Source organism: Pelobates fuscus, chromosome 8, assembly GCF_036172605.1.
Source record: "Pelobates fuscus isolate aPelFus1 chromosome 8, aPelFus1.pri, whole genome shotgun sequence".
NCBI classification, from domain to species: domain Eukaryota; kingdom Metazoa; phylum Chordata; class Amphibia; order Anura; family Pelobatidae; genus Pelobates; species Pelobates fuscus.
The window spans coordinates 13,990,269-14,122,554 of NC_086324.1; the positions used below are offsets into that span (position 1 = coordinate 13,990,269).

General features: G+C 41.3%; 3 protein-coding genes and 1 long non-coding RNA gene across 4 annotated transcripts; all 4 read right to left on the minus strand.

Annotated features, from left to right (window-relative positions):
• Positions 1-5,955: 5,955 nt before the first annotated feature.
• Positions 5,956-23,984, minus strand: GPBAR1 (G protein-coupled bile acid receptor 1). The gene is made up of 2 exons (XM_063428550.1): positions 23,916-23,984; positions 5,956-7,508 (listed from the first exon to the last, which is right to left on the minus strand). The coding sequence occupies exon 2, from the start codon at positions 7,389-7,391 to the stop codon at positions 6,390-6,392; it is 1,002 nt and encodes a 333-aa protein (XP_063284620.1). The 5' UTR covers positions 7,392-7,508; positions 23,916-23,984; the 3' UTR covers positions 5,956-6,389.
• A 12,006-nt stretch (positions 23,985-35,990) lies between these two features.
• Positions 35,991-54,822, minus strand: AAMP (angio associated migratory cell protein). The gene is made up of 12 exons (XM_063429258.1): positions 54,711-54,822; positions 48,796-48,972; positions 46,296-46,448; positions 43,078-43,197; positions 42,544-42,683; positions 41,555-41,699; positions 40,114-40,197; positions 38,714-38,829; positions 38,088-38,191; positions 37,632-37,722; positions 37,226-37,380; positions 35,991-36,804 (listed from the first exon to the last, which is right to left on the minus strand). The coding sequence occupies exons 2-12, from the start codon at positions 48,932-48,934 to the stop codon at positions 36,729-36,731; spliced, it is 1,323 nt and encodes a 440-aa protein (XP_063285328.1). The 5' UTR covers positions 48,935-48,972; positions 54,711-54,822; the 3' UTR covers positions 35,991-36,728.
• A 17,148-nt stretch (positions 54,823-71,970) lies between these two features.
• On the minus strand, positions 71,971-73,891 carry LOC134570621 (uncharacterized). The gene is made up of 2 exons (XR_010085158.1): positions 73,399-73,891; positions 71,971-73,323 (listed from the first exon to the last, which is right to left on the minus strand). It is a non-coding gene; the product is annotated as an uncharacterized LOC134570621 (long non-coding RNA).
• Positions 73,892-77,284: 3,393 nt separating this feature from the next.
• On the minus strand, positions 77,285-116,924 carry TMBIM1 (transmembrane BAX inhibitor motif containing 1). The gene is made up of 12 exons (XM_063429260.1): positions 116,788-116,924; positions 92,761-93,099; positions 89,742-89,827; positions 89,204-89,268; positions 85,611-85,664; positions 85,474-85,524; positions 84,862-84,901; positions 84,331-84,368; positions 83,797-83,884; positions 80,861-80,956; positions 79,970-80,023; positions 77,285-78,451 (listed from the first exon to the last, which is right to left on the minus strand). The coding sequence occupies exons 2-12, from the start codon at positions 93,059-93,061 to the stop codon at positions 78,305-78,307; spliced, it is 1,020 nt and encodes a 339-aa protein (XP_063285330.1). The 5' UTR covers positions 93,062-93,099; positions 116,788-116,924; the 3' UTR covers positions 77,285-78,304.
• Positions 116,925-132,286: the final 15,362 nt, after the last annotated feature.

Here is a 132,286-nt window from a genome sequence, read left to right on the forward strand (position 1 = left end):
ACAACCGCTACACATTTCACTAAGCTCCCCAGTCGCCCCAGTTGACGAGCCTCACAAAACACTAATAGGATTCAGAAAGGAGGCTTGTCAGCCCAGCTCCCATCATTCCGAGTCGGCAGAATGACAGGCAGAAGAACATTTTGGTGACATCACGCATCAAAAACGTGTTCAGTAACATGCCCTCACACTGCCTATGGGGACTCCGGATTAAAAAAACATTGGATCAGCAGGAGCCCAAAACCAGGACTGTTCTGTCTTATTAATAATAATAATAATAATAACAAAATTCCTCACTTTCTCTTGCGGCTCACGGGAGAGGTTAACATGAGACATGCATGTTCAAGCTGTCCTTACATTGTGACCTTCATTCGTTTTAAATGAATCGCCGTGTTTCCTTACAAATTCAATGATGGAAAGTAATCAGGAAGGGAAATAAATATAAACGCCTTCAGGAAAAATATAATAGAAGAATATACAAAGGAAACACAAATGATTTATGGAGGGAAAGAGGACACAGAGGCCCAGCGAGATGAAACAACGGGGCATCTGGGAATGAGGATCAGGACTGGATGTGATAGTGCGATCGAGATATAGCAATTTATTAAAACATTAAATCGATGGATATTTGCTGTGTTATCATCGTATATGTCAGAGCAATTTACTGCGCTCAGCAAACGTCCACTTCTCTCTTCAATTTTCCCCGTCTATAGTTTCTTCCTCTGCCAGTCTCTCTTCCTTCAAACAGTCTCTTTATTTCAGTGTCTGTCACTCTCTGACATGTTCCCCCGAAGGTAGAGTTCCCCGATCCCCTGCTGGCTATCTCTCAGTCTCGTTCAAACTTCGCCAGGCACTATGACCCCTCTCCCCTCACCCTTACTGCACCAGATTCATCCTTTTCTCCCCAGTTTCTATTTTCCCATCATACACCAACATTTTTATCTCCTCTGCTTCTACTCCCCCTGTGTACGCACTAACCCCAGCCTTTCCGTCTTTTCTGTTTAAATTGTATAATGTTTGTGGATTCCTATTGATAATAGCAGCAATCAGTATTTACTTTCATACCATTTTACTCCATTCCCTTTAGATAGTACGACCGTCTGACTGGGTCCCCCTCCACATTTTTTCCTGTGCGATTAACTTGCTTATTTTGCAATTACTTTTATATCTTGCTCACATATTGTACAATCTTGTATTATAATAACAATAATAAGATGAAACTTATTACTGATCCTAATTGTTTTTCATCCACTTGAAAAACTCATCTTCACGTTTTGCAACTACCCATATACACAGCTTTCATACCTAGATCTGGGGTGGTGGTCGTAAATCACATACATTGAGCTGACAAATAATAATAATACCTTATTGAACTACACTACACGTATGTTTTGTTCCATGCACACTAAAGTGAAATAAGACGACAAAGTATAAAATGGTTGTTACCACCTATCCAACTACCAAAACTCCAGCGCCCCCTGCAGGATGAAGACAGTACTTCAATGGGGAATTCTTTCAAACGTTGTTGTGGAAGGACGCTAAAAAAAAAACCACAGATTAGTATATGCTCTGTTATTTAAATACTAGGCAATGGAGCATCTTTCACAGTATGGTACAAAGTATAAAATTAATAGTTTGCACTAGTAGTTTCCCTGTAAGAATCTGACCCATCACTTGTTGTATATTACCGAGTCTGTGATTGAAGAAGGAAAAAAATGGCAGTGGTACCAAGGTATCTGGTTTATGAACCAGGTTTATGAACCAGGTGATTTCATGTGCTTTTTAACTTTTTAAAAGGCAAGCATGAACACAAAGATGTGAAACGCGTTGAATTTTTGTTTCTGAATCTCAAAGGGCTGTGGACTCCTTAAAAGAAAATAGAATTAAAAGAGTTACTGTATACCTGATCCCCTCCTTCTCTAGAGTAAGGTTGACCCAAATCCAGATATTGCCAATGTTCTGTTACCGTGGAGAGGATGTACAGATCTGCGCTTAACGTCACTGTTTACCTGTCAGAACACGGCCCCTCAGCAAACACATTAATCCACCCTAGTGTCAGCGTGCGATTTACTTAGCTAGATGCGTTCTATTTGCACACTTGAAATTTATGAGCTAAGAGCTCGAGCTGAACGTAATGCTCTTTCATGACTCAAACATTGTAAACTGCTTAAAAACGGTGCTAAAATCTAATGTGAATGCCAGATTAAAGTTGCCAGGCGTTTATGATTCACATTCATTATTTTTTTGTGCCAGTGCGGTTGGCATTATGCCCTGAGTAGATTCATCTGTCCATAATGAGACTTTAAACTGTTTAGCAGCATTTGTGAAAACAGAAAACAGCCATGAAACATTCTATAAAACCTCTTAAATCTACCCTTACGTCTACAAGCGGAAAACAAATGGTGATTTATTTACTAAATTGAGGCCAAATAATATAAAACTGTTCTCAAAATTAGGCCTTGATTTTTTAAAATATCAAATAATACATCGTATTAAAAAAATCTAGCAAAAAATATATCAACGAAAAAAATATGTCAATGTATCAAAAAATATCAGAATATTACAACATTAACATGAAATCAAGTTTTGTATTCCTAATTTTTCTTCTCTGTTTATTTTTATTTTTTATTATGACACACTTTTTTGCCTCGTCACACAATGGGTATTTAATTACCATTATTTAATCGGATTACTGTGTGCTTTATCTTTCAACATTCTTTATCTTACTCTTTCTTTACCTTTCAAATTGTCTCTTCTCATTTCTATATCACTTTATTTTATTGAATGTGCTTCCTCTGTCCACTTCATGTACCCTTTAATTTATCTGAAGGTTTGTACTGTCGCTATACCTTTAAATGTACAGTACTCAGTCAGAAACAAAGTGTGATTTAAAGGGCCCTGAATGCAATTAATCTGTCATTTAGCAGTTATGCCTAATAAACGCTATTTGCTAATAAAAGGGAACAATGACAAATGTTAGCAATGTCAGGATAGATGGATTAGATATTAATTTAGCCTCCACTTAAGAGACACCCCGTGCGATTCAATCTTACACCTCACACAGGAAGTGCGTGTCATTCCCTGTAGACCTGATTGAGCACGCAATTAGAAGGGAACGTTCAGAGCACTTTACGTCTGTCAGTGATAATGCACAGAGTAGATTAAGTTGCAGATCTGACAGAGTATTCAATTTCTTCTTCTGGTGACATTTCCTGTACATGTAACTGGGGCACTTGGACAGGACGAGTGGGTTTTGCAAACGTTGTAAACTGAGACACGCTACGACATTAAACGGGCAATATAGCAATGTCCTTTGCATAGTTTATGGTGCAGGGTGGTCCCACATCCCTGTCTCCCCGGAGTATAATAACTGCTAATACAACAGGCCTTCCAACTGTCCACAGGACAGCCTCCATTTTCTAGATGACTGAGTTATGCTATAAGGTTATGGTGTAAGGAGGTCCCCTGTCTCCCCGCACACAGTGTGTTATAACTGCAGCTATAAGGTTATGGTGTAAGGAGGTCCCCTGTCTCCCCGCACACAGTGTATTATAACTGCAGCTATAAGGTTATGGTGTAAGGAGGTCCCCTGTCTCCCCGCACACAGTGTATTATAACTGCAGCTATAAGGTTATGGTGTAAGGAGGTCCCCTGTCTCCCCGCACACAGTGTGTTATAACTGCAGCTATAAGGTTATGGTGTAAGGAGGTCCCCTGTCTCCCCGCACACAGTGTATTATAACTGCAGCTATAAGGTTATGGTGTAATGAGGTCCCCTGTCTCCCCGCACACAGTGTGTTATAACTGCAGCTATAAGGTTATGGTGTAATGAGGTCCCCTGTCTCCCCCGCACACCGTGTATTATAACTGCAGCTATAAGGTTATGGTGTAATGAGGTCCCCTGTCTCCCCCGCACACCGTGTATTATAACTGCAGCTATAAGGTTATGGTGTAAGGAGGTCCCCTGACTCCCCGCACACAGTGTATTATAACTGCAGCTATAAGGTTATGGTGTAATGAGGTCCCCTGTCTCCCCGCACACAGTGTGTTATAACTGCAGCTATAAGGTTATGGTGTAATGAGGTCCCCTGTCTCCCCGCACACAGTGTATTATAACTGGAGCTATAAGGTTATGATGTAAGGAGGTCCCCTGTCTCCCCGCACACAGTGTATTATAACTGCAGCTATAAGGTTATGGTGTAAGGAGGACCCCTGTCTCCCCGCACACAGTGTATTATAACTGCAGCTATAAGGTTATGGTGTAAGGAGGACCCCTGTCTCCCCACACACAGTGTATTATAACTGCAGCTATAAGGTTATGGTGTAAGGAGGACCCCTGTCTCCCCACACACAGTGTGTTATAACTGCAGCTATAAGGTTATGGTGTAAGGAGGTCCCCTGTCTCCCCGCACACAGTGTATTATAACTGCAGCTATAAGGTTATGGTGTAAGGAGGTCCCCTGTCTTCCTGCACACATTGTATTATAACTGCAGCTATAAGGTTATGGTGTAAGGAGGTTCCCTGTCTCCCCGCACACAGTGTATTATAACTGCAGCTATAAGGTTATGGTGTAAGGAGGACCCCTGTCTCCCCGCACACAGTGTATTATAACTGCAGCTATAAGGTTATGGTGTAAGGAGGTCCCCTGTCTCCCCGCACACAGTGTGTTATAACTGCAGCTATAAGGTTATGGTGTAAGGAGGACCCCTGTCTCCCCACACACAGTGTATTATAACTGCAGCTATAAGGTTATGGTGTAAGGAGGTCCCCTGTCTCCCCGCACACAGTGTGTTATAACTGCAGCTATAAGGTTATGGTGTAAGGAGGACCCCTGTCTCCCCACACACAGTGTATTATAACTGCAGCTATAAGGTTATGGTGTAAGGAGGTCCCATGTCTCCCCGCACGCAGTGTATTATAACTGCAGCTATAAGGTTATGGTGTAAGGTGGTCCTTTGTCTCCTAGTTTTGTGATTTGGGTAATAAAAAACAAACCTTCAAGAAAAAGAAAAAAAAATCAAAATAACACAATGCAGGATAAATCAGGTTTAAAACCAAAATGTATTATGCAAAATATATTACTCTATATTAGTTTAAAAATCAGTTTTTAGTTTTTATAAATTGAATGTTCTTGATTCCAAATTGCTTGTTAAAAATATTTAAATCTGTGAAAATGTGTCTGACTACTCAAATCTCATCTGAATTATTGAATTACTGACTAAAAACGAAATAATAATGAAATTAAAAAAAATAATATCAAAATATAATCTGCCATAAAATGAACTAAACTGTGTCTTTCAAGCACACAGACAGCAGATACGGTTTGTAGGAATAAAAAAAAAAATGCAGGTTACAAAAGTGTAATCTAAACAATATAGCGGTAATATTAAACAAATAAACTCTATGATATTCTACGTCACAAAAACACAAGCAAACAAGGTTTGTTTTTAGATTTATTTAATAAAAGTGGCCTTTCATTATTTTTTTTTAACTTGATCTAATATTTACATCAACATTTCACATTCTATATTTTGATATTAATTAAAGAATTAAGAATCCAGTACCCAGGGGACTGTCTTTTCAACCAAAAGCACTTTAACATATTGCTCTGGTACGAAAATAGCAACATTTGTTTTGTGAATTGGGAGTTCCAGGAACTGGAAAGGGGCACAGAGAGACCTGACTATAATATGCGAGACAGATTGAAATGGCCACACTATTTTGATGGGTAAAGGGCTAAAATCCTTTGACCAAGTAAATACAAAGTAGCAGCAGATGACATGGGTGAAGACCCTTTTGGTATTAAAAAAAAAAAAGTAGAGTAGAGAACCTAGCTACTCAACAAAACATATTGACTGTTTTTCTCCCAAATCCCTGTGTATCTGTAAAAGCAAATAGAGAACTATTAAAGCACTGGGTTGTTGTTGGGTTTTTATGCGGGGGGGTGGGGGCGGGTTTAGCTTTTAGGCCACAGAACAGCTGATGAAGTAAATACAAATAAATAGAAGATTGGCAAGATGCTATGACATCACAATAAGTCCAGTGACATGGAATATGATGTCAGGGAAACCGCAAAAATGAACAGTTTTTTTTTCTCTTTTCACTACCATACCCAGAATGTAGTAGACTCCACGCTCCCCTCTCTTTCTGAACTGATGTGTCTCAGTTATCATCATAAAAGGAGAGCACTCTAAAAAATATTCTGTTACAATCAAAATAAAAAGACAGTGTAGACTGCAATCATTAAGAGTTCACGGGACCGACTAGCTTTAAGTTACTGCATTCCAAGAGATCAATTAACACCTATCACAGTTTTTCATGTCTTGAATCATTTGTACACATGGGTTTCATCACCCAGTATGTTAATTATTCTAAAAGTGCTATAAAGGAGATTATTTTTTTGCAGTCAAACCATCCTCTAGTGTCTCCTCTTTGCTGGTCATATCATGGAGACTGGGTGGTATCTTCTGACATGGACAACAGGAGTGGCAGCACTTTTTGAAAAGGTTTCTCCATAGTTCAGTGTACTGTTGGTGGCTGAGACCCAATATAATAGGGATGACTGCTGCACTGCCACTTCCCACGGTGGTCACAGTTAGGATTATCCACCAGCTGATCTCATATTTCTCCATGGCCAACACTGAGACCTGGAGAAACGCAATGTAAGGAACCCAACATATCAGAAATGTCAATGAGACAATAGCAATGCACTTGGCATAACGTATGTCCATCTGGTGCTCCAGGTCCGCCCCTGCTCCCCTCTGGACCGATCGATGGAGTTTCTTAATGTCTTTCAACTGCCTCCTGGCTACAGAAAGCACTTTGATCGTGATGAAGCTGATTGCCAAGATGGCTGGGATGACAACACCATAGGTTTCCAAATAAATGTATTCTTTTGTGAAGACATGTCTATAGGAACAGGTGCCGTTGTCCCCCCAGTTGTTCCATCCCATCATGGGCAAGCAAGAAAAAGCAAAAGGCAACGTCCAGACCAAGATCAAGGAGAATGGAACACAGCGATGGAGCCAAATACTCCGATAGTGCAATGGGTATATGATACACAGGTACTTCTCATAGTGGACCATCAACAGGTTGGTCAGGAAGGAAAGGAAAAAGAAGTTGGGTGAAACAAAGAAGGCCATGCATGGAAAGTAATACAACTCCTTGTTGAACCTCATTTTTGGAATAAAGGGCAGTGCTACTCCAGTGAAGAAATCCGCAAACAGCAGACTTAGAAAGAAGTAGTGCGTTGTGTTGTGTAGTTTACGGTTGAAGACAATCCCAACAATGATGAAGAGATTGGAGATGATGATGAAGGCAGACAGAGGGCTGGAGAGAAGCATGATAAGATCCCGCTGGTATTCATAGTCCTGGGCGGAGTTGTTCAAGGCCATAGCTCAGTTGGTTAATGAGCGGATGGTGTCCATACTGAGGGCACTGGATACATCCTTCTTTTGAGAAGGGAAGGAAGACACAGCTCTCATCAATGGAGGTCAATGAAGTCAAAGAGGCTATAACAAAAATAAACACACATGAGACTTTTAAATTATGCTGATGATCATCGTTTTAGATTTTATGTAAAAGGAAATATTGCAGCAAATATTTAATTTTTTTCTGTCTGACATATGGCACAATGGTTAATTTAACAAAAAAATTATTATGGATCTTACTTGCAGCCTTACATTTTTATGTTAATGTTTATGTTTGTCCGTTATCAAAAGCCACTAACCTCTGCCAAACAACAAAACGTTAAACTGAAAGAAAGGTTTTGGTTGAATTACTAGGATATTGAGCATTTAGGGTAAGGCAATTAATGATGCTTAGGGATAGGAAGTCAAACACAGGAATTCTACAAGTCAGGGGGTAGAGTCCATTATTATTATTTTTTGTGGTATGATATAAAATCTCAAAAATAGAATGTAGCAATTCCTCTTTAACCCCTTAAGGACACATGACATGTGTGACATGTCATGATTCCCTTTTATTCCAGAAGTTTGGTCCTTAAGGGGTTAAAATCATTGCTCCCTTTTAAAATGAATTGATTAAAATCCGGTCAGATTAATGGCATTTCACCGTGCTGGTGTTTGTATTTTAGAGGTAATTAGATCATTTGATGAATTATATGTGGACACGTATGTTTCTCTATTTCTAGGTACAGAAGATCAGACAGACTGTATAATTATCTCATATAGATTTATAATGAGCCGTCGAAGACCTGAGAATACAGAATAGAAACCTTCATCTGCCCACAAATAGCTTTCATAGAGAGCTATAGCAACCAGAGACAGGGCCATAAAAATCCTCCCAAATTCCCTCTTCTTGATGGCGGTGTAGGAGCCAAACTGGATAAACATGGGCAGCGGGAATGGACTTTTTTATAGCTCTCAGTCAAGCAGAATTCAATTATATCATTAAAGCCAGCAAACAGACAGTCACAGGAAACTGTAATTCAGGAGCAAAATAGATACATTTATCAAAGTTCAGGGAATGTATACAGAGAGAGGTAAACTGGCAGATCCCCGCATGCGCAGAGTAGAGTAGACTGGCAGAGTCTACTGTATGGGCGATGTACAGGGCTCGAAAGGGAGCTTTAAACTATATTTTCATCTTTGGGGAGCGTATCCTCTGGGGTACAGATGATTGCAATAATCAGATCTCTGATGGGTATCTAATAGATAACGTTAATATTGTGTGTGCTCAGTGAATGAGAGATTGAAAAGGGGGGTCTCTAGAATGATAGGATAATATTAGGGGTTCTCATTGAACACGAATTGATATTAGGGGTTCTCATTAAATGCAGATTGATAGACTGTAAGATCATTTGAGCAGGGTACTCTTCAACCTATGGTACCTGTAAGTTTTTGTAATTGTCTCATTTATTGTTAAATCTCCCCCTTATAATATTGTAAAGCCCTACGGAATTTGTTGGCGCTGTATAAAAAAAAACAATAATAATAATAATAGTAATATTAGGGGTTCATGATGAATAGAGGGTTATTTGGGTATTTCTCTTTGAATATAGGTCAATGTTAGGGGTACTGACTCCTGCCAAGCTCCAGTGAAATAACTGCTGAACCGTTCAGCGGGTTATTATTATTATTATTATTATCGCCATTTATAAGGTTAGACCTTACTTTTGTAAATTTGGTTGAAAACTTTTAAAGGGACACTATAGTCACCTGAACAACTTTAGCTTAATGAAGCAGTTTTGGTGTATAGAACATGCCCCTGCAGCCTCACTGCTCAATCCTCTGCCATTTAGGCGTTAAATCCCTTTGTTTATGAACCCTAGTCACACCTCCCTGCATGTGACTTGCACAGCCTTCCATAAACACTTCCTGTAAAGAGAGCCCTATTTAGGCTTTCTTTATTGCAAGTTCTGTTTAATTAAGATTTTCTTATCCCCTGCTATGTTAATAGCTTGCTAGACCCTGCAAGAGCCTCCTGTATGTGATTAAAGTTCAGTTTAGAGCAGTGGTAGTCAACCTTTTTCTAACTACCGCCCACTAATGCATCTTTTTGGTTGAAAAAATTTCCTTACCGCCCGCCCACCAGTTTTCACGCAAGTGCGGAATATTTTTTTCGAAAGGAGGGTGTTTTAAAAAAAAAAAATGTACGTACATTTATCTTTTTATGTGCAATTAATGCATGTTTATAATGTTTTTAACTTTATAAAAAGTTTAATGAGAAAACAATAAAGTAAATTGAAATTACCTTTACTAGTGATTAATGAGATCCTTGAGGTTGTAAGGAACAAACGAAGGTCTCCTCTTTCGGTGATATTCAGACGACTTCTCTGTTTGCGCATAATATGATTTCTCATCTGTGCGTCAGCTCCCCTCTTCTCCCTCCTCAATTCCCCTCCCCACCTTTTTCCCCCCTTTTTTTAACCTTCCTTATAGCAATGCCCAGTAGGAAGGCTGAGCTAGGTATCCCACTATAACAGACTGGCACACATACATACATACATACAGACACACATACAGACATACAGACAGACAGGCACACACACACACACAAAGACATACATACAAAGACACATACATATACAGACAGACACAAGAAACAGACACACATACATACACACATATATACAGACAGACACACACACGACACATACATACACACATATATACAGACAGACACACACACACGACACATACAAAGACATACATACAAAGACACACACACACAAAGACATACATACAAAGACACACACACACACAAGACATACATACAAAGACACACACACACACAAGACATACATACAAAGACACACACACACAAGACATACATACAAAGACACACACACACACAAGACATACATACAAAGACACACACACACACAAGACATACATACAAAGACACACACACAAGACATACATACAAAGACACACACACACAAGACATACATACAAAGACACACACACACAAGACATACATACAAAGACACACACACACACAAAACATACATACAAACACACACACAAGATACATACAAAGACAAGACACATGTATACAGACATACACACACACACACAAGACACATACATAAGACACACACAGGACATACATACAAAGACAAGACACACATATATACAGACATACACACACACACACACACAAGACACATACATAAGACACACATACAGACACACACACACAAGACATACATACAAACACAAGACACATGTATACAGACATACACACAAGACACATACATAAGACACACACAAGACATACATACAAAGACAAGACACACATATATACAGACATACACACACATAAGACATACATACAAAGACAAGACACATGTATACAGACATACACACATAAGACACACACAAGACATACATACAGACACACACAAGACATACATACAAAGACACATACACAAACAAACATACATTATATTTAAGTCACCCTCCTGTTTCCTACCTTTAAGGTGCAGGAGGGTGACTTTCCCTGGGGTCCAGTGGTGGCTCAGGTGCATGGGAGTCAGAGTTCCCACTCTGACTCCCTCCTCCTCCTTCCTCCCGCGCGGCTCTCTGTATGCTGGGAGGAGTGACCGGGGAATCACTTCCTCCCAGCAGATTTGATGTCATCACAGGGGGCCCGGTCGCGCTGTTAAAGCGCCCAGCGCTGACCGGGCCCCCTCACAATCCACATCCATCGGGTGGCCCTGACAGCATGGGCCACCCGATGGACCCCTCCATATGCGGCCCCGGCGGTTTGCCGCCGGGGCCGCAAGTGGTGATGGCGGTACCCAGTCACAGTGGTACCGCCGGCTCGCGCCCGCCCGCCTGCCCAATTTATAAAAAAAAAAATTGAAAATCCCTACCGCCCACCTGGAATCCTGAAACGCCCACTAGTGGGCGGTAGGGACCAGGTTGACGACCCATGGTTTAGAGATTGAGATACAATTATTTAAGGTAAATTACATCTGTTTGAAAGTGAAACCAGTTTTTTTTTTCATGCAGGCTCTGTCAATCATAGCCAGGGGAGGTGTGGCTAGGGCTGCATAAACAGAAACAAAGTGATTTAACTCCTAAATGACAGTGAATTGAGCAGTGAAATTGCAGGGGAATGATCTATACACTAAAACTGCTTTATTTAGCTAAAGTAATTTAGGTGACTATAGTGTTCCTTTAATTTGATTCAGTTTAGATATTTTGTGATACTTTTTGCAAGTCACCTGCTAGGCCACCCCATTTAGTGAATTGACTCATTGGGGAACACATTCGTATTAATCCTCAGCAGTGTGTGGTCTGGCTGGGCATGATGTGAGTTGCAGTCCCCAGTTGGAGTTTGGGGAGAGCTCCTGTGAGAGTGCTGCCCGAGATGCAGAATTTGTGCTCCTTCCAGAGCCAGAAGCTGCCAATCTGCCCGCTACATCACACATCAATGAACGTCCTATAATAAATTTATCTATTTTATGCCTGAATTACAGTTTCCACTGACTGTCTGTTTCCTGAGCTAAATGATTTAATTGAATCCTGTTTCGCAGAGTAGCTATAAAATCTCCATTCTCTCTGCAAGTGTTTACGCAGTTTGGCTTCTACACCCCCACGAGAAAAAAGGGGGGATTTTATTAGATTTCTTTCGATGAGAAGAATATGATGGAACCATGACTGCACGTGGCACAGGACCTCAGCTGCAGCATTACCTCTTGGAAATTTAAAAAGATCATAAAACAAAAATATTTACCCTGTTCCTTTAATTAGTGTACCTCAATGATAAGTTACCCTTCCTGGTGGGATCTGCAGGATCTTACATGAGTATGGGGGCTAGTTCTTTAAAATAGGTGGATCCATGAAAAACTATGAGACTTTGAAATTATGTTTGAGAATAAAAAGCAGCATTATTGGGAACACATAAAGGCTGATTATCAGAGTAACTAGCAGTTATTCCTGAGATCTTGTTGCACTAAACCCCCAATGAATCTAAGTGTACATTTCATGTGCTACCGTCTAATGAAGGATTATTGGGCTGCTTCTTGGGATCCCTAGTCTAAATGCAATGTGCTGTACTCGTTATCCTACAACAAGACTGACTCGGTTTCACATTGTAACGCTAAGAGAGGAAGACAGTCACAGAACACTACAATGCCCCCAACACAAACAAATAAATAACTGATAAAAAATTCCAAACCTATTGATTAAGCATCACCTCCGCCCAGGGAGCATCTTCATCTGAGCTGGAAGATACTAGACCTGTGCACAAATATATTACACCCAAACAAACCGGTCTGTACCGGCCTTTCCTGTAGAGTCTGACAGATTGGTTCGTTCGGGCGTAGATTAAATGGCATTTGATTCATTTGAACCAGCTAAAACGCATTTGTGCACAAGTCTAACATATACCTTAGGATTATCAAAGGAGGACAATAAGACCTCACTGGAACTACAAATGGTGGCAATCATAAAAAGCACATGGAAAGCCACCATCAATGGTCTACAGATAGGACAGTACACCAATGAGAAACAAAAAGCAGATGGGGATAAGGAAAGAAATCGAAATATCGAAATTTTGGCTAAAATAACTGCTCTGGGTTGTTTTAAATTAGTCTACGTGGATTTATAAGACACTTTCAGTAGATATTTTGCTTTTTGGCTGAAATCACAGAGGTTAATTCTTAGGACTCACCTAAGAGGTTTGCCATGATTTTGGCAAGTGAGCTTACACTTTAATGGCCACTATTCTCTACAAATTGTCAAGCTCGCGGCTGCTTTTGACACTCTGGACACTCAGCTTCTTCTTATCCCCTCTGCAACCTAGGTCTATGTGACTCTGCTCTGTCATAGGTTTCTATATTAATAATTGTAATTGGTCTCCTGTGTGCTACATCTACTAAGCAATAAATTCTAGTGAATTGAAGATCGGATTCCAAAATGTAGCGATTCAGTTTTCTACAATTCTGTGTCTAACTCTCCACAGCGTAAATCGTTTGTATATGTTCTGCAAAAACATGGTGATCTGCTGAGCTGTAGCATGGTTTGTTTATTTAAAGTACTCTTATTTGCACATTTTTGTAAGTTAAAAATAGCATTTAAAGGGGGGAAACCGCTAACTATGGCAAAGGAAGGAAGTGCAGAATTTACTGCAGTCAATGGGAATTAGTAAACTGTTCAAAGCCTGTGTTTGTTTGTTTTCTCCCCCTTTTATTGTGTATGTGCTATGTTCATTTCACTAGAATGTATTTTATTGTGAGTAATATGCTTCATAATGAATAAATCCCACTTGCACTCAGTAAACCCAATAAAATCATGATAGTAAAAAAAAAAAGTAAAAATCTAATTTAGCGTTTATCTTTTCATTTTAGAATATCATTTAAAAAACGTCTCTTTATCTTAAAAATAGGCCTTGTTCAACAAAAAATTCCTTACAACCTGCACATTCATTTGAGACCCAGAGAATCTGCTCATTTATGGTGAGAATTTAAAAATCTGTCCATTGTCCATGACAGTACATGCTCATGCTCGAAGAATCTTCGCTCCTGACCATTGTAGAAACATAGAAACATAGAATGTGACGGCAGATAAGAACCATTCGGCCCATTTAGTCTGCCCAATTTTCTAAATACTTTCATTAGTCCCTGGCCTTATCTTATAGCTAGGATAGCCTTATGCCTATCCCATGCATGCTTAAACTCCTTTACTGTGTTAACCTCTACCACTTCACCTGGAAGGCTATTCCATGCATCCACTACCCTCTCAGTAAAGTAATACTTCCTGATATTATTTTTAAACCTTTGTCCCTCTAATTTAAGACTATGTCCTCTTGTTGTGGTAGTTTTTCTTCTTTTAAATATAGTCTCCTCCTTTACTGTGTTGATTCCCTTTATGTATTTAAATGTTTCTATCATATCCCCCCTATCTCGTCTTTCCTCCAAGCTATACATGTTAAGATCCTGTAACCTTTCCTGGTAAGTTTAATCCTGTAATCCATGAACCAGTTTAGTAGCCCTTCTCTGAACTCTCTCTAAGGTATCAATATCCTTCTGAAGATACGGTCTCCAGTACTGTGTACAATACTCCAAGTGAGGTCTCACCAGTGTTCTGTACAATGGCATGCGCACTTCCCTCTTTCTACTGATAATACCTCTCCCTATACAACCAAGCATTCTGCTAGCATTTCCTGCTGCTCTATTACATTGTCTGCCTACCTTTAAGTCACCAGAAATAATCACCCCTAAATCCCTTTCCTCAGATGTTGAGGTTAGGACTCTATCAAATATTCTGTACTCTGCCCTTGGGTTTTTACGTCCAAGATGCATTATCTTGCACTTATCCACATTAATGTCAGTTGCCACAACTCTGACCATTTTTCTAGTTTATCTAAATCATTAGCCATTTGGCTTATCCCTCCTGGAACATCAACCCTGTTACATATCTTAGTGTCATGAGCAAAAAGACATACCTTACCATCAAGACCTTCTGCAATATCACTAATAAAAATATTAAAGAGAATGGGTCCAAGTACAGATCCCTGAGGTACCCCACTGGTGACAAGCCCAAGCTTCGAATATACTCCATTGACTACAACCCTCTGTTGCCTGTCACTCAGCCACCGCCTCACCCATTCAACAATATTGGAATCCAAACTTAAAGATTGCAGTTTATTGATAAGCCTTCTATGTGCAACAGTGTCAAAAGCCTTACTGAAATCTAGGTAAGCAATGTCTACTGCACCACCCTGATCTATAATTTTAGTTGCCCAATCAAAAAAATCAATAAGATTAGTTTGGCATGATCTCCCTGAAGTAAACCCATGTTGTCTCTGATCTTGAAATCCATGTGTTTTTAGATGTTCAACAATCCTATCCTTTAACATGGTTTCCATCACTTTCCCCACTACTGAAGTAAGGCTTACTGACCTATAATTGCCCGACTCCTCCCTATTACCTTTCTTGTGAATGGGCACAACATTCGCCAACTTTCAATCTTCTGGGACTACTCCTTTTATCAATGATTGGTTAAATAAATCTGTTAATGGTTTTGCTAGTACACCACTAAGCTCTTTTAATAGCTTTGGGTGTATTCCATCAGGTACCATTGACTTATTTGTCTTTACTTTTGACAGTTGAAATAGAACCTCTTCCTCTGTAAACTCACGTGTAATAAATAACTAATTTATCCTTTTTCTTAACTGAGGTCCCTCTCCTTCATTTTCATCTATAAATACCGAATAAAAATATTCATTGAGGCAGTCAGCTAGACCTTTATCCTCTTCTACATACCTTCCTTCTTTTGTTTTAACTAATCCTTGTTTTACTTTTTTTTTCTCATTTATGTATCTAAAAAAAGTTTTGTCCCCCTTTTTTACTGACTGTGCTATTTTCTCTTCTGTGTGTGATTTGGAAGCTCTTACAACTTGCTTAGCCTCTTTCTGCATAATCTTATAGACCATTCTGTCTTCCTCACTCTGGTTTTTTTTTATAATTACTAAATGCTAACTTTTTGTTTTTTACTATTTTGGCCACATCTGTGGAGTACCACAGTGGTTTCTTGATTTTTTTGCTTTTACTGACAAGCCTAATGCAATTTTCTGTTGCCTTCAGTAGTGCAACTTTTAAATAATCCCATTTCTACAATGTCCATCCACTTGGATTTTTGGTGTCTTTGCACCCTACCTAGGACTGACTCTACCATTAGCTGGACACCACATTAGTATTAAACCCCCACCCCCTGGCACTATAACAACTTAATTTTAGTTCAGTTGTTATGGTGCCCTGTCATATTATAGGAGTGTCCTTGTGATCTTTGACACACGAGTAATGTAGACTTTGAACCAATGGCCTCCATGTCTTTGGGCCCCATTTGAATGATCACACTATTTATATCATTATATTTTGAAACACTTGACAAAGACAAACTCATGAGGCCAAAACATTGTCACCTTGTATCACAATAAAGGAACTCACACTTATAAGAGAAGTTCGGGACCATTTTACATACATGCTATCCTAGTCTGACAGATACCACAGCAAGGGAGCATGTAGCTGGTCCAGAACTTATTAAATATTAAAAAGAATTTCTGTCTAGGACAACAATAATCCTTGCACTGTCCCTGACTAGACTATGGACGATCAACTGAAAGTGTTTCTATACCTTCTGCACATGCCACGTTTACAGCCCAACATACATTATTATTATTATTTTATTACTTATATAGTGCCGGCAAATTCTGTAGCGCTAATATCGTTCAGAACATGGCTTGTAAGTTCTGCATCCATAAGTACGGTAATCTATTAATGTGTTACAGGTGATTTAGATGCAATCATTCTGTCCTTGGAAAATAAGTATCTTTTTAATGTGAAAAATGGAAAGACCACTGGTTTTTGCATTGAACACTTTAAGAGGTTTATGCTCACAATGTCCATGACTTTTGCTTGAAAAATGCATGGAATTTACTCATCACAAAAATGAAGCACACAGAGCTTCTTCATCAGTTTGGATATAAGAGTAGGGATGGGAATGTCATCGATGATGTGGATGACAGTTTTTGCCTTCTAGAAATTTTTTGATGGGTAAACGTCATGAAAGCAACGCCTTCAAATGTTAGCACAGTTCAGATCTGTAGTAGATTAAATAAGAACTTTACTTTCTGCTTACTCTTTGGGAGTAATCTGTGAGAAAGGAAATAAAAAGAGGAAACTATGGCTACATTTTCTACAGATAATGCTTGGCACAGAACAACAGATAAGACATAAATATATAAATACGTGCTCTGCTTTTGCATGATGTGTGCACTTTGTCACACATTATAAATCGACAGTTAAACTAAGCAACAAAAATGAGAACTGTGCATTGAAATATGTTGTTTACAATTGTGCAAGTTATGTAATATGTTATATTAACTTCTTTTCAATTGGAAAATTAACAAAATGCGTGTTAAGGGTGCATTATATATATTTAAACAGAGTATGGAAACCAGATGATATAGGGTTTTCGGAGAGCATGGGCCATACGAGCTATGTGATGGGCAACGTATTCACTTCTTAGTTATTTAATAATAACTATGGCCAGGCTGCTCAGATGCGTGGGTATACATCAACGCTAGCAGCCTTTCTCAATAACTGGGTTATTTATTCAAATGAGAATACAAACTGAATTTCAAATTCAAGGCCAAAGTAGCCGAATTGGAAGCATAGATGACTTCGAGAATTGTTCCAGTTTCCACTATTTTGGCCTTAAATCTGAAATTTGCTCTGAAATGACTTTGAATTTTGACTTTAATGGATGACCCTGTGAATATTTTCTTTTAAGGTAAAATCAACTACCAACTGACATTATTAGATAGACACGGCAATGGATTTGCTAAGTTTATCACACAAACCTAACTTTGTACAAATAAAATCACTGTAAAACGAAAAAGATATCAAAATTAAATTAAAAAAAAACAAAAAACAGAATGGGAGCATAATACAAAGAACTGTGTTTGAAGGAGAACCGCAAATAAACTATGACTCAGACTATTCCCACTATCCACTTAAACATCCTCTGGGTGATTCTGGAAACGAGAAACTGGTCGGATCTGACAAGGGAATTTAAAAAAAAAAAAATTCTTTACTGAAATAAATGAGCTGGAAAAATAACAAGGGTTTAATAATCATTAAACAGTGATTGGAATAAATGGAAAACCAAACCGTTTATGGCTGTTTTATTCTGAATTTGTTATTCAATATTCAATTGAGTAAAACTGGCTTTTTAGTAAATACATCCCAGCTAAATTGGATAATTGTTTCAATCCCCATATCCCCTGTTGGATTCCCAGTGATTTCTTGCCTAATCAATAATCCTGTCTGCGTTTTATATCATTTTCAGTTTAGGAAAGGCATGAACTAATCTCTAAGCAAAAGATAGCGGTTACATGTACATTTTTCTCTTCCTAACCCTTTATTCCTTTCGCTTTTAATTTTCATGAAATTACATTGGAATTTGAAGAAAATGTAAACTATCTCGTAATTTTCTGCACATGGCAGGAATGATGTTAAACGCACATTGGTAATATAGGACAAGGCGGCCCAGAACATGTGTTTACCTTCACTGCACTCATGAACCAGTAAAAGTTTTTTAAATATCTCTTACTTATGTTCTAAATGCAAGCTCATTGAGCACGGCCCTCCACCTCTCTGTTCCTGTACGTCCAGTTGTCTGGTTACAATTCCATGTCTGTTAGTCCACCCATTGTACAGCGCTACGGAATCTGATGGCGCTATATAAATAATAGAATAATAATAATACATAGTATACATAGATATATCACATTTTATAGATTAGCTCTATAGCTATAATCTATGTATAATGTAAAAATGACAACGCTGCCCACCTGAACAGACTATGCTTGTACAAGAGATATGCGCCCAGTCGGGGCATAGGCTGACTGTCATTCTTGCCAGATTGGTCCCCTTTCAGTAATAAGGTACTCCCACACTAAGGGCACCCAACCTGAAAGACTCATTTTGCTGCATTATTATGCTTTTCATTTATTTACTAGCCTGTCAGCCCAGCTTGGGCACTACATTGCAGTACCATTCTCTTGTTGCTTATCTAACTTAGCACGTAAATACATTAAATACTGCGTGCTCTAGATATGTACTTTGACTTCCTCTATCACAAAATTCAGCCACGCTCTAAGCCACCTAACACTATACACTAGCTACCCCTGAATATATGTGTCTCAACTTGTTGCTACTTAGGTGGCTGTTGCTGCAATTTTAGAATGTGTATACCTCTTGTTCACTTTTATATAGTTAACTGGTGGTACTCTCATTGTGTAATATGATAGTGGTGTCGGGTGGCTCAGCTCACATTCTCTTCTTGTTATAATATTTTGTTTCTTGCTTGACATTTACATTCATTTTACAAAAAGTACTGTATTCTAGACATTTCATGCCTTTACGCAACTTTTCCTGTTGAATATAATCTTGATAAATGTATTTATGTTAAGCTATGTTATGTTTAAGTCTGTATGTTAAGCAAAGCACAATAAAAGTACAAAATAACAAAAAATAATTAAAAACAACCAAAAAAAAAAAATAAATGAGGAGGAGGAATGGGGAGGGTGGGGGAAACTGGCAAGCGAGCTGGCAAGACATGTCTCGCAAGAGCTCTTATTGTCGGAGCGGTATACCCAGGGTTTCTCGGGCTGCAGTGCGGGGAAATTCACTCTAAGGATCCCTATACACTGGGTCGTTTTCCTCCCGCTGCACCAAGACATGTAAAAATGCGACTCACCTATTCCCCACCCCCCACCAACCCTTTGGACTGGTGGGTGATATCCCGGTCCCCGCGGATCTGCGCTGCCACAGCTTTGAGTCTCTCAGTGGATCCTGCGTTACTCTCAGGTTGGGAGGGGAGAAGAGATCGCCAAGATGGGGGACGTGGCTACTCGTGGCCTGCACACACATTGGGCAGACTCACCAGGACTCCACTATCAAGCAATAGAAGCTATCTTCGAAAAGTTTTGGGCTATGCTGCTGGAATGCACAAGGCCAGCAATGGCTGAACATGTCTCGTCTAATGGGGAGCGAAAACACGGCAAGGGGAGGCTTGGGAAGCCTCTCATGGGCGCAAAGTGGTCTCAAGCGTCTGCAACCTACACACGCTGCCTACCTGGGATGAGAACTAAAAGGACTCTGTCCCAACAGTACCAGCCACACAAATGGAGGGCTACAAGGCGCAAACGAAGAAATGCACCGATGGCACGCAGTGCCCACCGTACTATCGCGACCGGGAAGACCCTGGGCTGCAAAGGTTTCCAGGTTAGTGGCAAGAGGGTACCGACTCTCACACAGCTCAGGGGCTGGAGAGGCACCTCTCCCCAAATTGGCCAGAGCCCAAACCTCGGACATGACCCCCAAAGGGGTGTTGGATGACTGTTCAGTCTCAAGCCTAGAGGGGCCTGCTTAGTAATCTGCACCCTAAGCCCCTCAAGAACTACACTGGACTCATCTACCTAGTCCTGCTGCAGATGGCGCCAGATTGGGCGGTATACCAGCGAAGTTTGATCACTGATCGTTACACCTAGTGTCTCCCCCTTCTTAACACCATTAGCATGCTTTCCAATACTGCAGTCTCTTGACTTACTTTAGATAGGCATATAATAAGCATCCGTGGAGTCTTACTAGCATGTTATGTTTTATTATTTTATTATATTCTACCAAGCATAGAAGACCTGTCATTCTCTCTGCAATCACCTGCATGTGTATAGATGTATATAGTTAGTTGTCACTCTTATGCCTGCTACTTATTCATATAATATGTTTAGATCATTCCGTATAGTGTCTTTTCCCTCAAATGTACAGCGCTATGGACTGTGATGGCGCTATAGAAATAATAGAATATGATAACATATTGTCTAATGTATGATAACCTGCACGAGTGCTAGACACATTCTAAATTAGCTACAGTGGTTCTTCTTAATAGCCATGCTTTAACGCTCAGTGATGTTCTCTCACAGGCATAGATATTCGCTTAATTCGCTTGCATCTTATATGTCATCTACCCCTCATGTATAAAACGTTCTCTCGGACAGTCAGCCTGCTTTATCACACGCTCCAAGACATGCTTACCTAACCTGCATTAGTAAACAATTTGCCGTTTTATCACTTGCCATGTTTCTGATTATTATTATTTTATTATTTATACAGCGCCAGCAAATTCCGTATCGCTGTACAATGGGATGTTTCTAGAAAGCTTACTTTTGCTATGGTGGCATAGTAAGCCTGTTTGTATCTCTCTTGCACAACAAAAATAAATAATAATAATAAAAATAATGAGGAGGAAAATGTATATTTATTCCACACTCTAGAGATATATAATGAAACTGCACATAAAGAATAAAATCTGCCTTAACCCAAAACGGACCACTGAAATTCTATTTGGACACTGCAATTCTGATCCAATACGACTGTGTACACAAACAGAACCTCACCTAAAAACAACATCTACAAATCACTACACATGCATTAGTAGAACATATGTAAATATAAATAAACTAAAAATCACCTAAAGAAAAAACCTTATCACAACATGTAGACCGTTTGTAATTGAGTTATTTTAGTTTTCCTTTTTCGCAGATAACAGGCTGAGATTGAAGGCAGTATTAAATGCTTACTATGCCCCTATTAAAAAGAACATGACATTGAAAGAAATAGGGGGGTTCTTCACTAAGCAGTAACAAACTAAAAGCTACATGGAAACATTGAAACCAATATAATGCAGGTTTTGAATCGCAACCTTCTCAGTGAAAATATTTTCATTTATTTATATATTTAAATTAGATGGGTTATTCACAAAAGTGACAATTACAGAGCATTGAAGAGGAGTTAAATAACGGAATAACTCAACCTTCCAAGCCTGGTTACGTTGGATAAAGATTTGTAATTCCCTGATCAATTTGAGAAAATTCCCAGTTTAGTTGATGACCTTTCAGAAATGACTTAAAACACAGGATTTATTTTATTTTATTTTTAAAAAGGAATCATTAGTAATAAAATAAATGGTGGGTAACTATTTGTTTTCAGAGAAAGTATTAAATATACAGTGAGTGAGCGACCCAGTGACAGGCGTGATGTCATCGCCAGGCAAGGGCAATGAACAAATTGTTCTCTATGTCATCACGGGTTGAATAGAAGTCAGATTAATTGAGAAAACTCTGACCAAGATCTGGGGAGAGGTCCCAGATTTATTGACTCTAAAACCACTAATACCTTTTTCGATTAGCTATTGGCAACACACGAAAGTGATATTAATCAACAATTGTCAAAGTTTGTAATCAATCAAAAAAACAGGAATGCGAATGAGTTACGCTGAGTATTTGCCCATGTGTATTTTGTGAAATGTTGAGTTACTTCAGCGCCACCACTGTTAAAATACTGCTGCGTGTTTCCTAAATCTCTAATCTTGTTCACTCAAAGATCCTGGAAACTGACCAGTAACAACGAGTATCTTCCCGTTCGCTTTTAGTACCCCACCGTTCATGCAGGGAATCTGAGACTCTGAGAATCTGCATTTTACCACGGTGACAAAACAAACAAATATCCCAACGGATATAGCAAAATACATGGGGGCTGGCATTTCCTATAGAGAGACAGTAGCTGTGAGGTCGAGACATTTTCTTAAGTTAGAGGGAAACGCTTTCATAAACTAAGAGTCGTAGATGCATTGAATAGTCTTCTAGCAGAGACTAACAGTGGAAGATTTCAAGAAAACCTGAAATATATCCTCTGCTTTATACAGAAGGACCGATATCAAGAAAAAAATCTATGCTTGTAGGAAGAGGATGGCAGATTAGAGGGGCCAGATGGATTTTGATATTAAGTTCTGTTTAGAACGTAACATATATTGAGAATATTAACATGTAACTGGGATGTATAGTGTTACATAGCAATATACTGAATGCACTAGATTGTCAGTTCCTTTGAACCTGACCCTCTTCACTTCTTGTATCTGTCAACATTATTTAATCTGTCAATTACTTGCGTTTATATATTACTTGGAAATAGTTGTACAGCGCTGCAGAATAGGTTGGTGCCATATACATCTTACTAATTCCTATAAAGTATGTAATTGACCTGCAATGCTTGTAAAATAAAAGGTATTTTGCTCATCGCCTGCTATTTTCATCTCTCCCTGCGTGCTAAGCATCACAAAGTTAGCAAATAATAATCACCCTTTGAAACTTTTGAAGAACACTTTCCTCAGGACAGTTATATCAGATAGTGGCCCACATCCCTAGTGCATCATTCTACGTACAGCCAGAAGATACAGGTTTAGAAAGATGAAATATGGAGTTTACCTGGTACACACAGCATAGGTCTGTACGGCTTATATTGTCACTGCGGATGGTAGAGGACTACCATTATGCAATATGCACACATTTTATTTTTGCATAAATTGCTCTGGATAAGAGAGCTATATAAGAACTGTTAGATATCAGCATCTTCTGGTACCCACTGACATATAAGGGCCATCCATCACATAATAATGGGTTTAAAGGCAAGCAGATTTAGAATATACAGAAAAACATGTTGTTGTTGTTGTTGTTTTTTTTTACTTCCTCATTTATTGGGGGTTTAAGTTTTAGGTTGAAAGCCTGGTGGTTATGGCTCTCAAAAAAGCAACTGTATCAAGTGGTTTCTTCCTGCCAGAGATGGTTTATGTTCTGGTTTTTACCCAATGCTTATACTGGCTACAGAAAGTGTAGCTGACACCAGCTATTACATTAAATCATTCCACATAGAAACCCTTGAATACGGATATCTCATTCCAAGGGTTAATAATTAGACAGCCCAAAGTTAATGTGGTCCAGATCAGAAATCCATTGCAGTACACAGATAGTGATAGATGATACATTCCCATAGTGTTTAGAACCCAGGCTCCCTAATACCCTCAGCACAAACAGTCCCTTACCTGCTGTGTATCCAATAGGATCACTTGCTATCTCCAGTCTTCTGGACCTCACCTCCTTAGGGATTGCTGTTAGGCTTTTTTCAGCAGCTTCTCTGTTGTGGTAAACAGCTGCTCAGCAGTCTGCAGTTCCTTTGTACCTGGACTCCTCTGCAGCTCCCTTTTGTACAGAGTACCCACCACTCTGCAGCTAGTGTCTGTCTGTCTGGAGTGTCTGGCTGTCAGAACCTAGTGAATCATTTCTTTCAGTAAGAGTTAGGGGAAGTGCTGTTCTCTCTGTTTGTTCCACCCTTTCTATTCCAGCCCATCCCTCTCCATCAGACACAGTAACAAAGCCTTGAGAATTGACACTGAGAGAATTAAACTACACAGAGAAACAAAGACTTGTTGATCACAGGGCAGTCTTTAATAATAAATGGACTCTGGGCAAGCATTAGCTTGGGTCCCCTGGACCCTGTCCCCAATCTCCCGCGCACTGTGATGTAATCACACCCTACACCACATCGCAGTGATGGCACTAAAGTAGAGAGTGCTCTGCAGGTCCAACAATGCTTTGAAAGCTGGAGCTCTACAATTTCCCATATTCGTAGGGTTGTATTTAGCACTGAGCAGTGTTTGAACGAAAGCATGTTTTTTTTGTATGGAGTATGTTAGTGTGAATGTAGGAGTATGTTCAGGGGCGGATTGACCGGTCGGGCACTTCGGGCATGGTCCGAGGGCCTGGCCGGGAGGGGGGCCCGCCATCAGGGGGCCCAGCGGCACACTCTGAGGGGGGCGGTCGCGTTCAGGGCCAGCCCTTTAAATGCTGCAGCCACCTGAGCACTCTAAGAGCGCTCAGGCGGCTGCAGTTGCTTCTCACCTCGCCTGTAGCGTGGCCGAGCTGCTCTGCTGTCCGCGGTGCCCGTACGGAGTGATAGGAAGGTGCACACTTCCAGTGAGTCCAGCCGGGTACAGGAAACAGAAACTCCTGTTCCGCACGGAGTTTCTGTTTCCTGTACCCGGCCGGACTCACAGGAAGTGCACACTCAGTGTGCACCTTCCTATCACTCCGGCCGGGCACCGCGGACAGCAGAGCAGCTCGGTCACGCTACAGTGGAGGGGGGAGTAAGAAGAGAGGGAGGGGGGGAGTAAGAAGCGAGGGAGGGGGGAGTAAGAAAAGGGTAAGGGGAGGGGGGAGAAAGAAATAGGGGGAGGGGGAGAAAGAAGAGAGGGGAGGAGGGGAGTAAGAAGAGGGGGAGTAAGAAGAAGGGGAGGGGGGAGTATGAAGAGAGGGAGGGGGCAGTAAGAAGGGGGGTAAGAAGAGAGTGAGGGGGGAGTAAGAAGGGGGTAAGAAGAGAGGGAGGGGGGAGTAAGAAGGGGGTAAGAAGAGGGGGAGAGGAAAGTAAGAAGAGGGGGGAGGGGGGTAAGAAGACGAGGGGATGGAGTAAGAAGAGAGGGAGGGGGAAGTAAGAAAAGGGGGAGTAAGAAGGGGGGTAAGAAGAGAGGGAGGGAGGAGTAAGAAGAGGGGGAGGGGGGGAGTAAGAAGGGAGTAAGAAGAGGGGGAGGGGGTAAGAAAAGAGGAGGGGGAGGGGAATAAGAAGAGGGGGTAAGAAGAGGGTGGGAGGGAGTAAGAAGATGGGGAGGGGGTAAGAAGAGGGGGGAGGGGGGAGTAAGAAGGGGGTAAGAAGGGGGGAGTAAGACGAGGGCAATTGCCGGCAGGGTAGGGAGGAAGAGAGGACCCGGGAGCTCAGCCTGTAGCTCCTCTGGGTCCTTCTTGCGCGAGCACAGATCGTTGCCGCGGTTACCACGGCAACGTTACGGCTTTTGCGAGAGTAAACTCTAGCCCTGGAGCTACGGGCTAGAGTTCACTCTCAACACTGTGACCACCAGGGATTCCTGGTGGTCGCAGTGGTGAGAGTGAACTCTAGCCCCATAAACACACTGCCCCCACACACACACCATACACATTCACACACTGCCCCCACAGACACCATACACATTTACACACATACACTGCCCTTCCATACACACACAGCCCCCCATACTAACATTGCCACACACACACAGCCCCCTCATACACACATTGCCCCACACACCCTACACATTCACACACTACACCCCCTCACACACACTGCACCTATACCCTACAACAGCCTAATATCCCAGCAGACCCCAGGTAAGTTGTCAAACTGTTCTTAAACGGTTTGACTACTTACTCTGGAAGGGGGGCCCGGCCCTCCTGGCACCATAACCACTACACAGAGCAGTAGTGGTTATTGTGCATGGATTATTTCTTTAAATAATCTACAAGTGCCCCAGTAGCCAGCAAGCCAGCCAGCCCACAGGCCAGCCAGCCAGCCCACAGGCCGACCAGCCAGCCCACAGGCTGGCCAGTAGCCAGCCAGCCAGCCCACAGGCCACCAGTTAGCCCTCAGGCCAGTAGCCAGCCCACAGGCCTACAGAACGCCACAGGCTTACAGCCAGCAAGCCCACAGCCTGCCAGCCGCAGCCAGCAAGCTACAGCCTGCCAGCCAGCAAGCCACAGCCTGCCAGCCGCAGCCAGCAAGCCCACATCCTGCCAGCAAGCCCACAGCCTACCAGCCGCAGCCAGTAAGCCCACAGCCTTCCAGCAAGCCCCCAGACTGCCAGCCAGCAACAGTAATTAAGGTAAGAGGAGCCAACTTGGCCTAGGTATCAGCGAGCTATGTTGTGTTGCTATATTGTGAATAGGAACCGGAGTGTTGGAGAGACCCCCCCTCCAGGCACCTTTAGACTCCATTGTAGTCTCTAATGGGACCTGGAGGAAATTCTTTCTAACACACTCTCTAAAGGACACTGAGATAGCCTCTGCTAGAATGACCCCCCCTCCATGGCCCTTTAGCCCTCAATTGTAGTCTCTACTGGGGCCTGGAGGCGACTGTTTCCAGCAGGGACGCTGAGATGGCCTCTGTTAGAAAGACCCCCTTCCAAGCCTATTAGACTCCATTGTAGTCTCTAATGGGGCCTGGAGGGGATTCTTTCTAACACACTCCCTAAAGGACACTGAGATAGCCTCTGCTAGAAAGACCCCCCTCCATGGCCCATTAGCCCTCAATTGTAGTCTCTACTGGGGCCTCGAAGGGATTATTGCACTTTTGTTCCTTGTGTCTAAAGATTGTCTAGGGTGTGGCTGGAGGCGGTGCATGGAGGCGGGACAAGAGTGACGCTTGCTGCGGAGTATGGGTGGGGCCTGTAAGGGGGCCCTTGATTTATTTTGCCCGGGGCCCTTGATTTATTTTGCCCGGGGGCCTGAGGGTTCTCAGTCCGCCCCGGAGTATGTTTGTATGTGTTGTTGGTGTTTGAATGTAAACATGCATTTATCGGTAATGCAAGGGTGTGTTTATATGTCATTTTGGTGTTTAAGTATGTATTTTGTCGTTTCACTGAAGGAGTGTGTTTCTATAAAGTGTTGAAGTTTGAATGCAGGGGTGTATTTGTGTCTCGTGTTAGTGTACAGATACACACACAGATACACGACAGCAGATACTCAGACAAATGCTTACACACACACTGACACACGGCCATATACTGACAGGCATACTGACACCTGCACATATACTGACAGACACAATCAGACATACATGCATACGGACACACACATGCTATAGTTACACTTCAGGTTCTTACATTTGTGGCAAGCTTAGGCAGTTGGGAGTTCCAGCCTGGCCCCCTTCTCACTGCCTTCCCTCTCTTGCGCGATTTGATTTATCTGTGGGAAGAAGTAACTCACAGCAGTCACTTCCTCCCAGCCTGCTGCCTAACAGAAAGGGTCTCGGTCGCGTTGTTTAAGCGGGACAGCGCATGACCCGGTGGGCCTCCTTCCTTTGTGTGTGAGCCGGTGCGGCCCTGTGCAGCCACACATTCGGGTCCATGGGGCTCAAAAAAATTGCAGGCAACGGGGCAGCTGCCCCGTGTTAAAGACAGCGCTGTTTGACCATGAATACTATATTTCATTTCCACTAATACACATAATAAAAACAGTGATCTAACGATTCTCTGATTATATATAGTATACCAAAGGATGAAATATCTCTGAAATATGTCTACCTACGTTTTATTTAAAGACATAGAAACAGAATGTGACGGCAGATAAGAACCATTGGGCCCATCTAGACTGGCCAATTTTCTATATACTTTCATTAGTACCTGGCCTTATCTTATAGCTAAAACAGCCTTATGCCAATCCCACGCATGCTTAAACTCCTTTACTGTGTTAACCTCTACCACTTCAGCTGGAAGGCTATTCCATGCATCCACTACCCTCTCAGTAAAGTAATACTTTCTAATATTATTTTTAAACCTTTGCCCCTCTAATCTAATTCATTGCCCTTTTTTGGGGTAATTTTTCTTCTTTTAAATATAGTCTCTTCCTTTACTGTGTTGATTCCCTTTATGTATTTAAATGTTTCTATCATATCCCCCCCCCCCCCCCCCCCCGTTTCGTCTTTCCACCAAGCTATACATTTATTATTTATTTATTTATTATTGCCATTTATATAGCGCCAACAGATTCTGTAGCACTTTACAATATTATGAGAGGGGAATTTAACTATAAATAGGACAATTATAAATAAACTTACAGGAACAATAGGTTGAAGAGGACCCTGCTCAAACGAGCTTACATTCTATAGGAGGTGGGTGTAAAACAGGAAGATTAGGACAGGAATTTACAATCAAATAAGGTGGGCTGCCCTTTAGGAGAGGGCAAGAGACAGGTATGTGAGGTAAGGGTTAGTCTTGGAGGCCATAAGCTTTCCTAAAGAGATGGGTTTTAAGGCACTTCTTAAAAGATGAAAGACTAGGGGAGAGTCTGATGGCGATAGGCAGGCTATTCCATAGGAAGGGAGCCGCCCGTGAGAAGTCCTGCAAGTGCGAGTTGGCCGTACGAGTGCGGACAACGGACAGGAGGTGGTCACGGGCAGAGCGGAGAGACCGAGAAGGGACATACCTATGGATCTGTGAGGAGATATGAGGGGCTAGAGTTGTTCAGTGCTTTATAGGTGTGAGTTAGTACCTTGAATTGACTCATATAGCATACAGGAAGCCAATGTAAGGACTGGCAGAGGGGTGAGGTGTGAGAGAAACGACTAGAGAGGAAAATCAATCTAGCAGCAGCATTCATTACAGACTGTAAGGGTGCAGTACGGCTATTGGTAAGACCAATCAGGAGAGGGTTACAAAAATCCATGCGGGAAATTACTAGAGCATGGACAAGCTCCTTGGTAGTATCTGGTGCAAGAAAGGGGCGGATGCGGGCTATGTTTTTAAGATGGAATCTACTGGATTTGGCAACATGCTGGATGTGAGGCTCAAAGGTGAGACCAGAGTCAAGTATGACGCCAAGACAGCGCACTTGCAAGGATGGACTGATGTTGGTACCACAAACTTGGAGGGAGAGCGAAAGAGGAGGATCAGTATTAGGAGGAGGAAAGACAAGGAGCTCAGTTTTTGAGAGATTGAGTTTCAGAAAGCGGGATGACATCCAGTCAGAGATGGAAGAAAGGCAAGCAGTGACACGTTGCAGGACAGCAGGGGAGAGGTCCGGGGAGGAGAGATATAGCTGGGTGTCATCAGCGTACAGGTGGTAGTGAAATCCAAAAGAGGTAATAAGTTTGCCAAGAGAGGCAGTATAAAGAGAAAATAGAAGGGGACCAAGGACGGAGCCTTGGGGAACTCCAACCGAGACAGGGCAAGGGGAGGAGGTATCATTAGAAAAGGAGACACTGAATGAGCGTTGGGAGAGATAAGAGGAAAACCATGAGAGGACAGAGTCACAGAGACCAAGCGATTGAAGAGTTTGAAGAAGGAGAGCATGATCAACGGTGTCAAAGGCCGCTGAGAGGTCAAGAAGAATTAGTATGGAGTAGTGGCCTTTGGATTTAGCTGCAATTAGGTCGTTAGTAACTTTGATAAGGGCAGTCTCTGTAGAGTGGAGAGGGCGGAAGCCAGATTGAAGGGGGTCAAGGAGAGAGTTGGAATTGAGGAAATGAGACACACGGGTAAAGACAAGTCTTTCCAGAAGCTTTGAGGAAAAAGGGAGCAGAGATATGGGACGGTAGTTAGAGGGGGTGGATGGGTCGAGGAATGTTTTTTTTAGTATAGGTACTACAGTGGCATGTTTAAGGTCAGCAGGGACGATGCCAGAAGAGAGCGAGCAGTTGAAGATGTGTGTTAGAGAAGGCACGAAACAAGTGGAGAGAGATCTAATAAGGTGAGATGGGACAGGATCGAGTGGGCAAGTGGTGGGGCGAGAGGAGCAAAGAAGAGCAGCCACCTCTTGGTCAGTAGCTGGGGAGAATGTCTGAAGGGTAGGAAAGGCATGATCTATGTGTGATTGAGAAACAGAAAGGCAAGGAGGGGAGAATTCTTTCCTTAGCTGTTCAATCTTGTCAGTGAAATAACATGCAAAGTTATCAGCAGTAAGGTTAGTTTTGGGGGTGGCCACAGCAGGGCGAAGAAGAGAATTAAAGGTGTGAAAGAGACGCCTGGGGTTGCGGGAACATTAACTAATGAGAGCGGAAAAATAGGACTGTTTGGCAAGGGCAAGGGCTGCACTGTATGAACACAATATGAATCTATATGAATGGAGAAAGTCTGCCTGGGTGCGGGACTTCCTCCAGGAGCGTTCAGCACAACGGGAGCATCTTTGCAGGTAGCGCGTTGATTTAGTATGCCATGGTTGGGGGCGGGTCCTCCTCGAGGTGCTTGTTTGGAGTGGTGCTGCAGTGTTCAAGGCAGATGTAAGAGTAGAATTATATATGGAGATGGCCCGTGAAGGACAGGAGAGGGAAGGGATGGACAGCAGTTGTGAATCAGTCAGCTGACAACTGTTGGAGATCAAGAGAATTAAGGTCCCTCCTGAGTTGAGAGTGGTTAGGCTGAGGTTTTTGGGTGAGGGGGTATGTGAGAGCAAATGATAAGAGGTGGTGATCAGAGAGTGGATATGGAGTGTTGCAGATATTAGATACTGTACATGCATAAGTGAAGATTAGGTCAAGGGTATTGCCAGCTACATGGGTGGGAGAATTTGCCCACTGCGATAGCCCAAGGGAGGAAGTAATTGAAAGTAGTTTAGTGGCTGCAGAGGTCAAAGGTGGGTTTATAGGAATATTGAAGTCCCTGAGAATCAGGGATGGAATGTTAGAAGAGAGGAAATAGGGTAGCCAGGCAGCAAAGTGGTCAAGGAAGAGAAGAGGGGAACCAGGGGGACGGTAAATAACAGCAATGTTAGCAGAGAAGGGTTTGAAAAGGCGAATTGAATGTATTTCAAATGACGGGAAAGAGAGAGAAGGGGGGGTGGGAAGAGGTTTAAAAAGAGCAGTGAGGGGAGAGGAGAAACCCAACACCACCACCTTTACATTCAGTTTCTTGGGTTGTGGGTAAGTTAGAGACCACCGAATGACAAAGATGCAGGGGTGGCAGTGTCAGAGGGGGAGAGCCAGGTTTCTGTTATGGCTAGTAAATCTATAGAACGAGAGATGAATTAGTCATGGACAGCAGTGGATTTAGTTATATTGCAAACAGAGCGTGCGTTCCAGAGGGCAGTATTGAAGGAGGCTTTAGAGGAACATGAGATGGGTATGAGATTAGTATGTGCTGAGTTTGTTGCGAGGGGGCCGGGGTTAGGAGAGACATCACCAGCAGCTAGGAGCAGAAGGATAGAAAGGAAGTGAACGTGGGAGTAGGATTTGAAAGTTTTGTAGGAGGGTATGTATGTAGAGGATTTGGGAGGAGTTGGTGGAGATAGGCTGGAAAGGTATGTGTAGAGTGCATGGGATGAATAGAGAGGGGAGGGGAGTAAGGTGGAAGTAATAATTATGGTGTTGCTAGGAACAGGTGAGTGAAAGGATAGGGATATTTTAGTGATGAGAGAAGTTAGTGTTAAAGTGAAAAATAGAAGGGAGAACATTAGAAAAAATGTGTATTATATAGATATGTAGATCATATATACAAACACACAAATATACATGTTAAGATCCTTTAACCTTCCCTGGTAAGTTTCATCCTGCAATCCATGAACCAGTTTAGTAGCCCTTCTCTGAACTCTCTCTAAGGTATCAATATCCTTCTGGAGATACGGTCTCCAGTACTGCGTACAATACTCCAAGTGAGGTCTCACCAGTGTACTGTACACTGTACTGGCATGAGCAATTCCCTCTTTCTACTGCCAATATGTTTCCCTATACACCAAGCATTGGGAGATATTTTATCTTCTGGTAAAACACAGAAGAAATTTGGAAATGTCATTTTTATTTATTTATAAAACACTGGTCTATTCCCCAGAGTTTCACTGTGTATTATTGAAAGATTGTTTCCATTATCACACAATTAAATCCGTGTAGAATTTTACATTCCTAAAAGCAAATAGGGATGTTTCACTACAATCTAAAATGTAGTAAATTAAAATTCAAACTAAAAATAAAAGTTAAATCTTAAATTTGGAAAAATTCTAAACTCGGCTGTACGAACAGCTCCGTTATTTAGAACTAGATTTTAAAATTTGGATTTAAATTCACTACAATTTAATACTTCGTAAATAAATCTTACAATGAATTAAAATTTGGATAGTGGGATTTATTACCCCAATCAAGCTTTGTTCAACCATCAGAATGACAAATCAGAATATGTTTACACCCTTGGTATTCAAAATGGCATATTCATTAAACAGCGAATTACAGTGAATATAAAAAGTAAATTAAAAGGACACTATAGGTCACTAAAAAAAAAGCAACAAAAAACAAAACACCTTTAGCTTAATGAAGCCATTCTGGTGTATAGATCATACACCAGGATGGTTGCTTAATTTAGTTAAATCACTTTGTTTATGCAGTCCTAGCCACACCTCCCTGCATGTGACCTTCACAGCCTTCCTAAACACTTCCTGTAAAGAGTCATCTAATGTTTACACTTCCTTTATTGCAAATTCTATTTAATTTAGAATGTATTATCTCCTGCTCTGTTAATAGCCTGCTTTACCCTGCAGGAGTGGTGTGTGATTAAAGCTCAATTTACAGAGCAGGATATAAAAAAAAATTAAGAGAAGTAACATATGATTGAAATTGAAACCATTTTTTTTCATGCAGGCTGTGTCAGTCACTACCAGGGGAGATGTGGCTAGGGGTGCATAAACAGAAACAAAACTGGGGTGCATAAACAGAAACAAAACTGATCCTAAATAACCGATAATTGAAATTTCAGAGGCTCGACCTATACCCAAAAACTGATTCATTAAACTAAAGTTGTTTTGGTGACTATAGTGTCCCTTTAAACAATTTATGTTAAAAGAGCAAAGCTGTGACTATAGCAAACATGGACGTTATTAAAAAAAAATCAGTTTTGTTTTAAATTGACTTTTTAATGAATAAATGTAAAAAAGGTTATACGTTACTGTAAACCTTTATATCAATTGCTTAATTGATTCTACAAGCAGAAGTGTTCGTGGTGGTTGGAGTAACCCAATCAAGCTTAGCGGTTTCTATGTGTTTAAAAGTTCCTTCCGACTTCAATGTAACAGCTAATAAATGTCAGTGAATGACACTTGGTAACTGTAGAACTATTGACATTACACACACACGCTGTTACAGTTAATAACAGCGAAGGAAATGGCTTAACATTTGGAATGATCTTTATAGCAGGAAGCAGACCACTTTACTACAGAAGACACGATCGACGTTACTTTGTTTAGGCTGTAAAGTGTTGTCCAGCAGAGGTGTTCGAGAATACCTCAATATACTTTAGTTTCCAGTCACACATACTAACCATACAACCCTCCTCCACAATTTATTTTGGACACAATAACTTAGAGGTTTTAACTTAACTGCAATCCAGCATTGGGCAAAGCTCCCGGCACTAACTTGCAAGCCCCATGCTCATGTCACAGAGGCATTGCGCGGTCCAATCACTGGCTTCCCATAGAAAAGTCTGTGGACTTATTGCTGGCTCAAAGAGCATGCTTTGCAGAGTGGAGGAGGGGGGCAGGTTCTTTTTTTTTTTTACATTTTTATTAAAAACAGAGAGTACACACTGCCTGCAAGAGGAAAGATTTTTACGTTTGTCAGCATCATGCTGTACGCGTCGACGACAGACGTAAAAAACCCACAGAATTGACATTAGCCAGCCTGGAAAAGAGTTCTGGGCTGTCAATGTCACGTGTGTCAGGGGTGTAACTACCCCTGCCCACAACTTCTAATAGCTCAGTATGTATACTGCACATACATCCTCCTAGTACCATAATCACTGCAAATGGTCATGGTGGTTGGAGTAAACCTTCAAGGGCGAGGTGCCTCCTACACCTAGTTGCATAATACTAAATAAACCATTAGTAGCATTTATTTTCGATCAAGATATTCTGCAGAGCTTTCCAATTACATACTGAGGATACACAGTATCAAATAACGGACAGGTCCTATATATTAATGAAATCTATATACACTGCAATAACTGCACTTACTGTAACGTAACCTGTAAAACTCCAAATACATCACATGGGAATATACATTGCAAAAAAATAAAACCATTTCTCCTTTAAGAAAGTTCTCTGTTTAATAATCCTCAGGATAATTCATACTTTTTGAGCTTATTGTCTCCAGACACAGATATCGACATGTAATATTTTATATATAAAATCAGAGGAGAACGCCACGGTTTGTCTGGTAACCGCCATGCTCCAACGCCAGTTACTACCATTGCCATTTTCCTATGTGACGACCCCTCTTGGCGACCAAGGGTTTATGAGCACTAAGGCACTCTCAGAATAAGATAGAAATGTCACAGAGAGGGGCAGAATTTGGTGAAGAGCTGCACAATAGTTACAGAAATTACAAAATATAAATATTTCATAGAACACAGTTGGAATTGCAGTCATTTCTCACCAGCACACAGGAGGCAGTACATTAGCGAGTGTGTGGCCAAAAGTGAAGGTGTTTATACAAAACATTAAATATCCAAAGATAAGTCCAGCTTGCAGGGACGGAACCCACTCACAGTTCACGTTTTACGTGAATAACCCCTTTAATTTCTAATAGCTACAGCCAAAGGACTGTAGCGAAACCAGAGTAAGTTTAAGTTAACCACAACTGAATATCAATCAGAGCCATTGTCCAATGTTACGATTGGTTCCAAGGTTCATTCTTTAGCCGCAGTTTTATACAATGCAACAAAACACAGTATTCGACAGTCACAAGGTCTCCGTGTGCTGGGCAACTCAGTGACGCTGCAGCAAAGAGAACATTTCAGGAAGAAATGAAAAATAAATGAATACATTTGAACACTTCATATGTTTGTAATAATGGACTTTAGGCTGCCAACCCTCAAACTTTTTATGCTAAAAGGAGTTTGTGTAATAAGCCTGTATCAGGAGTCCTGCACCAGTTGTAAGTCAATTTAAAAAGATATATAATAAACAAGTAAGACACGTTCAGATGCACACTGGGAAATGCCCTGTTAAAAAGCACAAAGAAAGTTCTTAACACTACATGATAGTGGTGCCTTAAAAAAAATTGTTTAGCACTTATTAGTTGGATTAACGCTGCAGTGAGAATCTTACTAGGCATCCCCTCCTTACATCCAATATAGTATGTCCTACATCTCCATGTCTCAGGGTTAAATCAAACTGTTAAACATGTCAAAGTCCCATCCAGAGAGGGGACAGAAAAAGCTTATTCAGGTAGTGTGGGTCTGAGGTGATAGGAAAAGAGAAGTGGCTACACTAATGTGAAAGGAGTGGTGAAGATGCAGATCTGCATATTGATGGAATGGTCAGAATCCATATCAGGCTATGGTAATTGCTCGTTTCCTTGGAAAATAAAGAATAGCAGTTGAGCAATTGTAAACGCACAGAAGAATTCATGTGAATGGGGTTCTTGAAACATAATTTCAGGCTAATTCCACATTCTCTCCCCCTCCCCCCCCCCCCCCCCAAACACTAGCTAAAAAATCAATTTTACATTTTTGCTAACTTTTTATCTGGTTATTAGACCCCAGAATAATTCTTGCAAAGTCTTCCAAGAAAATATCTTAGGTAAGTTGAAACCTCTAGCTCATTAAGCATGCCATCAAGAATACAGTTTTGCAACATGTATGTATTAAGAAATGTAAGTATTAATTTAAAAGAATGCATATTAAACATGATATTATCCCGGGGCATATTACAATACAGCAGTGTTACAAACGGTCACAAGATATCATGCCTTCTGGGTCTCCTGACTGCACAGTATGCACCACAAGTGATGAACGGGCTAGAAAGACTTCTCACAATCAATTCAAACAAACCCTTCCTAATTCATTAATGGCTAGTTTTGTAAGATATATTCAAGTTGCATTTCCTCTAAATTCAACAAGATTTTTCAAAAAGAAATGAAACCTAGATGCATATCCAACATGCCGACAAAATTTATTACAAATGTTTTTTCTCTCTAAAAATATCACAGGTTGTCCTCAAATCTATCTTTGTTTTAGGCAATATGGAAGCCTGTGTGCTTTATTGCACAAAAGGACAATTCTTAACAGCCCTTTACGCCTTACAAATAAAAGAAAAAGAAAAAAATCTCATTTGAAGAAGTGATTTTGTGCAAATTCATTCAATTTTTGACAATAATTTTGTCCCCTCCTTCACGTGCCCAGGCCGCCCAACATGAGAGAGGTATGTGCACCTATGTACATGTATATACACCTCGGGACATATTTGCCTGTATGAAAAATACACACGCATCCAAATATATTTATGTAGTAAAGATTACATCAACAGTCCCATAGAGCTTGTGTTCTCTCTTGAAACACGAACGCGGGGGCACATGCGTCTTAACGGTCTGGCTGTTGCACGCAGAAAACCTTTGCCTTGTGGTCTCCAGATGCCGTCACTACAGTAGTAGCCTCTCTGCATAGGAAGAAAAAAAAAAAAAAAAAAAAGATTTGCTTTGTATAAAGTAGTAATGATTTCTCCTAAACCAAAGAAACTATTTCGTATAAAAGCGAGTTCCAGAAGTGCTGACTTACTGAAACAATTTGTGTGCATTTGTTTTTTACTGGACATAGAAGGGCAGATAGTCGTTCAAAGCATTTCTAGACAAAACTGCGTACACATGGAGTTGGCCAAAAATAAATATGACTAATTGGTTATTTTATTATTAATACTCAAAAATATTCGATATACCGTGGATTCTGAATTGGTTGCTGAAAGAGCTGACAAATTCTTTATAGTTTTAAAAGTAACTTTAAAACAGTCACGTTGGAAGTGTTAAACTACAGCTAAACTTATTGTTATTTAGTTAGAAATTATCATGAAGATGAATACTTACTTGTTAAGTGCAAAGTCAAGAATCTCAGCTGTGTGGCCACAATATTCACTAATCATTTTTCCTGACCTCGAATCCCAAAGTCTGACAGCTCCATCCAAGCTGCATGTATAGACCACGGGTGAGTTGTCTTCCCATAGGAGTCGCACAATTCCAGACTACAAAGAAAACAAGGGAGAACATTAGAGACATACTCAATACATATAACGCAGGGTTTGAACCAGTGGGAGCGATGAGTCCAGTTTTAAAATTTTCGGGCAGTGGGGAACAATCTAAATCACAAGTTTAAGGCATATCTTAATTTTTTTTTTTTTTTTAATCTTTTGTCTTTTTGCATATGCAGATTTAAACAAATTCTGGGTTCTAGGACTGAAGATTGTGCCTACTCAGTCTGTAGGAGTTCACTCACTTCGTGCTGACACCGATGTCGAAGAGTTTGAGTGGAGATATCATAAATAGCCAATGTACCATCCAAATAACCAACAGCCGCCAGTGGAAGCCTGCATAAAGGGAGCACGGATTAAAGCAAAGTGTTTGCATCAGCTCTGCATTCATTAATGCCATCATGGAGAGGTATCGGCCATCATGACAAAACCGGATTAAGTGTTTTGCAAATAAACACAAACATTAAAAGGGATAAGCCTCGTGACATCTAAGCAGTAGTAACACTGGTTGGGTGCAAATTCATGGAAAAAACAGGCCGGTGTTAATGCATTTATGCTTTTAAAAAAAAAAAAAAATTGAACAAAAAAGCAAAACTATTGTTTTTCGATAAGTCTTTACATTCCAAATGTAATGGTTCATCCAAAGTGATGCACACGGATTAGTTTACTGCAAGATTTCACGTGCAATGTGACCTACTTACACGTTACAGAATCCCACTGATTCCACTGAGTTAGTCTCTGCTTCACCTTCCTCGCGCTTGGATGCTTTTGATACATTACTTTCTGTCCTGAATACACCAACAACCTGAAGGGAGTCAGAATGAGAGACACAAAGAACCTAGTTTTATCAATGAGCCCAATGCCAGGTAACCTGACATTAATAGCCGCCTTTGAGATACTGGAGGGTGGAGCAGAAACTAATAAATTGATATAAACAGCATTTGTTACAGTCTCCGTGCATCTGACCTATGTAGGTTATTAATGATAAATATAAGAATTGTATTTTTTAGAATCAGTGCACTTAGAGATCAATGGCTCCCTCTGCTGGTTCCTGGTCCACACAGCATTTAATTACACCACGTAAAGAGCAACCAGAACTTCCGAGGATTTAGAATTTCATGTTTACTTATCTTATTTAACAAATATCTGTGAGGTGTAAAAAATATAAATGTCGTTTATCAGGTCAAATACTTTCTAGAATATCTGAAAATCTTAGCACAATGTATGGATTCAATGTGCAGAGTGAAAACAGGTCTGTCCCAGCATACAGGATTTTTGCAATTACAATTTCTAATTCAAATGAGACTCCTTGAATTATAATACTCACTTTTCCAGTTGCTGTGTTCACCATTTTCGTGTCACAATCAACCGAGCCTGTTAAGACCAGACTTCCGTCTGCATTCGATGAAACACATGTCAAAGGACCGTTATGGCCATCACTACCTGAAATGAAATAAAAACGATCAGACCAAGAGATTTGGAGGCTTTGAATTAAAGGTCCACTATAGTCACCTAAATTACTTTAGCTAAATAAAGCAGTTTTAGTGTATAGATCATTCCCCTGCAATTTCACTGCTCAATTCACTGTCATTTAGGAGTTAAATCACTTTGTTTCTGTTTATGCAGCCCTAGCCACACCTCCCCTGGCTATGATTGACAGAGCCTGCATGAAAAAAAAACTGGTTTCACTTTCAAACAGATGTAATTTACCTTAAATAATTGTATCTCAATCTCTAAATTGAACTTTAATCACATACATGAGGCTCTTGCAGGGTCTAGCAAGCTATTAACATAGCAGGGGATAAGACAATCTTAATGAAACAGAACTTGCAATAAAGAAAGCCTAAATAGGACTCTCTTTACAGGAAGTGTTTATGGAAGGCTGTGCAAGTCACATGCAGGGAGGTGTGACTAGGGTTCATAAACAAGGGGATTTAACTCCTAAATGGCAAAGGATTGAGCAGTGAGGCTGCAGGGGCATGTTATATACACCAAAACTGCTTCATTAAGCTAAAGTTGTTCAGGTGACTATAGTGTCCCTTTAAGGACAGAGAAAGAGATTATATATGTATTATAAATATATGTGGTAGGCAAAAAAGTTTTATATAAAAGTATTTTTTTTACCTTGAAAAATATGTTAGTTTTTTTCTCAAACTTAAAAGCCTTACAAAAAGGCACCAAGGTAACCTTGGAAAGTCTCCCCTTCTTGCCAATAGCCGCTCAGGCAACCTCAGAAAGTGGCCCTTGCATGCCAATAGATGCACAGGCTCTATAGGAAAATGACAACTGCTCACCATTAAACACACTGTTATTCCAGTAAACCCTGTTTACAAATAGGTGTCTAAGCACCCCAGGAAAGTGGCACTTAACCGCCAATAGCCACCTTGGAACCTTGAACGAAAGTGGCCCCTGCTTGCCAATATGCTCCCAGGCAACCACTGGCATGTGCAAATGGTTTGCCTGAAATTATATACACACACACACAATTTTTTTATTTTTTTTTCCTGTTGGTCAACAGCCAAGAGTACAAATGTGCACAGTTCGGTTTTAATCGGGAATTTACTGTGATGTTCTCCGAAAAAAATACTAATAATATAGAATAGTAAACAGCAAAAACTGCTATGCTTACAGTTCCCCCCCCCCCCCCCCTTAGTGAATAACCATGAAAGCATCTTATTGTGCCAAGAGGACGCAGCTATATAGAAAGATTTGTGTAGAGAGCTTCACCTTTAACAACATGGACAGTGCTTCCCTGTTTCAGATCCCAAATTCGCACACTGCCATCTTCATAACCAACGACGGCTTTCTTTCCTATACACCGAGAAAGAAACACCATCACATTACTTATTAGGGTTATTCATGTTATTTATGGTCTTCTACACCAGATGTTGTACTAATAACACTGAGCTAAATGGAAATGATTTTAGTCTACCTTTAACACAAAAATACAAATGTTGATTTATTAGATGCACTGTCACTTGTGGGGGCTTGGAATTTATTGGGGGAGTAGATAGGCAGATCCTTACCTTTGCCCCTGCCGGTCAAGCTTCTAGCGGCTCTGATAAGAGCTACATTAATAATGTACTATCACACGAGCAAACTGGGGGTCTAGGCAAGGACAAGGTCAGTAGAGATGCATGTTAACTTCAGTTGACATTGCAACTGACTGCTGATGGGAAACAGCAGGATGAAGTTGAGGAAGTCCTGCCCATTGCCACATTGGGCAAAAACCTGGGTCACATGTACGACAAAGAAGCCCCAACCTTGCATAAAGGGTTACTCCAACCAATAACAGTGCTTTCAAAGAAATTACAACACCGTCCCACATGGGTTTTTTAAAATAATCTGTCTATCACTGCAAAGTACAGATTAAGGGGCACCGTACACATAAAAATACATTTTTAAATTTACCAGGTCCAGCCTTCAGTTTCAGAGGTGACCACAGAAAAGTACGAATTTGAGGAGGTTATTGATAGTAATGTCACGTTAATTATAATTTTCACAGAGCAGATACATGATATGCATTTTCAGTATATACATCAAAGCACTATCACTTTAATTGTTTTTTTTTGACACTGCATTTTCTTTTTTTTAATTATATAACAATGTTGCACAATGCTCTTACAACATATTTTTAAAATACACTTTGGCTTATTTAGGCCTAGGAGTATTTAATTTGTCTCCCACATTGGAATTCATGTAGGGCCCACCGATATTGGGGTGTGCCGAGATAGGAGATTTTAAGTAGCCTTGTAAAAGCTAAAAATGTATTTTTATGTGTGCGCTGTAACGTAATCTGTATTTATGGATACATTTATGAGACTACGGCAGCACCATTCCTGCAAAATGCATGTTCTGGGTGTGCCCCCAATTCCCTTTTTGTCTTTACTAGCACGCTTACCAGTTTGCTGGCGAAGATTTATGGACTTAGGAAGCATTAAATCGCTGGAAGATTAATTCACAAACTGAGATCTAAAGGCATTTTATCCATTTAACACTTTAACATACAGAGAAAAACAGTGAGCAGGACACTCAGACCTTATGGTTATTTTCACAAACTCCAACAACACTACAACCAGAGGAATGTTCATACTACCTAATTAAAAAATAAAAAATTAAATTATATATATCACTTTAATTGTAATATATATATTAGACACACACTAACCATCGGGCAGGAACTGTCCACAGGTGACTGGGCAGTTGGAGCCCTGGAAGGTCTTGCATTCTCCACTTGGTATTTTCCACATCCAGGTGTTTCCATCAGCAGTGCCTGCCAACAATACAGGGGCACCCGGGTGCCACTCCAGCCACTGCCAGTGAAGGAAAAGAGTAAAACATTAATAACAGGAAAGAAAGACTCACAATGAAAAGGTAACAAACATATAAAATACAGTGAGATGGACACAAAAACTATCACAAAACCAGAAACTGTATGAAAGAAGACACTCTGTAAACACCGCAGGGAAAGCAATCGAAGGCAAGCTATCTTTTGTGGACTACATTTCCCGCATACTCAGACAGCCCCCACGCACGGGCAGGCCAACGAAGACAATATAGAGCAACCTCTGACAATTCAGCCATCATGGACTACATACGTTGAGCATCAGAGTGCCACAGGTCACCCATCAACAGCACAGACAGTCAGATTAAAAAAGTTAAATATGGAGAATAATAGTGAAAATAGGCACTAGAATGGAAATGGTGCCACCAAAAATACACAAGATAAAATGTGAAATAGGAGAGATTTAACATTCACTGAATGCAACTGAGGTTTTACAGATTCCTATGAGACATTCCAATGTCATTAACTTATAAGCAAAGCCAAGTTAACCTTTTCATAGCAAGTGTACATTTACAGAATATTACCACTCGTAAGATAACATTTTGGGCTACAGCGGTGTACACCCTAAAACTTTACAGGTATTGAAAATACTGTGGATTGTAACTCCCATGACTCTCCCCATTAGTCTGGAAGTGAATAACAGAAGGGGACCATTGTGTCATCACTCAACATTTGGAATCCATGTTACTGGCAGTGTTTTTAATAGATACCTTGAATTATCCGAATTAGGATTTTTGTGCACCCAATGTCATTTCAGGTCACTGGAGAAGCAGGCATTTGCACAATAATTAACATTCATTTTACTTTCTTACCTCTAAGTCACCAACTTCAAACGACCATATCTCCTCCCCACCTTGCACTTTCCACGCCTTGAGGAGGCCACCCATGTCACCAGTGGCCACCATGCTGGAATCGTGGCTAAAACAGGCACAGGTAACAGAATCCTTGTGACCTGGGGAGGTGAGGCAGATAATAATGTGAAATAAAGGAAACCGTATATGATATTGCCAGAGCAGTTGCATCATTCCAATAGCTACAGGCAGAAGGCCCCTGGTTCACAGATATTAATATTTGATAATCCATTAACAGAACCCTTGACAAGGAGATATTTACACAAAAAAAAGTTATACAGTTATTCACTAAAGTGAGAATAGACAGGAATTCAAAGTTAATTTCAAATGTAAGGCCATAAATTTAATCACAGCAGACTGATCATTTTTCAAATTTGACCTTATATTGGCCTTAAATCTTCAATTCCTTTGAATTCAGGCAATTTTCAGTTTAGTATTTAACTCTAGCAAGTGATAACAGGTTAGTATGTTATAGCATGTAATGAGTACACTTACCTGTACACTCAAACAGTGTTTCCCCATCACAGATCCTCCAAACATAAGCCTTATCATCCTCTCCCCCAGTCACAGCGAGGATACTCTCCTTAGGATCAAGGCTCACACAGAACACAGAGGCTGAGGGAATAACACAGTCAAAACAATTACACAGCTTAGAACTACATAAGGATGTAGGAGACTACCAGACCACAATAACAACCACATCATAAACAGTTACTTCCTGCTCATTCAATGTACAATACTTTACACCTGTGTGCTCACTATATGCCATAGCCAGATTATTGTATCGGTATAAACATACAGACTTTGTAGAACCATGCTTCCAAGTAATGCACTAAATATTGTTTAGACATATGTAAACAATAAATGTCTTTAATGGGCTGTATTAGGGGTTTCATTGCAGGGATTTCAATGATTCAATACTCTAAGAGTATTTTATTTATTTACGGTATTTTAAATCTCTCCCCTCCCTCATATCTTTATATTGCAACACACTTCTGAACCCACTGCAATGAAAGTCTGAGAGGACACCTAACCTGTATATACCCATAATAAAGCCCTTAATCCCTTAAGGACACAGCTTCAAAACCCTGAAGGACATAAGCAATTTTTGCATTTTTTGCTGTTTGTGTCCAAACACAATTTGTATATGTCATTTATTGCTTCAACACATAATATATATCATTTTTTTAAAAGGCAAAATGGGCTTTAATTTGATGTGACATATACATAGATAGATTCTCATTAAATTATTTTAAAAAAAAAAAAATCACAAAAAAAAAAAAAAATCACACACAAAAAAAAAAATATATATATATATATATATATATATATATATATTTTACACACTTTTGGCAATAATAGCGTTTGCATAATATGTCCAGCTTAGAAAAAGTAATTCAAAATAAATTCATATAAGTATTTTGATTTATAGAGTACATAACATGTATAGGGTTTCATCTTATTTTGAAAGTTACAGGTCACAAAATGCAAGGACTAAAATAAAATTTCAATGTGAAACTATTTTAGAAGTTGGTATGTTTGTCTTGTAGGTTTAGTAGCCATCACAGAAAACAAAATTGCCACGCAAAAGTATATATTTATATAAAATAGGCATCACAGGCTATTTACCCAAGGTTATTTTGACACTTTTTTCTGTAACCATTTCATTGTCAATCTCTGCTAAATATTGGAGTACAATTGTGTTTTTTCTCTATTTTGGCATATACTCATATAACAAGGTTTTTGTAATGTGTATTTCGTAAAGCTGTAGTGTGCTATTCCTGCACAGAATACCCCATATTGTGTTCAGCTACACCTGCTGAGTATAACGATACCCCCCATTGTATGCCATTGGCACTATTCTGTGAAGCTACAATGCCATATAGGAGACAAGGCTATTACAGTTTCTATAGCTAGAATTTTCATAGATGGATTTGACAGTGGTATTTATATCAGTGTGAGTATTCAAATAACCCCAAAAGGGGCTTCTTTTTGATAAAGCAGACACCCAAGGGTATCTTATATGGTGTATATTGTGCCTTTATTTGTCACAATTTTTTCACCAATTCATGTCAATATTTGTGATGAGGGGGGGGGGGGGAAAAAGGTATTTCTTACACTTGATATGTATCACCGTCATAAAATCCCCCAAATTATGCTCAGTTACATCTTCTGAGTAAAACAATATGCCCAGTGTATGACCTAGACACTATTTTGTGAAGTTACAGTGCTGTAAAAGAGACGTGACAAGTTCAGTTTTTAAGTGTGAATTTTCAGGGAGGGTTTTGATGCGTCCATGTCCCACTTTGGAGCACTTGAGCAGGCTACATATTCCAGCTACACCATAAAGGCATACCATTTCTTAAAGAAGACATCCCAGGGTATTTCAAAATGCATATTTTGAACCTTAGCGTGGGATAATTTTTCCACTAGGTTGTACCAAGTGTAGTGGTAATAAGCATTTGTTCTGCCTTTTTGACACACAAAGTGAGTTTGCACAGTATATTTTGCAAACCTTATGTGTGCTACAACTGTATAATACTCCATATGTTGCTCAGCTATGTAGTCTGAGTACAGCAATACCCCCATGTAACGGATCACCTAGCACCCCGACTGGGTACCTCCGTCAAAGATGCTCCTAGCGCTTACCAAGGACCAACAGCACCGCACCGAGCACTCCACTTGACACCATAAGCACTGCAGACCCCACCAACAGTCGCAGCTTGGTCGGGGGTCTCGCCGCCTCCTAGCCACCATGGACCTACGTCAAGGCTCCAGGTTCCAGTGGGTGAACCTCTCTTTCCCCAGAGAGCGAAGCAGGAACAAGCTCTTAAAAGAGCTTAGTGATTATAGCAAGGGAGTATGAAGAGCATAGCAATCCCTTGTAGCAGATTCCCCCCAATAAGAGACAGGACTCTAGATTGAGGTTGAAGTGGAACTGGTTTAATGAGCACAAAGGCATTTCTTATATACAAATTTTCAGGCCAGGGGCACACCCCCCGGACCTGATGGTAAACTGGGACAAAAGTGACACAGACCAATAGGAACAATAATTAGTACAGCAACACTCCCACATACAGTCAGCAATCCCTCCCCTCTGCCTGTGATATAATGAAGCTAGCTAATGGAGTAACCCAATTATCCACAGGCAGAAAATATCCACTTTTACCCAAAGTCCAGAAACACCCCAAAACACAAACATATCCCCATAAATCATACATCCCTGGATAGCCCCCATCTGGGTGAACAAAATATCCAAAAATCACCCAGATCAGAGCAGGGGTTTAAAAGTTTTAATGAAGCAGCACCAGAAGCACTATCCTGGAGATAAAATATATAATTTTTTATAAGTGCTTTTTGATATCAATATATATATTTATTTATTTTAATATAAAAATACAGTTAGAACAAAATAACGCATGTATATATAATTTTTATTTATAATTTTTTACTTATTTATGTATTAATTTATTTTGTATTGCCTGCAATATTTTATATGCCACTGCTGTGGACAGCTATTCCGTCGCGATCACATGGCCCAGGAGGGACGAATCAGTTGCAGGGGAACTCTCTAGGATGCCAGGTAATTCCCTCTCATTGCGATCGTTTAGGACCGGATCCCCAAGGACGGCATAGTACGCCCATTGTCTTTGAGGGATTAATTATTTTTTGTTTTGTGTGTATGCACACATGTATTTATAAATAAATTGTACCTGTATGTTTGGAGAAAGTCAGCTCACTATCATCATGAGGCTCTGCACCTTCCTCTACACCCTCATCCTCAGTTTCCCATTCCTCATCAGCCATTTCTCCTGCCTCTGGCTCATCAGCAAAATCTACATCCTCCATGTCACTTGCGAGATCATCTGCAAGAAGAAGAAAAAAGTGGATCAGTAATGGTAGAGCGGAACACTCAGATAATCTCAGTAACGTGATGTCAGAAAAACACATTTAGTTTTAACATGAAACTGCTCAAGAACACATGACATGGTGGTACTTTATAGCACATTCAATGTTATTTATACATTATAGATGCAATCTTCAAATTTATCATCTGATTCTCAGATTGCTGGCACAATGTAACCGGGCTGCACAATATCAATCCTGTGCAAAAATTACATCTGTCGTCAGTATGCTGGCGACAAATGGGATGAGCTACTTCCTTGCAGGCAGCGTGCAGGCAAAGGGAAGCTTCAGTGTCGTCTTTCACTATATGAGAAGCATCTGACTGGACCACAGAGGGGGAGGCTGTGATGTTAGACAGGTTTTGAGAGGGAGCTTTTATGGGAGTTTTGCCCCACACTGCATCTCGGGTAAGTTTTATTCTGTTTTTATCTATTTAGCTTGGCTGAGATAAAGATAAAGCAAAAAAATTAATGTTTAAAAAAAAAAAAAAAAAATTATATATATATATATATATATATATATAAAAAAAAATTTAATTACACGTACTTAAGAAAAGAATGTGCTCCAAAAAGATAATACTGTCTCTGTTTACTCAACAGGTACTACCTTATCTTAAGTTAAAGTAAATACGCTTTGCTCTTGATTGTATTCACTATTGAATTTGTCAACATATGAGACAAGATGAATGGTAAATGACTTTTCAACATTCAAATAAAATGTAAACATGTTCAAGTTAAAGAGAAAAAAAAAAATAGAAAATTCCCAACTGCAGGTACAGTCAAGTTAGTAGAGAGTGTGGAGTAAAGAAAGACTTGTTTAGGTTATGGATCCTGGGTTGGAATTACCCAGTGAAAGTACCTTGAACATCAATATCTCCTTTGTTCCCTTTAGCATACATACACAGTTCAAATCAGCCTCACACTGATTTATTATTATTATTATTATTATTATTTCACTTCCTGTTTTTCCCCTCCACGTGATTATTGAAATAGAGCTTGTGTTAAAGGGTATTGCCCAGAAGAAACATTTACATACAAAGTGTTTCATCATTAATAGGAATTTGTAACAGGAGGTTGGTTTCTTGGAAAAGGAGGAAGTCACGATTATTATTGGCATTTATATAGAGACAACTTATTCCGCAGCACTTTGCATTATTATAAAAGGCGGACATTTTTCAATAAATGTGACAATTTCAAAATGTAACAGGAACAATAGGTAGATGAGGATCCTGCTCGAACAAGCTTACAGTCTAGAGGAGGCGGAGTATAGTAAGACAATAGAAAGGGCAGAATAGGGAAACGCAACTAAACAACAAGGTGGGAAAGTAGCAGAACTGGAGGTAAGAGTGGAGTGTGACCCTTTAAGAGAGAGCAAGAGACAGGTTTGTAAAGTAGATCAAGTTACTCTGCAGCCTCACTGCTCAATTCTATGTCATTTAGGAGTTACATCCCTTTCTTTATGAACCCTAGTCACACCTCCCTGCATGTGACTTGCACAGCCTTCCATAAACACTTCCTGTAAAGAGTCATCTAAAGTTTATCCTTCCTTTATTGCAAGTTCTGTTTAATTTAGGTTTTCTTATCCGCTGCTAGTTGCTATGTTAATAGCTTGCTAGACCCTGCAAGAGCCTCCTGTATGTGATTAAAGTTCAATTAACAGAGGAAGAGATAAAACTGTTTAAGGTATATTACATCTGATTGAAAGTGAAACCAGTTTTGTTTTCATGCAGGCTCTGTCAATCATAGCCAGGGGATGTGTGTCAATGGCTGCATAAATAGAAACAAAGTGATTTAACTCCTAAATGACAGTGAATTGAGCAGTAAAGCCTGAGAGGCATGATAATATATACACTAAAACTGCTTCATTAAGCTAAAGTTGTTTAGGTGACTATAGTGTTCCTTTAAGGTGGATTCGGCAGGACGTGAGGACAGAATCAAAGATAGCACCCAAACAGCTAGCTTGGAAGGATGTGCTGATGCGGGTACCATCAACTTGCAGAGAGTGTGAAAGAGATTAATATTATGAGGAGGAAAATTAAGCTCGGTTTTAGAGAGATGGAGCTTCATAAAGCATGAGGACATCCAATCAGAGATGGAAGAAAGGCAGCCGGTGATGCGTTCTAGGACAGCAGAGATATATTTTATTTATTAGGAAGGAGGACATGACAAAAGTGTTAAAGGCAGTAGAGAGGTCAAGAAAAGTTTGTATACAGTCGTGGCTTTTGCATTCAGCAGCGATTCCTTCATTGCTTTGCCCATCTGTTTTTCCCACACAGTACAGGATAACAAACCCTGATTCCACTGTTACCTGGATCGGGTTCTGCATCATTGAGTTCCAGCACCTCTATAATTTCTTCATCCTCGTGAAACTCCACAGCCGGAGCTGGTGCCTCTTGTGGCTCCGGACTGGCTGAGCCAGACCCTCCACCAGCTCCAGCTCCTTCCATCGAATTACGGCTACTGGGACACAGAGTGGCGGGATGAACTGTACAAACGAAAAGAGTCAGTCAGAAACACAAAGAACTGATAGAGCTATTTACCAAACCGAGAACTTTGGACTAAAATGTGCGATTATCCATAACATCTCAACTGGAAAACACTTGGCTTAAAATGAACAATTCTCTTGCAGGTTATGTGCAATGCCTTGGCTAGTGAATAACCATATGAAAAGTAAAATAACACACAGGAAACATTAGACTCAGTGGGAGTGTAAGCTATAAAATCTCCATATATAGGTACATTTCCTAGAGCTGCAACTTAATATTGAATATTAATTCCATAAATTTGCATTACAGGCAAAAAAGAGATTAAGGCTCAGACAGAATTATCTTCAGGGCCACACGGTCTGCCTGTCACAGATAACTAGGAACTCAGAAGGAAGCAATGTCACTAAGGCGAATATTTTATCAAAGACTTGTGACCGATCAATTACTTCAATGACAAGTAGTTTGAACTTTTACATCTATTACAGAGATACTAACCTACTGTGACTGGAAAAGATAAAATAAATAGGGGAGAGGGATGACAATGGGCTTGTCACCAGTGGGGTACCTCGGGGACCTGTACTTGGACCCATTCTCTTTAATATTTTTATTAGTGATATTGCAGAAGGACTTGATGGTAAGGTATGACTTTTTGCTGATGATACCAAGATATGTAACAGGGTTGATGTTCCAGGAAGGATAAGCCAAATGGTAAACGATTTAGGTAAACTAGAAAAATGGTCTGAGTTGTGGCAGCATACATTTAATGTGGATAAGTGCAAGGTACTTTAGAGAGAGTTCAGAGAAGGGCTACTAAACTGGTTCATGGATTGCAGGATAAAACGTACCAGGAAAGGTTAAAGGAACTTAACATGTATAGCTTGGAGGAAAGACGAGACAGGGGGGATATGATAGAAACTTTTAAATACATAAAGGGAATCAACACAGTAAAGGAGGAGACTATATTTAAAAAAAGAAAAAAAAATACCACAAGAGGACATTCTTAAATTAGAGGGGCAAAGGTTTAAAAATAATATCAGGAAGTATTACTTTACTGAGAGGGTAGTTGATGCATGGAATAGCCTTCCAGCTGAAGTGGTAGAGGTTAACACAATGAATGAGTGTAAGCATGCGTGGGATAGGCATGAGGCTATCCTAACTATAAGATAAGGTCAGGGACTAATGAAAGTATTTAGAAAATTGGGCAGACTAGATGGGCCGAATGGTTCTTATCTGCCGTCACATTCTATGTTTCCTAAATGTATGTCAAGAGCTTCTTTGTGACTGTATGGGAACTCACATCCAGTTGTGTTAAACAGCCCCTGTCTTTGGAGTCATATATACCAGGTCACATTTATGGACATAAAGCCTTTTATTGGTCTCACGTTAGCAAAATACTGGCACCAGCACTGGTTTTGATAAAGATCATTGCTTGTGCTAATGTAAATTACAAGATCTTTTACATGAATATCACTTATATTAAAACAGCTAGCTTCCCACAATAACACCTATTTTAAGATAGACAATTTTAACTTTCCAGGAACACCCCCCTTAAAGGGACACTATAGTCACCAGAACAACTGCAGCTTATTGAATTTGTTCTGGTGAGTAGAATCATTATCTTCAGGCTTTTTGCTGTAAGCACTGTCTTTTCAGAGAAAATGCAGTGTTTACATTACAGCCTAGTGATAACTTCACTGGCCACTCCTCAGGTAGCTGTTAGAGATCCTTCCTGGGTCATGGCTGCCTAAAATGCATCCAAACATTCAGTATCTCCTCCCACTGCATGCAGACACTGAACTTTCCTCATTCAGTATCTCCTCCCACTGCATGCAGACACTGAACTTTCCTCATAGAGATTCATTGCTTGAATGCATCTCTATGAGGAGATGCTGATTGGCCAAGGCTGTGTTTGAATTGTGCTGGCTCTGCCCCTGATCTGCCTCTTTGTCAGTCTCAGCCAATCCTATGGGGAAGCATTGTTATTGGATCAGGCCACCACTTCTGAGGATGTCAGAGGAAGTTCACAGGCAGAGGCAGCAGCTTCAGACTTGAATACAAGTAAGATTTTACTATCTTTAGAGAGGCAAAGGGGGGACAAGGGGGCTAGGTAGTGGTTTTAACACTATAGGGTCAGGAATACATGTTTGTGTTCCTGACCCTATAGTGCTCCTTTAAAGTGAATAACGTTTTAACCTTATCATTCCTACTCTACATGCTAACCATGAGAAATAGAGACAAATATTACAGTAATCAAAGAATTGTGAGTGTCAGGTAACGTCTGTCGATTTCAGGTGACTAGTCAATCACAAGGACAGAAAGATTCTCTGACAGGTTATTCAATAACGAGAGAATAATAGGAAATTCAAAGTGAATTTCAAAATGCAGGTCAAAATAGCCAATTTAGGAAACATTCTCCAAGTTGGTTCTGGGTTCAGCTTGGCTATTTTAGTCTTACATTTGAAATTCTCATTTTAGTGAATAACCCTTTATGGAAACTCCAGTACATAGTGTTGTTCACTAAAGTAAATACAAAATAAATACATTTTACATTTTAAAGCAAACTAGCTGAATTGGGGGGGGGGGAATTAAAGTCAGGGAAATTGTTAATTTGGCCATTTTGTCTTAAAAGGGATACACTAAGCACCAAAACAACTTTGCTTAATGAAGCAATTTTGGTGGATAGATCATGCACCTGCAGTCTCACTACTCAAATCAAAACTATAATTTTATTAAAGTCAGTTTAATTTAGAAAGAAAAAAAAAAATCTCTGGCTTCGTGAATAGCTTGCTAGACCCTACAGGGGACCTGTATGTAATTAACGTTCAGTATACAGAGCAGGAGATAAAACTTTTAAAGTAAGTTACATCTAAATGAAAAATGAAACAATTTTGCCTTGATGCAGGCTGTCAGTCTCAGGCATGGGAGATGTGGCTAGGGCTGCATAAACAGAAACAAAAAGTGGTTTAACTCCTAAATGGCAGTGAATTGAGCAGTAAAACCTCAGAGTCATGATCTATACACAAACACTAGTTAATTAAGCTAAAGTTGTTTTGATGACTATAGTGTCCCTTTAAATCACACACAGGAGGCTCCTACAGGCTATCAGGCTATTAACAAAGTAGAGGATACATTCTAAATTAAACATGCTGTGCAATAAAGGAAGTATAAACATTAGACGTCTCTTTACAGGAAATGTGTAAGTAGACTGAATAAATCACATGCAGGGAGGTGTGGTTGGTCTGCACAAACAAAGTGACAACTCCTCAATGGCAGAGAATTGAGCAGCAAGACTGCAGGGACATGATCTATACACCAAAACTGCTTCAATGAGCTAAAGTTGTTTTGGTGCCAATGGTGTCCCTTTAATTAAATTTTAGATTCACTTTTAAATCTATAGTAATTCACAATTTAACTGTGTGCCTCTGGGGACCTGTCATACTCCTGTAAGCATGCCCTGTGAACCCCGACATAACACCACCCCACCCTCCATATCTAACATTAAACCCCCTCCCCCAGTGTCTGACATTAGCCCTGACCCCCGCCCCCCCCATGTCTGACATTAGCCCTGACCCCCGCTCCCCCCCATGTCTGACATTAGCCCTGACCCCCGCTCCCCCCCATGTCTGACATTAGCCCTGACCCCCGCTCCCCCCCCATGTCTGACATTAGCCCTGACCCCCGCTCCCCCCCCATGTCAGACATTAGCCCTGACCCCCGCTCCCCCCCATGTCAGACATTAGCCCTGACCCCCGCTCCCCCCCATGTCAGACATTAGCCCTGACCCCCGCTCCCCCCCATGTCTGACATTAGCCCTGACCCCCGCTCCCCCCCATGTCTGACATTAGCCCTGACCCCCGCTCCCCCCCATGTCTGACATTAGCCCTGACCCCCGCTCCCCCCCATGTCTGACATTAGCCCTGACCCCCGCTCCCCCCCATGTCTGACATTAGCCCTGACCCCCGCTCCCCCCCATGTCTGACATTAGCCCTGACCCCCGCTCCCCCCCATGTCTGACATTAGCCCTGACCCCCGCTCCCCCCCATGTCTGACATTAGCCCTGACCCCCGCTCCCCCCCATGTCTGACATTAGCCCTGACCCCCGCTCCCCCCCATGTCTGACATTAGCCCTGACCCCCGCTCCCCCCCATGTCTGACATTAGCCCTGACCCCCGCTCCCCCCCATGTCTGACATTAGCCCTGACCCCCGCTCCCCCCCATGTCTGACATTAGCCCTGACCCCCGCTCCCCCCCATGTCTGACATTAGCCCTGACCCCCGCTCCCCCCCATGTCTGACATTAGCCCTGACCCCCGCTCCCCCCCATGTCTGACATTAGCCCTGACCCCCGCTCCCCCCCATGTCTGACATTAGCCCTGACCCCCGCTCCCCCCCATGTCTGACATTAGCCCTGACCCCCGCTCCCCCCCATGTCTGACATTAGCCCTGACCCCCGCTCCCCCCCATGTCTGACATTAGCCCTGACCCCCGCTCCCCCCATGTCTGACATTAGCCCTGACCACCACTCCCCCCCATGTCTGACATTAGCCCTGACCCCCGCTCCCCCCATGTCTGACATTAGCCCTGACCCCCGCTCCCCCCATGTCTGACATTAGCCCTGACCCCCGCTCCCTCCCATGTCTGACATTAGCCCTGACCCCCGCTCCCTCCCATGTCTGACATTAGCCCTGACCCCCGCTCCCCCCCATGTCTGACATTAGCCCTGACCCCCGCTCCCCCCATGTCTGACATTAGCCCTGACCCCCGCTCCCTCCCATGTCTGACATTAGCCCTGACCCCCGCTCCCTCCCATGTCTGACATTAGCCCTGACCCCCGCTCCCCCCCATGTCTGACATTAGACCTGACCCCCGCTCCCCCCCATGTCTGACATTAGACCTGACCCCCGCTCCCCCCCATGTCTGACATTAGCCCTGACCCCCGCTCCCCCCATGTCTGACATTAGCCCTGACCCCCGCTCCCCCCATGTCTGACATTAGCCCTGACCCCCGCTCCCCCCATGTCTGACATTAGCCCTGACCCCCCAGTGTCTGACATTAGCCCTGACCCCCCCAGTGTCTGACATTAGCCCTGACCCCCCGTGTCTGACATTAGCCCTGACCCCCCCGTGTCTGACATTAGCCCTGACCCCCCCCCCCCATATGTCTGACATTAGCCCTGACCCCCCCCCCATGTCTGACATTAGCCCTGACCCCCCCCCCATGTCTGACATTAGCCCTGACCCCCCCCATGTCTGACATTAGCCCTGACCCCCCCCCATGTCTGACATTAGCCCTGACCCCCCCCATGTCTGACATTAGCCCTGACCCCCCCCCATGTCTGACATTAGCCCTGACCCCCCCCATGTCTGACATTAGCCCTGACCCCCCCCATGTCTGACATTAGCCCTGACCCCCCCCCCATATGTCTGACATTAGCCCTGACCCCCCCCCATGTCTGACATTAGCCCTGACCCCCCCCCCATGTCTGACATTAGCCCTGACCCCCCCCCCCCCCATGTCTGACATTAGCCCTGACCCCCCCCCATGTCTGACATTAGCCCTGACCCCCCCCCATGTCTGACATTAGCCCTGACCCCCCCCCCATGTCTGACATTAGCCCTGACCCCCCCCCCCCCCATGTCTGACATTAGCCCTGACCTGATAGTGTCTGATATTACCCCCCCCTCCCCTAGTGACTGATATTACCCCCCCAGCCCCGGTACTCAGACAGCTGTGGTTACCGTTCTCCAAAGCCGAGGTGGGCGCTCAGACCCAGGACCAGTCACTGTCGGCCTCCAGCTGCAGACACACGTGGGCACTCCTCCTCCCTGCAGCATCCACTACAACCTAACCTGACCGTCATCGGGACTGCACGAGGTCCGCGCCCGCCAATAGCAAGAGACACGGCAGATTCCGACCAATCAGCAGCCGCCTGCTTCCAGCAGGTTACTGTGAGCTCTCACAGAGCGGACATAAACAAGGATGTGTGCGCATGCGCGGAGAGGGCACCAAGGGAAATGGAGTTCTAAGTATTGTAGTTTTTATGACTTGAGGCCTCAGTTATGGAGAAAGCATTTTTCAGATAAAGATTGTGCCTCACCGTTTTCTCAAAGTCCATAATCATCATATTTATTGCGGGAACTTCTGAAAAGGCAGAATAATCAGTCATTATTTATCAATAATTAAATGAGTTATGTGTATATATAGGGGTAAGGGAAACTATGGTGCTAGGAAAGCAAAGTTTGCCCCCCCCCCCTCAAAAATTGCAATAGTTACAACTGCAGGGCTAAGGCGCAGTGGTCGGGGTGCCTGTAGTGTCACTTTAAATGTAACTCTAAACATAAACAGTTTACACAACTCCCACCATTTCAAAAGAGCAGAGAGAGAAACTTAAATTTTGGGAGTCTGATCAAGATGTTATTTGTGCCTTACTACTAACTAATGATGCACCAAAATGTAAATCAATACAAGAACAATGTGTCGTATTTACACAGACTAAGTTCTAAACTCATTTATTTAGGTGCTGCGGAAACTAAAGAATGTTAATGTAAACAAAGCTCCAGGGCCTGACGGTATTCACCCACGAGTACTTAAGGAGCTAAGTGTGGCAAAAAGTGAACTTTTTACAACTATTTTATTTTAGGAATTGTACCAGAAGATTGGAGGATTGTTTAGTTTATAAAAAAAAAAACGGTGCATGAGAGGGATATGATAACATTATACAAATATATTTGGACCAATACAAACCATTGTCTGGAAATCTATTGAAAATCAGGAATATACATAGTATACAGGGTCACACATTTAGACTGGAGGAAAGCAGATTTAGTCTAAGAAAAGGGAAACATTTTATTTATAGTCAGAACAATAAAGATGTAGAATTATATGCCTAAATTAAACAACAACAAAATGAATACTTACAATAACATAAAATTCATATAATTTTTGTGTGGTAACAACAGCTTCTGTATCCAAGGAGAGATTCAGATGGATCAATGTGAGAAAGGCTGAAGTTGATGTAGGCAATGGCATGTCTCTTTTCAGCTGTGTAAAAATCTAACTATTATTGTATTATTCTGGTTTAAAGACAAATCACTGAGAGCTATATCGCTGTGCAGCTCTGATATACAATCTGACACACCAACAAAATGGAGCTCCTAGAAAAGAGCGAAATTACCAGAGAAAAGTTGGGCCTGTGCCCAAAATAGTGACTGTCCCTCCTAACTAGGTATGCTTTAACACAAGCAATGCAGCTAACTGGAGAGTTGGTATGAGGGTATATCTATCTTGCCCATACATTCAAATTGAAAGGGAGTATTATAAACCTTCTTTTTCATACACAGAGTATTTTGGCACTGTATAGTGTTGCCATCTCACAATGCCCATTACATATGGTGCCCAGCCCAGTATTATATTCCCAGGAGGGTGCCCATTACACAGAGTGCCCAGTATTATAATCCCTGGTGCCCATTACACAGAGTGCCCAGTATTATAATCCCTGGTGCCCATTACACAGAGTGCCCAGTATTATAATCCCTGGTGCCCATTACACAGAGTGCCCAGTATTATAATCCCTGGTGCCCATTACACAGAGTGCCCAGTATTATAATCCCTGGTGCCCATTACACAGAGTGCCCAGTATTATAATCCCTGGTGACCATTACACAGAGTGCCCAGTAATATAATCCCTGGTGCCCATTACACAGAGTGCCCAGTAATATAATCCCTGGTGCCCATTACACAGAGTGCCCAGTATTATAATCCCTGGTGCCCATTACACAGAGTGCCCAGTATTATAATCTCTTGTGCCCATTACACAGAGTGCCCAGTATTATAATCCCTGGTTCCCATTACACAGAGAGCCCAGTATTATAATCCCTGGTGCCCATTACACAGAGAGCCCAGTATTATAATCCCTGGTGCCCATTACACAGAGTGCCCAGTATTATAATCCCTGGTGCCCATTACACAGAGTGCCCAGTATTATAATCCCTGGTGCCCATTACACAGAGTGCCCAGTATTATAATCCCTGGTGCCCATTACACAGAGTGCCAGTATTATAATCCCTGGTGCCCATTACACAGAGTGCCCAGTATTATAATCCTTGGTGCCCATTACACAGAGAGCCCAGTATTATAATCCCTGGTGCCCATTACACAGAGTGCCAGTATTATAATCCCTGGTGCCCATTACACAGAGTGCCCAGTATTATAATCCTTGGTGCCCATTACACAGAATGCCCAGTAATATAATCCCTGGTGCCCATCACACAGAGTGCCCAGTATTATAATCCCTGGTGCCCATTACACAGAGTGCCCAGTATTATAATCCCTGGTGCCCATTACACAGAGTGCCCAGTAATATAATCCCTGGTGCCCATTACACAGAGTTCCCAGTATTATAATCCCTGGTGCCCATTACACAGAGTGCCCAGTATTATAATCTATGGTGCCCATTACACAGAGTGCCCAGTATTATAATCCCTGGTGCCCATTACACAGAGAGCCCAGTATTATAATCCCTGGTGCCCATTACACAGAGAGCCCAGTATTATAATCCCTGGTGCCCATTACACAGAGAGCCCAGTATTATAATCCCTGGTGCCCATTACACAGAGTGCCCAGTATTATAATCCCTGGTGCCCTTTACACAGAGTGCCCAGTATTATAATCCCGGGTGCCCATTACACAGAGTGCCCAGTATTATAATCCTTGGTGCCCATTACACAGAGAGCCAGTATTATAATCCCTGGTGCCCATTACACAGAGTGCCCAGTATTATAATCCCTGGTGCCCATTACACAGAGGGCCCAGTATTATAATCCCTGGTGCCCATTACACAGAGTGCCCAGTATTATAATCCCTGGTGCCCATTACACAGAGTGTCCAGTATTATAATCCTTGGTGCCCATTACACAGAGAGCCCAGTATTATAATCCCTGGTGCCCATTACACGGAGTGCCCAGTATTATAATCCCTGGTGCCCATTACACAGAGTGTCCAGTATTTTAATCCTTGGTGCCCATTACACAGAGAGCCCAGTATTATAATCCCTGGTGCCCATTACACAGAGTGCCCAGTATTAGAATCCCTGGTGCCCATTACACAGAGTGCCCAGTATTATAATCTCTGGTGCCCATTACACAGAGTGCCCAGTATTATAATCCCTGGTGCCCATTACACAGAGAGCCCAGTATTATAATCCCTGGTGCCCATTACACAGAGTGCCCAGTATTATAATCTCTGGTGCCCATTACACAGAGTGCCCAGTATTATAATCCCTGGTGCCCATTACACAGAGAGCCCAGTATTATAATCCCTGGTGCCCATTACACAGAGTGCCCAGTATTATAATCCCTGGTGCCCATTACACAGATTGCCCAGTATTATAATCCCTGGTGCCCATTACACAGAGAGCCCAGTATTATAATCCCTGGTGCCCATTACACAGAGTGCCCAGTATTATAATCCCTGGTGCCCATTACACAGATTGCCCAGTATTATAATCCCTGGTGCCCTTTACACAGAGTGCCCAGTATTATAATCCCTGGTGCCCATTACACAGAGTGCCCAGTATTATAATCCCTGGTGCCCATTACACAGAGTGCCCAGTATTATAATCCCTGGTGCCCATTACACAGAGTGCCCAGTATTATAATCCCTGGTGCCCATTACACAGAGTGCCCAGTATTATAATCCCTGGTGCCCATTACACAGAGTGCCCAGTATTATAATCCCTGGTGCCCATTACACAGAGTGCCCAGTATTATAATCCCTGGTGCCCGTTACACAGAGAGCCCAGTATTATAATCCCTGGTGCCCATTACACAGAGTGCCCAGTATTATAATCCCTGGTGCCCATTACACAGAGAGCCCAGTATTATAATCCCTGGTGCCCATTACACAGAGTGCCCAGTATTATAATCCCTGGTGCCCATTACACAGAGAGCCCAGTATTATAATCCCTGGTGCCCATTACACAGAGTGCCCAGTATTATAATCCCTGGTGCCCTTTACACAGAGTGCCCAGTATTATAATCCCTGGTGCCCATTACACAGAGTGTCCAGTATTATAATCCCTGGTGCCCATTACACAGAGTGCCCAGTATTATAATCCCTGGTGCCCATTACACATAGTGCCCAGTATTATAATCCCTGGTGCCCATTACACATAGTGCCCAGTATTATAATCCCTGGTGCCCATTACACAGAGTGCCCAGTATTATAATCCCTGGTGCCCATTACACAGAGTGCCCAGTATTATAATCCCTGGTGCCCATTACACAGAGTGCCCAGTATTATAATCCCTGGTGCCCATTACACATAGTGCCCAGTATTGTAATCCCTGGTGCCCATTACACAGAGTGCCCAGTATTATAATCCCTGGTGCCCATTACACATAGTGCCCAGTATTATAATCCCTGGTGCCCATTACACAGAGTGCCCAGTATTATAATCCCTGGTGCCCGTTACACAGAGTGCCCAGTATTATAATCCCTGGTGCCCGTTACACAGAGTGCCCAGTATTATAATCCCTGGTGCCCGTTACACAGAGTGCCCAGTATTATAATCCCTGGTGCCCGTTACACAGAGAGCCCAGTATTATAATCCCTGGTGCCCATTACACAGAGTGCCCAGTATTATAATCCCTGGTGCCCATTACACAGAGTGCCCAGTATTATAATCCCTGGTGCCCATTACACAGAGTGCCCAGTATTATAATCCCTGGTGCCCATTACACAGAGTGCCCAGTATTATAATCTATTCCAGAACATGAAAAGCCTTTTGCAGTGAATTCTTAAAACAAGTGGGCGAATAACAGAAGGAAATACTAGTTTAATTTTACAGAATAATGTCATTTTTTTTACATTTTTTTTAGATGTTTTTAGTGTGACAATAAAGAAAGAATAAATATCTTCATGTTTCTATTTGATAAGAGCAGCATTCTGTTTGCAAACAAAATGTGTAAATATTTACAGAATTTAAATTATCCCATCTGAGATAATATTCCCCCCAAGTATCATTTCCAGGGACCTAACATTTTTGCTTCTAAGGACTACAACTCCCATTAACATTTATTTACCCTGCCTGAGTGGTAAAAGTCCATAAATGATGGATTGACTAATGCTTTTGGCTAAAAACTACAATATCCAGAGTCCTATGCGAGAACCGGAAGTGAGTCATACAATTCTGCTGAAACAGCCCCATCCAAGATGGCCGCGCCCGGCAGCAGGTTGTTGGTGTCAATAAGAGGAGGAATTAGTTGGGGTAAATCTCTGAATATTTAGTGTGTTTTTATTTATTTATGGGTAGTTTAGTTTATATATGTTTAGTTTCTATGTATTATTTGTGTTAACTCACACCTGTCATGAAATCCCCCCAGCTGAATCTGCTAAAGCATCATGGGAGTTGTAGTTCTATAGCATCTGAAGAGCTTCCTTTTGGCACTCCATGCTGTGGGGCAGGCAACCTTTTAGTAGTACTTAGAAAGAGATCAGAGAGACGTGTGTCCCACAGAGGGACTCCCCTTCCAGAATTAGGACACATGGGAGGTGTCACATTTCAATGTGGATTTAGGGTATTCATAGTATCTGTAGGTGGTAAAAGTGAGCACATGTTTTATTAGGTGACAAGTAGCCCCACAAAAACATAACTACTGGTTCTACCTGGTTTTTATTTACATAGGTTAAAGATAAGATATTGAGCATAAAAACGGGGCGCAAGAGTATACTGAGAACGGACAGCAGCTAAACTAGCCTGCCCTTCGGTGGGTCCCCGCTCAGATCTCAAGCTGGTTTTAGCTCATCTTGTGCCATTACAGACAGAACATCTCTGAAACATATCAGACTTGTCCCACCCGTACCGGCAGTCCAGATCTGAAATGCCAGCAAGTTCCCTCTGCACAAGAGACACAGCAACCCCAGACGATCGTTTCAGCCCTGTTAGGCATCATCAGTGAGGCATAGCTGATATCTCCCTAGGCACCGTGAGCAAGGGGTCCATGTCTGGATTACCCTTTTAACTTATGGAGAGCAAAAAAACGGGGCGTAAGAGTATACTGAGAACGGACAGCAGCTAAAATAGCCTGCCCTTTGGTCTGTAATGGCACAAGATAAACTAAAACGAGCTTGAGATCTGAGCAGGGACCCACCAAAGGGCAGGCTATTTCAGCGGCTGTCCGTTCTCAGTATACTCTTGCGCCTCGTTTTTTGCTCTCCAAAATTTAAAGGGTAATCCAGATGTGGACCCCTTGCTTAATAATAATAAAACACACTATTTGCTTTTAGTAAAATTCAATAATAATAAAATACACTATTTGCTTTTAGTAAAATTCAATAATCATAAAATACGCTAAAGTACACTTTTACCCTTTTATTTTCTGGATGGAAAACACTACTACACAATTTAGAGTTGTATTAAATGGGGGGGAAAATGCAGTATTCAGTAAGTTTATTACGCAATAGAGTTCTGATTTTTATATAACCGTTCAAGTCACACCATAGGCTTGGTTACACTGCACCCTGGGGCCAACACTATAGGTTTTTATCTGATAGTAACTGGCATTTTCGACTGCCTGTGAATTGTAGAAATTGTAATTTAATAACTGCTAGTAATCTATAAATTTTGCAAATCTGACCGGCCTTATTGCTCTGTAAGAATTTCTTTTGCAGGTTCAAAATTAATTAATTGTGTTTGGCGAATATGGATAGAATAAACATTTGTGGGAAATTAAGTATTTCGACCAATGTAATATTTATTTGAAAATGTATTATTTGTTTAGGTTTATAATTCCCACTCTAAGATAATCCATCCTCTGTCGCTTTCTTCCTTTACCTTTTGTTGTTTCCTACACATCTCCTGTGTACTTACAAACTGCTTTCCCTCTAATTTAAATATTTATGGGCAATATGATATCAGAGTGCATCCAGTAGATCTGACAGTCAATCAATTTCTGTACATTACCGGAAATGCTTCGCTACTAAGAATGGAGGGCTGAGAAGTTGCAATCGCTGCAAAATGCAGATGTAGCACTAAATAAATCTTTTTAAAAAGATAAAACAAATATGAAAGATTCTTTCATGATGGACTTTAGGTAGGAAGTAGTGTAGGAGGTTATTCCCCAAAAATGTGAAGTGTCAGGAATTGAAAGTTAATTACACAATTTAGATCAAAATAACACTTATCAACGGCCCTCTCCCTGAAGCTACTTTCAATAGTGTGATTGACAGTATGTGCCTGTCATCCCTCTTCTTGGTTTCAATATGGCGTTTGAGCAGTGCACTGAATTTTGTCATGTTGGGGCCCCATATCTCATTACTACATCCTGATGATCCGTTATGATGTTTGTGCGTGCCAGTGTTACTAGGTAGATCAAACCACACAACCAGTTAAAATAGATTCCTCATGAAATGGGTGTTATGAACCTATTAGTTCTACGTGCCCCAGAGTGTGCAAAGTTTTTTTTATTTTATTTTATTAAATACTGAGCCACAAATTAAGTTCTATTTACAACTCCATTATAGGCATACATGGTTGCTATGAAAGTGCAGATTGTATGGTTGTTTATTTGTGGAATTTGTGTTTGTTTTAACATTCTTTCATTTTGCAGGCTCTATGATCACTACAATGTGGAGACAGAGCACCTTACTAAGATCCTTGCAGAATGCTAAATCTTTGCACAGCAGTTCGAAATACGAGGCAAAGCCTAAAGTACCTGGTCCTATGAATGATGGTCCCGAGTACATCCCAACACGCCAAGCAAAAAATCCAATGAAGAAAGTAGGCCTGGCATGGTAAGGAATATATAAATCATTGCTGCTGCCCCTCTGGCACTAGAACTCTTGCACCGACTGAAGTGGTTATGGTCCCTAGGCTATATTAGTGGGTTCTCCTTATTTGGAGAGCGTCACTGTTTTCCCAATGCAGCTGAGATATTGCTAACAGTAGAAAGATTGTAGTGAATTTTTTTTTATTTTTTTATTTCATTTTTGTAGAATTTATTTGAAAATCCAAAGATGCTAAATATAGGCTAAAGGGGGGCGGGGCCTGACTAGCATGGCGACTGGATGTGAATCCTATGAGCTTCTGGAGAAGCACGCAACAAAAACCTATTTTCAAGCTGTTCCACTCAAACTCGCACTGAGTTTAATCTAAAATTAGACCTACCTACTGACTGACCGTCTTGGGAGCGCATTCCACGGTCATCTACCTCCTTCCAGACGCTGGCACCGAGTGAGGCCTAGCAGGCGCTGAGACGGGTTGAGGCGGCCGCTCTCCCAGACCCGCGCAGGCAGGGCTCCAAGTATGATCCTGATTCCCCGTTACCCCCCCTCTTGACCGGCGGGGGTGATCCCGGTCTCTATCCTGATAGCTCCCCAGATCCTATGAAGAGCTGTGGCAGAGCCGTAAACCCCAGCAATGACGCCGGAGGCACACTTAAGATGGCGGGCGCCACAAGTACCCCAGCGCAGAGAAGAGAGGCAAGCACTATCCACCAACGATTAGATGCTCTCTTCGACGCGTTCTGGAGAAAGCTGGAGAGCAGGCTGGCCTTACCTGAAGCAGAGGGGGCCCCTTCCACACGGTACCCAAACCACATCCCAGCATGTAAGGCAGTTCCAGCCAGAGGCCCGAGGCGCACGAGGCGACGGAGGTTGCACCGGCGCACAAAGAATAAGGCACTTTACCGGCAGACACTAACGCCGCGTCACTCCATGCCCATGATGATAGAAAATTGGAAAATAGGAGAGGAAGAAGGGAAGCAACTGCAGCCACAGCACCCATTAATGCCAACTTCAGCAACAAGCCTGCAAATTCAAGCAATGTGGGACTGTGCAATACCAGTTAAAGGGATAGGCTGACGGCATTATATTTTAGTACAGGAGATGTACGCGGCTGACCCAGCTCCCCTTAGCTACCAATCTCTATGTTTTTGTTACTGAACATGTCATGCCACCAGTGTTCCTCTCCTTAATAATTAACTGCCTACTCGATATAGCCTAGTAATGCATAGTATACCATGTTCCTTTTTAATATCCTTCTATCCATGTCTAGCCTGTTATGCCAAGGAAAGAATAAGCTAATACTCCCCATGTCTATATTTCTTATCGGTTATACTATTCTGCATTTGCCAAACATTTAGACAGGATTGCTCACCCCGCTTAATACATCAAGAATTGACAGCAATCTTTGAATTTAAGCCTGTATCGCTATGTTGTAATATTTGCCCTCTTCCTTTCCATTCTAGCGTACTCGGACGACCTAGCTTGTAACACTAGCAATACTGCCACAGCTCACCTCAAAAGCCTCCCTCACAACGCACACTAGATGTACACAAACCACGCTAGTACGATACACAAGACACCATACTAGATGTGCTGTACTCTTGCCTATACTATAGGACAGCCGAGCAGGATGTCATTGCAAAGCCTGTACTTACCCTGTCCAACATAAAACTATCTTGTAACACACCACTGCTACAAACGCATACTAAAATACTTATACTAAGCTTGTTTTCTCTTGATAACCATTATACAAAAAATGTGCACCTATATTCTATGCTACAACTGGTAAACTTTGTCTATTTCGAAACATGCTAATGCTATTGGCGCATAGCATGAAAGCTTGTTATGTTAACTCATGCACGGAAAATAAAGAATTAAAAAAAAATAAAAAATATATAGGCTAAAATATCTGGAAAAGTCACAGTTTGACTAATTGTGCCCAATATTTGCCATCTGAATTCTGCATTCAGTGAATAACAACTTTTTTAATATACTAGAACAGGGGTAGGCAACCTACGGCACTAGTGCCATGCACGGCACTCAAGGCTGCTAGAGCCAAACAGGCTCTGGCCTATCAGGAGTCCCAGTGAAACTTCAGATATCTGCTAATACGAAAAGGTGGTGAAGGACAATCCTCAATTTATGCATTGCAGCACATAGAGTAAGTGATCTCAGATCACTTCCTCCCAGCACTCGTGAATGGGAATCAACACTGTAGTAGAGCAGCTTGCAGCTGCTGTTGCAGCTCCTGTCTTTGACCTGTACCTGGTCAGCCTGGTCCCCACTGGAACCTAGGGAAGCCACCCACACTGCTAGATATACAAAGAAATGCACAATAACCATCCCCTCATACAAATAATACAAACAGCCCACAAACAAACATACATGCAATCCGCACAAACGTAACCCGCTAACAATCCACATACATGCACACAACCCCACATGCAGCCTCTCACATGCAATAACCCAAACAGCCCCCACACATACACACACTACCAAATACACAATGTGACACATCCATCCACACACACAATTCCGCAAGCAGCCCCCATAAACAGCCCACATTCATATGTATCATACACGATACCAAACTACTCCTGAACATATAGAATATAATAGCTCATATACGCACAAATACAACGATCCAAAGCAATTACAGTATAAATAACACAAGCAGAATACGGCAGCATACAAACCTTAATTTAAAAAATAGGATCGGCACGCTACGGGACATCACAATCCTATATCGGCACAGTGCTGCTAAAAGGTTGCCTACCCCTGTACTAGAATTTAAGAATGGGTCCCTAGGCTTATAGTAACCACAATGTTTGGGTCATTATTTTTTTTATTTTTTTATATAATCTAAGAAGCCCTGATATAAATACAGTAAAGGGGTATGTGACGAACTGAACCTCGCCGCGGGCTCCTGGAGGAGCCTGCTTGCCAGCCTCCTGCAATATACCTTGCCCAATGCACTTTAAAAGGCTCAGTTCAGGTGATTTATGTACTTTTGTACTCCAGAAAGAGAGACCGACTGTTAGCCCTGATTCCCTGGAACTGTTTTGGGCATAGGATCATGAGAACCAATGTAGTTACAGTGCGTACATTTCCATTGTCCCCTCTCAGGTCCAGTGGGAATGCCCCTGGAATATGTCACAGTAAACCCCTTGCTTGGGGACTTACATATAAACCTGCCATTTGACCTGAATAAATTCACTCCTGTTATACCCTTCATCTAGTCTAGGCTGATGTTTGGGTATCCGTCGGATTTGCTTGGTGAATTTACTTGGATGCTGTATTTCGTCTGGAGAACGTTCGAATCAACACCCCAACTGCGAGCTATAATCACTCAGCCTCTAGCAGGTCGGGAGGAAACAGACGAACGGGTACCTGAAATACCAGCGTTCGTTACAGGGTATACTCTGCATAGCTCCATACGTGCTATAATTATTCCATTGATTAATAAGTTGGGATATGGAGTTATCATGCACACAGAAATGTTACACTGGAATCGGTTATCTGCATTGCAAAAAGAATATATTGAAAGATGCAGATGTATTCAAAATGGTAAAAAAGTTCTTCTGGTGCTGCAAATCTCTTCTGAGGAAGTGGCTAAAACTCAGCCACTCCTGGACCTTGCATTGTTTGCCGTTGGTGGGACGATGGGCATTGCTGCAGTGCAGGCTGCTTCCTACTGAGAGCTTGCACAAGCTTGTTATAACCTGTGACACAGAGAAGGCTGGCTTCGAGCTGCAGCCAACAGTGAAAAGTGCATACCTTTAAAGAGAGAGGCTTGGAGTCTGTCGAAAGGATAAATAGGATTGTAACTGAATTATTTTTAGTTTTCCCTTTTGATGTACCATGCGGTGTTAATCTGGGGAATAATGACACTCAGCACTTCATGACAGGTTGCCAGATTTGTAAGAATGTCTGCAGCAGACCAAAAAACAAAACAAAGGGCGTTTGGCAGAGGAGGGGAGTTTGTAAACATTTATTTTTGTTTTAGTTCAGAACTGAAGTCTCGTATTTGCCATGTTGAGAAAATTAGAGCTGTAATAAGAGACCCTGAAGTGTTTTTTCCTCTTCTTGCTATGAACTTATTATGATCTCACAGGGACGCTCTCTAACCTCAAGTAAACCCCCATAAGTTAATCCATGCAGAATTTCCTGGTCTCCTGAAGGGTCAGACATTCTTGGTGCAACACAGAAAGCAGGAATAGTCCCTAAAATACAGGAGTCTTGCAGAATGCAGGGTAGATCCAGTCCTACCAGAGAGAGAGACCACCTTAATTCAACAGTGATTATTTGGGGTACATTCATACAGCGTTATTCATTACTGGATATAACCCAGGCAGAACTGCGAGAATAAACCCATGGAATTGGAGTGTATACAGAGGCAAATGTCTGGACATCATTCACAAAATTCATCAAATTTAGACAACTCCTGGAGGTACACTGGATTTTAACCCACACGGGTGGTTTTTAATGTTTAATCTTTTTTATTGGTTTTATATAGCACATTCCAACATTAAGAAATAACAAAACACATGGACATTACAAATATAGACATTAAATACATGTAATATGGTTTAATATGTTTCTCAGATATAACACTTGTATACATACGGTAATTTTTAAACATAGTATATCAAGCTATTAGGAGTTTTAGATCATGTAAAATTATTTTTAAGGGATTTCCCTTGTTTTATTAATCCAATGGTCGTAGTTATGAATATGGTTTAAATTATTGTTTGAGTAAGAAACTCCCCTTTCCATTTCAAGTTGGTAAATACCGTAAGTTGATTTTTATGTTGGGTAAAGTCTGGCGTTAGAATTTGTTTCCAATGTCTCGCAATAATTCTTTTTGCAGACATGAGACAGTGGTGGGTCAACATTTGTTGGTTTTTTGGAAGTTTACCCCAGTTGAGGTGGAGAGGGGCTGTTTCTGGGGATTTTCTAAATTAATCTTAAAGGCTATCATATTGGAATATATCGAGTCCCAAAATGCAGTTATTCTTGGACAGTTCCACCAAATATATAGCATTAAACCTTCATGGAATAGGCATCTCCAACAAAGTGGAGAGTTAGTTGGAGATATTTTAACCAATCTGGTTGGGACTAAATGCTATCTATGTAATACTTTAAAGAATGTTTCTATAATATTTTTTTTTATTCTTTATTTTTGCTGTGCCAGAAATAACAAAACGTGTTTATGATGCCACGACTGCAATAACAAGCAAGGTAGTATCGTACAATATAAGACAGTTGCATGGCAAACAGAGTAAGTTAGCACACATTTTTTGGGGTTAGTAAAACAGTTAGGTCTAACGTGCCTAAGCAAATTACTGTATATAGATAGTCGGCAGATAGTGTATCTAAGACACAGATATTCTCAAGGTTAAAGATAGAGACATGCAAATATCAACATGAATTTTAAACAGGAAAATTTCCCAGGGGGCCCCTGGCTAGTTGTTTGTGGTAAGAAGTGTGCCAGGGGTGATACCAGAGATTAGGAAAAAGATGCTGGAGTGTAGTGTCACAGGAGTTCAAGGGTGTATGAGAGTTGTGTCACAGAAGGGCAACAGCTCGTCATTATGCAGCCCTGGCACCTGTATCAGCTTATGCCGGATAGTGGTATCGCATTGTCCTGCGGCTTTAAGAGGAACGGTGGTCCTCTGAGTCTATGTGTGTGCCCACAGGTTGTTCCTTGTGACCAGATTGCGATTATTCCTGGCACCACAGTTCGTTGATGGGTCTCCATGATGGGCCGTGGCACGACCCTCTTGGTAGCTTTCCTGCGCCGGATCGATGAGCTCTTCGCGGTTTGCCACCATGTTGGATCCCACCGGTCCGGGGGGGGCGAGGGGGACGGGAACGGGGCATACGTTTTCCAGTAAGTGCCGTCGTGAAGCCCCAGACCGGGAGATCGGCCGCTTCTCCCGCCCGGTGCAACCTAGGCCGCATGTTCCGAGACGTGCCACAGATGGGCTCACGTCGAATCTTTGGCACCTGCAGTGTTTCTCAGCTGGAGCAAGTAGTAGGTGAGGCCCTGGATTCGACCCAAATCAAGCTGGGTTAAGCAAAAGTTTGCTTATTAGTCAGTATAGGAGAGGAGCTCCCTCAATGCCTGTCAGGCCCCGCCCCCCCCAGAATGTTTCTATAATATTGAGACCATGTATGTGTTTTTTTGTTTGTTTTTTACTGATCACCATTCCTCTTCTGTGATTTTTTTTTTTTTTTTGGTTCAGATCATTTTCCCATTTAGTTTTTGCTAGGAGTTCTATGAATAAATATGATTGTCTTATTAATTCAGTAGCTATCGAGCTAACTGCTTTGACCGCGCTTCCATTCAAGATTTTACGAATTAGTCTTTTCTTATCTCCTTCTAACTTTTAAAGGAAATTAACTTAGAGTTTAGGAGAAGGTCTTCTATAAACATTTCTTTATGGATTCTCCATGAATTAAGATCTAAGTCTGGCATAACTCTTTCTAGCAGTCGCAGGTTGGCTCCTTCAAATATTTTATTAGCTATCTTGAGATTCTTTTTTATTAATTGCCATTCTTCTATAAGGTGGTTTAAAACCCTTGAGTTAAATTCCATTGGTTGGTGGTTAACCCTACTAAAGTCATCCCATATCACAAGGGCTAGGTCTCTTTCTTCAGATCTATCCGATTCCAAATTTGATATGGTTAGTTACAACGTATTTTAATAGAAGCCATCATTTACAGAAAAGTAATTTGACACTTGGCTAAAATGAGCACGTATGAACTTTTCAATCAACTTGCAGCATAGACGGCTAATAAAGACAAATGGAAACTAGAGGTTGTTTAAGAGTTAATAGTAGAGATCTGTTCCCATATTAACCTTCACAGTGCTGCCTATGGTGTAAGTGGTTAATAGGTATTTAATACTGGGTAATAGTCAGGCCCATGATTTTCTTAATTCTATCCTTGCATGTGCTGTCACTGCGAAGTTAGTTACATTTTGAGCCTGTTAATACTTTAGTTTTCTTTTAAATAGACGATAAACCCTAGTGTTGTCGACCTGAATGCAAAATTTGATCTTGTTTTTGGACTACATTTCCAGTAATTCTCAATATTATGGCTGGAAAACTGGTGGGATGGGAGGGGTAGTGAATACAACCCTTAATCTCCCAATATCCAACGTGAAAACTAAACTTTGTAGGTACTGCTTCCATAAATAAGTTTGAGCCAACATTGTGATGCTTTAGAATTAGCCCAGGGCTCACTCAGAATGATTGTAATGTGTCCAAGCTGAAAATGTTTCTATGTTCCTATTTTAACCCTAACTTTTTTTTATTTTCTTTGCACAGGGCTGTGGGTTTTCCGTCTGGAATTATCCTCTTTCTTTTAGCAAAGAACAAAGTTGATAAGAGGAGACTGGAACAACTCAAAGTTCGGCAGCGAATGAAAGATGCCAACCAGGGACAGTACGAGAGAGAAAGATTCAATAGTACTCCATAGCTGATATTCCAGGGTTGGGGGCGAGCAGTTTGGTAATCTGCCGAAATCGTGAAAATGAATTTTCTTTACTCAATAGGCTGTAAGTGGCTTCCTGACGGGGATTGGGTTTCTGTGCTTATTTTCAATTAAGAATCCCTTCTAAAGAAATGGCCTGCACTCCGATAATGTAAGGTGATGGCACCTTCTAAATGCCAACTCAGTTTTTCCTGCAAGGGTGGAAGGTATAACCACATTGTCACCAATTTAAATACCCTGAATTAATGTGGAAGGCCAAAACCCCAATCTCTATATATCTACGGGCATGTTATCCACCATGGGTAAGGGAAATCTGTCAGGTTATTTTGCAGATTTTATAGAACCACTGCCATTAAATATTGGGGAAGGAGAATAGCATGTTGTTATAACAATGCTACTGCAGACTCGTTAAAGTTAGACATTTGTAAAATATTCAGTTTTTGCATAGCTTTAAAAAAAAAAAAAAGCAAAACAATATTATGCAGGGACATCTACATGCTGTAATGTCTGTATCAGAACAAATATTTATTAAACAAGTAGAATTGTCAAGCATTTGATGAGTGCCATCCTACTACAAGTACTTATTGTGAATACGTTTACATCCCACAGCCTCCACAAATTAATGTGCAGGTTACATTTGTTTAACATTTGTTGTATAAATAGTATAGATAGAAATGGGGGTGGGGTCGCACTGAGCCTTAGTGGTTTCCGTGTTAAAGGGACACTATAGTCACCTGAACAACTTTAGCTTAATGAAGCAGTTTTGGTGTATAGAACATGCCCCTGCAGCCTCACTGCTCAATCCTCTGCCATTTAGGAGTTAAATCCCTTTGTTTATGAACCCTAGTCACACCTCCCTGCATGTGACTTGCACAGCCTTCCATAAACACTTCCTGTAAAGAGAGCCCTATTTAGGCTTTCTTTATTGCAAGTTCTGTTTAATTAAGATTTTCTTACCCCCTGCTATGTTAATAGCTTGCTAGACCCTGCAAGAGCCTCCTGTATGTGATTAAGTTAAATTTAGAGATTGAGATACAATTATTTAAGGTAAATTACATCGGTTTGAAAGTGAAACCAGTTTTTTTTTTTCCATGCAGGCTCTGTCAGGCTCTGTCAATCATAGCCAGGGGAGGTGTGGCTAGGGCTGCATAAACAGAAACAAAGTGATTTAACTCCTAAATGACAGTAATTTAGGTGACTATAGTGTTCCTTTAAGTAAAGTGAAAATAAAAAAATATTGCTTTCTCCAGTGGGCAATAAATCTATATTTGTAAAAGTGTACTTTGCATATGATTCGATGAACTTAATAAAATGTATATACATTTAAGGTGTGTGTGTTGTTTAGCTGCTTTGTTACACCTACAGGGGAGGGGAAATTTAAAGGGACACTATGCACCATAACCACTTCAGTTTAAAGTATTAGTAGAGATTATCCTAGTGGTTAGGGTGCAAGGACATTATCGATGCCCCTGGTACCCAAAGCTTTTCCTAAGTTTGCCTTATTCATTGTGTCCATATTTCTGCGCGTACGTTGGATTTTGGCAGCACAAACGCTCTGTCGACCTTTGCAGCAGTTCTAAATTGTCACAGGGAGGAGGCGCTCATGAGAAGGATGGTCTTAATACGTGCATTTCTGCATATCATTACCCAGTACCCTTATCATTTGTAATCACTTGTACTACGCAATATACCTCATCACAAACAGCACAAGACACAGTAATGTAAATATGCTTTATTTGTTCAGTATATAAAATACAGTCTATCTTCAAACACTGGGCAACCATGATATAGCGTAACAGGTGGCAAACACTCAGCCTCTATTCTGGTAAGGGTTTGTGTCTGCAGCTCCATGTTGCAATCTATAGTACACAGCCAAAGGGAGTCTAGAAAGGCAGGCTTTGGGCCTCCCATGCTGCATGCACTTTGAAAATATAAAATCAGGAGTAACCAACAGGCAGCTATCAAAAAGAAAGAAAAACGACATTTCCCATGATGCTTCACCAGCCTATATGCTAATTCTTCATGTTGGCAACTCCTGATTTTGATTTCCCATGTGTGTAAAGAACTAAACAAGTCCCAATCTAAAATTCTAGTTTGCCTTTATGTAGAAACCACACATACACCAGTTACTATGGCAAATATAAAGTTTGGCACATCCAATCAGACAATACAGCAATATAGGAGACTTTCCAAGCTGTTCTTTAGTGAAGGTCCGACATTCTGTTAGAAGGTGTGATTTACAATCTACCACCAGGAACTTGGAACTTTGCCTGCACGTACTCAGCTGGTTTTATTCCCTGTAACCTCTGCCATCAATATAATATATAGTACATTATCTGACAGGGGGGACAGGGAGGCTCTTATGTTGAATTTGGCCTTAACCCCTTAAGGACCAAACTTCTGGAATAAAAGGGAATCATGACATGTCTCACATGTCGTGTGTCCTTAAGGGGTTAAGAAAGCAGTTTTCAGCTAAAACGTCTCTGAAAACCACAAAGTATATTCCCTGTGATTATAAATTTAATAGAGTGTATTGGCATAAATGTACAATATTTACAGCCCTCAATGGACATACTAACCCACTGGCCATCACAGAGCTCAATGAAAATTAAATGGGCAATTTGGCCAAAAGGTGGAGGCTCAAGCTCGGACACTTCTGTGTAAAACAGTACTTTGCAATGTTTACATTCATATTCTGCACTATTATCAATATTTATATCGCACCAACCTGTTCCTCCTAATATGATCATTTGGAGAATTTAAATGGTCAGACTAACCACCAAAACAACTTTATACGATTGCACGTCTTACTGGGTAGAGGATGCTCTTCACCCACAGTTAAATGATGAATGTAATTTACAACTGCAACACTGCTTTAAAGCTCCCACCCAATCATCAGACTTTGTCAATCATGTTCACAACTGAGAATTATCTTCAGTGCCCCTGTGTAATCACACGGTCAGCAGGCCACCGATCTCTGCACAAAGTGTGGGCCATAAACATGTAGTCTGGGCAAAGTATAAAAAGTGGCTATAGTATGGCTTCTACTAGTTGACTGAGCAGGTTTACTCTTCTTATCTGAGGAGCAGAACTCTTTAAACCTCTGCTGGTGTGGGTTTATAGGAGAAGATCAGACCCCGTAGACCAGAACAAGAGGGCCCCCAATTGGTTGAGCTGCCTGCTGGTGAGGTAGGAGTTTAAATGTTCACTTACAGTCGATCACAGAGTATAATTATTTTTACGCATGTTTCTAATGTATTACTTTGCTTTTTTTTTTTAACAATTGTTTTCCTATTAGAAGTTACAGTACAGTGGTGTAAGATTTTCTATTCCACGTTTTACTTTATGCTACATATTGCTGCACCCAGTTGCTCATGGAATTGCCTGGGTGATGGACATATTTTAATATACTCTGCTTTATGGGTGGAAGCAGCTGATTTTGGCCAATCTTTGCATATATTTCAATATAGCCCCAACTCAGAAACTCTATAATAAAAGTGGCAGCGTGAAGGTGCCCCCCACTACAATTGGCACAAAAAAAAAATCCACTTGGTTTGTGCGGTTTTGTGCCATAAAAATTAAAATGTATAATGCCATTATTAAGATAATGGCAATTGTTTGAGTTATTACAGAATAAAAATCACCAAAGCTCACCCAGATGCCTTATAACAGCTTTAAAAAACAAACCACATGAATCTGGGCTGGTTGGTTAGTGCTGCGGTTGTGCCATTAATTTTTATTTTGTAACCCGCCATCCAATTTGACTCAGCTTTGTATCGTTGGTACCCTAGGTTTTTAAAATGTGAATAAAAATATACCATTCATTTGTGCTGCAGAAATTAAGATTTGTGACAGTTCTGTTTTGGAAATATTGCGCATTTTAGATAAACTGCACCCACTTTTTATCCTACATTTTAAAAATAAATATACCAATTTCTTGTGCTGTTAAACATTTTTTTGCTAGGGTTGCATAAGCACCATTTGTATAATTTTAATAAATCGATCTATTATAGTTACTGAAATATTAATGATTTAAAGATCATAAAAGATCAGCCAGCCCCCTAGAAGAGCCCAGGGAATAAAAAATTGGGCTGGTCTGTCAGTGCCACGTTTGCCCCATTTAAATCTCAGTTCAGTCTTTTATTTTATTAAAGGAACACTTTAGTATTAGGAGTACAAAGATGTATTCCCAACGCTATAGTGTCCCTCTGCCACACTCTCCATCCATGAAAGGGTTAAACACACAAAAAAATCTTTCACGTACCTGATTCTAGCTCCAATGTGCAGCAAGGACATAAAAACAGTCTGGTTGATTAGTGCCATTTAAATATCTGTTCTGTCTCTTTCAGGTTTTCATATATATATATTTTTTTCTATATTAACACTTATCTTTATTGTACGTGTATTGCAATATATGCTACAGTCTGTCACCCATTTCTATATAATGTAAGTGACTTGTTATTTACCACTAACGTAACTTGAAATTACGTTTACTGTATACTGGTATATATTACATGTTGTAACAGATTATTTACTTTTAGAACTTTCATTTGTGCTATCGTTATTGTAACTTTATTCAGCGGTCTGTCACAAAACTTTGTTTTCAGGTGGACTATGGATTGATTAAGAGAAAGTGTCACTATTGTCTCCTTAATATACAGTAATAACAGCACAACTGATGCAATGGAGCTGGTGGCAAGACATGCTTTTTGTTGTCTTATTTGGATTACGGTCTCATTTTGTCAAGTGACGCAGCAACCCCTGAATGCTCAAAGTTGCCATGGCCAATCAGGGTGACCTCTTCGACCCTCCTCTCTCCACAAGCATGAGGAGTGTCATAGCGCCTGTTGGAGCAGTGTTTGTGTGTAGGGGGGTAGTTAGGGTGCATCCCATTGTACAGCGCTACAGAATCTGATGGCGCTATAGAAATAATAAAATAATCCCTCATACTCTATTATTGGCCCAGAGGTTTAAAGTACAATATTTGTGTTTTACAATCTAAGACCACAATAAAATCATTTTAGAATTAGTTCTTAAACATGTAGTAATTACTTTACTTTGAAAACCATTAATTGCTATTTGTTTGTAAAATATGTTACGGTTTTGAAAGTTTTTCTTTTAATTTATTTTTTTACGAGTTCTACAGTGAAGTGCCTTTTCTGTAAAATGCCATCTTCCTACTGAGCGAAACAGGATAATATAAGACAGGTTTTACCAGACTGATTTTTTATTATCACAGGCAGTGAAAGTATTTAAAATGATCACAAACAGCATCATATCATTCTGGTTTATATTCCAATTTATGTGCTTATTTAAAAATAAATTAAGTTATTTTGCCCCCTACCAAGGACTAGTAAATGTTAAGCAATTTGTTAGGTTTGGGGCAAAAATCGGTGTCAATTGGGTCCTGGATTGCTTAATAGGTCTTGAAATTAAAAAAATGTTATAACTAAAAATATAAACCAAAGCAAAACAAGTAAATATTTTAGCACACAAATGCAGCACAAATAAATGGCATTTGTTTTTAAAAATCTAATAAATGTATGGTGCAAAGTGGGTGGATAATATGTATAATATATAATGCACAATATTTATAAAAAAGAAATGCTCAGATAAATGGTATATTGGTTTTAAAAATGTAATGTGTGGCACAAAGTGGGCAGGGTTTGACTAAATACGCTTAATATCTTAATCTAAAAACGCTTAATATCTCCAAAACCAAACTGGCAGCAAAAACTAATGGCTATGGGTTGGGTGACCTTTATTAAATCGTTAATAACTCAAAAACAAAATGAGAGAACAGAGATTTAAAAGGCACATAAGCAGAACAAATGAAGAAATCCACTGTGTTTAATTTGTGCCGTTTGTAGTGGGACCAGCTTCACACAGCATTCTGAAGTGCATAACAGCAATGACAATAACTGTAAGGCATCTAAATTCAGATTAGAAAATACAAATAAATAAAATGTAAAGCTATACCAACTTCTGGCCCTTAATGCCTTCCTTGCCAGTCTTCTTACACAGAGAAAGGTTTAACATTCAATATATGCTTTGGTTCTACGTACATACATCCTAATGGCAGCTACAACATACTTCGACAAGGAAAATGCAATTACCGTACTTCTCTTCAGTTAATAAAAAAACAAAAAACATGGTTTAAAAAAGGAGGTCACTGAAAAGCAGGAATCCATGGGGTGGTGGTAAAAATCTGGCATGTAAAGTGTTCATAATTTAAAGGCACGAGGGAAAGGGGCAATAGCACACTGAGGGGGGGTCCACACCGGGTGACAGGCAGAGTGGGGTACACACAGCACCCTTCACTCATTGTAGTGTGGCCATGAAGGACGCAGGTAGAAGATTTCATTATCCTCTATCGCGGGTCTACCAGGGAGGAAGCTGCCTCACAGATACAGCCAGGGAGGGCGTAATTATATGGTGCTAGCACCCATTGCCTGGATACTGCCTACTGAGGGGGAACCAGGAGGGATTCCCTGCTTCCCCAACCACTAGACATAGTGAGCTGCCAAACCTCTGAAGGGAAGATGGAAATTTGGTGATTGTTGCCCGTTTCTGTATGTCTGTCTATGTGGCTGTATGTGACTGTGCTTCTGACTGTGTGTGTCTGTATGTATTTGACTCTGTGCATATGAATGGGATCGCATGTAACTGTCCCTCTGTGCCTGTCACTGTATGTGTCACTGTAGGTGTGTGAATGTATATTTGTATGATAGTGTATATGTGACCGGATGTGTCCATTTTTGTATGTTAGTGCATGTCTAGATATGTACATATGCATGGCACGGTCTATGAAACATTCACAAGTTAAGGGGGGTCGGGTAAGAGATACAAAAGAAGTTATATGGGTTGAAATACAAAAGAGGGTAAAATGGTACACAAGAAGGAATTCTTTTCATTAAACTGAGCTATAGCAAGGAGGAGATAACCTACAAAATGTAAACCATCACTGTAGCGTTGGGTGTGAATCTTTCTGGCACAATGTTTAATTAGATCCCAATGAATGTCTGATGTCACAGACTCCTCGTTGTTTAATAATCATTATATTTACACATTACACTGAGAGTGTCTGTAAATGGCTCTAAAATTAAGCCCATGGCTGTCGTTCCGAAAAAAAATAATTTTACAGTCCAAGGCCTTTCATTAAGCCAAGTTTTATGTAAACTTAAGGAAATGTTTTTTTGGATTACAACTCCTAGCACGAGTAGCTCTTTTCACTGCAGCAGTCGTCACCTGTCGTGTTTCAAACAGGGTCAACGGTTAATTACAGAAGCCCTAGCAAACAGCACTTTTTAAGGGATTCATTTTATCTTTACATCATGGTAGAGACATCTTGTCATTTATAGTATGTCCTGAATATAAAAACTGAAAGCTTTATTCATTAAAATGCAGAATTATGGACAATTACAAGAATATATATATATCTTTTTTTAAAAGAGCGGAGTTGGTGATTTTTACTCATTCGGTTGTATTTGCCTAAAATTTGAGATTCACCATAAATTCTTGGCTCGGTGAAAAACCCTGTCAGTGTTAAACACTAAAACAGGTACTGTAGAAAACAGACAAAGAATATCAAATTTTAGGCCCAAAACTGCAAATGTCCTCTAAATGTTTTCCCCATAGACAATCTGAGCTAATCTGATATAAATTATACTAGTGAATTGGCCCAAATCCCATATGTGAAGCTTTAAATGGTCTATTGATGAACCTGCAGCTCCTACCACAGAAATAAATGTTCTACAATAACCCTCAACAACCTCCAGGATATTAAAGCCAAGTCAGTGGGGTCTTTGAGGAAGGCTTTCGGAACCGCTCTTTCAGGTTACCAATATAACGAGGCACATGTGAAAGTTACAGCCCATGTAGTTATGGTAGATTTAGGAACCTTCTAAAAAGTGAATCAATGTTTTAGCTGTCTCTGTAAATACATAAGCCGGCCTGGTATAGATCCCATTTCATCACATGGCTTAGAAGATCCCTTAGAGTGTTGTCAAAAGCAGAGTGTTCTGAAAGCAGTGTGTATCCTTTCATCGTTACTACATCCTGCTTCCAACGATCTGAAGGAGGCTGGTAAATATGTAGACAATATCTGTGTAGATCTTCAGTGCTCCGTATACATATTCCTCTGGACTGATCGTGTGTTTCCTATTTCCAAGAACCAGCTGAGTATCGTACGCCAGAAACTGTTGGGAAGATAAATAGAAAAACAGTCAGAGATCAGATAAAAATCATAAGGCAGAACAATAATTGAGAAATTATGAGATAATATTTCATAGAGCCATGTGCCAAGAAGAAAAGACAATTATAACATTGACACCTTAAAAAGATAAGTGTTCTGTCTGTAGTAAATTCACAGAGTATGCAAGTGAAACGCTTTTTTGAACAAATAGGTCACATTTGCTAGAATACCCATTTCAGCTGTACTACAAAAGTATCGTGCTATGTCCTTAGGGATTTTAACATAAGTATTTCCTTATACCAGAAAGATTTAACTTGGCATTAAACCAGAGGTTTAAAAAACAAAACAAAAAAAACTATGAAATTTGAAATGAATGCTGCTTAGGTACATTGCTTTTACATTCAAAGTGATCTATTGATATTAGATTTGGATTTGGTCAGAATCAAAATTCAACTGAATTCTTTTCAACCAAAAATCTTTTTAAAAATCATGACTGTATCAGTTTAGAACACCCAATAATTTTCACTGTGCACACATCTTCTTGCTATACTAAGCCGTAATTAGGCAGAGTACAGCTACGTAGCTCCTGGTAAATTAAAGGGCATGGGGTACCTGTCAACTGGAACTTTATCCTGGCTGTGAATCATGAAAATTTATAGTCCACAGCATGTTGAGCAGGTATCCCACAATAGTATCCTCGCCTAGCCCCCCTCCAGTCCTACCTACCCAACTCTAATGGGCTACCCAAATCTTAACTTACCCCAACTCTAAACGTAGTGACGTCCTTTCAACAGTATCTTTTGTTTTGGCTGTTTAAAGTCGCTGCATACAAAACGCAACGTCATTAGAACGGCGCCATATTTAACAGCAACTTCTCTAACTCTGCCTTCAATGCTGAGACTTTAAATGCTGCCACAGATCTTTAGATTTTTATTTTATACAAATTAAACTTCCAGTTAACCGTGTGCCAAATAGTGCAACTAAGACAAGTTGGCAATCACAAGCGGCAACTGAATAAGTTATTATTTTAACGAGGAAAGGAAAACGCATTGACTAGATGAGCCCGTTGGCTCTTCGCCTGCTGTTTAGTGCACCTGTGTTGATGGGCACGTACACTTCAGATAAATATTGGGCAATATCTGCTAGTGATAGCAGTAAATACAGAGATTACAAATGAATATGACACAGTGTCACTAAGCAGCACTGAGATAAGCATAGATTAAAATAAAATATATAGGTCATAGAAAAAAAAGCCATGTACATTAGGAAGAATGTATTAAACAGTCACCAATGGGGAGGGGGGGGGGGGACACAATAACATTGTTGTATTTTCCTTAATTTCTCTTTGAAATATCAGTATCACCAATATAATATCTTTTGTTAGCATACATTAGATTTGCACTTTATTAGTCTCCCATAAGATAAAGGATATAAAATCCTTTATAAACTTCGTCCAAAAGAGAGAAAAACCTCCAACATCTAATTTCTCCTAAGGAACAAACTAAAATAATGCAATACTAACCAGTGTGAAAGCAATCGCTCCAATCGCAGCATACAGCATGTGCAGCCAGTACACCTACAAGAAAATAAACAGAGTTAAACACACCATCAGCAAGAGCGTTTTCTGCCATTGGTTAATCTTGCCTACATGCATCACGTAAAGTAGGAAAATTAACATAGCAAGTCGAAGACAGTCCCTAAGTTACTCAGCAGTTCTTTAAATTCTCAACGGAGCAATGAAATCCACAAAATGAGTTCATTCACCATTATCAGTCATTTTGCCAAAAAATCATTAGCAAATGTATATTTTGTATCAAACATTATTATTGTGCAGTATGAAATATATCCACCAGGTGTCACTGTCACCAACAAAACCTTTATTATTCTGAAAAACAGCATGATGCACAGATCATTTATAGGCAGTATCTCCCTTCCTGTCTGAACACAGACGGAGCTGTTCGTTTACAGTACATACAGCACCATTTCTGACGTCTCTAGGGAATTCTATAAACTCACAGAGCAGCTTATTACAGCAAATTTACTGGCTGCACTCTGGATAAGGACACAGAGTAAGGAGGTGCCTATTGCATTGCATTTAGTCGGAGGCTGCATGTGCCCTCCCACCCTTGGCACACATTACCCAGCCCTCCTCTGTTGGTATAAACCCTCCCCTCTAATAATTAAACGGCACAGGGAAACCAACCGTGGGATTCTTTAGGCCAGGCTTCCCCAAACTCCGGCCCTCCAGATGTTGCTGAACTACAACTCCCATGATTCTATGAATGAAATTGATAGGCTGAGAATCATGTGAGTTGTAGTTCAGCAACATCTGGAGGGCCGGAGTTTGGGGAAGCATGTCTGTTTCCTGACGTAAAGAGAAAGTAACCAATAATCTGACAAAGCGTATACTCACGTATTTAAATGCCAGGACGATAGCAGTAACAATTCCTGTAATAAAGACTACGATTCCCAGGACGGCAAAGAGTCCCCCGCAGGATGTGAAATCCACCTGTCAAAATCAGACAGAAGAAGGGTCAGATATGAGGGAAATAAAATGGCTCTGTTCAGGCACTGGTTCCAATTATTGTAATCCGATTTCTACTTTGATCAATAACCTGTTCACATTCGGTTATATCCTGGAATATTCTGTTTATGCATAAAAGCATCTAAGCCTTTTTAAAAAAAAAAAATATTTATAGAATTTTATTATAAAAACAACAACCTCTAAGTAGAGAATTTCACATCTTTATTGTTCTTAATTCACTTAATCTGAGAGGAATCGACTCTCTTGTATCAGGTTCTCTTAACTAGTAAGGCAGTAGATCCTCTTTACCAAGTATAGGGGAGGACAGATTCATCTTTAACCACTAAGAGGGGAGGACAGATCCCTCCATCCAGTTAAGGACAGTACAGATCCCTCCATCCAGTTAAGGATAGTACAGATCCCACCGTCCAGTTAAGGATAGTACAGATCCCTCCGTCCAGTTAAGGATAGTACAGATCCCTCCGTCCAGTTAAGGATAGTACAGATCCCTCCATCCAGTTAAGGATAGTACAGATCCCTCTATCCAGTTAAGGACAGTACAGATCCCTCCATCCAGTTAAGGATAGTACAGATCCCACCGTCCAGTTAAGGATAGTACAGATCCCTCCATCCAGTTAAGGATAGTACAGATCCCTCCGTCCAGTTAAGGATAGTACAGATCCCTCCGTCCAGTTAAGGATAGTACAGATCCCTCCGTCCAGTTAAGGATAGTACAGATCCCTCCATCCAGTTAAGGATAGTACAGATCCCTCTATCCAGTTAAGGATAGTACAGATCCCTCCATCCAGTTAAGGATAGTACAGATCCCTCCATCCAGTTAAGGATAGTACAGATCCCTCCATCCAGTTAAGGATAGTACAGATCCCTCCATCCAGTTAAGGATAGTACAGATCCCTCCATCCAGTTAAGGATAGTACAGATCCCTCCATCCAGTTAAGGATAGTACAGATCCCTCCATCCAGTTAAGGATAGTACAGATCCCTCCATCCAGTTAAGGATAGTACAGATCCCTCCATCCAGTTAAGGATAGTACAGATCCCTCCATCCAGTTAAGGATAGTACAGATCCCTCCATCCAGTTAAGGATAGTACAGATCCCTCCGTCCAGTTAAGGATAGTACAGATCCCTCTATCCAGTTAAGGATAGTACAGATCCCTCCATCCAGTTAAGGATAGTACAGATCCCTCTATCCAGTTAAGGATAGTACAGATCCCTCCATCCAGTTAAGGATAGTACAGATCCCTCCATCCAGTTAAGGATAGTACAGATCCCTCCGTCCAGTTAAGGATAGTACAGATCCCTCTATCCAGTTAAGGATAGTACAGATCCCTCCATCCAGTTAAGGATAGTACAGATCCCTCTATCCAGTTAAGGATAGTACAGATCCCTCCATCCAGTTAAGGATAGTACAGATCCCTCCATCCAGTTAAGGATAGTACAGATCCCTCCATCCAGTTAAGGATAGTACAGATCCCTCCATCCAGTTAAGGATAGTACAGATCCCTCCATCCAGTTAAGGATAGTACAGATCCCTCCATCCAGTTAAGGATAGTACAGATCCCTCCATCCAGTTAAGTAGTGAGCCGGTTCCTCTTTAACCTGTAAAGGATTATTTCACCAGCATTTACATAGGGAAACTGAGCACCAACACACCTTTATTGCATCCCATAGTATAAAAGACTACCACATTTTACACCCTTAATATATAACGTATTGGACACTTGTGTCCTCTCATAAATAAAGAGTAAAACTACCATAACCACCATATTCCTCATCACCAAATACAATGTTGTATCTCACATTAAAAATACAACTGATTTCTATATGTAGATATCGCCAATATAACGAGTTTATACGATTTGACACATACAGTATATACAGTATATATATATATATCCCCTGAACATTCCCTATTAAAAGGCAAAATATGCCCAAAGTGGCATGAATAATAAGCTTTCACCTGTTTGGAACTGAAAAGGTTAAAACATTTCCTAAAGGACGCTGACAACAGAAAGTGATATCATCTACCAAATCCCTTATGGACTAATTACTCTCTCCTCTACCGTCTTATTCTGAACCTTAAAAGCTGTATGCCAGTTTCAAACATCCTGCTTATATAGTATCAGGGACTCTGGACAAAGTATCTAAAGCCAGTGTAATGGCTGTAATGTCCAGACTGCAGAATACTAAGTGAATCTATCAAAGGCAATATCGTACTTAATGTGTTCTGCATTAGGTGGGGTGTGCTGAGCCAGGGGGGTTCAGGAGTAGCAGTGAGACAGCCAGCACACACATTGTCATGCGGTGGGGTCAAGGCAAATATTTTATGTTAAAAAAAACTAAAAAAAACTAAATTCAATAAAACTGCCATTTAAATTGATATAGCTTGTTTATATTCCCATTACAATTATAATCGTATGGAAAACAGCACAATAAAAAATATTAATAATGTATATTAAATCAAAGTGGTATTCGATTGGTTGCTTGATATAGATATAGACAGAAGTACAATTTGGTCCAGACAATAAAATAATGGCTGCCCCGTTCCCTGCGTGATCCTAAATATAGGATTTAAGGCAAAAAAGGTGAAAAACAACACCATTCAGAGAAACCATTCATGCAGAACCTTAGAACTGTTCTATAGTTGTAGATACTGAAGCCACATGCTACAATATTACTGTCCGTCTCTACAGCAACAAGAAAATATCTTTAAAAATAGAAAAGACAAAACACGCACACACGCACACACGCACGCACGCACGCACGCACCCTAATTACACATTGATCTAGCATGGACTACTCACCCTGGTTTGAAAGCAGAAGATAGTGACTGCGATTGTGACTATAGCAGTGATCCCCATACAGATCAGGACGGCTTTTGAGCTGTAATAACTGAAACAGAAAAATAATACCGTATTTCACTCTGACGGTGGGTGGATAGAAACCTGGGCTGTGAACCTGCGCGAGCCACAATATTACATTTTACAAAGGGTCTGGGATAGTGGCAGTCAGTTTAACAATAAGGCTGTTTATTCAAATTGTGATAGAATTGGGGTCAATATGCAGTAATGTGCATTATCTGTACAAAGATAGTGAAACTGCCACATTATCTGAGAAGCAGAGAGCACCTGCAGAGACACGTTCATTAATTTACTCAAAAAAAGGGTTAACGGAAAAATGGGGAGAATGCTTCATCAGAAATGTTACAATAAGCAAAGGGTCAGCGTTGGAGTGGAATAAGGTCACTTTTTTATTTCAGGTTTGTTGCCAAGCTTTGTACGAAGATAGAAACTGAGAAAGAAGAAGTGGTTTCTGATAAGGATCTGATTGTAACATACCTTGCTATGGTTCCTGTCATGAAGGACATGGCGAGTGTCTGGGAAATAAGAACAAATGGTTACTGTAATTTACAAAACCACCTACATACATTGAAGGGTTACTTCAAGCATCACAACCACTCCAGCCCGTCCAGCTCCCTTACTCCTGTATGGTACTCCTTGTTCACCTCTAACACCTCTTACCAGTTGCCAAGCCTGCCTCAAGCTCCTAAATTGGCAGAATCTAGGCAGGAATGCTGGCAGCAATTAAATATCCAAGTATGCATCTCTTCTTCTACTGAAACATTACACGTACAAGTCCATGCACCATGACCACTTCAGAATTATAAAATGGTTGTGGTGCTTGGAGTAAACCCTTTAACGCTGCCCCACCCACTCCTTGTAGAAAGCTTGTGTTTTATTTTAATTTCCCTGAACCTCTCAATGGCATTCCCATAATACAAGGCTCACCGATATGGATCCTCTCTCATATACATGCAAACACATATATATCACAAACAAACAAACAGCTTTGTATTAACAGATACTTACGAATACTGCCAGAAGGATTATATTCCATGGGAAACGTCTCCTGTAATTCACAGAAAACGGTTTTAAAAATTATTTTAACTTTGGATTGCTAATAAAAGATTTTGTTTGGTAATAGTGATAAACCTAAAGCCTTGCCCCACTGTGAGTCTTGTCCCAGTGTTAGTCCTAGACTTAACCTAGGCTCTTCCACCTCAAAATCAGAGCTCGCTAGAATGTGAGGACACCTGTGTGTCACTATACCCCACTCCCTCTAGCATGTAAGCTCACTGAGCAGGGTCCTCAATCCCTCTGTTACTGTGTCACTATACCCCACTCCCTCTAGCATGTAAGCTCACTGAGCAGGGTCCTCAATCCCTCTGTTACTGTGTCACTATACCCCACTCCCTCTAACATGTAAGCTCACTGAGCAGGCCCTCAATCCCTCTGTTACTGTGTCACTATACCCCACTCCCTCTAGCATGTAAGCTCATTGAGCACGGCCCACCACCCCTCTGTTCCTGTACGTCCAGTTGTCTGGTTACAATTACATGTCTGTTAGTCCACCCATTGTACAGCACTACCGAATCTGATGGCGCTATATAAATAAAAAAACAAGAAATCACATCCACTCACCTGGGGCCTTCACAGCACACAAGGACAATGTATGTCACAAAGAAGACAGCACTGTGGGTGAAACAGAACCGGTTAGGCCTCCAATAAATCCCCAGCAATGGATACAGAAAGCATGCAGTACAGAGAGCAGTACTTACTAGGAGGCATAGTATATACCAGGAGTAGCGCGTATAAAGTTTCTAAGAGGATCCCTGCAAAGATAGACATAAAATAATCAGAGAAATGGCTTTAGACAGGACCGAGGTCATGGTTAAATAATCATATTACTTAGTCATCAACAACAAAGAACGTAGAGGCACTACAGATTCCAAGAGATTGCCAGGGCTCAAAGCATTAGAATGCACTGGTCTATAATTAACCAATTACAGCGGTCAATTATAAAAGGAACACAATATTCCTGCTGAATGTATACCGGTCTGTATCCAATATTAGAATACGGTGGAATCGTATGGAATTATTTCCATTATACAGTTGTGACAATTTCAATTAACTCCCAATCCACCTCCTTTTCTTAAAAAAAATAAATAAAAAAAAAACAAAAAACTTTTTACTGGTGAGAATATTCACTAAACACAAAATTGTAGTGAGTTGAAAAGCAACTTGTAAACATTTAGATTATATAGCAAGAAAATATTTTTTTCCTCCAAATGGGTGACAGTTCGGCTATAATTTTATAATTTAATTTTTTCAATTCACCACTCAGACAGGAGACTCTTACTTGCAGTAATGGAAATTACTTATGATGCTTAGACTGACGCTTTAAGTTGGCCGACTCGGCCATCAGTCAAGGTAAACACCACACAAGTCAATTTATGTTCTGTTATACCATAAAGAGTGTGATTTTAATGGGTCAACATCAACACTATTTTGTGACAGAGTATGGAGCAATTATGACTTCTAGTTAAATATGTTAATGAATTAAACCGATGGAAACATCCTTTTAATTTTTTTATTTATGCTGTGCAGAAAAGACAATTACACAAACTCTTGCCATGCCACAATAGGTGGAGCAAGCATCATCGTGTCCTACAGTGTTTAACATAGACATGATATTAGCATTATCAGCACAATTATTTAAAATTAAGAAGATCGTTGCAAGAGGAGAATAGCATAGGTAATTGGTATAGCATGTACAGGCAGTCTACACACGTGTGTTTTGTTTGCATGACTAACTGTTGATGCAAGACTTAACCAGTATGTGCAAATCTATAGCTTGTCATTAGAAATATGCTTGAGCATAATCAGCGGAGAGACAAAACGGCATAATGTACAGATCTAGCTATGCGAGTAATGTAAACGAGAAGAAACGGTGATATTACATAATAGACAGAGCGAGGAGTGAAATAGTAAAGCCTAACGAGTGGCTGACTATGTGGTTACTGAAAAGGAGATTAAACAGTTGTGTTAGCAAGATGTAACTGGGGTTGCTTAAATTGGTATCACTGGGTCTTGAGTTATATACTAAGGGAACACAGAGTGAGGAAAAAAAAAAAAGAAAAATAAGCATGTGACGAAATCAAACAGCAAACACGAGGTAACGAACAGTTCTGTTCACCCAATTCCTCGGATGGGCCACGATGGAAAGTTCATCCCCACATGCCACACATTACATTCCGGTTTTGGTCTGTGTTTAGCGCAGTGGCCTGCCTTCCTGCCGTGCGTGGCAGGCAGCTTGCCATCCGGCGTGCGGGATTGGACTGTACGGAAGGGCATGTAATGACCAGCAAGAATATTAATTGCGTTAATGGAGGGAAAAAGGGACTTCCCAGGTGTTTTCCCTGGTGTCACTAGCACCAAGATGGTACACCTTCCTTACAGACGCTAACATCTCCAGAGACACAAACAGCATTGATTTGCCACCATGTTGGTCCTACTTCTCACAGATGGAAAGTATGTCACAAATGATTCCTGCAATCGGATGGGGGGGGGGGAGGTGGCTTATAAAAGTATCACTGACGCAGTTATTCGGGGAAATGCTGAAACAATTCATTAAATCTGTTGGGTTTCATCATCTATCACTTCTTTTGCTCCCAAAATACATACCAACATTTCAAATGGACAGAGGGACCCTTTAATTTGAAGGGTGTGAGTGAGGGTGCAGCATGGTTAGGTGACTGACAAATACATTTTACAATCAAAATGTAATTCAGAACAGGATCAATGTATCTCATTTACAGTCATTTAAAGAAACATTACTGTCACATTGCAACAACATGGAGCTCCTAGAAAAGGGAACACCAGGGTAGAAATTAGAGACAGGTGATATGGTCCCAAAAGAGGGACTGTCCCTTCTAAATAGGGACACTTGGAAGGTACGTAACCACTGTTTTTTCAGCAACGCGTTAGATTTTTCATACTTTCTAACACTTATTCTTTTTAATTCTTTATTTTAGGCGTGCAGTATTAAGTACAAATTTTTGCTATGACTTATATATTTTTGCTATGACTTATAACAGGAGTTACAATGGTAAGGACAATGTGTTAACATATAAGTTCAAGATGGGCTGCACTTTTTTTTTTTTTTTTAAAGAAAAACAAGCTTATTCACAGTGAGACAGTACATGTGCTGTGAGGTAATAAGGACATGTAGCAACTGTAGTTACATTTAGTTATAGTTAGGTTTAGTTACTGTATAGTCTAGTCTATCAATGACTGCTTATTTCCACATGGAGTGCGGAGTAGGTAAGGTAGTTAACCCCAGTGTATCCCGTGAGGACCGGGATATCCCCCACCGGTCCAGAGGGGAGGGGGGAGGGGGAGGTAAAAGTGTATCTGAGCCAAACCGGGATCTATGAAGTGAGGAGATCGGCCGCCTCTCCCCAGCTCCGTCCCCAGTAGGCCGCAACAGAGAGACACGGTTTCCAGTGGAGTAGAAACACCGTTCAAGTTTCAGGACAGTCCGCAGGGGTCCCCCAACTCGGCTAGTGCCCTTGCTTGGTCGTAGTCTTTCCTTAACCGAGGGATATCACCTCAGATGCAGTAAAATGCTTAAGAGCTCAGGCACAGCACGTCTGCTCTGCATGGCAGCCTGGCCCCGCCCCCCTCTAACACTTATTCTGATAGAAACTGTTCTGTTTCTCTTTTTTCTACCACTCTAAATTTGTTGGTCTTCTGAATTAAAAAAAAAAATCAACAAAAACTGGCAAAAAATACTGCAAAAACAAGTGTCACCTTTTAAATCAATAAATACGATCATAATTATGACGGAATTTAATCGTCACTCTTCTTTTCCATGAGAATTTAACTGCAGCAAAGCCTCGCTATATGCTACTTTGTAAGACTGTATATAAATTAAACAGATTTATAAATGAAAGGGAATGTAAATCGATTTTAAAAAATAATCTCATGTAAATAACAAAAGATTTAAGCCATGGTCATAGTTTTGTATTAATTACTACGACATTTAGAATTTCAGGACAACTGGGGAAACAAGTAATTCAAACAAAGTCCAATCCTCTCTCAGACACAGAGCTCGGGTGTTGCGCGAGCAGGGAAAAGGTCAAATGTAAAGACTTGAATTCGTGTCATGAAACATTAAGCGTTCAGAGCAGTATATTCATGCTGGGGGATAGTGGTGGACCCCAGTCTGAGAATTGCCTGGCACAGAATTTGTTTTAAAGCCGGGGAAACGTTACGTCTCTATCCAAGGAGAGACCCACAATGAAACGAGTGATGTACAAGCCATCAGAGACACATCTTGTAAAATGTCATAAGTGGAGATGAAACTTACACATAGGTGAAGACAGCGATAATGCCCACAGTAACCAGTAACTGGACGCTAATGATGGTGTAGACCTGCAAGACATGAATATAGTGAAATGGGTGATTAAAAGTCATATTGTCACCAGCATTCTGGATCTAGCACAGGAATGTGTAAGCAGAGCGTAAAAGAGCACTTTTAGGAAATCATATTTTAGCCGGAATGCTTCACGAAATTCTTCCCTGTCCACTTCCAGTGCATCATTAATGAACAGTGACAGCATTCCTGCAATAATCCCTTTAATGCACAGTTTGAATGCCATCATTCAGTACGAGATCATACACATAGTCTCTGCCTTAGATTAATGGGAGTTATACTCCTGGATGGCGGCTGCTATCATTTTAACTGGGCCCCCCACCCTATAATGAAATGCCCACCAAGGAGCTAGAGTGGACAGAAATAGTGTGAATCTATCTCCCATCTCCTCTGTCAGCAGATCACAATCAGGAGCGGGGCTGAATGAATGCTTTTATCCGAATCATGCATTTTCAGGACCACACTAACTTACCCTCCGAATAAACGCATGACGCACAGCTTTGTCATCCCATGAGCCAAAACTTCCACCATCATTCGTTCCGTACATCTCCGCATCACCTGCACAAAATAAGAGAGACATTAAATAAGGTATTTCTATGTTGGTGGAGTTTAAAATATTGAATGGTGTGGCAGGATACGCAGCCGATAATGGACATTGTAACCCAGTGGCCGGAGGATGCCTCTCATTTAGCAGCTTGCATGTTGGGATTTAATAAATTAAAAACCTTGCCCATTACTGGCTGGATATTGCCATTTGTCTTAAATCAGAAACATCGACTACAAACTATATGCAGATTTGTAAGGTCTATAAAGCTATAAGGGTAAAATATATTGGAGTTTCAGGTTTATTGCATGCCCGCCACAGCTGTAATGTCTAGTGGGCCCAGCCCAAATTACAGACTTGTGCATCTCTATCACCATTTTGATGTCGGGTGAGCCTGCAACGAGGGAGACACCACCGAACGGACGCCAGCCAGTAGAGTGAATATAACCGGACGTTCTCACATAATGCAGAGAGACCAGGAGACCGTGCTGACAGCTCAGCTGAAACCCTCAGTTGGATTACCCAGAGAGGCTAATTATCTGGAGTGTGTCCTCATCCACTTTTGACCAAGTGGTGTCGCTGGTATATTCCTTTAGGCCCATCGCTGGCACCTAAAGCGTTTAACTCAGTTTCAAAACGAAATGCAGAGTTACAGACTGCAGGCACCACAAACTGAAGTGGTTATGGTGCTTAGACTAACTCTTTAAGTTGTAGTGTCTATATCCCGTTTGTTTAAAATATATTGTGGTTTTATAGAATTACCCCCTCTAGTGTGAGCTGCTGGGTTCCCTGAGCATTCTACAGAGAGCAGTTTGGATCAGGGGCAGCCTGATATGCACTGCTTACAGGTGGACACTGACCCTCACTCAATCACAACAGTGAGACTGGAAGGGAATAAAAAAACGAATTACTTTAATCATGAATGGCCCTGGTTATTACAACTTTACAAATAATATATAATAACATATTGATAGGTAATTTTCTACAACCAGTCATCTTTAATGCCTATCAGTTGATGTGTATAAGTGGGCATATGCCATTTATTATACGAAAAAGAATATTGGACTTCAATGGGCAGAACGGATAAAGACAATAACATGGTTTAAGCACAAAGTCCTTGAGATGTTCTGCCCTGCTGTGTGCAGACTAGTAAAATCATTTGTGTATTGAGTCTTCCCATTGTACGGCCCATTTGTAAATGTTCCGGTGCTGTATCCATAAACAAAGAATTATATAATAGAAACAATTACAGTCACAAAAATAACCGTGATCTATCCGTGCCCCAAGCAGAATGGTTACATAACAGCATAGACTCGAGATTAATGTGTAATAAAACTTCACTCCGAGTCAGTTAAATGATCACTAAAATCCTCGAGTGGAAGAGAGAGAATGAACTTCTAAACAAATAAGCAAAGAGAGGGGGATGGGGGGGAAGTAAGCAAAAATAAATAAAAATGACATCAGTAAGATTGGGGACTACCACTGAGGAATAATTTGCATCACAGAACTTTATAATTTACCTAGAACAGCCTCCCGACAGAGGTGGTACAGAATACTTATTCGTGAATTTAAAGTGGTCTGAAAATGTGGTCCTGTCAACCAGTTTAAAGGGTAACGTTCACTTCCCAGCATATTTAATATTCCATTTCCTTATCCCTAATTTTAACAAATATCTGTATTTGTGAGGTTTTTATTGAAACCACAACTCTTTATCCCACAAATGGGCACATCCATCTTGGCTCCCTGTCAATCATTGTTACCAAGACCTTTAGTAGCACTTGACAGTCATAATAGAAAAAGTAATAGAGAAGAGTTGGAATGAAACATTGTTTCGATTTCTCCTCCTGATCTGCAATGTTTGTCTATTTTGAAGATCTTGCAGCATGGAGACAGCCATCTTGGAAATGCTCGAGCAGGCAGTAACTGTTCCGGATTTAATAACCAGAAGGCTGAAGGAACCATGTGATGTCAGGAGCCAAAGTCTGTGATTTGCAAAGTAGCGCCAAGCTTTCTGCTGAGCAAAAAGCAAGAACTGTTTCTTTGACCCCTCGGATGATGCCATGTGCCCAACATTTGATAGACTAGTTCTGTTGTGGTCATGTGTTCAGAGATTATCATTTCTAAATTAAAAATAAAGTGTCATATGATAATTTCCCTGGAAGGCATTTAAAACCCAAACGACGAGAGTGAAATTAAACCGCTTTTGTATTTGTTCATTAAAATGCACTCCTTTAATATTACACCTAGGGTTTTTGTTTAAATATATATACAAACACATCTGTGTGAAGAGTATTTTCCAGCTGAGGGCACTTGACCAAATATCCAGAAGATCCTTTTTCTGAAAACCTTGCCAACATTACTCAACATTTGCAGAAAACAGACGCCCACAGTCATGCTTTCAGAGAATTTTTACGGTTTAGCTTCTGGCGTTCTGGGCTTCAGACAAGTAACGTGTAGACACACTGGAAGAGTTTTATAAAAGTGTTACCAATAGGGATGCCAAGACAAAGTTAAAGGGCTGCTTGCCCGAGTAACGGCAATAAGTTAAAAGGTACTTCTGTTCAGATCAACGCTTTGCTGTTCTGTCTAGTAGCAATGGAATTTCTTTCAATGATGTCTATACATGCCCTTTAAATATCCACATTTATGGCAGATGTTTCCGAATGATTTGCAAGCTGCCTAGGTGTATAAAGTTTGAAGAATTTACTATATAAACTGTTACATAATGTCAGCCCATTCCTCAAACACTATAAAACACTAGGGGTTCGGCTTTCACACCCTACATGGAACGAAAGACCCGGGGTGAATTTAAAAGTGCCAATGCACATTCGGCAACCTAAAATGCAATTCCAATCAGACTTTATAAAAAAAAACAAAAAAAAACACAACAACAACATAAGAAAGCAAATAAGGTCAGGTAAGAGAGGGTTAATGAAGAGTTGCTTACCTGTGTTCAGAGGGATTGTGGGCAAAATGGGCATCACTGGAGGCTTCGGAGCCTCGTTATATCCTGGTTCTGGGTATCCTCCAGGTGCAGGATAGCCTCCTGGCTGTGGGTAGTAGCCCCCAGGCTGATCATATGCAGGTGGGTACCCACCGGGCTGTGGATATCCACCAGGTGCAGGGTACCCGCCTGGCTGAGGATATGGACCAGGTGCAGGGTAGCCCCCTGGCTGTGGATACCCACCAGCTGTATTCAGAGGGTCTCGGTCATTGTAAGGTGGTGGCGCACTGGGATAGGAGGACATGGCAGCGATGCACACTTATACAAAGCCTTTTATAAAACCTAGGTAGAAAAAAAGAAAAAAAAAAAGAAGATATACATTAAAAAAAAAAAACAACCAGTAACCACGTACAGAGGAGACAGGCAAATCTAATGTTAATATTTTGGTATAAGAAATGGAACCAACTCAAAGACTTTCATTAACCTCTAGAAATATCATGATTTAATAAAAATTAGAGGATAAAGAGAATATGTAGTCCTCATTAATATTTAATAGCATGCAATTAATAAACCCGGTAACCCACTATGAAATCCAAACACTGATTAAAATGGACCTTGAACTCCAGGCATTGAACACTACGTGCTCTAACCTTTATAGCAGCAATGGCCACTCTTAACAACCAAGATGTTTCAGAACTACGGTGCTCAAAATGCTCAGTGAGCCATAAATCTTACTACGAAGTGCCAAGTTTAGACATCACCACGTTAAATAATTCTCCTTATCTGCCCTCAGTGGGCCAATCTATAGTACAAGCTAGTAAACTGATAAATGAACAGTTGTAGAACACCATCTCCAGGAAGGTCACAAGCCACATGTAGGACCCCAAACAGAAAATTTAGGTTATTTCCTCTTCACTGTATCAACCGTTATTCGATCTGGTGAGAGAGATTAGGGAATCAGCTGGATGTGCGACAGAAAATTGGTTTTACACCCACTCAACAGCCAGTTTCTTTCATTTTCTCTCAGAGAACTGGCAGACATGGAGGTTTAATCCTTGGAGTTCTAGAACGTCAGAAGTGTAAAAGAATGGCCTGAAACTGGCAAGATTCAAACCGGTCACACTGAAGCTTGAACTGCTACAATAGTTACTGCGACTGGAACATCAATCACTCAATGGTTCTATCACTTTAACACCTCCACACTTCTCTGCCTTCACAAAGTGCAAAGAGAAGGAGAGATTTTATCTGTGTTCATTGTTTTACAATGGAAAACGACATTTTTTCCTCCACACAAACCCACACAGGTACTAATGTGCACCATTGTCTGGGTGGGAGAGGTATCGGAAACATAAACATGGATTACAGAACTGTTAAAACACACGTCACACGAGGATGTAAGGTTTTTCTAAAAAAAAAATTAAAAAAAATCACATGATCATTACAATTACAAAACCCGTTTCGTAATGTTGAAGATAAAATGCTTGAGTCAGAGCTTAGAAATTCTCATCTCGCCAGCCCTCTGCCATCAATCTTGAGATAACATTTTTTAATTTTGCTCTGTAACCCCTACCAGCGTTGAAGCAATTTACTAATCAATTAAGAAACAAAAAATGGCTCTAGCTTTTCTGGGTCTCAAGTCAGTGGCATAGCCTTCCAAATGGGCCAATTTGGCATTTCTAAAATAAATAAATCAAATTTGAAGGGTTGCAAGGAGAGAGCTATGGCCATCCTGTACAAATATGCATTTTGGGGGAGCAGAGTGACTGGACGTGTTGCCAGGCAATTAGGAGTGCCACAGCGACCTTGCTGATGCAGCTGGACATCTAACGATCTACTGGAGCACTTTTGACCGTGTGCAGTGCTGCGGGTATAAATGTACTGACTGCACTGGAGCAAGGGTTGTTTACTGCACTGGCTGCACAGCTCCTGCGCATGCACTGTACTGGTCCCAAGAGCTGTCTAGCCTGCAGCACGCGCACAGAGTGATCCCAGAGGTCCACCACTCCAGCTTTCCCCTTAGGTAGGGAAAGGAGGCCGGGAGGAACCTCATATTAATAAAAATTTAAAAGGGTATGTGTGTGAATAAACAAATATTGCATGCAGTGAATTTCTATAAAATGTGGAAAAATGAGAGAAAGAGATATACACAAAATGTATCATTTAAACGTCAAATTGTATTTAGTCAATTTTTTGGTTTTTCTTTGCAGTTTGCAAGGGGGAGGGTTGGGGGAGGCTGGGAATTCTGTGCCTATGGACCTTGTGATGTAAACGTCACTGACAGGCCAGCTATACATTATAATATTATTAGAAAATAGAAATGATAGTACTCTGACCATCTGCACTGCTCTGTTGACTTATTAAACCAAGGAATGTAAGACACCCCCTGTGATCAGGGAAAAAAATAAAAAATGGCAACCCACCGTAACTCAATGAACCATTTCAAAGTTATAGAACAAGGCATGACACCGAAGGAATGTCTAGGATACCCTAGATCCAAACAATCAACCCTCTCACTGAGCAGGGTGTGTTCCATATTGTTTTGCAGTGAACTTGTCTCACCAAGCCCAAATAAGTTAATAACCAGTTACAGGTTGGTTTAACCATGTGAGTGCCACCGAGTCAGAGCCATCATGCTTTGTATGGCCGTGACATAACCAACATCCATGGCTGCAATTAAGGAGAATAAAATATAAAAAAAAAAAAAAAAAAAACCTGCATTCTGGGGGAAAGTTACAGCCTACAGGAGACAACGGTGGGTATCGGCAGGGTATATATGGGTGTAAATAGGGGAATCAAGTATACACCATGTATTGTTATTTACAGAACATGTAAAACAAAAAGTAAATAAAGGCAAAAAAAAAAAAAGCGTCAAAGCTCCAATTCTCAAGAGTTTACGACCCCATGACACGTGTCGCTCAGAGTCTAAATTTTGCAGATTATCTACGGATTCCCTTAAACAAGTACTTAGTCTGATAAGATCAGGAGGACGTTTCCCAGCAGAGCAAAAAAATGAAAGATGTAATTACAGACTATTTGTAAAGAAAACTTCCAGAAGTTTGCAGGTTTGTTGTCTTTTCAATTAAATAATAATATAACGTCGTGTGGTAAAATAGAAACATAGAATGTGATGGGAGATGAGAGCCATTCGGCCCATCTAGTCTGCCCAATTCTATAAATTATTTCATTAGTCGCTTATATCTAGGATAGCCTTATGTGCTTATGCCTAAACTCCCTCACTGTGTTAACCTCTACCACTTCAGCTGGAAGGCTTTTCCATGCGTCCACTACCCGCTCAGTAAAGTAATATAACCTGATATTTTTAAATCTTTGCCCCTCTAATTTACGGAAACCAATGACCTTCAGATTGTAAACAAGTTTGGTCCGGGTCCTCTTCAGCTACTGTTTTTTTTACAGTATGTCAGCCATGTTTTGTAAGAATTAAATGTTTGTATTGTTTATCTATTATACAGCGCTGTGGAAAAACTGTAACTGACACAGAGGGCTTAACATTAAAGAGGACATGAAAGTAAACCCACCCACCACAAACGTTTATATATGGTTCCAACAGTCTACTCAGAAAAAGGCAAAGTGATGGATAGGAAAAAAAAAAAAAAAAAAAAAAAAAAAGGAGGGGGAGAAGGGGGGTGGTTTCTTCAAATATATGGAATAGTCGTTCAGAGAAAGGTCACAATTTCACAATACATTATAAAAACGAAACAATCATTCTCTCCATGGGTGAGGCTAGAGTGAGTAACAGCAGGGCTAACGTAACAAGATAACATGAAATGTTTGTAAAGTAATGTGTTTGACACAAACAGGGCATTGAAAGGGCTAGAGGCCGTGCCAGCGGGGCCAGCTGTGCTGCATTCGAAGGCTATCTTGGCTGCCCAAGGATTTTAAGGCTTGAGAAACGCCTGTGTTTTGTGATCAGCAGGGTGAGGGTTCAAGAATGATGCTATTCCTTCTTTTTAAAATCACTCTAAAATGAAAACAGGAGTATTCGTCGCCAGTACGCCACGTGGAATGGAATATTGCTTAATATCTATTTTAGTCCTATATAAAATGTCTTTCAACACTTGGTCTCTCACATCCCTAGAAAACGATAGGATTCACACCCTGTTCTAAGATAGAAGACAAATTAATCATTATACCCTTGGCTGGAACCGACTGGGTGACATCCATGACATTATACCCAATTATACCAACCTGTGGCAGACAGGTGTGAATGAGGAAATTTAAATTGGGTCAGGCTTTGATTTACATAAAGGGACAGTCCACTGCCCAAATAAAACAAAATAAACAAATCACTATTTAGTAAATATACGTCCGATGAAAACGTTCATGCCTTTAATTAGGTTTTTTTATTTTTTTTTTTTAGGGTATATCTAACAACATTTTTCGATCTCTTGTCTGCATCCATTACAAGCCCTCCCCTTCTAACCCCACCCAGACCTTCTGTGGCTGTCCAATCACAGACTCCCCAATAAAACTCAATGAGAAGTCTTTGCAAGGCCGGTGCTCTGCCACTTGAGTTTAGTTCCACTGAGCTTAACAACCAGGAAGTAACCGTAACAAAGTTACAAAGTTAATTTAAAAACAAGTGTCAATTCCTATTGAAATCTGCAGTTTTTTTTATTTTTTATTTTACAAAAAGAGGACTTCAGCAAAGCTAAACTGCTTTAGTTGGTTGGAGTGTCCAAAGAAACTGGTTAGCACTAGTGGGGTAATTCAATCATCCAGGAATAATCCTTCAATTTACAATTACTCAATGTTCCCAGTTTTAGTAAATAACCCCATATTTATTTAATTTACGGATCTATTTCACTTAATGGGGAAAACCTCAGTATATTTTAAGTTCATCATTTCAAATAGACCATAAGAATTCTTGTCGTTGCTGATCAAAACAGAGTAAAAGAAAGTATTTCCACGGACTTATCAGTAAAGTTCTGCTTTTTAGAACGCACATTACAGCGATGAAGCTCTGTGATACAGTCACATATCTGCCACACTAATGTGAGGTGTGGATGGGTGTACCACAGAGCTCAATGAGATAGAAACTTCACAGTAACATACAAATGCAAGCTCGCGAGAGCAGTGTCCTTATCAACCTATTGTTCCAAGGACATTTTGTAATTGTCTCGTTTATTGTTAAACTTCCCCCTTTTATAATAGTGTAAAGCGCTGCGGAATATGTTGGTGCCATATAAATGCCAAAAATAATAGTAATAATGTTTCACAGAGCTCCACAGCATAGAAAATCCAATTACATGACAATCACAGAAGTCCACAGCAACACAGTGTGTATGGATGTATCACAGAGCTCTACAGCAACAGAACTTACAGTATGATATCAGAGCTCCAAAATACTAAATAATCTAATATAAAGAGCATTCTTACAACGCAGTAAATATGTGTATAAAAAGCTGTCTGTGCAACTGCGTCTCCTAAATTAGAGACCTGGCTATAAACAGATTATGGAATCTTCTCTACGTGTAAGGCCCTGCCCAATAAAAGTGCGATATTTGGATTACACTGATTGTGTGCATGTTCACTGGCATCGCCAGAAGCAACCGGGATACCAATATAGATAGCAGAACAGAGACCAAATATCAGGACTGAGCCACAAAATTCAGATCAGTTATGAAGTATGCAGCATTGCAAGGGTTGATCCATTCTCAGCAGAAGCCCGGTTACACCCTTACTAAAAAAGAAATATAGAATATGCAGTTGGTTGGTTGACGGCCCTTGTCCACTACATCATACTTTACTGATCATCCCCTGCTTGACCTACGGACCGGATAAGCTTAGTGGGAGTGGTATCCCCCAGCAGCTAGGATTTGTTTCCAGGCCGGAGACATTAGGACTCTGTCTGGGTTTTTGCTGATATACGATTTGTGTAAATAGGAAATGGCCACTCGTCAATGTCACGTGACTCTTTTACAAGGACTTTGGATGCTTGTTTCACAAGTTTGGACAGTCCATAGGAAGAAATAAAGCCACTATACCTAACTTTATACATTTAAACATTTACAGCATGATTTACTGGATCTGCGAGTTTATCTGCTGACAAATAATGTGGCTTAGAGACAGATTTTAAAACATCACTAAACTATAAAAATAACGTTCACATGTCTAACAACAGAATGTGTTCGTTTAACACAGACACACACCGGGGGGGGGAGGGGAGACAAAATGGCCGCATGTACCGTGTGACATACATGCAGTTTGTGCAGAACACTTAGCTCACAGCTCATTGGCTTAAAGGACCACTATAGGCACCCAGACCACTTCAGCTTAATGAAGTGGTTTGGGTGCCTGGTCCAGCTAGGGTTAAAACTTTTTTTTTTTTTTTTTTATAAACATAGCAGTTTCAGAGAAACTATGTTTATACTGAGGGTTAATCCAGCCTCCAGAGCCTCTAGTGGCTGTCTCATTGACAGCCGCTAGAGGCGCTTGCGTGCTTCTCACTGTGAAAAATCACAGTGAGAAGACGCCAGCGTCCATAGGAAAGCATTGTAAATAGCCTAATTTAAACTTGCTCTCAACATAAGTTTGCCTAACCTGCCGGAGTAACCCAATATACATATGCTCCTAGCTTGGTCAGACTGCCTAGCCTGTCAGAGAAAAATAGACTAGAACTCACATACGCCTGCTTAAACCGTGTAACCATACGTCACTTTTCATTACCTGTTACTGTTATATAAAAAATGTGCACTGCCTATCTTAACCCGACTTGTGAAATATGTCACAAAGCTCGAGGAATGCCGTTGGGGTACCTCAAACCTGTTTGTACGTAATACCTGCACTGCAAAAATAAAGAATTAAAAAAAAATAAAACACCCTATAAATCGCCTGGGGGGTGGGAGGGAAGGAGCAGGAAGATGGTTCCTATAGTGTTAGGAATACATCCTTGCACTCCTACATTATAGTGTTAATTTAAGGCTATGTTTACAGTAATTGCTGTAACTGTGAGATAAATAAAATTATTTAGAAAACTGCTACATAAAGTGTCAATAACAAACACCTGAGAGGGTCAGCCTTCCAGAAACACTTATGTGTACTAAAGTTTACAAAATTCCAGTAGTCAGTGGACCTATAACTAACAAAAGATCGGACACAGGCAGCAACAGCTCCTGTGCCAACCGCCAATTTCAGCTGCATCTACCCACACAGACACCGAAATCGGGCATTTGGACGCTGACTTTGGGCAGCGGAACCTGAGACCTCCACAAAGATACCACAAACGTGGATGCATCACTCAGTACCGCTCGGCACTAACATGCGGCCTACTCACACGGGTGGCATGGGGGAGATGGCCTTTCTCCCATCGCTTTCATACCCGGCTGATCTTCTGCAGAGGCCATGTCCCCCCCCCCCCTATGGACCGGCAGGGGTCATCCCAGTACACACTACAGAGGCTCACAAGCTTCTACTAGATTCTGCGACCTCCTGCAACCCACACCCCGTTAACAAGATGGTGACTGCTGACCATGCTCTTGAGCCTACTCCTACTTAGCCTTTACAGGAGCGACTTGACGCTATCTTCCAAAGCTTCTGGGAGAAGCTGGAGGTGCGGGCTTCCCAGCCACCCCCTACTCATGGCGGAGAAGCAGAGAGGAGTGGAACCACAGGGCGGAACGGGCCCATCCCAGGCGAAGCAAACTGCCAAGTACCCACTACCTGCGCCACTAACTCATCCAGGCCAAAGGTCATGAGGGAACCCCCTCTGAGGCATCGCCAACAACGCCAGAAGGCCACATGCCGCTGGCGGAGGACGACCACCAGGCCCTTCTGCAGCGCCCAAAAAAGGAGAGACACGGCCTCTCAGAGACCCAGAGTCTGTGGCCCAAGGATGCCAACCTGGAACAAGGCCTGGTGCTGGGGAGGGACCCCCCGCCACCCACAACTCCTACCCGTACATCGGTCCGGTGGACTGGCTTCCCAATGTCATGGCAAGATCATGCTTTACGGAGTAAGCTGAGAACACTTGTTGGAATGGGAACAAGATGGAATGGGTATTCAACCTACAGACCTTAGCCCCTCAAGGCTTAAATGTAGACTTTGATTTATTGAATTTTTTATAAATATGCGGTTTATCCACCTATTGTGGTAATTTGGGGGTTATCCTATTCATAGTTGTCACCTACGGAATTATGGTCTAGGATGCCCCCAATATGACCACTTAGCTGATATACCCTTATTCATATTCTGGCATTTTTATTTATTTTTATTTTTTTTATATTTCATATTTTAATATTTTATCCTTGTCTGTATATGTATGGTCTCACATATGATTTTATATAACAACTGTTGCCCCTTATGACATTTTACTCAATATTATGCTGCTACTCCCCTTTGCACTAATGTGATGATTATTATGCTGCTATTGTATACACATCCACCATATATATTGTCTATACTTGCCACCAACAGGTTAATTTTTGTGTATCATGTTTACTGGACTGTTTACTGTTATCCAGTACTCCAATTATGTGGTTCATATGTATAATAATCCTCCTGCTGATGCTCCATATTCCTATGCGAGCTATTTCTATTCAAAACCCATTTCGGGTTTTCGGACTACATCTCCCAAGTTCCCTAGCGCCGATCACGTGATTCCTGTGTCACACTGCTCTTGTGTGACGCGGCGCTCGAAAACACCGCCCACTTAGGACGGTCATTAGATGTGGGAAAGTGCGATCACGTGGTCCGCGCACTACATTTCCCATAATTCCGCGCGGGTCACGTGACGCGCTGGTTAATAACATTTACACAACACCATTTGAGCAATAATGCTTCGTTTTTAATTTTACTCTTTCCCACTATGTCTGGTATACACCAGACATTCATTTTATTTAAGGTTATACCTATTTTTAATATTACCATAAGTTTTATTTCTCATATGCTTTAAGCCTAACTGTGATTGGCTTATGTTAATTGATGTTATTTTTGGCGCTATTTTTAAACTAACAGTGCACCTATATATATTTTATTCTTGCCAGGTTTTAATGTTATTCCATTTTGATAAAACCCTAGTGGTGAAACGCGTTAATGGATTTTATTGTATATTTTAAATAATAAATTACGTTTGGCTTTACCTCTGTGCCATTCATATTTTTATTATTATATTTGTATTACCATAATTTTATATCTCCTTTTCCTGGCATTTTATATATCCTGAGGTGGGGATTGTACCGCCCACGCCATATCTCAAGTGCAGTGTCATCTGCACTTAAATTTGTGAGTATATTTATTTCGTTTTTTTTATCTATACCACATTTTATCTTCAGAGAGCACTATCTGTTGTCCATATTTCTTTCCCTTCTCCTGAGAATTGGACAGCACCAGACCCAAAGTGGAAAAGAATTCGTGATATCCTACTAGCAGGGATTATACTGCAGAACACATGTTACCCTTGAGCTGGTTATAGCTCATGCAAATGTGAGTATTACATTCTATTACTCTTCTGCCACGTACCCCACACTCTGCACAATTGGTCCTTTTCCCTTTTGTGTTTTTCATATCACGGGAGGATCCAAAGCATCATAGAAAGAGAGAACACCCTACCAGTGCAACAGACATTTTTATTTATTCTTTATTATCCTTCTTTTATTGGGACTAATTGTTTCAAACAAATTTTTTATTGGGACTAATTTTATTGTATTTTTATTTAGTTTTATTTTGGCGCAGCCTTTGCTTCTTTTATCCTGTACATTCTCACTCCAGAGGGTTAGAGGGTGACCCTCTGTAAGGTTGCTGCCTACTTTGTATATTATTAGCGCTAACCTATTTTCCACTTTTTTCTTGAGAACACTTGTAGATGCTCCCGCTTAGCTCCACACAGATATATGCCCTATTTCAACTGCCTCCCGTGTTCCTTACTATAATCGGAGTCTGTAGCATGTAACCTATTGTTTTACACTTGCCTGTTCCAATAATGTTTGGACTATCGACCCTGCTGCAGATTCCCAGCGGACTAGACTTGTGTTTCTACACCGATCACCCAGTTAGGAATTTCTCTCGTCTGCCATGCAAGTAATCTAACCTTATTCTCCAATCTCCCTCAAGTCTAGCTTACCATCTTTGTAGCACATCTCCAGTGAAAAGGGCATGTTTATATAACGGTGTTACCCTGTGAGGGCACATTACTGTGACTGAATTTACTTGTGAAACGATAAAGGGTGCAGTTTAAAGTTTGGCAAGTTTGATTAATTATTGTTTATTTTCCTCTACACATAAACACAGTTTACATAATCTTTAATTATCTTCATGTCAAGCTGTATTTGCACACTTGAGCAGGTGCATCAGTCGAATGTACTAAGCTTGTAGACCCCAACAGGACCCTCCGCATTAGACATAATGCTTTTGCTGCGCATAGCCCACATCTTGCTTAGTATGTCTACCTTACAATATATTTCACGTGAAAAGCTCAGACTATGTAAGCGTTACTTACTGTCACGTAAAAGCTAGCCTTAGCCTGTATTAATCAGCTTGCATGTTACTATATATATATTAATCAGCTTGCATGTTACTATATATATATTAATCAGCTTGCATGTTACTATATATATATTAATCAGCTTGCATGTTACTATATATATATATTAATCAGCTTGCATGTTACTATATATATATATTAATCAGCTTGCATGTTACTATATATATATATTAATCAGCTTGCATGTTACTATATATATATATTAATCAGCTTGCATGTTACTATATATATTAATCAGCTTGCATGTTACTATATATATTAATCAGCTTGCATGTTACTATATATATTAATCAGCTTGCATGTTACTATATATATTAATCAGCTTGCATGTTACTATATATGCCTAGCTAACTTGATAACGCGATGTCCCTCAAAACATAAAATGAAGCAGACACTCATGTGAGAATATATCGATGTTATTGTTTACTGTATACATGTGCATTATCACGGATATTTTTCTCCTTTCTGTAACATTTTCACAATGCTTCAATAAAACAAAGATTGACAAAAAACAAAAAAACAAACAACAACAACAACAACAAAAAAATCTAATCACTACGAATGCATGGAGTTATTTGGGGATATTTTACTGTAATACAGTAGTTAAGGGGTAAACAGCCTTCAGCGTTCCATGGGTTATAAAGTCCACAGCATCTGCAGAGCCTAAGGTTCATTAACTTGCACTCGTTTACAAATGAATGTAAGGTAAAAAATAAAAACACGAAATAAATCCCCATGTTTCCTAAAAGACACACACAAAAATCAGTTAATTATGCATGTCTGAAGCAAAATTCCAAAATCGAGACAAAAATATTTAAGTTGACATATGTGGAATTTAAAGTGGCACGGTCACCCCCACCCACTGAAAAATGAGTATTTTAGAAGGATAGATTCTTTCTGAAATACTCAAATTAATTGTGTTGGAATTTCACTGAAATTCACTGAGATATACTGAGACGAAGTAGGAACCACTTTTGTCTCTGTAAGTTTCCTACACCTGACACTTTTTGACACTGACTCGCCTTTACCAGCCCGCCAGCGGTGGACTCTGCAAAGTCCACAGACAGTGACAGACTTTCCGAGCTATCCAAACGTAATTTCATTTATATTTCACCACATTTCCCTCTTTAGCTAAGGACAATAGGGGGTTTATTCATAAAAGCAGAAACTTTGGAGAGTTAAAAAGGGAGTCAAAAGAATTTACAATTCCCTCAATCATTCTCTTTACTTTAATAAAACCCCTGCCATGCAAAGTGCATGAGTTAATTCCAAGCTTGAAAGGGTTAACTCGTGTTTTCTGTGTAGCCAGGTTGTGGTTTTGTGTGTTTGACAAATGACAGGCTTAATTTTCCACACAATTTTGACCTTGACGTTCCTCCGGGATACCAATACAACATACCAGACCGCAGTCATGAAATGAAAGTCTCCAGTTGTGAATATTCAACCACAGAGGAAGAGGTTACAATACACTACAAGTCCGAACCGGAGTAAAAAAAGATACGTCCCTGGTTGGCAGGATCCAGTATACGTCGAATAAGAAAATAGAGATTAGCCACCCTTACCAAGGCCAGGCTTAAAATAGATTTTAAATGTACATAAGGATTGTAAAAGCCAAGGTTACCAATATTTCACCTCTTTCAGATAGTGTGGCGGAACCAACCTCGCCACTGGCCACTGGAGGAGGCTGGTCGCCTCCTGCCGCTGGACTATGGCCCCTGTTCTTTTTCCCTGCAGAAAGGCTGGTTCGTGCCTTTCTGCGGACTGTTAAAGTCACGAACACCGCTGAGCCGCCGACCTCCCTTCTCCTACCTGCAGTCAATTATCCGAACAACGGTCCATTCGGTACTTTACTGTTTAAACCATGCTACCCCAGATAGCTATGCCATGGAGCCCAGCCGTATACTGAAAGACTGTATGAAAGACTTTGGCTCCATGGCGATTGAACTGTATGTATGTGATCTGAGCGCCATCTGGTAATAATGTGCGCTCAGATCTAAGCTATCTGATGATAGGTAGAATGTGTATGTTCTATGTGATAAATGTAACAGTATGTCAATTTATGTCTTTTATTGTCCTTTGTCTGCCATGTGGCTAATGGAGTTTTGACTCTGTCCTTGGAGATAATTGGATTACTTCCGAATTATCTCCAGGACAGAAAGGAGGGATTGTGATGCATTGTGGGATTGTAAGCTTGTGATTGTTAATGTCCAATATGTTTCCCAGTCTTCCATCTGGTCCCCTAGGGGAGTGTCCACCAGGTGGGAGACCTGCATAAAAGCCAGGCGGGTAGTCCCAGTAAATCAGTTCTGCTTGACCCTCAAACGAAGTGTCGTCTCGTTATTGGGGGGAATTGGATTGTATGCGGTTACAGTGCGACTGCCAGGAGTGTAAGCTGTCCGTATGGTTTTTCCTGTTCGGCTGTTTACAGCATTCGTGTGTTTCCTGTTCGGGAGTTTGGAGCATTACCCTGGTTCCAGTTCGGGAGATTGGTGAATTCATGTGTTTGCAGTTCGGGAGATTGGTGATTGCAGTAGCTGTCTGTGCATCTGAAAAGGGGGATATCGCCTAAACGGTTTTTAACCTCTTGTGTGCAAAACGGTCCGTGACAGATAGATCTTAAATAACACCAGAGGCTAATCTGGTAATTAGCTAATACTAAGGCACTCCAGCATCACTCATTGTATTATTACCTCTTACTGTAGTGGTTAGAGTCCAAATAGTAAACAGTTAGCAAAATACTGGGTGCAGACCACCTTAAAGGGACACTATAGTCACCAGAACAACTACATTATTGTAATTGTTCTGACGAGTATAATCATTCCCTTCAGGCTTTTTTGCAGTAAACACTGTCTTTTCAGAGAAAATGCAGTGTTTACATTACAGCCTAGGGATACCTCCGCTGGCTACTCCTCAGATGGCTGCTAGAGGTGCATCCTGAGGCAGTGCTGCACAGTGTGACTGACATTCAGTGTCTCCACCCTCTGCATTCAGACACTGAACCTTCCTTATAGAGATGCATTGATTCAATGTATCTCTATGAGGAGATGCTGACTGGCCAGGGCTCGGTTTAGCTTGTGCTGGCTTTGCCCCTGATCTGCCTCCTTGACAGTCGCAACCAATTTTGGATCAGATCACTACTCTGATGATGTCAGCCAGGCAGGCAGATCAGGGGCACAGCCAGAAGCAGCAGACAGGAATAAAAGCAAGATTTTGCTATATTTAAGGGGCCAAGGGTGGTAAACGGTGGTTTTAACACTATAAGGTCAGGAATATTTGTGTTCCTGACCCTATAGAAATACTATAGTGTCCGGAATACAAACATGTATTCCTAACACTATAGCGCTGGAGAACCTGTTTAAATCCCCAGCCCTCCATGCCGCACCAGTCTCTCCTTTACTGGACTCATCTCTATGGCGGAGATTATCATAACTCTCAGCCAATCCAATGCTATCCCATAGGAAAGCATTGAAAGGCTATCGCGCATGTGCATCAAAATGCAGAGCTGCCAGCATCTCCTTATAGAATTGCTTTGAATCAATGCATCTCTATGGGAAATATTCAGCATCTCCAGCTGACAAAGCATGAAGACACTGAACGTCAGTGCTGCACATTGTGCATCACTTGACTAGGAAGCACCTCTAGTGGCTGTCTGACTGACTGCACGTAGAAGTGTTACTAGACTGTAATGTAAACACTGCACTTTCTCTGATAAGGCAATCTTTATATTCCTAAGCCTGCAGGGAAGGACTACAGACGTTAAGCTGTAGTGGTTCTGGTGACTATAGTGTCAATTTTACCCCTTCACAACCGATGACATTTCAGGTCATCACGAGATCATGGGATGTGCCTACACTCCATTTCTCTCTGCTCTGGATTAACCTATTCAGTGTCTGCACTATTATCTCTTTCTGGAGAAACAGGCCTAATACAACAGACTAATGACATACTGGTGACTTGATAAGCACTACCACCAGGTTGTCCAACATTGGCCCTCAAGCTGTTACAACCAGGGGCGTATTAGCCGCGAGGCAAACAAGGCATTTGCCTTGGGCGGCATTTTCCAGGGGGCGGCAAAAAACGCCGCCCCCAAATGCCCAAGGCAAATGTCTTGTTAGCCTTGCGGCTAACAGACATGCTGGGCTGGTTGCTGGGGGCGGCCGGCAAGGGAGCTCTTCCCCTGAGCTCTCTGCTCAGCTCCCTCGCGCGCCGCCCGCAGAGTGAGACTGGGAGCCGGAATATGACGTCATATTCCGGCTCCGCCTCCCAGCCTCACTCTGCGGGCGGCGCGCGAGGGAGCTGAGCAGAGAGCTCAGGGGAAGAGCTCCCTCGCCGGCCGCCCAGCCTGGGAATGGGAGAACCCCCCCACCCCCAGCATTCCCAAAGGTATGGGGGGGGAGTAAATAAAAAAAAAAGTGTTAATGTGAGTGTCTGACTGTGTGTGTGTGTGTGTGTGTGTGTCCGACTGTGTGTGTGTGTGTGTGTGTGTGTGTGTCCGACTGTGTGTGTGTGTGTGTGTGTGTGTGTGTCCGACTGTGTGTGTGTGTGTGTGTCCGACTGTGTGTGTGTGTGTGTGTGTGTCCGACTGTGTGTGTGTGTGTGTGTGTCCGACTGTGTGTGTGTGTGTGTGTCCGACTGTGTGTGTGTGTGTGTGTGTGTCCGACTGTGTGTGTGTGTGTGTGTCCGACTGTGTGTGTGTGTGTGTGTGTGTCCGACTGTGTGTGTGTGTGTGTGTGTGTCCGACTGTGTGTGTGTGTGTGTGTGTGTCCGACTGTGTGTGTGTGTGTGTGTCCGACTGTGTGTGTGTGTGTGTCCGACTGTGTGTGTGTGTGTGTGTGTCCGACTGTGTGTGTGTGTGTGTGTGTGTGTCCGACTGTGTGTGTGTGTGTGTGTCCGACTGTGTGTGTGTGTGTGTGTCCGACTGTGTGTGTGTGTGTGTGTCCGACTGTGTGTGTGTGTGTGTGTGTGTCCGACTGTGTGTGTGTGTGTGTGTGTGTCCGACTGTGTGTGTGTGTGTGTGTGTGTCCGACTGTGTGTGTGTGTGTGTGTGTCCGACTGTGTGTGTGTGTGTGTGTCCGACTGTGTGTGTGTGTGTGTGTCCGACTGTGTGTGTGTGTGTGTGTGTCCGACTGTGTGTGTGTGTGTGTGTGTCCGACTGTGTGTGTGTGTGTGTGTGTGTGTGTCCGACTGTGTGTGTGTGTGTGTGTCCGACTGTGTGTGTGTGTGTGTGTCCGACTGTGTGTGTGTGTGTGTGTGTCCGACTGTGTGTGTGTGTGTGTGTGTGTCCGACTGTGTGTGTGTGTGTGTGTGTGTCCGACTGTGTGTGTGTGTGTGTGTGTGTCCGACTGTGTGTGTGTGTGTGTGTGTGTCCGACTGTGTGTGTGTGTGTGTGTGTGTCCGACTGTGTGTGTGTGTGTGTGTGTGTCCGACTGTGTGTGTGTGTGTGTGTGTGTCCGACTGTGTGTGTGTGTGTGTGTGTGTCCGACTGTGTGTGTGTGTGTGTGTGTCCGACTGTGTGTGTGTGTCCGACTGTGTGTGTGTGTGTGTGTGTCCGACTGTGTGTGTGTGTGTGTCCGACTGTGTGTGTGTGTGTGTGTGTGTCCGACTGTGTGTGTGTGTGTGTGTGTCCGACTGTGTGTGTGTGTGTGTGTGTCCGACTGTGTGTGTGTGTGTCCGACTGTGTGTGTGTGTGTGTCCGACTGTGTGTGTGTGTGTGTCCGACTGTGTGTGTGTGTGTGTCCGACTGTGTGTGTGTGTCCGACTGTGTGTGTGTGTGTGTCCGACTGTGTGTGTGTGTCCGACTGTGTGTGTGTGTGTGTCCGACTGTGTGTGTGTGTGTGTGTCCGACTGTGTGTGTGTGTGTGTCCGACTGTGTGTGTGTGTGTGTGTCCGACTGTGTGTGTGTGTGTGTCCGACTGTGTGTGTGTGTGTGTGTCCGACTGTGTGTGTGTGTGTGTGTCCGACTGTGTGTGTGTGTGTGTCCGACTGTGTGTGTGTGTGTGTCCGACTGTGTGTGTGTCCGACTGTGTGTGTGTGTGTGTGTCTGACTGTGTGTGTGTGTGTGTGTGTGTCCGACTGTGTGTGTGTGTGTGTGTGTCCGACTGTGTGTGTGTGTGTGTGTGTCCGACTGTGTGTGTGTGTGTCCGACTGTGTGTGTGTGTGTGTGTGTCCGACTGTGTGTGTGTGTGTGTGTGTGTCCGACTGTGTGTGTGTGTGTGTCCGACTGTGTGTGTGTCTGACTGTGTGTGTGTGTGTGTCCGACTGTGTGTGTGTGTGTGTCCGACTGTGTGTGTGTGTGTGTCCGACTGTGTGTGTGTGTGTGTGTGTCCGACTGTGTGTGTGTGTGTGTGTGTCCGACTGTGTGTGTGTGTGTGTCCGACTGTGTGTGTGTGTGTGTCCGACTGTGTGTGTGTGTGTGTCCGACTGTGTGTGTGTGTGTGTCCGACTGTGTGTGTGTGTGTGTCCGACTGTGTGTGTGTGTGTGTCCGACTGTGTGTGTGTGTGTGTGTCCGACTGTGTGTGTGTGTGTGTCCGACTGTGTGTGTGTGTGTGTCCGACTGTGTGTGTGTGTGTGTCCGACTGTGTGTGTGTGTGTGTCCGACTGTGTGTGTGTGTGTGTCCGACTGTGTGTGTGTGTGTCCGACTGTGTGTGTGTGTGTGTCCGACTGTGTGTGTGTGTGTGTGTGTCCGACTGTGTGTGTGTGTGTGTGTGTGTGTCCGACTGTGTGTGTGTGTGTGTGTCTCACTGTGTGTGTGTGTCTCACTGTGTGTGTGTCTCACTGTGTGTGTGTCTCACTGTGTGTGTGTCTCACTGTGTGTGTGTCTCACTGTGTGTGTGTCTCACTGTGTGTGTGTCTCACTGTGTGTGTGTCTCACTGTGTGTGTCTGTTAGTGTGTGTGTCTGTTAGTGTGTGTTTGTTAGTGTGTGTGTCAGACTGTGTGTGTCTCACTGTGTGTCTGTTAGTGTGTGTGTCTCACTGTGTGTGTCTGTTAGTGTGTGTGTCCGACTGTGTGTGTCTGTTAGTGTGTGTGTGTGTCCGACTGTGTGTGTCTGTTAGTGTGTGTGTGTGTGTCCGACTGTGTGTGTCTGTTAGCTAGTGTATGCGTATCTGTCAGTGAATGTGTGTGTATTTAGAAGGCGGAGCAGGGGGGAAGGGTTGGGTGGGGGTTGCGCGCGCGCGCGGGGTGGGGGGGGTGTCTGAGTTTTGTCCTGCCTAGGGCAGCACAAAACCAAGATACACCACTGGTTACAACGATCATTAACACAGAGCCAACCTATGCAAGTGCTGTAAAGATGACGATTTTGAAGAAGAATGTGAAAAACAAGTGGTGTGCACACCTTAACCATGGATATTGTGTGTGAAAGCCAAGCAGAGAACCACAGAGCAGGTTAACTAATGGGCTGACAGACACGGCAAGGTGTAGGAAGTATCTGGGCCTGGGTGGAACCGAGGAATGCAGGTTAACATGATCAGAGCCAAGAAACAATTGTAAATAATTACGTGGAAGACGTAATCTTATACAACGCAGGGTATTCTAGCCATCAGCAAACTTGAGATCCAACGGACCTTTGCCAAGCAAGTTGACAACAAAGGATCATGGGAGTTATAACGCAGTTTTCCATTTGCGTTGCCTTGGCTCCTGGGTATGGTGTGTGTGAATGATGTGTGCCAGCATAGTGTGAGCATTCAACACACAACTCTGACGTTAAGTAACATTGCTTGTTTGACAGGCACAGTACAAAGGTACCTCTGTACACCAAAATGTCTGCACTTAGTAGTTATGGTGGCTTTTTGTATTTTTAACAAGGATTCTATGGCACCAAAGAATGCTGTGATACGGGATTAATAGGTTAAATAGAGGTGGCTATTACAAGCAATTTGGGGAAGAAAATGTAAAATAGGAAGTGAAGGCTTTGCGCAACTTATATTACAAAGATTCCATTTTGTTGCATGTTTTTGTATTTATCTAATTATATATAAACATTAAACAATCCGCCGCTGGGAAATTAAATCTGAAATATAGAAAGAAAAAAAAAACCTGTTCTATAAAAGTTCTTCATTAAAGTGATAATTATCAGGAATTTGAAATTTTAGCCAAAGGGAAAATATTGCGAGCGAGAATATTTCTTTTCAATTTGTATATTTCGGTCTTTAATTTTAAATTCACTACGAGTTGACAACAATTTACACCTAAGTGAATAATCTGTAAATAAGCCTCTTCCCTGGCATTATCAAAACGTACCGGTAAGTAGTAAAACAGGTTTTGAACAGATTGACACCTTCCAGGGCTCCCCTTGGTTTCCCGCAGTTCTCAAATATCACTAAAGCAGACGTCACATTTTCATTAAGCATCAAATCTGCCCGTTTCTGAGATTTCAGTGGATGAAAGTGTCTCTTCTAGCCATCACTTTCAAACAGGGATTAGATTAATGTGCAGAGAGCACTTCTGTTTCAGCTATATATGAATAGGATCCAGGTGACCCAGGTATCAGGCATGTATTAAATTGTTGGGACACAGTTTGACCACAAACTGTGGGATGACAGGAGAATCAACAGGCACCATAACCACTACAGAATACTGTAGTGGTTATGGTGCTTAGACTGCTCAGTTATTAACACCATAAGAAAAGCTCTCTAGATAATGAAATAAAAGGCATTTTAAGAATTCCTAAAGAGACACGCGGTGTTTGTTATTCTGTTTACTTACTATTAATTGGCAACTGGGTTACAGCGTTAAATAAACACTAAGCACCATAACCACTACAGCATGCTGTCCTGGCTCCATCACTCTCCCCTAACGTAAGTAGTTAAATCATTTATTAACGTTTGACTTGTTATTTACGGTCCACTGGGCAGCGCTCCCCGCCTCCACTACTAACACCAGACCCAGAAGCTCTCTGCAGCGCATGGCTCAGGAAAATTAACAAAGGCTTCAAAACACAAGCTTTTTGCAGTCGTAGAGGAGGTAAGTCAAATATTCCTTTAAGAAGTTGTGTCCGGTGAAGACACACAGTTCTTGCAGAACTCCAGAGATAAGCGGGGATGGGAAGCAAATGTATAAATCATATAAAACCTTAAATGTAAATAGCCTGAAAGTATAACGGGAAATCCACTAAGCAAAACATTGACAAATTGCTAAATTATATTCCAAAATATTCAAACTAGAAAAATTCTGCAGCTCAGGTATTTTGGGTTAAATTTTGCAATTCTCAGGTAATTTCCCAGGGTTGAGGGGATAATCCTATAGGCTGCCAACAGACATAGATAGGATGGGTGCACAAAGAAGCAGAGAATGATGGGAAAGGATGATCAGGTTAGATGTTTTAAAAGGTCTAGAAAGCGTTCTGCCTTTTACCTACTTCCTTGGTTACGCAGGTAGAACTCACCTTAATCAATATGTGTCAAATTCCGCCCTGTGATATGCGGATATCAAGGGTTTCTTATGGCTGACTGACACTTGTATCCAGGTGGACAGATTCATTATTATTACAAACTTGTATCTCTAATGCTATAGTATCCTTGTCCCTAGTTAGATTCTGTAGCGGTACTTACCCTTTCCAGGGGCCGGCCGGGGTCTTCTGTTCAAGCCGCGCGCGGCCCTGCTGCTGTACGAGCAGCGCGTGGCTCATCCGACGGCTGCAACAGGAAGGCGGGCAGTGACCGCGAGAAGCGGTCACGTGTCCCGCCTGACTCTAAGAGCGCGCCGCGGGTCTCGGGCGCGCTCTTAACCCCTTAAGGACCAAACTTCTGGAATAAAAGGGAATCATGACATGTCACACACTTCATGTCTCCTTAAGGGGTTAAAGGGACAGTGGGAGCCTAAATTGGCAAAGGCCTCCCATTGGTCCCTGTCATGCCACACTCCCCATACACTTACCTTTTGGGGGCGTGGATATGACAGGGACCAATCAAAATAGATGTTTAGGGATATATACTCACCTTTTTCCCTTAGTTCCTTGCCCTATCGTGGTTTCTGTTTCAGTTATCTTTAGCGCTTGTTGTGTTCAGTTGTGTTCCTTCGTACTTGACCTTGGATTTGTTTCTGACTACGTTATCTCTTTATCCTTATCTGTTCTGTTTGCCGGCTTGCTGTTTACTGTGTACCAGACCCCGGCTAGTCCTAGTTTACGCTGTCTCTTTGTGCCCTTGACCTCGGATCGCTCCTGACTCTGTACTCCTCTCATATACGTTGAGTCCAGCCACTCTAAGGTCCAGTAGACGCATCTCCCCTCTGTGTTGTCTTCTTAGTTGAATCCTGCGTGTTGGGATATATTTTTGTTACAGATTCACCTTCAACCCCCCAAACTTAATTTACTTACCTTTTATCCATCACCGCGACTCACTCTGTGCAGCAGTCAGATCCTCTTCCCGTGATGTCATGTCAGCTGACTCTTCTCGCACTTCTCGTCCAATCAAAAGTTTCTCATTGGGAAGCACCGAATCCAGTGCTCTCCTATGAGAAGCACTGCATGATTGATAGACGAACGTTACATGACTGCGTTAAAAACTCTGTTTTCACAGGGAAGCCAATAATTAATGAGCATTTTCCCACAGCCAATACTACCAACAGCTACTTAAAGGACCACTATAGTCACCAAGACCACTTCAGCTCAATGAAGTGGTCTGGGTGCCAGGTTCCCCTAGTTTTAAACCTGCAGCTGAAAACAGAAGTTTTCAGAGAAACTCAGTTCCACTAGAGTAAATCGCAATTATTTGACATCCAGCGTCATTTCAGATCCCCATAGGAAAGCAATGAGTAATGCTTTCCTACGGGCGGGTTTGAATGCGCGCACGCCTCTGGCTGCGCATGTGGCTCCACTCGGAGCTGATGAGGGCGGGGAGAAGAGGTCACCAGTGCCAATGGTGCCCGGCGCTGAATTAACCCCTTCAGAGCCGAGGGAGGGGGGCACTCCAAGAGCCTATAGTGGGTTTGTTTTCCTGGCACTCTAGGATCCCTTTAAAAATGAAGAAACGCTGAGGGCGGAAGGTCCTTTAACCCCTTAAGGACCAAACTTCTGGAATAAAAGGGAATCATGACATGTCATGTGTCCTTAAGGGGTTAAATTTCCACCTTCCGTCAATCTAAACACATTGTCTATAAATTAGTCGCGACTTTCTCTGATGATAGATTTTAGTTGCATTGTTATTACAATGGAATTCCAACGACATTAATACAAGAGTTTCATGACGATTGTACCTTTACGGAATACTCGAAGTGACAAAAATCGCTTTTTAGCCCAAGGCAAACAATTCCACCAAAATATAAACTCTTCTATTTCTACACAGATTGAATGGGCCATTTACTGAAACTGCACACAAAGCTTCATTCATAAACGCACTTGAACGCACTGTTTGCTAAACAAACTGGTACAAAATGAGAGAAACTATTTCAGAAAGCTTCTGTCTAAATTGTTTTTTCTAGAAACTTAAAAAACAAAAAAATAATTAGGGGCACACCCAGAACATGCATTTCTCAGCAGTGTTGCTGCCATAGAGACCAAAAGTTATACAAAATACAGATTAAAGGACAGTCTTACATTTTACAAGGCTACTTAAAAACACCTCTCTCAGCAAACAAATATGGGGATTCCGTTCCATCATATGATCATAGTGTGTTAAGTCCAACATTACGTCACTGCTCCACAATATTAGTGGATCGTACACTAATTTTAACATGGGAGACAAATTAAATAGTGCTAAATAAGCTAAATTGTATGACCATTGTGAATAGATATAATGCAAAATGAATGTGATTAAGATTAAAATTAACTAGTTTCTAAAAACAAAATAAAAAAATCTAAAGATACAAAACAAATTAGAAAAGGACCAACGCATTTAGCCTCTGTGAATGGACTTTATTAAAGTGCTTTCATAAAGCCCATTCAATGAGGCAAACTGCGTGTTACTTTTTATTGTATCTCTAATAAACTAGTTTATTTTTATCTTTATGCACAATCCTGCTTTGTTCCGAACATTATACACTGTATATCACCTATGCTGTGAGGACTAAGCAACAAAACACTTTTTGCTCCAATTATTTTATTCACTTTTTTTTATACAATGTGCACTATATTTTATACCATTACGGTGAGGACCATTACCACAAGATATATCCAAGCATGGGGATTGTAGCACTCCACGCTATTTGTCGGGAGCCATCGCAACTTCGCAAGGCTCCATAAAATGTGAGTGTATTTAAAAATGCAATATTAAATAGGACTGTGATATTCTACATACTATACTATATTGATATCTGTTATTTTCATAAACATTGAACCATCTCACAGCAGACCAAGAAGCCCACACCATATCCTTAGGTGGGGATTATACCACCCAGATGTTTTAAACAGAGCTTACTGATAGCTCTACATATTGTCTTCATCATATATACAACTGACCTACTGCACTATACAGTTTCCTTTTACATTCGAACTTCTCTAGGTGCCACTCATGCCATCTGTATACATGAGTATATATTGAGTAGCAAGAAGAACCTTAGCTTAAAATATGGTCCTGCACAATATTATATTTAACATGTTGATGGATAAACAGAGCAATAGCCAGATGCACTCTGACATCTTATAATAGATATGAGCTCTGTCACTGTGGCTTGAATATAGTCATTTTCCTGTGTGACAGCACTGTGCAGCCAACCCCCATCCCTTGTTCCACCCTAACTTTCCATCCCTTGAGTCATTTATGTGACTTTTGGTTTGTCTTTGACGCCGACATCTGTAGAACATTTGCTTATGGAGATATATCTTGTGTGATACCTTCTTTATAAAAATAAATAAATAAAAGAATTACATTGAAAAATTAAAATAGCTGGTTTGGAAAAATTAGCCAACTCAACAATAATCAAAACTTATTATTTTGCTTTTCAATTCACTACAAATCTGCTTAGTGAATAAAACCGGCCTTAAATTATTTTTAAATAAAGCATATTTTATGATACATTGTTTCAGTGAAATCAAACCCACACAGTGTATAATGAAGCAGAAGAAACAGAAAATTAAATAAAATCACACGACAAAACTACATAAATGATCCCACATTCAGAATCCAGTTCAGTATATAAACAAACAACGAGGTGTGAGCTTCCCTGACAAGCCCCACATGATCCTAAACATGACTCACACAGAGAAATAACCAATATCACAGCTTGTAATGACAGCACACCATGTCCCCTCTAAAGGCCTCCCTAAACCCCAAATAAAGTTACAAAGAGCCTCCCTCCCTCCCTCTGCTAACACAACTTGTCGCCATAATGATTTGTGTCTGTAAACACACACTGAACTTAGAAACATTGTAACATTCTTTAAACACACGTTTTGTAATCACACAGACTAGCCACAAGAGCTCACAATCTAATTCTGCTATTAAGGTTGTTGTTTGTTTTTTTTCCTCCCCCACCACAGGGAGTTATAGCTCTATAAACAAACAGATGCACTGGTCTCTCTTGGCAGGTACCGGTGCCCTAAACTCGCCATCTCTTAGTAAATACCCCTCACAGACCTACTTGCCCCCTCATACCTGATGATCTGGACAGGGAGCCCTGTTCCTCTCTCCTGGGTAGATTAGAGTAAGCAGCCCTAGATCCCACTCTACCAGTTAGACAGACTAGCAGGGTTTGGGTGTGGATAACATGAATGTTTGTTACACTCCCTTCTCAACTGCAAATGTCAAAATAAGACAAGTGAGCTGTGAGCTCCCTCTGCTGGAAATAACGAGGTTTGCAGGGAAATCTGGAGTTAACCCTTTAGCACAGGTTGGGGGGGGGGGGGGGGGGGGGATAATGTAAGGTTATTATTATTATTTTATTATTTATATGTATATGGTATCCCAAATGTCATGAAAATAATATAAATCAAGCCATTTTTTATTTGGCTATTTTGGCTTATAGGGACACTGTAGTCACCAAAACAACTTTAGTTAAATGATGCCGTTTTGGTGTATAGATCTTGTCCCTGCAGTCTCACTGCTCACATCTCTGCTATTTAGGAGTGAAATAACTTTGTTTATGAACCATAGTCACACCTCCCTGCACGTGACTTACACAGACTTCCTAAACACTTCCTGTAAAGAGTCAGCTAATGTTTACACTTTCTTTATTGTAAATTCTGTTTAATTTGGAATTTCTTTTCTCCTGCTATGTTAATAACTAGACCCTCCAGGATCCTCCTGTATGTAATTAACGTTCAAATTACAGAGCAGAAGATAAAAAAAACTTTTAAATTAGGTTACATCTGATTGAAAATTAAGCCATTTTGTTTTCATGCAGGCTGTGTGATTCACAGTCAGGGGAGATGTGACAAGAGCTGTATAAACAGACACAAAAGCAATTTAACTACTAAATGGCAGATAATTGAGCAGTGAAACGTCAGAGGCATGATCTGCACACAAAAACTGCTTCATTAAGCTAAAGTTGTTTTGGTGACTATAGTGTCCCTTTAAATGTGTCAAATAAAATTTACTGTTCATTGCAGTTTGCTCACACAGGACTGTCCACTATGCTCAGAACTTTAGCTAGTTGACATCTGAATTGGCATATTGTTTATTTATGTGTTATATATAACATTGTTTTAGTTATTTGCTACAATTTGTTACCTACAATTTCAGTGTTAGCACTGCATAATACTCCTACAATGTAAAGGTATACCACTCCTGAAAATGTATTGGATTTCATCTGATACTTTCTTTTTTCATTGTAATCTTAAAATTTGAAAGTTACTTGGAATTCCAGACAATTCACACATTACATTTACTAAAGTGAGAATTTAAAGTGAATTCAAGGTGAATTTCTGATATTTCTAATAGCTGATCTGGAAAAATTCTCTGTCAGCTATGCTTTCAGTCCGACTACTTGGACCTTAAAGGGACACTATAGGTACCGAAATAACTTTAGCTTAATGAAGCAGTATTGCTGTATAGATCCTGCCTCTGTAGTCTCACTGCTCAATTCTCTGCCATTTAGGAGTTAAATCACTTTTTTATGCTTCCTTAGGCACACCTCCCTGCATGTGACTTACACAGCCTTCCTAAACACTTCCTTTAACCCCTTAAGGACCAAACTTCTGGAATAAAAGGGAATCATGACATGTGTCCTTAAGGGGTTAAAGAGATAAAGATCTAATGATAATACTTCCATTATTGCACATTATGTTTACATTATAATTTCTAATCTCCTGCTCTGTTAATAGCCTTCTAGCCTTCTAGAACCTGCATGAGACTCCTGTGTAAGATTACAATTGAATTTTCAGAACAGGAGATAAAAACCTCTAAAGTGAGTTATCATCTGATTTTAAAGAATGATTTATTTTATTTTCATGCAGGCTGTGAGTCACATTCAGGGGAGGAGTGCCTAGGGCTGCATGGACAGAAACAAAAGTGATTAAACAAATAAATGACAGAGAATTGAGTGCAGGGGCATGATCTATACCAGGGGTGGCCAAATGGTAGATCCCAAGATGGTGCTGAACTGTATCTTTCATGATGCTTTGACATTCTAAGTGCTGGAAAAGCACTCTGACGGTTGTAGTTCTGCAACACCCGTGGATCGACCTTTTGGCCAGCACTGATCTATACACTAAAACTGCTTCATTAACCTAAAGTTCTTTTGATGCCTATAGTATCCCTTTAAATTTGAAATTCACCTTGAATGCTCACTGAATAACCCAGTTAGTGAATTCTCCGGATCAAAATACACTGCACTCCCTCCTGCTAAACTAGATTCCCTTTTCTGGCACGGTGCAAACAGATTGTTCAACTGTTCTCTGGTTTCAAAAGAACACTATATCGTAATTAATACAAACCTATGTTCCTGCCACTATCGTGTTCTCCTCTGCCTTTTTTTTTCAGCCCCCAGAAGCACCTCTAGTGGCTATCAGGGAGACAGCCACTAGAGGTGTATTTAACCCTGAAATGTACTACTAACTGCAATGTTTTACAATGAAAGGACGGCTGCACCCAGATCACTTCGTTGAGATGGTATGGGTGCCCTAAGTGGTCCTTTAAAGTGACATACCAAACAGGAGGTGGGTGTCCTTGTCCCAATTCATATGAGTGCTTAATTGAAGAAAAGTTGGCATGATTATGAATTAGGATTTTAGGATCAACCCTTGGCAGCCAAGATGACAGCTAGGAGGGTTTCCTGGTCTAATGTGTAGCCTCCCCCCTGGAAGTCTTAGTTACTGCTCCCTACAAGAAGCATTATATTGGGTGATCACTGCATCTGATAGGTACAGTCCAGACATTGCCGCACACATTGCCAAGTCTGCCTGAGGAAGAAGGGAAGACTGTTGTCATTGCTGGCCACCCCGGGACACAGCGAAGCTGCGGGACAAGTAAAAGGTGAATTATCTTTATATTTTCATGCCTGGCACAGTACTTGGATTTACTGTAATAAAAGAACACTTCAAACACTAAAACCAAAAATCTGTTTTAAACATTCGCTATCAGGGCCTGCATTAGGGGTGTGCGCGCTGTGTGGTCGCACAAGACACCATGGCAACAGGTGTGCTAGGCAGCCGCAGAGCCAGATCGACAATATAGTAAATTAAAGTGTTTCCCTGGTGGTCTGGTGGTGTAGTCCGGTGGTGTGGTCCGGTGGTGTGGTCCAGAGAAGTAGTCCGGTGGTGTAGTCCGGGGGTGTGATCCAGGGGAGTAGTCCGGTGGTGTAGTCCGAGGGTGTGGTCCGGTGGTGTAGTCCGGTGGTGTAGTCCGGGGGTGTGGTCCGGTGGTGTAGCGTATTGCCTGTACCTGTCATTGGTACAGATAGTCATATTCTCTCCTTGTGGTTCCGGCGTCCTCTTTTTCCCTTTTGACTATTAGGTAATAAAAAAATTAATTTACTTATGAAATCCTGAAAACAGCTTACATATATAGGATTTTTAAAAAATACTTGTAAAACATTCAGTATGTCTCGATATGAGAATAGTGATGGTTTGTATGACACATTATGGATAGTAATGGGTGTTTTATTTGTTTATTCATGTGGTCATGTGTTTGAATATTCTTGTTTTTGTTTCACGGAGGAGAAAACACATACGGTATTTATTGATGATTGGGCTTATTTTGTAAAGTCTAAACATGTCGTGCTGAGATATTTACTCTTATTATTTCTAATATTGATCTAGCTAGAATCTGCAACAAGTAAATTTTACATTTTAACCCTTTCGCATTCAATGCTCAGTAAACATGGGATCATTTTGGTTTTGCATTGCAAAGCAATATATTCTGATCAAGCCCCACTTACCTCGCCCTCGCCCTGCCTGACTGTGAATAGCAGCTCCTGCGTTCTCGCAATATGTACAGCTCCCATTCTAGGTACCTGGCTATTTCCTAGTAAAATCACCTAATAAAGTTGAGTACAGTTATACGTTTTTAGTTTTCAAAAATTAGTGAAGAGCAATCAATAATCAGAATTGCTGTTTTATCTTACGTTTATGTGTTAGCTAGACATCTCATTTTTAAATTTAAAGCTATTTTAAAGGAACACTATAGGATCAGGAACACAAACGTATTCCTGACCCTATAGTGTTAAAACCACAAACTAGCCCCCCTGCCACCCCCCCCTCTTGCCTCCCTAAATATTGTAAAATCTTACTGTATTCAAGTCTGCAGCTGCTGCCTCTGTCCCGATCTGCCCGCTGACATTATCAGATGAGGTGGTGTGAGCCAATCACAATGCAATGCTTCCCCATAGGATTGGCTGAGACTGTCAAGTAGGCAGATCAGGGTCAGAGCCAGCATGATTCAAACACAGCCCTGGCCAATCAGCATCTCTTCATACAGATGTATTGAATCAGTATATCTATATGAGGAAAGTTCAGTGTCTGCATGCAGAGGGTGGAGACACTGAATGTCAGTAACACTGTGCAGCACTGCCTCAGGAAGCACCTCTAGCAGCCACCTGAGGAGTGGCCAGTGGATGTGTCCCTAGGCTGTAATGTAAACACTGCATTTTCTCTGAAAAGACAGTGCTTACTGCAAAAGGCCTGAAGGGACTGACTATACTGTACTCACCAGAACGAATACAATAAGCTGTAGTTGTTCTGGTGACTAAAGTGTCTCTGAAAAAATGAAAAAAAAAAACCTGGTGGTGAAGTCCTTCCAGCACCCTTTACTAAGATGTGAGCTGGAAGATAATGGTTTGTGTGTTCCCTGGAGGTGACTCACAGAAGATGTAACAGAGTATAATAAAATAAGACCTGGCGCAGCAGGATTAATATATATGCCCCCGGCTGACGTCTGCTGCAGGCACCCTGTGTCCCCGCAGCTTGGTCAGTGCAGTCAATGGCTCAGAACATACTGAGAGGTAAGATTAGTCCAGGAACACATTGAGGATAACATGGGCATGGCTGAGGAGACAGGCGTATTCTGCAAAAACAGCAAATCGTTTTGTTCTTTTTTTTCATCAAACCCAGACAGAATTGAGCAATGGCCAAACAGCATCCAGCATATCTAAGTGGCACAATGTAGCAACGTTGTGTTGGTACATAATATATGCATAGTATTTAACTAACACGGTTTGCCAATTTTAATCTAACCATTTTATATCCAAACTCTGCCCAGACTGCTGGTTACACTTATTTATTTATTTTTGTATTTTTCACAATAATGTAGACCTGTGCCATTTTTTGACAAGTTACAGAGTCAAATTACATTTTTCAGTTTTAGTTTTCACATTTATAACTTTCACTTATTGATTCATTGGTTTATTTTCACTTTTGGGACAACAGCATGTAACCTCCATCATGGAATAACACTTGCAAAAGAAAACAATGTATGCTATTTAATGCAGGATAAAATCAGTCTCTTCACTACGATGTTTTTTCTGTCAAATTTTGCATTACATTTAACTATTTATTTTTTCACATATGTATTTAAAGGGACAATATAGTCACCAAAACAACCCCAACTTAATAAAGCAGTTTTGGTGTATAGATCATGCCCCTGTAGTTTCACTGCTCAATTCTCTGCCATTTAGGAGTTAAATTACTTTATTTAAATAGCCCTAATCACACATCCCTGCATTTGACTTGCACAGCATTCCTAAACACTTCCTGAAAAATAACCTAGTATTGCACATTCTATTTAATCTCGAATTTCTTATCTCCCGTTCTGTTAATAGCCTTCAAATCCTGCAGGTTCCCCTGTGTGTGATTAAAGTTCAATTTACAGAACAGGGGATAAAACCTTCTAAACAAGTTAATTTATATTTTAAAATTAAACCATTTCTTCATGTTCTCTCTGTGAGAGTCACAGCCAGGGGATCTAGGGTTGCATAAATAGAAACAAAAGGGATTTAACTCCTAAATGGCAGAGAATTGAGCAGTGAGACTGCAGGCGCATGATCTATACACCAAAACTGCTTCATTAAGCTGAAGTTGGTTTAATGCCTGTAGTGTCCCTTTAATTTAATGGTGACTTTCACACCTTGTTCATACACCCTAGATGTGTGATTTATCTCCCAAGTACAGCAATACCCCACATGCACACCTTTACCTGGTCTTTGTAGATCTTATAGGGTAAAATTACAGACATAATATAATTTAGACATGATATTATTATCATTTATAAAGAGCCAACAGATTCCGCAGCGCTGTACAATAATAGGCTTTTCTTCACTTGCTTCTCGGAGATACTATTTTGTGACATGACGCTCAACAAACCTTGGAGCTATTTATATCCTTAGCAAACTCTAAATCTTTTCAAACCTTAACCCTATTTAATTATAATTAATTCTAACACACTAATGCTAACCCTGGAACCAAGCCTACCTGTACACTGTTTAGGAGATTGACCTTCAAGCTGATTGATTGCTGTTAGAGCCAATAACAGTGATGACAAACCTTAACTGACAATGATCAGGCAACCAATCACTACTTCTGTCCCGCCTCCCACACTGCTGCAGCCAGCCATCACCTGTCACTCACAGCATAGAATCCCAATGACCGGCTGTAAAACGGATTCTATTCCGAGTAACCGGTAGTTAATACGCTTTAGTGCTATTTTATTTTGGCTAACAGATACTTTTTGTTTATGCATTTACAGAGATTGAAACACTGATTAGACAAAAAGAAAAGTATTTAAAATAAGTAAAATGTTACTTGTAATAATAATAATAATAATTATGAATATAATCACAATAATCGTAGAGTGGTTTGCAGCACCACCTAGTGGAAAAATTCACTCAGTGCCATCGACAACCACAGCACAAAACCGCAAGCTGTTTTTTTTTTGTTTTTTTTTATTTAGCACTGTGAGGTAGAATGGGGTCAGTACGGGGTATACCTCACTATTATTATTATTATTACCGCCATTTATATAGCACCAACAGATTCCGTAGCGCTTTACAATATTATAAGAGGGATTATTATAAGGGGGATTTAACTATAAATAGGACAATTACAAGAAAACTTACAGGAACAATAGGTGGAAGAGGACCCTGCTCAAACGAGCTTACAGTCTGTAGGAGGTGGGGTATAAAACACATTAGGACAGGAAATAGAAGTCAAATAAGGTGGGAGTGAAGCAGAGCTGGAGGAGAGAGTAGAGTGCTGCCCTTTAGGAGAGAGCAAGGGACAGGTATGTTAGACAGAGGCTAGTCTGGGAGGCCATAAGCTTTCCTAAAGAGATGGGTTTTAAGGCACTTCTTAAACAACTGAAGAATAGGGGAGAGTCTGATGGCGGTAGGAAGGGAGCAGCCCGCGAGAAGTTCTGCAAGTGTGAGTTGGCCGTACGGGTGTGAGCAGCAGACAGGAGAAGGTCACGGGCAGAGCGGAGAGACCGAGAAGGGGCATACCTATGGATCTGTTGAATTGGTCAATGCTTTATAGGTATGGGTTAGCACTTTGAATTGACTCCTATAGGATACAGGAAGCCAATGTAAGGACTGACAGAGGGGTGAGGTGTGAGAGGACCAACTAGAGAGGGAAATCTATCACATCTGGCGGCAGCATTTATTACAGACTGTGGTGGGGCAATATGGTTTTTGGGAAGACTAGTTAGGAGAGGGTTATAATAATCCATGCGGAAAATTACTGGAGCATGGATAAGCTCCTTGGTAGCATCTTGTGTAGGAAAGGGGCGGATACGGGCTATGTTTTTAACATGGAATCTACAGGATTTGGCAATATACTGGATGTGAGGCTCAAAGTTGAGGCTAAAATAAAGTATGACGCCAAGACAACGCGTTTGCAAGGATGGACTGATGTGGATATCACTGACTTGAAGGGAGAGGAGGAAAGACAAGCAGTGACACGTTGCAGGACGGCAGGAGAGAGGTCCGGGGAGGAGAGATATATCTGGGTTTCATCAGTGTACAGGTGGTAGTAGAATCCAACAGAGGTAATAAGAGAGGCAGTATAAAGAGGAAATAGAAGGGGCTTTTATTCCCTTTGACTACCTTGGTTATGGCTTCATCTAGAAATTGGCCAAGCAGTGAATCTCCTTAAAAGGGTCATTCACATTAAAGATGAATAGTCAGCTCCCCAATAATAAGATCATAATGCCTTCCGTGTGGCTTTATAAGAAGACGTCTTTAACAGTGAGAAAAGAGAGCTGTCAACAAGAAATTCTGCAGCTGATTCCAATAATCTTTCTTATTTCACTCCTGCAGACCAAACCTTTAAGGCTCTGGACAAGGGTAATAGCCGCTGCAGGATGAAGGCCTGCTCTTAAAGCCACCACAAACATATGGAAATAACAGGATACTGCAGTAACTGAAAAATAAATAAAGTTTAATCCAGTGTAACTCTGTAACCAAAAGCACTATCTAACCCTCTCCGTGACAGTCAGATATCCCCCCCCCAGCCCCCCCCCCCCCCCCCAAAGTTGCTGGAAAAGTGTAAAACAAGTTTTTCAAGGGTGCACAGACACCACCCATGGGTTATTGTTACTTTTGAACATACATTTGAACATTTTATAAATGTTCAAATGTCCCCAAACATACAAGCTCTTACCAAACTTTTACAGACCCATCGCCTGACAAACCACAGAAGGAGTCAATCCCACTTCAAATTCTGAACTCTGGCCCCTGACTCAGTACCAGTGTCCACCAGCACATTATGACATGCGCATTACAAAGAGCCAACTTGCAGTTGAAGCTGGATGATCACCACCAATATATAGAAATATACAATATATACCAAATATACAAAAACAGCACCAAATTTACTTCGGGGCAGATTTATAGCCAATATTAACAATGAAAAGATCATGAATCAAAGCTGTACAACTGTCCTGAGTTTCAAGGGATAGTCCCAGTATCTGGCTTCCTCACCCACTATATGATTGTACCAGAACTCCTGCATTTTAAAAATGTCATCCAAAAATATAAAAATGCACATGTGCGAAGTGCCCTTTATAAGACTTGTTGCACCACTAATACGCAGCTTGTGCAATCTTTGGTTGTAAGTAAGGTAACATTTAGTTTTTTTGCCTAAAGCTGGTGCGGTGCTGCAGAGCTATCCTTCCTTATTCCATGGATGTCGTGCTGGGGACCTGGTGATATATTCTGCTTTATAAGCAATTATCTAAATTACATTATTTTATATCAAAATGGCTTTAAATGATATGACCAGAGTCATTCTGAGGAGATAGAGTGTGCTGGGCTGTTATTATTATTATTATTATTATTATTATTCTGTAAACTGAGTACTTGATTGCTCAGCTGCAAAGTATCCCAGGACAGTTTTTCTAATGTTGGCAAAAATGAAAGGGTTGCTTAGCAGCTTAATGACACATAAACATATCAGGGATTATTCATGGCTACACATGGTAACCATGACATTAATAGGCAGGTTTCCAGGTGCCCTTTGGCATGCTGGGAGCAGAGCGACATTAAACCACTCAAATAACCACTTTCTGTTTCCTGCTTAGCGAAATGTTCGGAAACACAGAATCTGATTGGTTGCTGATATGAAATGATTTCTGCTGTCTTGTTCGTTTTATTAAAGGCACACTGTAGGCACTATAACTTTTTAATCTCCTTGAAGTGGTTATAGTGCCTGACATCCCTGGTGCTGTCCCTCCATTCAATGTCAAAGTGTTCAGTTTAAATCTAAATAAGGGGTCCCTGCCCACCCACAGCTCAGCCCAACTGGAGTAATGGCTAAGGCACAGATTACACACTTCCTTGTAGCCATACCGATTCATACCAGCAATGGGCGCTGTGATAGGCTGAAAGCGGTCAGCGGACACTCTCAGCCAATCACAGCGCTCAGGCTAATGCTATCTTACCTGCCAATTATAGCTTGCTTAAATAATAATCTATTTGCATTAATGTTTTATACTGATAATGCCACTTTAACATGTGTGGGAGCCTGGAGTGTCCCTTTAATAATATAACCCTACCCAGTAAAACTAACTGTAACCTAACCTACACAGTGCACCTAATGTGTGTGGGAGCCTGGAGTGTCCCATTAATAATATAAACCCATCCGGTATAACTAACTGTAACCTAACCTACACAGTGCATCTAACGTATGTGGGAGCATGGAGTTTCCCTTTAATAATAGAAAACCCACCTGGTATAACTGTAACCTAACCTACAGGGTGCACCTAAAATGTGTGGGAGCCCGGAGTGCCCCTTTAATAATATAAACCCACCCAGTATAACTGTAACCTAACCTACACAGTGCACCTAACGTGTGGGAGCCTGGAGTGTCCCATTAAAAATATAAACCCACCCAGTATAACTAACTGTAAACTAACCTACACAGTGCATCTAACGTGTGTGGGAGCCTGGAGAGTACCTTTAATAATATAAACCCACCAAGTATAACTGTAACCTAACCTACACAGTGCACCTAACGTGTGGGAGCCTGGAGTGTCCCATTAAAAATATAAACCCACCCAGTATAACTAACTGTAAACTAACCTACACAGTGCATCTAACGTGTGTGGAAGCCTGGAGTGTCCCTTTAATAATATAAACCCACCCAGTATAACTAACTGTAACCTAACCTACACAGTGCACCTAACGTGTGTGGGAGCCTGGAGTGTCCCTTTAATAATATAAACCCACCCAGTATAACTAACTGTAACCTAACCTACACAGTGCATCTAACGTGTGTGGGAGCCTGGAGTGTCCCTTTAATAATATAAACCCACCCAGTATAACTAACTGTAACCTAACCTACACAGTGCACCTAACGTGTGTGGGAGCCTGGAGTGTCTCTTTTATAATATAAACTCACCCAGTATAACTAACTGTAACCTAACCTACACAGTGCACCTAACGTGTGTGGGAGCCTGGAGTGTCCCTTTAATAATATAAACCCACCCAGTATAACTAACTGTAACCTAACCTACACAGTGCACCTAACGTGTGGGAGCCTGGAGTGTCCCATTAAAAATATAAACCCACCCAGTATAACTAACTGTAACCTAACCTACACAGTGCACCTAACGTGTGTGGGAGCCTGGAGTGTCCCTTTAATAATATAAACCCACCCAGTATAACTGTAACCTAACCTACACAGTGCACCTAACATGTGTGGGAGCCTGGAGTGTCCCTTTAATAATATAAACCCACCCAGTATAACTAACTGTAACCTAACCTACACAGTGCATCTAACGTGTGTGGGAGCCTGGAGTGTCCCTTTAATAATATAAACCCACCCAGTATAACTAACTGTAACCTAACCTACACAGTGCACCTAACGTGTGTGGGAGCCCGGAGTGCCCCTTTAATAATATAAACCCACCCAGTATAACTGTAACCTAACCTACACAGTGCACCTAACGTGTGGGAGCCTGGAGTGTCCCATTAAAAATATAAACCCACCCAGTATAACTAACTGTAACCTAACCTACACAGTGCACCTAACGTGTGTGGGAGCCTGGAGTGTCCCTTTAATAATATAAACCCACCCAGTATAACTAACTGTAACCTAACCTACACAGTGCACCTAACGTGTGTGGGAGCCTGGAGTGTCCCTTTAATAATATAAACCCACCCAGTATAACTAACTGTAACCTAACCTACACAGTGCAGCTAACGTGTGTGGGAGCCTGGAGTGTCCCTTTAATAATATAAACCCATCCGGTATAACTAACTGTAACCTAACCTACACAGTGCACCTAACGTATGTGGGAGCATGGAGTTTCCCTTTAATAATAGAAAACCCACCTGGTATAACTGTAACCTAACCTACAGGGTGCACCTAAAATGTGTGGGAGCCCGGAGGGCCCCTTTAATAATATAAACCCACCCAGTATAACTGTAACCTAACCTACACAGTGCACCTAACGTGTGGGAGCCTGGAGTGTCCCATTAAAAATATAAACCCACCCAGTATAACTGTAACCTAACCTACACAGTGCATCTAACGTGTGTGGGAGCCTGGAGTGTCCCTTTAATAATATAAACCCACCCAGTATAACTGTAACCTAACCTACACAGTGCATCTAACGTGTGTGGGAGCCTGGAGTGTCCTTTTAATAATATAAACCCACCCAGTATAACTAACTGTAACCTAACCTACACAGTGCACCTAACGTGTGGGAGCCTGGAGTGTCCCTTTAATAATATAAACCCACCCAGAATCACTAACTGTAACCTAACCTACACAGTGCACCTAACGTGTGGGAGCCTGGAGTGTCCCTTTAATAATATAAACCCACCCAGTATAACTAACTGTAACCTAACCTACACAGTGCACCTAACGTGTGTGGGAGCCTGGAGTGTCCCTTTAATACACTGCGTGCAGAATTATTAGGCAAATGAGTATTTTGACCACATCATCCTCTTTATGCATGTTGTCTTACTCCAAGCTGTATAGGCTCGAAAGCCTACTACCAATTAAGCATATTAGGTGATGTGCATCTCTGTAATGAGAAGGGGTGTGGTCTAATGACATCAACACCCTATATCAGGTGTGCATAATTATTAGGCAACTTCCTTTCCTTTGGCAAAATGGGTCAAAAGAAGGACTTGACAGGCTCAGAAAAGTCAAAAATAGTGAGATATCTTGCAGAGGGATGCAGCACTCTTAAAATTGCAAAGCTTCTGAAGCGTGATCATCGAACAATCAAGCGTTTCATTCAAAATAGTCAACAGGGTCGCAAGAAGCGTGTGGAGAAACCAAGGCGCAAAATAACTGCCCATGAACTGAGAAAAGTCAAGCGTGCAGCTGCCAAGATGCCACTTGCCACCAGTTTGGCCATATTTCAGAGCTGCAACATCACTGGAGTGCCCGAAAGCACAAGGTGTGCAATACTCAGAGACATGGCCAAGGTAAGAAAGGCTGAAAGACGACCACCACTGAACAAGACACACAAGCTGAAACGTCAAGACTGGGCCAAGAAATATCTCAAGACTGATTTTTCTAAGGTTTTATGGACTGATGAAATGAGAGTGAGTCTTGATGGGCCAGATGGATGGATTGGTAAAGGGCAGAGAGCTCCAGTCCGACTCAGACGCCAGCAAGGTGGAGGTGGAGTACTGGTTTGGTCTGGTATCATCAAAGATGAGCTTGTGGGGCCTTTTCGGGTTGAGGATGGAGTCAAGCTCAACTCCCAGTTTCTGGAAGACACCTTCTTCAAGCAGTGGTACAGGAAGAAGTCTGCATCCTTCAAGAAAAACATGATTTTCATGCAGGACAATGCTCCATCACACGCGTCCAAGTACTCCACAGCGTGGCTGGCAAGAAAGGGTATAAAAGAAGAAAATCTAATGACATGGCCTCCTTGTTCACCTGATCTGAACCCCATTGAGAACCTGTGGTCCATCATCAAATGTGAGATTTACAAGGAGGGAAAACAGTACACCTCTCTGAACAGTGTCTGGGAGGCTGTGGTTGCTGCTGCACGCAATGTTGATGGTGAATAGATCAAAACACTGACAGAATCCATGGATGGCAGGCTTTTGAGTGTCCTTGCAAAGAAAGGTGGCTATATTGGTCACTGATTTGTTTTTGGTATGTTTTTGAATGTCAGAAATGTATATTTGTGAATGTTGAGATGTTATATTGGTTTCACTGGTAAAAATAAATAATTGAAATGGGTATATATTTGTTTTTTGTTAAGTTGCCTAATAATTATGCACAGTAATAGTCACCTGCACACACAGATATCCCCCTAAAATAGCTATAACTAAAAACAAACTAAAAACTACTTCCAAAAATATTCAGCTTTGATATTAATGAGTTTTTTGGGTTCATTGAGAACATGGTTGTTGTTCAATAATAAAATTAATCCTCAAAAATACAACTTGCCTAATAATTCTGCACTCCCTGTAATATAAACCCACCCAGTATAACTAACTGTAACCTAACCTACACAGTGCACCTAACGTGTGTGGGAGCCTGGAGTGTCCCTTTAATAATATAAACCCACCCAGTATAACTAACTGTAACCTAACCTACACAGTGCACCTAACGTGTGTGGGAGCCTGGAGTGTCCCTTTAATAATATAAACCCACCCAGTATAACTAACTGTAACCTAACCTACACAGAGCATCTAAAGTGTGTGGGAGCCTGGAGTGTCCCTTTAATAATATAAACCCACCCAGTATAACTAACTGTAACCTAACCTACACAGTGCACCTAACGTGTGGGAGCCTGGAGTGTCCCTTTAATAATATAAACCCACCCAGTATAACTAACTGTAACCTAACCTACACAGAGCATCTAAAGTGTGTGGGAGCCTGGAGTGTCCCTTTAATAATATAAACCCACCCAGTATAACTAACTGTAACCTAACCTACACAGTGCACCTAACGTGTGTGGGAGCCTGGAGTGTCCCTTCAATAATATAAACCCACCCAGTATAACTGTAACCTAACCTACACAGTGCACCTAACGTGTGGGAGCCTGGAGTGTCCCTTTAATAACATAAATCCACCCAGTATAACTAACTGTAACCTAACCTACACAGTGCATCTAACATGTGTGGGAGCCTGGAGTGTTCCTTTAATAATATAAACCCACCCAGTATAACTAACTGTAACCTAACCTACACAGTGCATCTAACGTGTGTGGGAGCCTGGAGTGTCCCTTTAATAATATAAACCCACCCAGTATAACTAACTGTAACCTAACCTACACAGTGCATCTAACGTGTGTGGGAGCCTGGAGTGTCCCTTTAATAATATAAACCCACCCAGTATAAGTAACTGTAACCTAACCTACACAGTGCACCTAACGTGTGTGGGAGCCTGGAGTGTCTCTTTAATAATATAAACCCTCCCAGTATAACTAACTGTAACCTAACCTACACAGTGCATCTAACGTGTGTGTGTCAGGGTACCTGAAGCCTCTACCTCTGAGAGAGGTAGAGACTTAGAAGTTTATCCGTCCGGACGGCATGTCTCCTCGGTTCCTCGCGGTTCACCCGGTCTTGCAAACGCCGGCCGCGAGGGAGTCACTTCCTTTTATAGCAGGAGGCCCGGAGGCCGACGTCATGACGCCAACCCGGAACGCCCTGTCACTCAAATCTGTGGAGACGAATCAGGACTCGCCGGAGGCGTGTCTTCTCTCCCTAACCAGGATATTTAACAGTGTCTCTCTCATTTACTCATTGCCCTGTCGTGGTTCTAGTCTGCCTAGTCACACAGTGCTCTGTTATTCTCTTGTCTTTTGGTTCTGACCCGGCTTTGGTATTTACTCACCTGTCTTTCTGTTATCCTTGACCCGGCTTGTCTCTCGCTTACCTGTCTTCTCGTTCCCTCGACCTCGGCTTGTCTCTGACCATTCTATACGTAGTTTTACGTTAAGTCCGGCCATTCTAAGGTCCGGTATACGTATCTGCTACTCTTTGTACTCTGCGTGTTGGATCCCTGACCCGATCCTGACAGTGTGGGAGCCTGGAGTGTCCCTTTAATAATATAAACCCACCCAGTATAACTAACTGTAACCTAACCTACACAGTGCACCTAACATGTGTGGGAGCCTGGAGTGTCCCATTAATACTATAAACCCACCCAGTATAACTAACTGTAACCTAACCTACACAGTGCACCTAACGTGTGTGGGAGCCTGGAGTGTCCCTTTAATAATATAAACCCACCCAGTATAACTAACT

What these genes read in the sequence shown, in the direction of transcription:
- GPBAR1 (XM_063428550.1), bottom strand. Translation starts at nt 7,391, where the DNA reads ATGGCCTTGAACAACTCCGCCCAGGACTATGAATACCAGCGGGATCTT.
- AAMP (XM_063429258.1), bottom strand. Translation starts at nt 48,934, where the DNA reads ATGGAAGGAGCTGGAGCTGGTGGAGGGTCTGGCTCAGCCAGTCCGGAG. An exon ending in GACTTTCTCCAAACATACAG is followed by an intron (nt 43,198 to 46,295) that starts GTACAATTTATT and finishes TTATTCCCTCAG; the next exon opens with CCTCTGTGTTCTGTGTGAGC. An exon ending in CACTGTCCATGTTGTTAAAG is followed by an intron (nt 38,830 to 40,113) that starts GTGAAGCTCTCT and finishes ATTTCATTTCAG; the next exon opens with GTAGTGATGGCCATAACGGT.
- TMBIM1 (XM_063429260.1), bottom strand. Translation starts at nt 93,061, where the DNA reads ATGTCCTCCTATCCCAGTGCGCCACCACCTTACAATGACCGAGACCCT. An exon ending in CACAATCCCTCTGAACACAG is followed by an intron (nt 89,828 to 92,760) that starts GTAAGCAACTCT and finishes TATTTTGTGCAG; the next exon opens with GTGATGCGGAGATGTACGGA. An exon ending in TCGTCCTGGCATTTAAATAC is followed by an intron (nt 80,024 to 80,860) that starts GTGAGTATACGC and finishes ATTTTCTTGTAG; the next exon opens with GTGTACTGGCTGCACATGCT.